Here is a 144,179-nt window from a genome sequence, read left to right on the forward strand (position 1 = left end):
TCAATTATCATATGGTTTCACTTATTTGTGGAGCATAACAAATAGCATGGAGGACAAGGGGAGATGGAGAGGAGAAGGGAGTTGAGGGAAACTGGAAGGGGAGGTAAACCATGAGAGACTATGGTCTCTGAAAAACAACCTGAGGGTTTTGAAGGGGTAGAGGATGTGAGGTTGGGGGAACCAGGTGGTGGGTATTGGAGAGGACACGGATTGCATAGAGCACTGGGTGTGGTGCAAAAACAATGAATACTGTTTTGTTGAAAATAAATTTTTAAAAAAAGGGCTGATAACTCAGATGCATCTTAAAAGAAAGAAGAAGATTAGCTGTGCTCCCTCTAACCTAAGGTGACTTTTTGTGACCCCCAAAGCAAAAGCCAAGATAGAAGTCATTGAACTGAGGGACTAGGGGGCCCAGGCAGTGTTAAAGCCTATTATCAAAGGAAATAATGATCTAGGCTAGTGTGAAGAATCAAGGACACGAGTTCACATCTTCTTCTTTGATTACCACCCATGAAGTAGAATCTAAATCAAACTTATTGTGGTAGAACGTAGAATGCCAGTTGCCTACCCCATTATCTCTTTTCTCTTCCTTTAGTAACAGATACCCAATTTTTATTTGGGCATATTACCACTTGGAATAAAAGACTAGATTACATTTCCCAACTTCCCTTACTATTTGACATGACCATTTCTTTAAGTTCTGGTCAATGAGACATAGACAACAGTGTTTCATGGGCCATCTGAGGATTTTCTTTAGAAAAAAAGGAGGCAAGCCCTTCTGCACGTTTCCCCATCCTACTTCCTGGAATGAAGATATGATAGCTGGAGTTTTGTCAGCCATCCTGGGCCTTGAGGATGATAACCATACCCAAGGAAGTGCATTGCTAGAGAAAATCCAAGAGTGGCAAAGAAAATGAAGGCTTATGATTTTCAACCCCTAAGGTAATCCCCAAGACACTGAACTCACACCCATAGGAAGAGGGTTGCTGAAGGTGCAGTCTCCAGAAGGGTAAACCTCCCTAATTTCCCCTTTCAGGAGTAGCCAAGTAGGCCAAGGGAGATAATCTGAGAAAAGAGAATCTGAGACATCAGGCTGGGCTGACCAAGAACTCACTCTACTGCCAAAGAGTTCTTGCTATTTGCCTATATGATACATAAATCAATATATTGTTGATTGGCTATCTTCACATATTGTACCCATTTTTTCCATTTCCAAATGGGAGGTTTTATTTAATTCATCCTTCTTTTCCCTCTAATATTAGACATTGGGTGTTCAGGATGTGCTCAAATGTACCATTTACCCATAGATGTGAAATCATGGGGAACTACATCAAGACCTGCCCAAGATGACTCAGTCACTGAAGGATCTTGGGCTTAATGTTGGGTGCACTTGGGATATGTGAATTTGGATTGTCTTTCTATATAGAAGGCATGAGTACGTTTTCATTTATGTATGGTATAGTAGCATTATTTTAGTTGAAGACCTTTTGTAAATCAAATGAGCTATCAAGTTCATATGTTGTTTTTGTCCATCCAGCATACATTCCCAATTGTTCTGGCAATGGTACTTTGGCTTGCCTTCGAGGGACCAGCTCTCTCTTGATCTCATACACCCTCTTTCTTTCTCTTTCAATCTACAACTTCCAAGCAGAGATGTAGCATTCCCTGGTTCAAAGAGTAGGTACATAAACTCTAACCTGACCCATTAGAATGTCTTATCTCCTGGCTTCAGGCATGGGTATGTGATCTAAGCAAGTATAATCATGAGCCCCAAACTAGGCCAACAAATCAGCCATTGGAATGATGCTGGCACTGCTGAGAACAATGCATTCTCTCTTCTTTTAAAAAAAAAGTTTTATTTATTTGACAGAGTGAGAGAGAGAGAGAGAGAGAGAGAGAGAGAGCACAAGCAGGGAGGGGCAGCAGGCAGAGGGAGAGGGAGAAAGAGACTCTCTGCTGAGCAAGGAGCCCGACTCAGGGTTTGATCCCAGGACCCTGGGATCATGATCTGAGCTGAAGACAATCACATAACCGACTGAAGCACCCAGGCACCCCCATTCTCTTCTTTTATTTTCCCCCAAATTTACTGAGATGTAATTGACACATAACATTGTGTAATTTTAAGTGTTACAATCTGATGTGTGTATACACTATAAATTATTTACCACGATGAGTGAGTTAGCACATCCTCCACCTCACAAAATTACCATTTTGTTTTTATTGTTATGGTGAGAACATTAAAGGTCTACTCTCTCAGCAACTTTGAAGTATACAAGTATTATTAACTATAGTCATTATGTTCTACCTTAGATGCTCAGAATGTATCTTAGAACTGACAGTTTGTACCTTTTGACCAACATCTCCCCATTTCCCTCACCCCTCAGCCATTGGCAATCACCATTCTGCTTTCTGTTTCTGTAAGTTTGGTGTTTTTAGATTTTACATATAACTGAGATCTAACAGCCTTTGTCTTTCTCTGTGACTTATTTCACTTAGCGTAGTGTCATCAAGGCCCCTCAATTTTGTTTCAAATGGCACATTTTCCTTCTTTCTCATGGCTGATTAATATTCCATTGTACACACACACACACCATCTTCTTTATCCATTCATCTACACTTAGGTTTTTTTTCATGTCCTTTACAGTGTGAATAATATATTAATACCATATAAGCCCATAATTCTACTAGTGGGTGTTTACCCAAAGAAAATGAAAGCACTAGTTTTAAAGATATATACATTCCTATGTTTACTGAAGCATTATTTATGATAGCCAAGATAGTAAAGCAACCTAAGTATCCATCAATACATAAATGGATAAAGAAGATGTGACCATAATATATTATGGTCATATTGCTTACATGTACACATATATAAACACAATGGAATATTACTCAGGCATAAACATGGATGAGATCTTGCCATCCATTTGTGACAGCATAGATGGATCCAGAGGGTATTATGCTAAGTGAAATATGTCAGACTGAGGAAGACAAATACCATACGATTTCACTCATATGTGGAATCTAAAAACAAAACAAGTGAACAAACAAAAAATGAATCAGATACAGAGAACAAACTGATGGTTGCCAGAGAAAAGGGAGTGGAGGATGAGCGAAATGGGTGAAGGGGATTAGGAGATACAGGCTTCCAGTTAGGGAATGAATATGTCACAGAGATAAAAGGCACAGCATAGGGTATATAGTCAATGACATTGCAATAGTGCTGTATGGTGACCGGTGGTAGCCACACTTGTGGTGAGCACAGCATAACGGATAGAGAAATTGAATCGCTATGTTGTACACCTGAAATGAAGGTAACATTGTGTGTCAACTATACTTAAATTTTTAAAAATCCACAGTGGGGTTTCACCTCGCACTGGTTAGAATGGTGATTACAAAAACAAAAAACAAAAAAAAAATACCACCTAGAGATAACAAATGCTGGCAAGGATGTGGAGAAAAGGGAAGCTTGTGCCCTGTTGGTCAGAATGTCAGTTGGTACAGCCACTGTGGAAGAGACAATATGGAGTTTCCTTAAAAAATTAAAAACCATGCGGCCCTTTCTTTTAGAATGCTAATCTAGTTAGATGCCTAGTTAGATGTCTAGTGGACCTTCTAGTTAGATGTCATGTGGACCTTCCAATGACAAACTGAGGGAATTGGGGCTGAGAAAAGGAGAGGGTTACCTCTAACCTTGCAGACTGAATGCCAGTGTAAAGTTGTGTTTGAAACCAACCCATCCACTATCTTTCAGCTATGTGACCTGATACTATTATGTCCTCTAAAACCATTTTTGTTTTGAATTCTGTTATAACCAGAAGAAGTCTGACAAAGAGACACCTGTATCCTTATAATGTACCACTGTTCCTATTTGACTTCTGCTAAGGATCACTTACTGATAGTAGCTTGTGAGTTTTTATCCTCAGTGCTCTAGGTATTTTTTTCCCTCCTGTATGTATTCTGCCTTGTCTGATCTGCTTTTGAGCCACACATGAGAAGCCAATTCCCATTCTGTTTGTTGATACTTTTTATTTTTTAAAGCATTGTCCTATGAAGGTATTATTAAGGAATTATTCCAGAAAGTCCCATAAGGGGAAGGAGTAGAGGTGAAGGTTTGGGGATGGAAAAGACAGAAAAGGCAAAATGAAAAAGAGGTTTGGGAAACTCCCTGGCAGACCTAGAAGACTGAACAGAAGGCAGAGCATTCCATCAGGAGGCTGTTGCTATTTTACTGTGTGCCTTTCAGTGCTCTGAGGGAGATGACAGAACCTCAGGGAGAAATGACTGGGGAGTACAATTAGGGAGGCTGATCCCTCGGACCTGTAGCTCCTGGTCTTGCAAGTGGGATTCTCATGTTCATACTTTGTATTGTAGGGGCAGTGTCACCTGCTTCTTCTCTCTCTTTTTTTTTTTAAATTGTGGAAAAAGACACATGACATACAGGTCGCCATCATAAAAGGAATGGGTAAAGAAAAGAAAAGAATATCATTCAGTCACAAAAAAGAAGGAAATGTTGCTATTTGCTACAACATGAATGGACCCTGAGGGCACTGTGGTGAGCAAAACAAAGGCACTGTATAATACCACTCCTGCATAGAATCAAAATATATCAAGGTCACAGAAACAGAGTAAAATGTTGGTTGCCAGGGGCTGAGGAGTAGGGGAAATGGGGAGATGTTGGTCAAAGAGTACAAACTTTCAGTTACAGGATGAATGAGTTCTGGGGATGTAATGTATAGCACGGTGACTATAGTTAGCAATACTATATTGTATATAGTATTGAGTCATCTGCTTGAAAGTTGCTATGACAGTTGTGCTTTAATGTTCTCACGATAACAACAGTGACAACAAAATGGCAATTATGGAAGGGGAAGGACACATTAACTAATCTTACTGTGGTAAATATTTAGCAATATGTATGTGTCAAATCATCAAATTGTACACCTTAAACTTACACGTGTTATATGTCAATCATGCCTCAATAAAGCTGGAAAAATTTGGCCATTTTAATCAATTTTAATTGTATAATTCGGTGGTATGAAGTACATTCACATCATGCAGCTGTCACCACCATCCATCCCCAGAACTCTTTTCATCTTTCAAAACTGAAACTCTCTTCCAATTAAACACTAACTCCCCATTCCTCCTGTCCCCAGGTCCCAACCCCTGGAAGTCACCATCTATTTATTTTTTTAAGATTTATTTATGTATGTGAAAGAGAGAGAGAGAGAGAGAGAATGAGTGGGAAAGGAAGAGGGAGAGGGAATCTCAAGCAGAATCTGCGCCAAGCATGGAGCCCAACAGGGGGCTCAATCTCATGACCATGAGATCACAATGTGAGCCCAAACCAAGAGTTGGATGGTTGACTGACTGTGGCAGCCAATTGTCCCCACCATCTCCTATCTGTGTCTATGAATTTGACAACTCTAGATACCTCATATTTGTAGACTCATACAGTATTTGTCCTTTTGTGAATGACTTATTTCACTTAGCACAATGTCCCCAAAGTTCATCCATGTCATACCAGGTGTCAGAATTTCCTTCCTTTTTAAGATTGAATAATATTCCATTGTATGGGTAGACCACATTTTGTCTATCCATTTATCCATCAATGGAAACTTGGGTTGCTTGTACCTTTTGGCTGTTGTCATCCCATAAATATGGGTGTACAAATATCTGTTTGAGCCCCTGCTTTCAAGTGAGTCATCTGCTTTTAAAGAAACATTCGAGGCACCTAGGTGGTTCAGTCGGTTAGGCATCTGCCTTCAGGTCAGGTCATGACCCCAGAGTCCTGGGATCCAGTCCCATCTCGGGCTCACTGCTCAGCAGGAAGTCTGCTTCTCTGCCCCTACCCTGGCTCGTGTGCACTCGGGCACACTTTCTCTCCTTCCCTCTCTCTCTCTCCCTCACACAATTCTCTTTCTCAAATAAATAAATAAAACCTTTAAAAAGGTAAAGGAACAGGCAAGTTTGGACAATGAGCATATTGAGTAGTATGAACATAAAACCAGAATACCTCTCTTAGACTGTTCACGAATGTGTAAAACCCTCAACCTCCTTGAATGAGCATCTGGTGAGAGATAGAGGAAAGGGCTTCAAATTCTCTACAAGTCAGTCCATCAGGTGGACACTCAGAGAAAAATAAATTTAAATTAGAGAAATAATAGACCCATTTTGTGGAGTATCTTCATAGCATCTGCACTGATTTAACCAAATTTCTATCATTGCCACAAAATGAGACTTAATAGTAACATATTTCCTCCTCTCTTGGTTTTTAACTTCCTTTATAACAGAATCTAAGTCTGAATAATTTCTTTTTATTCTCTATAGAATTATTCAAAAAAGGTTAATTGTATGAAACACCATTAAGAGATCCATGACAGAGAGAGAGAGAGAGAGAGAGAGAGAGAGAGAGAAAGAGGGATCTGTGACAAATCTCAAGTCTAAAGCAGCCAGAGAGGACAAAAGGGCATTTCTACGATCTGTTCATTCAACACATACTACATTAAAAAAAATTGGCTGTATACATGTATATATAATTTACCATTTTAGCCATTTTAACAATTCAGTGAAATATATTCATAATGTTGTGCAATTGTCACCACAATCCAGCTCCAGACCTCTTTTACCATCCCAAATGGAAACTCTCTACCCATTAAACAGTAACTCCCAAATCCCCCAAGCCCCTGACAACCTCTATGGCATTTTCTGTCTCTATGCCTTTGCCAGTTCTAATGCTGACTATAAGTGGAATCATGCAGTATATGCCCTTTTGTGCCTGGCTTCTTTCACTCAGCATCGTGTTCTCAGGGTTCATCCATGTTGTATTATGTGTCAAAATTTCAGTCCTATTAAACACTGAATATATCTCATTATATATATATATATATATATATATACACACACATACATATATACACATATATATGTGTATATATACACATTTTATATGTTTTGTATATTATATAATTTTATAAATTATATATATATGACATGTTATTTTTCCATTCATCTGTTGATGGACACTTGGATTGTTTCCACAGTTTGGCTATTGTAAATAATGCTGCTATGAACATGGGTGTCCAAGTATCTGTTCAAGTCCCTGCTTTCAATTCTTCAGGGTCTATTCCCATTGCTGATTCATAGGATTTTATGTTTAACTTTCTGAGGAACTGGTAAACTGTTTTCCATAATGGAGGTGCCATTTTACTCACCTACAACAATGCACAAGTGTTCTAATTTCTCCATATCATCACCAACACTAGGTACTTTCCAATTTTAAATGATACCGATCTTAATGAGTGTGAAGTGGTCACCCATTGTAGTTTTGATTTGCATTTCCCTAATGACCAACTATATCGAGCATCTTTTTATGTGTTTACTGGCCATTTATGTATCTTCTTTGGAGAAATATCTGTTCAAGGTCATCCATCCTTTGTCCCTTTTTGAATCCAGTCATTTATTTGTTGTTGTCGTCGTTGTTGAGTTGTATGATAATACTTTTTCATCACTGTGTTAGGTGCTGGAAATAGACACTTGCAGGCTAGTGGGAGAGGTGGACCATATTCTAATGCAGTGTGGTAAATCCAATGACAGTTATATAGTGAAGGTATTATGAGAATTTCAAAGAGGGGCACACTAGTGCTAGTGGACAGCAAACAGGGAAGTTTTCCTGAGGGATATGGTGCTTTAACACCATCCTGGTCTCAAAGGATGCAGGGCAGGTAAAAAGAGGGAGGGTGGACATTTCAGCCAGAAAGGAAACCATGAGCAATGGCTTGCAAGCATGAAATAGCAGGGCGTGTTCTGGAAACTACAAGCGTCTACCTGCAGTTGAAGAAGCAAGTCCAAGGCAGGCAGTGGCAAGAGATGAGGCTGGAGAGGTAGATGGGGACTGGATTATGCCAGATGTTAGAGGCTATTGTAAGGTGTGTTTAGGCTTTATCCTGAGACCCGTGGGGAGTGATTGAAAGGTTTTAAGGAGAGGAGTTAATATCGTCAAACTTGGATTTTAGATCAGAGCTTCCCAATCCTTTTTCTTATTCCATCAAAGTACATACAGCATGAGAATTCTTGTAGGGCATGGAGGTAAGCAGACCTGCAGCTGCATGTTGCTGGAAATGACAGGCCCAGGATTTGCTGCCTCCGACCCAACACAGCTGGCCTGAGGGCTGAGATTGTGAAGCGGTTTTAGAGAGATCACTGTGACAGTCCGCAGAAGGATGCATTGCAGGAAAACACCACCGGAGGCAGGGTGTCGATTTCAACTAACCAGGTATATTGGGGAGAGAGAAGATACCTCAGTGGTGGAATTGGTAGGACTTGATAGAGAAGATGTGGGGGCAGGGAGTCAAACGGGAGATTCCCAGGTTCTTGCTTGCACAACTGGGTGGAAGAGCAGCATGTTTAGGGAGATTATGCATTTAGGGATGAGGTACAGATTTACTTTGAGACGAGTGGCTGGAGATGCAACAGATGGTCATCATGTCCTTGTTGGCTCTATTAGCTACAGCAACGAGAACCATATAGACCCAGGAGTTAGTTCAGTGTGGAAATTCTTATAGCTTTGAAAGGAACCATGGGAGTGATTGTGCTAGAGAGCCACCTCCTTCGAAACGCTTCCCAGCCCCCAGCTTCAAGCAGGCAGCCTTTCATATGTACCATGTGACTGCAGCCTTTTGGACACAACTTCAGAACATTACTGGCATGAATACCCGACCCATCAATCATATTCTCTCTCATGAGAATCAGGCATTGGGACCCGGTGACTGAGTCAACTGTGCAGAACCAAGTCTGAAGTTCCCGTAGATCAATCATTCTCACGCTGTGTCCCCAGATTATCAGGACCATTTGGGAGCTTGTTAGAAATGCAAATTTGCATACCCCATCTCATAGCTACCAAATCAGAGACTCCTGAGTGGGTCCCAGCAATCTATGTTTTACAAGCCTTACAGGTGCTTCTGGTGCAGGCTATCACTGATACGGACACTTAGGATAAGACTATGATTCTGGAAGAAGCCCTGATCGGTCACCCGAGTGTGATAAGTCAGCAGAGAAAGCTGGTTTTCAGAGAAGCAGGGGACTGGAGGAGTTGGGGGGAGAGAGAGAGAGAAAGAGAGAGTGGAAGAGAAGAGAGAGACAGGTACAGATGTATAGAGACAGAGAGAGAAGAAACAAGCTACGTGATGACTTTCCAGTTCTGTGAGGTCCTGTTGTTCTTCCTGTTACAGGAATTTGTAAAATTTCCCTGTATCATTACACAAATCCCTTTTATTTGAATGAGGGTTTTGGGGGCTTGTTTTTTGTTTTGTTTTGTTTTACAGTAAAAGTGCTCTGATTCCCTAGTTGATAATTTCTCCAAAAATCTATTAGGCATCTACTGCATGGCTACTTTTCAAGGCATCATAGAGGATACCATGATCAACGAGGCTTGGTTCTTGCCCTTGAGAAGCCCAGTTTAACGGAGGATATAGACAATGTGAGAGGTGGTTCCTGAGCTTTGAGTTTTCTTGAGAAGCACTAAGTAAATATTATCTGCATCTCAGTGATATCTGACAAGGGCAGAGAAGACTTCAAGGAAGACTTGAGAGTTGATCTATACCTTGAATAATGAGTTTCAAAAGAGAGGAAGGAGAGGGAAGGTGTTTCAAGCAGAGAGAAATTTGCACAAAGGTATGGGAAACTGTAGTAAGTATCTGGGAAACATGAGTGGTGAGAGGGCAAATACAAATTAAAAAGAAGAGGCTTAGCTTTCCTTGCTGGAAATAAGAGAAGGGACTTCTCCTCACCCCTCCCTTTTCTGACTAAATTTCTTCCTCTGTCCTTGTCAAGTGTACATAAATCTTAGTAATGGCTAAACAAGTCTTTCCCTAGCCTCACAATCCCCCACTTTTTCTCAAGGACCTGGGAGCCCCCTCTTTGAAATGCAAACATCAAGGGCTGTGGAACCCCAGACCTTTGTTCCTGTAGGAGGGTCACAGCTTAACTTTCCTTGCTTCAATTCGTAAAACTATCTCTCAGGGGTAAAGATATGAAAAGTTTGTTTCTTCTATGGATCAAGTCAACACCGGTGGTCTCCCCAGTTACAGGATACAGTTAGAACCAACTAAGAATGGCAAAAGGTGCTGTCAAGTCTTCTTACCCGAGGACCAGTAATTATTGACCTTGTAAACATGGATGTATTGGGTTCCATCCACTTGGCTATATAAGGGGGTGATTCCTTTCTGCCTTTGCAATTTCCTTAGTGGATTGCCCATGGTGTGCATCCCCTTTTGGCTCAACGTTCATCCAATAACAAAAGTGTTTTCTTTCACTACTACCGTTGGCTTAAGGTTTCCAGTGTCCCCATGTCCTCATGTCCCCTTGGTGGAGAGGATTTTTGGGTTGGAAGGTTTTGTTCTTCGTTTTATTTCCCCAACAGTGGTTTGGTTTGTCTGGAGTTGTACAGAGGGCAAGCCCAAAGCCTGAGCACAGAATATTGCTGTGTTAAGAGTGTAGGCTTTATCCCACGAGGCAGTGAAGAGATCTGGGAGATTTATAGTCAGGGAAGAGAAATAATGAATTTCCATCTTAGAAAAATGACCCCAGTGGTAATGCGGAGGGTGGATTGGGAGGGAGAAGGGTCAAGTGGCATAGCACTAACTGTGGGCAAGATAATAATCTTAAAATACTATTTAAGGTTTTTCTTAGTCTGTTATTACTAAAAGATTATTCTTGCATTGAACTTTCCCTAAGCTCCATAACATTATCTGGACCTGTGTATGTCTATGTCTACCAGAAGGGCTTCTCTCCTGGATGTGGAGAGTAGAGGGCTAAAGTTGTGGTTGTAGCCACATGTCTGCCCCTCCGCCATTTTTCCCGAATGGTTCATGTGCCCCTCTGGCCCCACAATCTCATCCCAGTGACTCTGGAATCCCAAGCGTCTTCAAGATCTATAAGATCTCTGATGGTGTCCTTCAGGAGAAGGGAGTTGCTTACTACAGTTGTCTCTACCCTTGGCTAGTGCTCAGTTTATGGTGAGGTTCAGTGAGGAACCAAAGTCTCATTTATTAGCAGCCCCTACTTGGGGCCCCAAATTTTGACCATTCAATGCCTGGATTCATGTGAATTTAGCTTTTCCTACTCTAACAACACATCAAAAGATTTCTTTAACATGGGGCTTTGTAAATAGACATTGACAAGAGCCAAAACACGTTGAATGAGTTACACATATGTTTATTAAATCGTTGACAAAGGCACATCAATAACCACTCACTACATATACATAAATATATGTGTATATATATATGTATATATATATGTAATTAACACAGATGTGTTTCTCTCTTAACTGCCAATTTCCCCCAAGAAAAGAAATGTTCAACTCTTCAGTTCATGAAGGCTAAAGGCAACGTTTCCGTCTCAATCCCATTCTTCTCTACCCTCTCCTTAAGACCGACATTGACCCTCAATGAGTTGACCATCACCTTCTGTAGCCATAGCATCTCTAGAAGCAGGCTGACTGCAGAGACTCTCCAGATTCCTTCGGCACTCTCTCGGGTCCTGTTGGTAATGGCCGAGGTGTCTGCTTCAGCCAGTGTTGGTCACCACTGCTTTGTGCTGTGGGCACACTGTTACCCTGTGATCATTCACCCTTCTCCCTCTTTGTACCTATACATACATGCAATGTGCTGAATCATTCATGGGGTAGGGGGGGCAACCTCCTTCATTCTCATCAGGGAAACCTACAGTTTTTCTTGCATGTGTTCCGCTTTGCCCCAGGTGCTCTGCCTTCCCTACGTACTACACCCCATTTCCACGCACGGCACCAAAATGCTGGCTACACTGACCAGAACTCCCTTCTCACACGGATTTCTTCTTCTGAGTTCCATTTTGGAATGCTGTCCCTTTGCGTTGGGCATCTGTTTGTGAGGACAGGAATCGGAGCCACTGCTCCTCTCACAAACGTCACCCTTCCATCCGGGTGCTCTCATTGGAGCTCTCAGCTCCTAGTTCCCACAGACCACGGTCCTCCTGCCTAAGGGAAAAAGCTAAGTCTGAGCACTGAAAGGAAAATCTGGACGGACTCAGTTAAATGAGCATGGCCCATACAAGAAAGAGTAAAGAAAAACATCAGAATCTGTGTGTCTCTCTGTTGAATATCAGCTAAGTGTCAGCATTAGACTCCTCAAGAAACGGGGTCATGGATTCGGCCTATCCTGTGTCATTCTTTATCATAGACACTGACCACGGGAGCAGATTCTGGCCTGTGGAATTTTGGAATGTTTACTATCTGGTCAGTATTTTAGGTTCATTAGTCTATCAGAACTTTCCTGACAATAGCCAAATTACAAGAATCTTCCTTTTGGGCCTTCTTGAGGTGGTGAATGACTGTGCCACTAATCCACAGGACATGTGATAGTGGCTAAATGCTGTTTGTTCTGGTAAAAAACATCTACCCCTCATCTAGACATGCGACCTTCTGGTATTTGGCCACCGGAAAGTCATGTCTTTTTTTTTTTTTTTGATTTATTAAGTAAATGTTACACCCCATGTGGGACTCGAACTCAGGGCCCCGAGATCAAGCATCATGTAGCTCTGCTGGCTGAGCCAGCCAGATGCCCTGAGTCATGACTTTTTAAATACAAATACTCCCAGGGGGCAGCCCATAAATACTGCCAGTCTAACACTGTGGTGTGACTGGTGTCCTAGATCTCAGCTCTGAGCTGCTCTCCATAGCCTGAGATGCCCAACGGGGAAGTTCTGAAGGAATGAAGTCCAGATCTGTCTGGGTGAGCAGGTCTGATAAGTTGTTACCATGGACCTTCTAGAGAGCCAGAGACCACCATGGGGGATGAGAAAAGGAGGCTCCTAGAAGGCTGCTGAATAGAGGTTGAAAAGTGCCAAGGTCAACAGCGTACAGCCAGTTTTGCCTGAGGGTCAACCTCCCTCCGGCCTGATAGAAACTCCATTTTGATGGGGCTTGGGAATGCCTCCCTGAATTCTTACCTATCACGCGCCAGTTTCCAAGAAGACATAAACTGAATTCCGAAGGGGCCAAAGACCTTTTGTTAATGTCTATATGCTAAACTGGTCTTCACTTTGGGATTATCACAGACTCACAGAAACATGGACAACACACCCGAGGGCTCCAAGTTGGCTTATTGGGAAATGCCACCGTGGGAACCACGCTCAGAAAGAGTAAAGTAGGGCACGGGGGACAAGGGAGTGCTTAGCTCTGTAGGATTCAGCTGACAATGGACCTCCTCCTTGGCCCCCAGCACAGTTCTAGACACGTGAAGAAAGATTTGAGTATTCCAAAGACTCTTCACCTCTGTTTTCTATCAGCCTGACTACTAAATAGTGGCCACTGTTTTTAAGTATTCAGAAATCTGACAGAATAAAGTATTACCGAGTTATATTTTGCTTTCTTAAAGAACAAAAATGATTATCTTTTCTTCCAGTGCCATTTGTTAGTGAAAAGTAATTTTAAATGAGAGAAAACATTGTGATGGAAAAATTCACGTATTTCATTGTTACAAAACCACTGATGCCCATCTTGGGGGGCGGGAAATGGAACAAACAACTCGGGTTTCATATGTTCCACTGAAGATGCAAGATAGAAACGAATAACTGGAAAATATGAACTTAGAATAACGTATCTTAGGAAATGCCTCAGAATTTCTGAAGCACAATAGAAGCCAGCAAGCATTATCTCAAAATGTTTAGTTTTCTTTTACTAAAATACAAATGTACCTTTTTTGTGTTAGTAACTTCAATATCAGAGAAATAATACATCTAATACAATGAGTGTATTATCTATGTAATTCATAATACTTCAGGTATATTTGGAAATAAATTTCTTCTCTGTATGAAATAGAACTTGGGACCAAGTCATAAATTTAAATTTTATGCTAGAATTACTAAATATTAGGATTAATCTACTAGAACAGGAATAGCTTTTAAGTAAACTCCTAATGTATGAGTACGGATTCATAAAAAAAGACAGAACCATGAAATTTATGCATTTTATTAAAAGAACCAAAAAATAAACAACACAAGTAGCATACTAAAATGATTTGCATAATGCACACTTCTAAACACAAATGAGCAGTACAGCACTATAACTTGGGGGTGGTGGATGGAAAAAAAAAATCAAAGCATCTACCCTATTGACAGCAGTTGAGGGAATGAACTATGGCATTTTGGAGGCAAAATATGTTGGGAAGAGTTTTCATCTGTAAAATATAGTGGTCATTATTTAAATCCATAGTTGTTGCACATGGCTAATAATTGTCCTACCTACAGATATTTTTAAATTGACATTCTTTTGTCCCAAATTTGTGCTTCATTTTCTACATTGTACTGGATTGTTGTTACATAAATGCACAATGTTAGCCCTTAAAAAAAAAAGAATACATTGGGAAACATCTTTTATTAAAATTTAAATGATTGTAATTTGGGGGTATGATAACAAATGGTTCATTTGCTAATAACTGAAGCAGAAACAACAATAATAAAAGGAAATTTATTTTGAAAAGGGCAACCCCAGAACCCAACAATAGGATGGTCGTCTCATTCTCTCAACTGCTAGACACAAAAGACAGCAACACAGAGTAATTTGGTTTCCATCACGAACAGACAGCATCTGTATACAGAAATAAAGCTTTGCAACCATGCAGTTCTATGACAGATAAATCTGTAGGTTGTGTGTTTTGGGAGAAAAAGCATGGCCTAAAGTGGGGTTACTTTTAGGTCTTGTTACAGAGGTACTTTAAGAAAGAAATTAAAGGATTATGATGTAGAAGGTGACTAGTGAGAATTTTTGCAATAACTTCAAATAGTTGGGACTTAAAGTGGTACATTTTTTTTTTCTTTTTGGTCTACTGCTATTGAGGATGGGTTCTAATTAAAGATAAAATTTCTGTGGAATCAGGCTGCTTTGGAGTATTACTGGGTAGTTCTTTCCTAGGCAAAGCCAAGTGGAGGGGCTGGAAACTGTATGGACTAGTCCAGTGAAGCCCTTTCCTGGGTTTAATAGCAGAGATCCTTTTTGGGCCTCAAGTCATCTCATCTTTTGTTATGTTTCCTTCTCTAATCTGACTCACCAAAACACAGCCCCTGTGTTTCAGCTCCAAAGAGTGTGACCCAATGGTGGTCAGCATGGATAATGTGTCATCAATTAACTGGTTCTCCTTTGTGATGCTTTTCGGTTCATACTTACTATATTATAGATGATTCTTCACTTAAAATTGTATATTTCTCTTGGCTTTATGAAAATATATTGTTGTGGCTTATAGGTTCACAGAGGACTATCAAAACAAGAACACAGGGTAAGTAGGGAAATTATGCTGGTGGTGAGGTGGAAGTTGGGAGTCCCTAACTATAGAATGTGTGAATGCTTACAAGTGGACCAGCGCAGATGCTGGTCAGATGGTCAGGCTGTTAGTTGCAGAGCTGACTCTTGAGTGATTAAGGGCTGAAGGGGGGAAAAAAAAGACAGAAATTTCTAACCAACTGGCCCTGAGCTATTGGACAACTGTAAGGCTTGGACTGCTTTCTGGCTTTGGCTCGTTTTCCTCTCTCTGTAAGGGAGAACCAGCAAGATGGGTAGCGATACTGATACCAGCTCCCCTGTTCCCAGGGTGGGTTCCTTCTCCAAGGAAGGAACCTATGTTCCTTCTCACTTCCTCCTGTGACCTATCCTCATACCTTTCTGACCTCATTGCCTGGAGGCAACAAAAAGTTAGATGGGGGAATGGTAGGTGATCGGGGAGCTGAAATTGACAGAAATGGTCTGATTGAAACATCCTTTTCCAACTCCTAAATATGTGAGATTTGGGCTGGTTCTCTTATGTTTAGTTAAAACAGTAGGAGGCTGTATGGCACCGTGAAGCACTTTCTAATCCGGTAAAGGCAAGTCAGAGGACAGCTTCCACTGAACAGGCATAAGGTAAGTAAAAACATTTATAAAGTTGAGCCAGGAGCATTTCTTTCTTCTTCTGTTGGAGGGAATGAAATGCCCTGAGCTGGCCATACACAACTGTGAAATTAAGTCTTTCAATGGTTGCCAGTTGGGTTTTGGGATCTGCGTTTTAAAGAAGTAGTGATGAACATTAACACTTTTAATGGTCACTTAAGTGGATATTAACTGATGTAAGGAATACCTCTCAATTGGTACTTTTCTGTGAAACATGAAATCTAAGTTGATCAAAATGAGAGGGTAATTCAGTGCTTGCAACCATTGAAAAAAGAAAACCTTTCAGAAACCTGCCTGGGGTGTGTGTGTGTGTGTGTGTGTGTGTGTGTGTGTGTGTGTATGTTTACAGTGGAGATTAATCTAAAAAGTCAACAATCTTTCCTACTGGTTTTGCAAAAAAAAAAGAGGGATCTTCGTTCTTGGTCAGTGCTGTTAGCTAGCTGAAGGTGACCCTAACCTGTTACAAGTCTTTTCTATTGGTGAACCGTAGCAAACCAGAAAGCCTCCTCAACAGCAAAGCAACATCGTGCTTTAGCTAAGTCTTCTAGCAACCCCCCCTCCTTCTCAAGGCCTTAGAAATAACTATCTTACTAACTTTTTCGCTATTATCACAGATCTCTTATATTTAAAAAACAAAAGCTCCAAGCATAGCGTTCATGGACTATGTACATAAGTGCAAAAAAGGTGTGTCTCACACAGTCGCACCCTAACTGAGACCATCAGTTAACTGCAGCATATGTCTCTCAAACACTGTTAAGGGGTCATTCCACAGTATTTTTACACAAGGTTTTACAAATATGAATGAATTCATTTCAAAATACACATCCATCTTTCTCTAATCCTCATCTGGATGTGTTGGGGTGGGTATGTAATTCCAGAAAAGAGAATTTTTGTAGGGACAGCTATGCCTCCTGCATAGAATAATTTAGAGTAAGTAACGTTATGAAAAAAGGTCAGGTAATAGATTAGAAGTGCAATGATCACGTTTTGAAGTTGAAATACTGTGGAATAACCCTATCCACACAACAAATTCTATTAGCTATAAAGCCTGACTCTAGAATCCATGTGTTGTAAACTTTTTGATGAGAAAGTCAAACAAGGACACAAATTCAGCTTTTGCGTGGCAAGGTGGGATTAAAGAAAAATTCAGCCAGATCTGTTCTCTGAGTTTTGAGCTGTACCTTCTACATGCTCATACTGTCAAAAACCATGTATAGTTAACAAGTAAAATTATCACAAAAACCACGTGTCTAAAGGTAGCCATGTTGTAGTTTTGTTGCTAACGCAACAACTAAATATAATTAGTTAAAATTATTATTTGTATATAAAGTTAAGTTTGCCTTAAACTGTGAACTGTAAAGAATAGTTACGGACTATAATCTACATTTTGTCATGTTTCGGTGTCAGTTTAGAAGCTATCTAGGTGGGTTGAGTACATGTAGTAAATCTTAAACTCCTCTCTAACTCTCCTGCAAAGTTAAATTTGTTAGTGACTTAGAGATATAAAAATGTAGTCTAATAAAAACCTTAAAAACTCAAAAGAAAAATGAAAACCTGGCACCGGTTAGTGACTTGGTGCTCAGAACCTATCTTTGCAATCATTATCTACAGTTTGAGGATGCTATCAACTAAGTTTGCAAACAAATTTGTGATACTCTTTTAGATACTATTCATTCTGGTGCCTTCGACAGGCACTGGTAAAATTAACAATGAGGTCACTATCTTCCTACATCTAGTCAACACAACTGGGAGAGAGCCCATTTTTCTACTTCTATTTCAATGTGTGTAGAAATGGAGAAAGGACAAAAAGAAAGAGGATTCCAGTTTCTAATCACACTGTGCATCACAGCCTACCCTACAGACTAAAGTAAGTTGGAACCTTAGTGAACACAGCCCCGTGGTACAGGACAACACTTAATGGCAAGATCAAAGTGCTTTCGCATGTTCAAAAACGGATGGCAAAGGTTGATGGAGGAGGGAGAAGATGGCTTTTCACTTGACAATGAACTACAAATTAGACTCTAGTCTAGACAAGTGAGATGAAATGCAACAGCTGGTTAGAGATTCATGCTCCAATTGCAAAAGTAAATACTGTATTTAAATAGCAATTTTATGAATCCATTTGGTTTTAATTTCATCTTAATCCCTCTTTAAAATATACTTCTGTTCACATAGTGCCTTCAAAAATTTTTTTGAACTACTAAAAACTTCTTAACAGATAACTAGATTAGATTGTTTTCTCTGTATACCTGACCTGTTTTATCCAAGTTTCAGTACTCTTGCCTATTTTTGCAAAAGGCTGAGAGAAACAGACAAAAACAATAATTGTGGATAAATAAGAGGCCCTTGTACAATACAAAGCTTATAAAATGTCAACTAAGAATCACAAGTGGTTAGAATTTTATATATACAATTCATCCAGTAAATTATTGTTTAGAGTCACTGATTAGTTTTGTGACTTGACTTTTTAACTGGAAATTTATAGTCTAATGACTCTCGTTTCTTTGTTTCTTTTCTTGAATAAAGAGACTCTGCATTAAGTCATTGCACAACTAGTTTAAAGAGTGCTATCATTGCACAACTAGTTTAAAGAGTGCTATCTTACAATTACATTTTTGTCAACGTTCTTTTGCATCTGATCAAAACTTTAGAGCCTTGAATCTTCTTTCTTTAAATTCACTTACAAAGTTAACTTTTACAATGCCAACTCTTTCAAATATTGTGGCACCCAAAACTCCAACTACCTGAATATCCTTCACTGAACTCTTACTGAAAAATAAGTCATCACTGATGTCTTCCAGTGCTCACAGCATCATAAAAACCACAGTACACTACACTTCTGGTCTACGTACATCTTCGACAGAAGTTTAAAGGGTTAAATGAGACAGTACATTGTATCAAAACATCAAAACTACACAAAAAGAGTTCGTTTCGCACTGAAGACATCTCTATCCCCCTTAAGGAAGAAGCCCAGACTAGCTTGGGTGCTTCCTTCCTGGGTTTGTGGGATTAGCTCTGCCTTTCTGGAGAGGCACTGGCACAGGATCTATACACAAGTTATTTCACAAGGTTAAGATTTTGGGAAACAGAAATGAAGTGGTTCAAAGAATCAACAGGTCAAAGTCTGGACCCCTCTGGTTCTCTAAAGCCAGGCAATACTGTTAACAGACAACAGTGTCTTGACACAAGCAAGACCATTTAGAAATGACTGATGACCGTGATTCGGGACGGAGCATCAAGAACAACAGGTTATCAGCTACGTGCGGCTAATTTTGCTCATTTGTATTCTGAGCAGAATGGATCTGCTTTGGGATTAGAGTTTCAAATGTTCTGAAGCACCAACAGCACGAAACAGAGGAACAATCAAAAGTTGGGAGATTTTTCTGGGTCTCACTGCCACCGATTAGGTAAGTAGCCATGGGCAGGTCATGTGCCCCGGGCCCTAGTTTCATCCCTCTTGAGAAGGTTGTGCCAACTCCGTTGTTCTGTGATTCAAATGCTGCTAGCCAGCTTAAGGAATCCTAAATCCAATTTTCTCTTGGCTTGTCATTTTCACGAAGGAAAACAAACCCGCGATATGTATTAAATTTGCTGACTGTATGCTTTCTAGTGAAAGAATATGTATTTAGTAGAAAATATTAAACCTAGGTTGATGTGAAGTATCTTAGGGAACCATTTTACTTGGTCACACAATTATTTCAGGAGGATTAGTAATGTGAATTCAGCTCAGCTCCACGGAGCACAGCTGGTCTGTCTCAACCAAAGGGTGCTGAGAACCTCTCTATTACAGTTTTCAAATACATATAAAAACAAACAAATCTAAATGAAGAAACAAAAAAAGGCTTGGTTACGATATGGCTCTGTTGTCAATAAAGTCTGGGAAAGGCAACTTGACACAGAGGCTGGTTCCCTCGTTGAAGTGTTCAACAGAACTGGAAATTCGTGTGAACAGAAGCTAAAGTCAACTGTGGACGGCCTTTCTAGCAGTTGTGAGTAAACCAAAGACTCACTTGAAATGCCTTCCTACCCTCCTCCTCACCCCCACTGATTCTCCAGACCTATATTCACGCTCCAGCTGTGATCAGCGGGGAAGGCTATCCATTTGGGAAGGAAAGGCCTCACTTGGAACCAATTCCCTTTCACCCTGACTTTTGCAAGATTGCCTCTTATTATTCAGAGTAGTCTAAAGAGAATGCACCATTTTCAGCCAGAGAATGGCACTTGTATAAAAGGTCACGTTGCAATGGTTTTCCAGCACTTTCCTCTAAAATGTGAAAACTATCTCCACGCCCTCACCTTCCTGTTTAATTTATAACCTACAATCAAGCATACTTTTAAAGCTCCAAATACCAATATTCAGCTGAAATTGACAAATAGTTCAGCTTTAGATGCTTAACCTAGGAGATAGGATCCTTTAACCACAAGAAACGTAATGGGCAATTCACATAAATGCTGAGAAATTCCTTTAAGGGTGAACTGTAATTCTGTAAGCTTTTTGAGGAGTGACATTAGGGGTTCATATTTTCAGAAGTTCCCTGTTTTTTTTTTCTGCAGATAATTATTTCTCTCTCCCTCCAAAAACCCTAGTCATGTGATTGTATTATGCAAGGTCAGATCGGCAGGTACAAATTATACACATGCATGTTTGTAATGAATGTCTGCCTCAAGAAACTTACAGAAATGTTCTGAAGAGAGAGAAAGCATATTAACATTAATCTGTTATGTTTTTCAAACACACATATTTCTGTTTCCCGTTAATAATATTTTAGTTGAAATCAAACACCAAACACCTAGAGGAAAACACTATAGTATGTAAAAATCTAACACAACACACCACAATACAATACAATACAACAGTGAGGAAAATGGTACTGGATACCTTTGTTACATTCTAAATCAACCCAATAGACTACTGTGTAAACAAAACAGTAAGGTAACACTTCAAAACAGACGAACATTTACCCACTGTGGAGATTCACTCAGCATAATGGTTATTGGAAAATCACAATGAATAATGCAACAAACTACAAAACTTTACGGTCACGTTCTACCTACTAATTCAAATAAGATAAATGGTAGTTACTCATTTTCTATGCTGTTTTAACATCTCCACTGACTGTTTAACGCTTTACTGGTTTTGTCAATTGAATCTGTTGGTTGGTCTATGCGTTTTGTTTAATATATTGACCGCACCACACTTATTGTTGCATTGGTAGAAGAGGACCTACGAGAATATACATGGAAAGGCCATATGGAGGTTCTCATGGAGAGATCTTGATACTCCGTAACTCTGTTGTTCAGAATTTCAACTGAAATGGAAAACAAAACAAAACAAAAAGAGAGAAAGAGTGAGAAATATTAAGGGGTTATTGAAGTAGGAGTCGGGATACTTGGTTCTTGAGCCAGTTCTGTATGTGAACTGCCAATATATCCCCCACTTCGAGTTTCATATCCTACATCTGTGAAAATGGGGCTGTTGGAAAGGGTCACAGAGAGTCATACGGCATAACAGTTCATGGCCTCACTGAGCGCTAGTGTTCAGAATCGCCCGAAGGTGACAGGCACGTGCTCAGGCATTTAAGGCGTCATCCACACAATGCCTGAATGTGTGGATGAACAGCCACACATCTCTCCACTTCCTTCAACTTCCTTCAAATGTACATTGGGAAAACACGTTTGATACTCACCATTTTGAAACATGCAAATATTAAATATACTTGAAACTTTTTTTTTATCTGAATGGTTTGGAGCCATGCAGAAATAGCCAAGGTGTGAGATCTAGGTGTATAGCATTTTACAAAACTACGTTTTTGAACTCTGGAGAAATTTTCAAGATCTGTTACACACGGAAGTGATTATGGTATGCCAAATACATCTAAAGTTTCCAATGGAATCTAGTGAAAAGGAATCACAATTCTCAAACAGGAGCTGTTGGAAAGCTCGTCATTATGTTTGACAACTTTTGTTTACTTTATTGTAGAGCAGTCCATGAGAATCAGGCAGATGTTTGTAAAACCTGTATGCTCATGTTGGATGCTGATCCCAAGTTGCCACCGTCCCAGATGACTCCTCTGAAAACAACTACGATTTATAGCTAATTCCATTATTCCATGTATTCAAAGGGATCTTTTAAAAACATTCCTTATGCTTGAAAGGACTTGTTTGTCTAATGGTCTAATGGGCGGTCAGCCATAGGCTCTGTCCAGGAGTTCATGTTCTGAGCCAGGTTCTGGGGAACTAGTTTACCAAGAGAACAGAACCATCACCTCTGTCAATTAAATGAAACACTCCAGCCCCGAGAACCCCAAACTTTCAATGACTAATATACGCAATTTAGAATCCATACACTTGCTTAATAAGTCCCTATCAGTCATTAGTTAAGATACCGAGGAGTCCTAATTGGCTTGAAAAGTCACATTTCCAAGTGAAGGACTGCTTAAATTAAGTGTGTGCTTTGCCTGGCTCTGGACCAGGTAAATGGGAGATCAAAGGGGTGGGGGGTTGGGGGGAGGGAATCCAACAACAACAACAATTAAAAAAAAAGCCACAATTTGATGAAAATAATGATTACATTACTAAATTATGTCACTCAAAATTCAAAACAGCTGGAGCAATTCTGATAGACTCACATGGAAAGCAACACAAAATGGCAGAGCATAAAAAGCACGATCTTTTACGACATCATGGGAGAAGCATATTGCTGTCTCTTAAGATATTCATTGTAGTCAGACTGTAACAAAATTACTTTGCTTCAACAACAGCAACCAACGAAGGTAGAAAAGTGTTAAGGAATTAATATTCAAAAGTGATCTGTGCCTTGGGCTGACAACTCACACTCCTTTAATAACAGGAAAACATCTCAGAATTTGTAAGCTCATTGGGAAAACAGTACTGGCTGTCATTTTTTTTCACAGAAAAAAATTGCGTATTTGTTCTCCACATTTCAATTTGGAAATTTTGGAGTGCTAAACTCAAGCTCTAAGTTATAAGCAATGCCTATTAATGAAAATATTTACCAAAGCCTTTAGCAAATGCAATTGTGTAAATAAAAGATATCATCTATAAATAATATTCATATTAATACTTAAAGAAACTTACTGTTCTACTGGTAACTTCTACATCTGTGAAACAAACATGCTGCTATTCAGTTCATCTATTGATAATGGGGGTATCTATAGTAGTAAAAAAGATTGTAGATTAAAATAGTTTCTTGAAAGAATCCCATTTATTTTGTTCACTGGACATGGCAATTAAAAAGCATAATCAATTTTGCAGAAAAATTGAAACATATTAACCATATCCACTAATAGTTAATTTTGCAAAGCGTGGATTAGAATGTGGCTTATTACCCCAGTGGATTAATGCTCTGTGTGCTGTGTAGTTATCACACTTGTAATTGAAGCAGCGGTGGAACGTGTAGTCTTAAAGCGCGGTTACCACCTTAATAAGGCAAAACGGCCCTCATGTTACATGATGATTGTTATATGTATCTCATGACAATTTGGAGACTCTCCCCCAGTTTAAAATTTGTTTTGGGACTCTGCCTGTAAATACCTAAAGCAAATGAAAATCACAACAACACAGGCACATCTAATGCCCGTGTGAGATCTCTGGTGTCATCACTGAGTGTCACCGAGCGTCAGAGTGTCAGTGGGACATCTCTGATGTCATCACGGGGTAATGGTAAGGGTATCTGAGCCCTGGAAAGAAGTGCATTATTTGGCTTTCTTTCCAGCAGGTGTTAAGGTAAAAGGCGATGATAGTACTAAGTGCAGGTTCAAACACAATAACCGAAACAATGGTAATAAAATAAAATCAATTCTTCTCTTGACCAATGAGGAAGCATTCAAGGAGTACTTCGTATATGTGTTTGAGGATTGGTGTGACAGCAGCGATCGTGAGCACAGTATAGGAAGAGCGAGCTCTGGTAACTAATTCAAAATGAGAAAACTGCTGGTTCGTTGCAGGAAGATACACAAAATGTAACGACTCCTTAAGAAACACACAGGAGGACAGATCAATGTCTCTCGCCAATCCCAAAGGCATATACGGGGCCTTACCAACACACGGTCGTTGTCTAGGTCTGAACAGGTAAAAGAAATAGCCAAACCTGATTGCCTGTAGCCGCCGCAGCGAACGGAAGGTTGGTGGCAGGTGTTGTTGCCGCAGACACAGTGGTAGGAGGCGCGCCGTGCATCATGGGCACTTTCAGTAGGAAACCATGGAAGCAACACACGGGAGGGTGGAGGGTTTATGCAACCAGGACAGAAACGATGGGATGGGGCATGGTAGGTACCCCAGCAACAAGCCATGTGACATCATCGTAATGGACACACCGGGGTGCAACATGCAATCACAGTCAGTGCAAAGCAACACAGCGTGGAAGGGGGAAAAATTTAAAAAGAGAAAAGGGGAAAGCCAATTATAGTCACCATTGAGGAAAATGGAATCATTCTCAACAGCTCGTTGTTTAGCAGAATCCCATTAGATAGTTGACTTAAAAGGCCACATTGTGGGAAGGGGTTATGATGAGTGCGTATGACAAAAGCTGATTTTACCAAGGCTAGCTATCAGAATACCTAGTCAGGCAGACAAGTGACTGGAAGGCACATCTGAAATGTGAGTGGGAAAGTGTGAATTGGTGCTTGGGTTCACTAACTTAGAGACTTGAGTATCATCACTAGATTGGCAGTGCAAAGAGACAGTTACAGGTAGACTTACCTGATCTACACACACACACACACACACACACACACACACACACAAATGGCAGTTTGACCGGTGGTATGTGGTGGGCAAGTATATGAAGAATACAGTGGGCTATGCACGCAGGTTTTTAAAGTACACCTCTGGCAAATCCCTTGGAAACCTAGGCTGTTTGTCAAACACACACATGGGGTCCTTCCTCGTAAATATCCGACAAAACCTTGTCTTCATCACAATTATTAAAGCAAGGACTGTAGGGCTAGCAGCTGTCACGTCTCTTTCAGGATTCCCCCCCCCCAACTTTTTCTAGTTTGTATCTCATTTTAAAAGGTTTTGGGATGCTTTTCTCGTTTCTAGCTCATTCTGGAAAGCAAACTAAGGAATTAACGTGTGAATGGCACGGCGCGAATGGCGAGTGTGCATATATAATAATTTATGTCTACATCTATTGAATTCAGATTTTCTGAACGTCTACAGAGTAAGCAAATGGCCTGGAGAGAGGAAAATCAATATATAACAATGTCACAGAAGCCACAAATGTACCCCAAGCGGTGATTAACAGAAATCCGGTAGTCACCCCTTAAGCGTATCTCCAGTTACCCATTACCTACAGACATCCCTTAGTGTATCACCTGCTGATTCTAAAACCACCCTCATTTTCCCTTTCGGAGCACACCAACTATACCAGAAGCAGTGCCACTAAAGCATGCAGTTTACATTCCTACACAGAGCTCTTAGGTGGAAAGATAGGGGGCAGAGTCACAAAATGTGAAGACAAAGAAGCAGTTTACCAACTTGCAGAAGTCTGTTCTAATCATACATGCGTGTTGCTCCTGTTAGTATCAGTGGACATGGTTTACTTTCTACAGGGAACAGCCGACCGCTCCGTAATGGAGGCCCCACCTCCAAGGCCAGGGGTCAATCCTTGCCTTGGAGGTTCGTGAGTCCTACTACTGTGTGTCATTTTGATCTTTTTGTTTCAGTAAGCCTGTTTGGCCCTTTGGGGTTCTGCATCTGCTCTGATCAAGCAACAGGACAGACGTCAGGCTGTGGCAAACTCTCAAAAAGTATGAAAAGTCTTGGATGGCTAGGACATGGTGGGGTGGGGGGTGCGGTGGGACAGTTCCTCCCTGTGTCTGTGCCCATGGGCTGGAGGGACTGCGAACTCCTACAATGCAAACAAGTCTCTTTCGTCTCTTCTTCAGTGTTAGTGATGGTAAAAATGGTCTTGAGACGGCTACCAGATGTATTGGTGACTGATTAAAGGATCCGTGGGTAGATTGTTAAGAATCAAATATCCCCAAAGAGTCATTCTGAAATGATTCTGTTGTGCCTGGTTCCCATGCACCTGGCACCTCCTCCCAGAACACCATGGAATTCATCCCAGAACACCAGAGAAGGCTCTGGCTTAGCCTAACTCATCCCTTGTCAACGTAGAGTACTGAATGATTAAGATCTTCTGGAGAACTCTGGTGGGAGTAGGAGCGGAAGAACTGTTTTGTTAGACTTTACAAATTACATGTTGAAAGCAACAAATGTAAAGCTAAGAATGAAACTTCCCATTCTGGCTGGCTAAGGAAATGCTTCCAAATATTTCAGCTGCAGTTTTTAGGAAGAAAGGAGAGAAATAGCAGGGTCCACATTGGGCTCTAGTGGAGATCACCGAGGACTCAAGAGTGTAGCACTGTTGTCCTTCTACAGAGATGTGAGACAGACAGCACCCTATGAAATCTTCACTCTCCAGAAAATGTTCAAATGGTGCTAAACTACCAGCTTTAAAATACAAAAGTGCAGAATTCTCTTACTTTCTTCCTATTTGGGACGAAGTACCCTAACCTGCTTATAGCTTAGCGTGCAACTGGTTTTCTAGGATGTATATACATATAAATGATTCCAATGATGGTCTATCTGCATTATAATAGCGGGAGAGGGAAAGGTCCCTAGCCACAGCGTTGAAACTAGAGTGAGAAGCAAGTACCTTCTCGCAACTTTCGTGGTTAATACGCTCGGCCTTCCATAGAGCAAAGGCAGAACACAATACCATTTCCAAGCTTCTTGACATTGTTTTCTCTGTTCTTTGTGCCCTGACGCTTTCCAAATGCCCCTTCCTCCCAAGCCAGTGGCCGATGAACCACATCACCCAGTCACTCATCTCTTTCACAGTCATGACAGAAAAACACTTTTTTGGTTTAAAAAAAGGTGAGAATGTTTGTACAAAACCTACCAACACTTGAAGCGGGTGCCATGCACAGTATTGGCCCTGTACACCATGCAGAAAAGCGTGAAAAGTAAAGGAGAGAGATTTCATTATTAAATCTTTACAGAGAGAAATCATTTTTAACTAGAAAGATATTCTTTGCAATATTAATTAATGAGCACATGCAAATCCAGTAAACCCCATGCTTACAATTACAGCTTAGTTTTAAGCTCCCCAACCCAGGTAATCAAAGTAATTCTTGGATTCTTAGGTACAAAAATGAACATTAATTTTTTTCCTTAAAGGAATTACCTCGCTTAAATTGCATTTAAATTACCACAGCCTCATCCACCTCACAACCGAGAACATGACTACGTACATAGGCCAAATAGGCTTTTAATCAAGAGGGGGCACTGAGCCTGACAGATTTTAATTTTGTTATTAATTGAGGGGAAAAGGATTCTTCTGATATTTCGTTCCTAAGTCTAGATTATACCTTAGCCATATCCAGCAAAAAAAAGTCTAAAAATTATAAAACTTCTGTTTTTAAAATAAAGAACTACTGTGGTTAGTAACTAAAGACTGGGTTTCTATGGTTTCCTTCTAAATTAATTAGCTGATTAATTTATCAATTAACCAATGGGTGTTTTCAAGTGTAGGTATACAATGCCATGTGCTTAGCATGTTTATGCAATTAATAAGGCTTTCTAACCTAATTTGAAAGTATGTCAGCTTCATTTAATAATAGTTTCCCAACTGGGGCATTTATGATTCTTGTAAAAAAAAATCTACTGTACTCCCAGTGGTTAGTATTTTCAATTTATTCCGAAGAGACTATATGATCATTCTTAAGTACTGAACCACAGGAAGAACAGTATTTCCCCTTATATATGATATTTATTTGAACAAAATTTTCTGTTCAATTTGGTACAAAACTGTTATGCTATTACATACATTTGAATGTAGAAGGTAACAAAATTTCCTGCATAGTATCAGGAAAATATGGTAAACTGCTCTATTTTTTATATTAATTGATATAAGAGTTAAAGGATAAAAGTATGTGAGAAATATATACACATAACCCCCCACACACGCTATACTGTCTTATAACTACATTATAAGTTCAAGGGTAGTTTTATTATCACTATCTTTGGCATATCGAAGATACACAGATTATGTATCATTGCAATGCTGAAGCTGGGAAACACTTTTTTTTTTTTTTTTTGAGGGATGACCAGTGTCTTTTCAAGTGATACCTAAGAGTCAAGGAATTAGTTTGAGACCGAACCAAGTGAAACAATCATCAGAAGCAAAAACTAAGAAATGCTAAAAGGAAAAATGTTGACAGTCAGTTTTTTTCTCATTTGATTTCGAACCATTACTCTTAAGGAATCACAGAAACATTTGGTGCTATAGACTGGCAGATCAAGTCTAAAAGCCTTATTTTATTTCCAACCCAAACTCCCGCAGACAGTGCTCGCTCTAAAGCTCTTTGGCAGCTGGCGTGCGCTGTACACATTCACAACATCTCTAGACTCGCGCGGCCCAGAGCCCTGTTCTCACCTGCAGGGATAAATGCCGGCTGCGGGAGCTGCAGGTTAGCCAGAGCCTGCTGGCAGTGGAAAACACTGGGGTTAAAGACCGGAGTGGCACCATTGGTCTTTTCAAGTGCCGATCTCTTTGGTATCAGTTGAAGCATACCAGGCTGGAGGGCCTGTGAGGGAGGGAGTGATTAATACATAGCACCAGAGAAGGTAAAAAATGTACTCAAAGCGAGCAAGCAGCAGTTAGATAAGGCATGGCCCGGGAACCCTTTGCCACGGTAGCCTATCCACTGAGCAACGGACTGGATGAGTACTTAGTTCCAAATGGGAAATAAACATACAGGGGAAAAACCCTCATTTTCAACTTCACTCATTTAGGCAAATAAAAAGGGGCCTCCTCATTTGAGCAAGATGTGACCTGAAGCTTAACAGCAAATAATCATTTGAAATTAACACCTTGGGGATGTTCATTCCTGAATCCATTACAATGAGATGAGCAGAAGCAACAGATAGAGCAGGAAAGGGATTTTTGCCAGCTCAAATTCCAACATGGATCTAGGAGATCAAGGGCATATAGGTGATAAAACAGATGTCGGGTGGTCAGAGTCTGATACTGTAGTTCCATAAAACAAAATCCAAATTATGGAAGAGCTTCGGGTCCAAATCCAGAACTGTGCTTGTCTCAACTAACATATAAGGGAAAAGCAAATAAATTCTTTTCTTCCCCACTACCCGCCTCACCCAGGTGACACAGTTAGCAAAATGCATGCAATTCTCATTTATAGATGCTTGCTGTTCATTTCAAGATGTATCACTGGCTTCATTAAGTCCTTGTCAGGTTTAATTTAATTAATTAAATTAGAATTTAAAATCCTTCTTTCATGTCTACACTTCTTTCAAAATCCCACTGTGCTTATAATACTCAGTCAAATTTGCCCCTGATCAGATTCACTGGAGAAGTTTGACATGACTTTTTACATTTTTTTTTTTTTTGTCAGCAAATTACACGTGACTTAAAAATATGTCCCGGCGATAAAACTCGGGTATGCTCCAAATTCTTAAGGAGACAGGAACCCTTATGTTGAGTGACTAGCATTCTATACGCCAAAAAGGGGGCAAGCCATGACCTCCTTTTTCCTCTGGATCTCAAAGTCTAAAGCTATCTCTATTTTCCTTTGGGAACTAAATATTTACCCTTCCTCTCTTTTGCTTTTAAATGCGTGCAAACTGCTTTTGGTGAAGTCAAGCTGAGCTACGTACGTGAACATGAAGCAGGTAAAAAAACCACAACTTTACGAAGCATTTCAGCTCTGAATCTTTAAAAATATAGAAAGCTTACATTTTTTTAATGCTTGGCTTCTTTTATTTATCTTTTAAATTTTTTTAAATTAAATTCAATTAATTAATATATAGTGTATTACTAGTTTCAGAGGTAGAGGTCAGTGGTTCCTCAGTCTTCTATAACCCCCAGTGCTCATTATATGGTGCTCGCTCCCTCATGCCCAACCCCCAGCCACTCCAGCCCTCCACACGCTCCCTTCCAGCAGCCCTCAGTCTGTTTCCTATGATTAAGAGTCTCTTACGGTTTGTCTCCCTCTCTGGTTTCATCCTGTTTTATTTTTTCCTCTCCTCCCTATGATCCTCTGTCCTGTTTCCCCAATTCCACATATCAGTGCGATCACATGATAATTGTCTTTCTTTGACTTATTTTGCTTAGTATAATACCCTCTAGTTCCATCCACATCATTGCAAATGGCAAGACTGCTTTCTTTTCTTTTTTGCTGACTGAGTAGCATTCCAGAAAGCTTATATTACTTCAAGGAGCCTCCTTTACTTGATCTTACCTCAAACCAATTCTGCTGGCCAATCTGACCTTACTGCTAAGATTGTGCTCTGATCAGTTACTCAGAAAGGAATTTTATATTGGTATTCACGACTACTAAATGAAGGCCTATCAGGTAATAAATAGTTAACTCTCTACATGGAAATTTGGGGCTGACTTCTATGTCTTCTACCAAATACACCCAAGTCAGGAGAAATAGACACATACATAGGGAGACCCTATGACTGAGCATGAAACACGTGCTCAATGGTGTAAGCAAGAAATTCCTTGTACATCCCAGGCATATGAGAACCTTTCCTCTTGGGGGCATACTGCATTCCTCCTCTCTATTACAGACCCACACCTGCACTGAATATTCTGGAGACCTTGCTATTTTCGTAGCTTAAAACCCCTTCATTTGAAAGAATTTAAGACAAAAACCACTTGGTAAAGTTTTTTTCAAAATTCATCAACAGATTGATTTCCAGATCAAGGGAGAGAACTGGTGCTGTGTCCGTCCATCTACCCTCCCTGGGAAAAACTGAGAGATATTTGGAGTATTTGCCTTAGAAAAAAGACACGAGAGTCCCACTCCTACAGAGTAGGGACTGACTTATTTTGTGTAATGAAATCAGTGTTAAGTTCTGGTGATGGCAAGGTAGATTTTGACTCAATGTGAGGAAAACCTTCTTCACAAATAGAGATGTTTGAAAATAAATATATCTCTTTTAGGAAGAGGCAAGTTCCTGTCGTGGCCTTCAGGATCATGTGGGTGAGTATTTTCCTCCTCCTCTCTACAGCCCAGAAACATGAGATTTCATCAGGGTTTGGTCCCTTATTGGGATTATTATACCCTATAACACGAGGAAAGGCTCACATCAAAAAAGAAACTGCAAGTTGCTTATCAAAGTCACAGACAGCTATGACCACCTTAAATAACTCCAATTCCTGTTTCTCAACCCATCACACTGGAGTGTTGTGTGTTACTAGCAAAGCATCCTTACTAGCAGAGCATCCCTCATGGGGCCAAGAGGTAACTTATTGCCTTTGTAGGTTATTAGAATGAGTCAGGCTATCAAAAACCACTCAAAAATAATTTCCCGTTTAAATTATATAATTTAGCCTTTCTCTAAAGATGGGAAAAAAGCACAGTCGATGAAAAATCATTAGCAAAGCTTTGAAATGATTATTTTGAGAAAATTTCAGTGAATGAAGCAGAATAAACAGGTTCTCTCTTCTCCAGCTCATAACCCTGGCTATTCAGAGTGATATCTATTCATGACCATCCAAGATCATGGCTACAAGGGTATTTGACACGCTGGGGAACATACTATCATTACCCCGCAACGGCCCCCAACACCTGCCTCCTTCCTACTCACCATAGCAGAGGCAGCTGAGTGGTTCATCTGGTGATGAGCTGCCCTGAGTTTGGCTTGCAGGTGTGCAGGAGGATGAAAGTACCTGCACTTCTCCCGGGTGCATCGCCCCTTGATGTAATCCATGCAGATTGTCACGGTATTATCACTTGCCTCAATCATGGAAACATCCGTAGGGTGAGCATAGCGACAATCGTTCTCACCACGGGTACAATTTCCACGCTGGAATTCTCGGCAAACCTGAAATTACAACAAAACAAAACACACATCACACTGATGCCTGGAAGGTGATTAGCTTTTACTTGCCAGCGAGTGAGGGCAGTAGTCTACGTGATTTTGTCTTCCATTTAGGAATGATCTACAAAGCTGAAGGATAAGGTAAAGCCATAGTCACTGTGAGGTGTAAACCTAGACATTTCTAGTCCTAGGGAAGAAAACACTCTGCTCCCTCCCAAGGAAAGTTGTCTGTTTTCCTTACGTTGAAACAGAAGTGCTTAAAAGGACTGTGGAAGACCACTTTATAATCTTCCAGTTAATTCACAGCCTGAAGTGTAATTAGCCAAATTTGCAAGAGGGGGCTGTTGGCTCAAGTCCGAGATGAGTCTTTATCACACAAGCACGCAAACTTTCCCAGCAAAATCGTGGATCACAACTGAGCTACGTGTCCAATCAGATTGTACTACGATACACTGCCAGGCATTCAAGTTCAGCTGATGGCGTTGACTCTGTAGGAAATGGACTAGCTATTTCTTTCAATCTATGAAGAATGACAAGACTGAAGGACTTCCGTAAATCAAAATGCTCTTTGAAGTTTCTTTTACATTGCCTTTTCGTAGGCAGGGGGTGGGCTGGGGTGGTGTCTTTCTTAAGACGGAGAAAAAGTTTTAGACACTATGATACTCGTTTCACATTCTGCATTCATAGAGAGTTAGTCTATATTTTTTTTTATCCCCCCCGTTTGATTATTCTAGCAAGTAGAGACTCATTAAAAATACAGTTCATTGCAGTCTCTAAAGCAGGAGCCTGGGGAAAAGGAGCGTTCCCACCAGGCTTCCTGTTCCACAGCAAATCCGCGGCTGGGCATGCTAAAACATTGTTTGACCTGTTGTACAAGCAGATCAAGGTCCTTCACAGCAGGGGACAACTGCATAGGAGCACCTTTACCGTTTTCCCGAGGCTGTATTCCCTAAGCTAGAAACCCAGGTGCACTTATTTTAGGCATTCACAACCCCGGGCTCTGAGTATGTTGTTTTGTGCATGAGGTTAGTATCTACCCTATAGGTATTTGTATATTTCTCCAATACCTCCAGTTTATCCGAACGCATCAGTTTGGGACCAGCAGCTGCGGGCAATGCGAGAGGCGGGTTTCCAGAAATCAGAATGGGGGCATTCGGTATGAGCTCAGCAGGAACCAGGCCCATCCCAGGATGAGGTAAGTAAGGATTGAAAGCCATTCCAGGATTAGCCGCAAGTGATGGATTCATAGGAAAAGAAGTCTGTATGTTTAAAAGAGAAAAAAGGTATTAGAGGTAAGTAGTTTCTTTCTGTTATTTACACAAGGACACATTCTTTCGAAAAGCCTAAGTCATACCCAAATTTACCGTTGTTTCTTCTGGTTTCTTTTTCGTCTCATATAAATTCCCACATAGGAGTTGCTTTAGACCGACCAATCTCATTGAGTAGCAAATTTATTGGTAAACTGGTCAAACCAGGCACACAATTTTTAGCCACATTACGTCTTCTTGATGGAATGTCTTTGAAAGGTATCTTCTCTTGTGCTTCTGCTTTTAACCTAAAAACCATGCCACCAATGATACCATACATGCAGGCAATGTGCCTTGCAGGCCGGCTTCAGGTTCTCCTCTTTCCCAGAGTAAAAACTCTGTATTTGAACCACACAAGAGTACTCTGTTTTAAGTCTCTTTTCTCTCGGACGTTCACAGTAAATTTCCCACTGAAGTCACCGCACTCTTTCTCCTGGATACTTTTTTGCTTTTTTGCATTTTATAAATGTGAGAACCATTATTACAATTCTCTTTAAAAACTACTGAATTTTTAAAAAAAAGATTTATTTACATATTTGAGAGGGAGAGAGCAACTTGAGTAGGGAAAGGGGCAGAGGGAGACAGAGAAAGAATCCTCAAGCAGACTCCCCATTGAGCACGGGGCGCCCCAGGGCTGGAACCCAGGACCCCAGGATCACGACCTGAGCTGAAGGCAGACGCTTAACTGAGCCACCTGCGCTCTTTTTACTTTCAAATAGCCCTTATTTACTTTCAAATAGACATTTTTGGTTTTCCTACCACCACCCCTGCCCCAGAGTAACTACTCCATTTCATGAATTTGAATAGCTTAGCTTTGGCTAACAGCTACCTGTTAAGCAGCCTGCAAGCTCACACATTCAGTTTTTGTTTTGTTTTTAAGATTTTATTTATTTATTTGACAGACAGAGATCACAAGTAGGCAGAGAAGCAGGCAGAGAGAGAGGAGGAAGCAGGCTCCCCACCAAGCAGAGAGCCCGATGCGGGGCTTGATTCCAGGACCCTGAGATCATGACCTGAACCAAAGGCAGAGGCTTTAACCTACTGAGCCACCCAGCTGGCCCACACGTTCAGTTTTAATAAGCAACTTTCATCCTGCCTATACCTCTACTATAGCTCTTCCCAATCAGGAGAGCTAATAAGAGCCCATCCATGGGGTTTTAAAGAAAAAAATTCCTAGTGGGTTGAATCTCATTTCTATTTATAACCTGAAATGGTCTGGACACTTAAATATGTTTCAGATATTCACTCGAACCTAAATTATTTCCTAAATATTTGAAAATATCAGGTTTTCCCTCTGAGAACCAGAGATGTGGAATTTCAGCTTCCTCTGAGTCTTAAAAAGCCAACAAGAATGGTGGACACAACTGATTCATGAATAACAAGATCATCTAGACACTTATTTACCCTCAGTGTCTCTAACAGTATTAGCTACTAGGGTAGGAATTCCCAAGAGCGAAGGCACAGTACCTAGGAATGACCAGAGCCTAAGGAAATGCCTCTTAAAAGTCACTGATTGTCTCTAGAATGGTGGGCCCTAGTCTGCCTTAATCCTGGACTTCCTGGAAAGCTGTGGACTAGTCTATGAAATTCCTCAGGAAATTTAAAGCCCTCGCAGAATTCACCATTGGTGCTGGCTCTGGACTACCCACTATCTAAGAGCTTATGTTCTAGGGTAAGGATTGGCAAATCGCAGCTCCTGAGCCAAATCTGGCCTGCTTGCTTTTGTATGGCCAGATGGTGAGAATGCTTTCTACATTTTTAAGTGGTTGAAAAAAAGTAAAGAGGAATAATATTTTGTAACACATAAAAAGTATATGTATATGTATATGAAATTCATATTTCAGCATCCCTAAATAAATTCCACTGTCATTAGGAGACCTGTATTAACAAAAAGTTGTAGATAAGATCCTCAACTTTGCCTCTTGTCCCATGAAGCCTAAAATATTTACAATTTTGTCGGGGCGCCTGGGTGGCTCAGAAGGTTAAGCCTCTGCCTTCGGCTTGGGTCATGATCTCAGGGTCCTGGGATCGAGCCCCACATCAGGCTCTCTGCTCAGCGGGGAGCCTGTTTCCCCCTCTCTCTCTGCCTGTCTCTCTGCCTACTTGTGATTTCTCTCTCTGTGTCAAATAAATAAGTAAAAGCTTTAAAAAAATATTTATAATTTTGTCATTTACAGAAACCATCGCTGACCCTCATTCTAGAGGATTCCAAAGAGTAAAGCATTCTGTCAGTCTCTGGAGTAAAGCACTAATTTTGTATGTGCATGTATAGAAATTTCATACTTTTGGCAAGATTCTGCAAGTTGAAACTAATACTACAGGATTCACTAAAATATTTTTTAATTGTTACTAAATTAGGATTCTTAACTATTTCTTTATACAATGATAACTACTCGGTGACTAAGAATGGGAACATAGGGACGCCTGGGTGGCTCAGTTGGTTGGACGACTGCCTTCGGCTCAGGTCATGATCCTGGAGTCCCGGGATCGAGTCCCGCATCGGGCTCCCAGCTCCATGGGGAGTCTGCTTCTCTCTCTGACCTTCTCCTCGTTCATGCTCTCTCTCACTGTCTCTCTCTCAAGTAGATAAATAAAATCTTAAAAAAAAATCTTTAAAAAAGAATGGGAACATAGATGGAACCTTGTAAAGGTAAAATTTTAGGAGCGTTGCTCCACGTGTTGGGTCTTAAAGGATTCTGAAAAATCTCTGCATTGTAATAGGATTTAATAAAAGACTATGCTTGAAATACATTCAAGGAATGTTAACTTATTATTTAAATTGGGTTATCCCTCAATCTAGTACAAGGAAATAGAAGTGAAATGCTATGCTAAAGCAATCTTTGTGTCTGCCCAATAGCTTACTTAGATCTGTTTGTAGCTACTTCAATAATATCCAAGGTCAATTATAATTATCGTTGGATGAATGTAAAATACTTTAACTCACTGAGGCTAATCCTGGCCTGAAGTCAATGTAACTGAGGCATTCTCTCTGTGAGCTCCTGTCTAGAGGTAGACAACCAAACATTTTCTCTTAAAGGATGGCAAAAATTTGGTAATGATTTGTTGACTTGATTTTAATACCAGAAAAATAACACTCTTAACTTTGACTAGCATTCATAATGCCTAAATTTTATTGCTCATTGGCAAGCATTTATATAGTATAAAAGGAAGCCCTGTTTACTGTCACCATATGAATTTCTGTCCTTACATAGTCCGCAAGCACACTGAAATGTACAATTTTCATTTCCCTCAGACTTGACTAACTTCACGTGGAGCACAACTGAATAATCTTGGTTTCAGATTTTTGCTGGGTCGTCTCTACACTCTCCGAATATTGTTCTGTGGGGACTGAGATGGCCAAAAGGCACACTGCAGGAGGCCCGTGGAACCTCCAGACTAGTTAATTGGTCCCTTAATAATAGAGACTTGACTTTGCAAACAGACGCAAGCTGATAGTGGTGTTTATGTTCTAATCACACTTGTTAATGAATAAGTCACTGTGGCCCAAGAGAGAGCTAGGAAAAAAAAAATTCAAGGGTCAAAAGTGAAGAGTTGCTCTCATCTAGGTCTGGCTTTTCTGATCTTAATCGCAAAAGTGTCCAAGTAAGAGGAAGCACTGCAGGTAGGCAGGCAGGCAAAGGAGTGTGAGTGTGAAAGGTGTAAAATGTAGAGTGCAAGGGAGGACACGTCGTGGTCTGGATCTGCCTGTGTTTGGTGGAAGAAGCTGCCAAGTCAGCCAGCACTTAGAATGGAGCGCCTAGATACAGATCTGCATAACACCACGTGCTTACTGCAAGTACGAATCTGGAGAGAGGACAAATGACCTCTTCTTTAGACGGGCAAGGCAATTTTGACTGTTCCTGAAAAGTGAACAAGGGCTGACCTAAAAATTATTTGTTGACGAACCACCGTGTAATAATAGCGACAATTGATCAGTACTCCACTAGGAAAGGAAAAGTATAAAGAAATCAAGTGTTGCCCAATTTTAACAAAGGGTATTGAAGGAAATATGGATGGGGGCGGGGCGATGACAAAAGCTGAGAAAAGCAAAGAAGGTGCAAGAAGCCTGAAGACTATAAACATTTCCATGTGAGTCCAGGATAAATGGATGCTAAGGGTTGGGATTATCAACAGTTCATCAAACCGCCACCACCACCAACACAAATTAAAGCAAAACCTTGCATGGCTAATAGAAAGAGAACTCTACAGAGGGGGAAAAAAAAAAAGAAGAAGAAGAAAAGGCCAAAGCTGTAAAAAAAAAAAATACAGAACATCAGGTAGAAATCAGAAATTAAGAGAATCACAAGAACATGAATTCACCATCTTACTATTGTTAGATCATATATTCCTAGAGGGTAGAGACTGTTTCTAGGTTATCTTTTTATCTACCTCGGACCCTCTGAAATACCTGGCACGGAGTAGATGCTCAATAAATATTTACTGAGTGGAATGAAAACCGATTCCTAAGCTGTTGATTACTTTTAGGTTTACCAGTTAGAAAAATCCAGTTCAAACGTCACCGTACAAAAGAAACACTCAGGGATCAGAAATGGCAGGACAGAAATTGAATAAATCCATCAGTTTTGCTGAGGGAGATTTTAAGCAGAAGGCTGCCCCCAAACTGTCTTTTCACATAGATGGGAAATGCTGGGTCAAACAGGGTGAGAAGCACGGGATACTTTATACACACATGGCTTCCCGTGCAAACAAACACAAATATATGTGTGCGTGCATTTTGATTGATTGATTGATTTTTGATTTATTTATTTGAGAGAGAGAGTGAGTACAAGCCGGCGGCGGGGGGGGGGGAGCGTTGAGGGGCAGAGGGAGAGGGAGAAACAGGCTCCCTGCTGAGCAGGGAGCCCAATGTGGGACTTGATCCCAGGACCCCGGGATCCTAACCTGAGCAGAAGGCAGATGCTTAACCCACTTAGCTACCCAGGTGCCCGTTTGTGTGCATTTTTATTTTTTTAAAGGATTTTATTCATTTATTTGGCAGAGAGAGATCGCAAGTAGGCAGAGAAACAGAGAGAGGGGAGGAAGCAGGCTCCCCTCCGAGCAGAGAGCCTGATGTGGGGCTCAATCCCAGGACCCTGGGATCATGACCTGAGCCGAAGGCAGAGGCTCAACCCACTGAGCAACCCAGGTGCCCCCACGTGTGCATTTTTAAACTGGAGTGGCTAAATCATGAGTAGCAGAAGGTATCCAATGCAGAGTTCTGGGAAAAATGTCTTAGTGATTGATACTACAGACCAAAAGATGCAACTTCTTACTACAAAATGTGTGGTACCAGGGGACAGCAAATTGTTAATGTGACTGGCATCCACAGAATGGTTTAAGAGTAGAGACCAGCTAAAGAAGAGTTTAAAAGGTTTAGTAGATGTAGGGTGCCTGAGTGGCTCCGTCGGTTACATGTCCAAATCTTGATTTCGGCTCAGATCATGATCTCAGGGTTGTGGGACTGAGCCCTGCACCGGGCTGCACACTTAGTGGGGAGTCAGCTTGAGGTTCTCTCTCACCCTCTCCCTCTGCCCCTCTCGCCCCCCCTCGCTCTTGTGTGCTCTCTCTCTCTAATAAAGAAGTCTTTAGAAAAATATTTAGTCGATGCATAAAGTATACTAAAGCAAAATAGGACCGTTTTGGAGGAACCAGTTTAAGATCATGATCATGATCATGGCCTTCTCTCATGAGATGAGATGCTTTTGATAAGGAAAAAACTATCCCCAATAGGGTGAGATTGTCAGGCATTGATTTTGTTGGCCACTGCTGTTGCTTTATCTTCCGTCAGAAAAAAAGCTTTTCACAGAGCCCTCCAAACTTCCTGCCTTCAACTCACTGTGATCAACAAGCAGTTCTGGGATAGTTTGCTGTGCCTTAGACTGTGATCAAGAACAGAGACGCTAACAGGCCCACATGGTCTCATTAGTTCCAGGCTGTAGCCACTGGAGCTCAGCAGCCCCAGGAGGAGGACACGGAATGGGCGGAGAGGAGATTATGTTGCGTTTATCCCATGAGAATATATGGGGGAGGCTAACGGGAGAATGTTGAGATTTGTTACTATTGGAGCAATGGGGCGTCATAAAAGATATCATGTACAAATGATCCCTGTTTAGCTGCAAAACTGTAGCATTTCCATTTCACCTTTGAACAAACAAGGTTTCACATTGTGTATTAACAGAGCTGGGGCAAGGCCACGAACTTACTGCTGGTGGGACTTACTCTGCTTGACTATAAAAGGAGCTTCAAGCTGTGTGACATACACAGCCTAGGGAGAGGACCGGAATAATGACTCCACTTTGCACCAGTAATTGCAATCAGGAGTGAATCTAGGATCTGTAGGGCCTCAAGTTTAGGCGGCTGGGTGCGTGAGGGGAGCCTTAAGAACAAAGAGTACACAAATGTATTTTGCAAACTTTACAAACACATTGTAAATACACCGGTGGGGCTCCTCCCAGGGCCTCGGATGGAGACCATGCAAATGATGGGCCCTGAGCCTTCACTAACCTCCAGGTAAGCCTACCCGTGGGAACAATTTGCTGAACAAATAAATGATGTTAGGCTTCAGTTGCAGTATCTGAAAGTGAAATCTTGGCTAACCTTTTAGCAAACATGGTAAAATCCACAGGAATTTGGGGCTAGATGCACTCCGCACACTCCTGTGGTGTGTGATGTAGTCAACCTCGGTCTGTGTGGAACGTCACGTGATAACGACGGTCATAATTATATTAGGAGCACATTCACCTAATAATTACATAATGCCTGTCATCACCAACTTGAACGTTCTGCAAAAATCTCTTTACAAAACATGGAGATGTAAGCACATCGAGATGAAAGAACAAAATGTCGCCATTTATCCTTTAGAGAGTAGATAAGCTGAAAATTCCTCTTGAGAACCTTCATTAAAGGGCACTGGAATTTCTGTAGTGATCATGAGACTGGTCATCTGGAATGTGGACATGGTTTCCTTTTCCACTAAGTCTACAAAATGGCTTGCCCACCTTTTGTCATGATAACTTTTATTTATTTTTTTAGAAGATTTTATTTATTTTGAGAGAGTGTGCGGGCATGTGTGAAGGGGAGGGGCAGGCAGAGGGAGAGGGAGAAGCAGGCTCGATCCCAGGACTGTGAGATCATGACCTGAGCCAAAGGCAGATGCTTAACCAGCTGAGCCACCCAGGCGCCCCTTATCATAACCTTTAATAAAAGAGCCATGACAATAGGGAGATGGCAGATGCTTCAGCCAATGAAGTTAGTTTTGTGTATGAACCATATGTGAGCTCTATGTACTAGAAAACCTGTAACTCTGATGGGAATCAGCAAAATGTAGAAGGTACCACGGTTAAGGAGGGATGCTATTCTTTGTCTTTAATGACTGAAACACTGAAGTACTTAACATTTTCTAAAATGAAAAAGTAAATAAATTATTTTGCAACTCAGCTTCTATTTGCTTAACGCTGTTGCAGTCCAAAGTCCTGTGGAATGATACAAAACTTTATATTCTGAGGTGCTACCTCAACCTTCATTCCTTGCTCTATTAATGTCAGATAAACATATGAGCTTGTTTATGGGAAATGTATCTGGTACAGAGAATTATAGAAATGATGTAAAACGGTGGGGAGGGTTCAGACATACACTAGATGATACTATTTGCAAGGAAGGACAGGTCTGGAGTGGAACCAGTTTTTTGATAGGCTCTGTGGTTTGAAACACTCTAACTTGGCCGCAGGACTGCAAGTCACGAAAAACAGCAGACCAGGGGACTTGGCACACCCCAAAGGCTGAACCCATGACCTCTATTATAAATCATCAGGTGAATACACTTGACTGGGTCGGTCAAGTTCACCTGCGTGTAAAGAACTGTTTCCACGTGCATTACCGCATTCAAAGAGAGAAACCAAAGGGGTTTACTAGACATGGATAGATCTAGACTATGCAAAACGTCTAAATCAGAAGTGTTTCTAATCGGCTGACAACACCATATGCACTTCACATATGCAAACATTACATCCATCCGTGAGAACCCTTCCTCCCGTAATGAAAATTTCCGGTTGTGAAACTGAAATTTAAAAGCATCAGTTTGCCTGAGAGCAATCCAGTGTGTCTGATTTCCTTAAAATTCTTCAACAGGGCTCCTGTTTGCCTCCTAATTATGCCAGGGGGAGTTCTTATACATGACTTTTTTTTTTCTGTGAACATGAGAAACTATCTCTTAATGGCATCGAAAAACACTGGGGAGTCACGCTCCTTGTCTCACTCGCTAAAGTTCCTTAATAAAGCTAACAAAAGCTTTCAGGGGTAGAATTTTATACCAGCAAATGTCAATTCAGACCTGTTAAATACAGTGAACAAACTTGCCTGCTACAGCAAGCATTCCCCGAAATTGACTAGGTGTGGCTTTTATTCATTGTTCAGTCACATTGAACATCCCATTTAGGTTGACATTCCCTTTATCTGGGGCTCATAATAAGCAAACCATACTCAATTTTCCGAAAGCAGATGTGCTCTCTTGGTATCCTAGAAACAGATCAAAGTATGCTTTGTGGAAAGACGTGAAGTTCAAGCCAGTGATACCAAATGGGTCTTAATATGCAACCATCTAAATATCAGGACTGGAAATTTAAACAAAGCCTTGACTATTCTAGGGAGAAGAATCAGATTATCAGGGTGGTGGGGGCTTAAAAGGGATAGAGAGTTGTTTGGGGAGCGAAGGTACCAGAAAAGTCAAGTAAAATCATATGTTACTTCTACAGTAATATCAAGATCCATAATAAAGAACATTTCTTTCAAATCAGACTGGTAAATGTCACTTAAAATTGCTCACACTAGTGCAATTACAACACGCCTACAAAGCTTTCTAGACCACAAAATAGGATCATATCAATCATCTTGGGGTTAGTTTTTTGTATACATAATAACGGCAGAAATTAATCTTTTATCAGTTTATCACATCACAACAGCTATTGTTAAATAATCTACAAGGTAGAAAAGCAATTTCCAATTGTTCCCTGGGGTCTTCTAAGTAATGTCTTGTATCTTACGACATGCTATAAAATAAATTGTACTCCTGTGAGTCATATCAGTCATATTCTGCAGTCTGAAATCGGAAATTACCCTCATGGAAGAAAAAAAGGGAAATGTATTCTATTATAGAAAGCATGGAGAATTCAATTAGAAAGCACAAGAGGCTAGAGAACTCAACGGATCTCTTATTGGACTCTAAAAAAAGCCACTCCCTCATCTCCAGGGTGAGCCAGCATGATCAATAATGCATGAATGGTTGAGATGGGGAATGGAAACACTCTCCTGGAGGCTGAATAGAAGATGACTAGTCTGCCTTCTGCTTTTACCCCTACTTTATCCCAGGCCTCGCTCTCTGATTCCCTGAAACCGGGTATTTGATTGATGCCCCGGTGCTATCTCTTGACTAAGGAAAAAAAAAAAAAAAACCATGCTGGGCTCAGGTGTGTAATACAGTCTGGCCTCTATTCTTCGCTCCTTCTGAAATTGGGACATCCACGAGAGGCCACGAGTGGTAATGGCGGTGGGTGAAAAGCTCCCTTGCTTTATTCCCTTACTGCTCACGCCTTTCTGGACTCACCACAAACATTCATTTCTCTGTGGTTTTGTTCATACTATTCCCAGAATCTAGAACACCTTCTTTTCCCTACCCCTTTAGAAACACGGAGGAGCGAAAACAGCTCACTGTGTGAAAGCTAACAAAAGGGTTGGAAGAAGGAGTTTAACTGTATGAAGCATTATGAAAGGTCAAAGAAGAGCTCAGAGCTCACTGATGACCTTCTGGGAACTAATTTATCAATGTAATTAATCAGCACTGAGTTCTAAGGCAAATGTTTTTGGCAAACTTCTAGTATGGGGAATGAAATCTATTCATTTTACTTAATGCTGTCTGGCCCTTCTGGAAAAACAGGATCATGGTGCAAAATTTCAGCGACTCATCAATGCCCCGACTACCTATAAAGATGTACCAGTGAAGGGGTTGCCCTGTCCACACGGATTTCCTCGAATTCTGAGAATCGATTTTATAATGAAATAGGCTTTGCTGAGACCACATTTTCATTGTATTCATCTAAATACGACAGAGCAGAAAAGCTACATGGTCTTTAGCTTTCAGTGAGTTTACTACATAGTCACTGACCAAATGGGTAACAGATGAAGACAACATACTCCTTTCCAATTAGTATCTCAATAATGGAAGGTCTAAGACTAAACTGCAACTTTATATTGTAAGGTATCAGGACAAAATGAATTTTCAATAGGACAAAATTACTTTGTCAAGGATCCATTTCAACTCATTGATCTATAAAAATACCAGATGCTGGGCTAGAATGGCGACATCATCTTTTTAATTCCTGCAGAGGGAAACTCTGTGGCTGCGCTAAGCTAAACCACCATCAAATACCTGGCCAGGATTCCTCAAGAATGTCAGGATCATGGGAAACAGGGAAAGACCGAGAATCGGTCGCAGACCAGAAGAGAGAGGGGACACAGGAGTCAAATAAATGTCCGTGGTACCCTGGATTCGACATGGGAACAGCAAGACGACCCTAAAAAAACAGCTAATGAAGTCTGAATAAAATCTGGAGTTTAATTAATAGCAATGCGTAAAATGTCGGTTTCTTCACCTTGACAAATATGCCACAAGAAATTAACAGAGGTAGAAGCTGGGCGAGGGGTAATATGGGAACTCTGTACTGTCTTTGCCAACTTTTCCTTCAACCTATAATTATTTCAAAATAAGAAGCCATTAAGAAGTAACAAAACCGCCATGAAAGAGCAAGGAAATTTCTTTGGCTTAATACGTGAGAATTCAACGGTTTACCTGTAATAACAATCAGACCTCCTCCTCATCTTAAAATGCCCCTGCTCCTTTATTGCTATTCTTCTAGAAACTGAATTCACGGTAAATGCAACCCAGGTGTTAAACCCAATACACCCAAAAGCCCAGCAAGGCGATTTCGGCATAGATCTATATTCTTAAAAAAAAAAAAAAAAAAAAAAAGACACATACGCAGTTTCTCAAAGACATAGCCGTGACTTACAAGTGATGACATGTGAGCATTCTGGAGCATAAACTGCATTTGCTGGGCGAACATGGCCGCGGCGGTCTTTTGTTGGATCAGATTGTTGCGTCCATTAATTTCCAGCTGAGTTTTTAAGTGTGGAGGAGGGTGAAGGTACTTGCAGTTCTCTCTGGCACAGCGACCCTGAAAATGAAGAATTAGATGAATGCGCACTGGTATTTCTCAAAATCCGGCAACAAAGTAACAAAGTTTATGCAGTCCCAAGCATGTGTGGATTCCTGTAATAAGCACTTTGCACGCACGAATGAACAGTCTTCGTACCAACCCCCTGGGATCGATAACCTTTTAAGCTCCACCTTCCAGGTGAGGAAACTGACACTTAGAGAAACTGGCGCAGCTAGAAAGTGACAAAACTCGAACTAAAACCTGGTTGGTCTGATTCCAGAACCCATTCTCTTAGCCACTCTGCTCTGCCCTACTTTAATATGCATCAAATTATATTTAAAACATAAAATATTAGGAGGCACTTGGGTAGCACAGTCAGTTTAGGGCCAAACTTTCGGTTTCCGCTCAGGTCGTGATCTCAGGGTTGTGGGGTCGAGCCCCAGGGCGGGCTCCTCGCTCTGCAGGGAGTCTGCATGAAACTCTTTTTCTCTCTCTCTCTCTCTCTGCACCCCCCACGGCCACTCTCTCTCTCTCTCTCTCTCTCTCAATAAATAAATCTTTTAAACATAAAATATTAGGAATACTATGATACTCTCATAACGTTACAGATTAAATAAAAATTTCCTGACATGTAAAATCATGTGTGTTAAATAAGATTTAGGATTTGGATCTGCATACAGAAACCATCAAGAAAATTAAGGGAAAATGTTAGATAACTATATACACATAAATATACCTGATAAATTTTAGATCCATTTTTCTGGGCAGTTTTAAAGTTCTTTTTCCTGAATCCATACAACATGAGAAACATCTTGAAATCCCCTGGCATTCTGTTCATCAGAGCATACCTCTTTATACCTGACAGTCATGTTGTTCCTTAGGTTCCAGAGGCAATGGCCCTAGATCACTTGGATAATTGAGACCAAAGTGTATTTTGGAGTCTCAGCTCTTTCAATGTTTTTTTTTTTTAATTGATTCTTTACGAACTTCCAGACAGGCTAGTATGTCAGTCCTGGGCAACCAAATATGCCTTTGGTGTTGCTTAAATGCTGACATGGCTGCTAATTATGGTGTCTACTATGTGGTACCAAAGGACATCAATGGATAGAGATCTATCACAATGTCAAATGTGACCTGTTGCGTTCGTTTAACTGGCCAGCACTCTCCAAAGAGGCTACAGAACCTCTCATTCACATGACCAGGTCTCCCATAATCTTTTCCAGATAAGCGCAACTTCAAGCAATTCTTCTCTCCACCAATGCTAAAATTCTTTACACTGGAGAGAGGGGTGCAGAAAAAGAGCAGCTTTTTTGGGGAGGTACCCAGGAGTGTAATATAAGCTCCCAGGCCACCTGAATCCACAGGAGAAACGGGTTAGTTCATCAAGCGTTTCTGACACATGATAGGAACCTCCCTTACTTCAGATGGCTAAACCTTTCCACAATCACGCCTCTACACTGAGTTATCTTGTCATTAAAGCATTCCTATAATTTCACTGCGAATCAAGGTGTGGCCTTCAAAACTTTCTAGAGCTACATTGAACACAAACCCGGATGCGTGCATGATAAGAAGCTGAATATAACTTAGAACAGAGCTTGAGAAATAAAAGGAGCCATGATTTTTTGTCAGTTTCGTCCTTTCATTTCTCCCGATGACAAATTTCATTTTAACCAAGTCAAATAATTTAGAAAATCAAATCATATCTTACTTTCCACGTACCTTTACATTCCTCTGCATATCCTGGTAAAGGAAGCATTTATTGGTAGGAAGAGTTGAGAATGTTATTAACCCAATCGTTCTGATTTTGTAAAAGTAGCTTAAGAACGGCTACATCATTTCAGCACATACCAGGACTGGCAGGAAATCCTTCTATGGGCTCAAAAACACAACAGTGGAGGGTTCCCCCCCGCCCCACTAATGTGCCTCCTATGAGAAAACATAAGCTTCATTTTACGCCTACCGCAACCTGCACCGAAGCGAAATCGCAAGGATTTTAGTCCCTAGATTTTCCACCCTCCACCCAGTGTGACCGAGGTTCTCTGGCTCAGAGTTAACAACCCTGCAGGGAGCGCTGATGCTTGCTGGCCAAGCATGCCAGTTTATACTTGGGGGTTCCTCTTCTTCCTCCCACGCCCTACCATTAAGATTTCCCCAAGCTTCAGTCCTAATCCTCTGCTCTTCTCTCTAATCTCCCTTCCCTGGAGAAACAAAGTTCTTGTAAAGTTTCACCTATCACCGCACCGGCTCACATCGTAAATCTCTGTCTCTACTTCTGCTCCCTCTTTGGAATTTCGGGGCTTTCCGTCACTAACTGCAGCTGCATTTGGAGGTCCTGCCCCCCAACCTCACCAGGTCTCAATAACTTACTCCCGACCTTCCTTCTCTGTGAATGATCTTTCCTCTTCCTGTGGCAAACACAACCATAGATGCTTGCACAGAACGCAGTCTGTAACCCCTTCCGAAGAAGCTTTGTAATGAGGGCTGTCTCTTAAAGTCAGGAGTTCCAAACAATGGATCAGTTTAAACAATGAAAAGAAAAGAAATACACTAGGATTTTTTTTTACCATTGTTACGATTTCAAGTTTTAACATCATTTACATTGAGTGCTATCAGTGAGGAAGAGAGGGAGAGAATGCCGCGTATTTGGCGCATCTTCTGCCAATCTACAGATAAAGGATTACTTCCTGCCTTTGTACTTTTATATTACTGTCCTTTACATATAATAACTTTTCTTAAGCTTTGTCTCAGAAAACTAATGACATTCGTACAAAGCAAAAACAGTACACAGAAAAAGAAAAGAGAATTACACTTTAATAATTACATCAAGTTGAGCTGTAAAACGGAAAGTATGGAATAGGAGGCCCCAGAAGATTTAAACACAACTTATTTGTCTTAGTTATGAGATTTTTACTTGATTTATAAAGCATTCTCTTTTGAATGACAGAATCCATAATTTAATTCTATAACAATGCAAATGCATAGCAATACTACCTTACCAGAGACTGCTGCTTATGCTAAAGAAAGCTTATAAAAGACAAAAAAAATCTGCATTTTCTATCCAAACAATAGATGACCAGACCAAATAATGTAATATCAGTGTTATCTGGGGAACACAATATTTCCCAAGAAAACCAAGCCTCTTACGTTTTTTCAAGATGACTTTGGAACTCAGGCTAACATACTGATAGGCACAACACTCCATGCTAACAAATCTCTTCTGCACAGTCCTCATTCTTCAAGAGGCCCAAACTTAATTATAGGCCAAAATACTTAAACTATGAGTTTGGAGTCGTAGGGGAATAAACTTGGTTTCTGACATTTACTAACATCTGCTTTTGGTCCTTCTTTGGTAAACAGGTAGGGATGGGTTGGGGTGGAGGCAGGGGAGGGACTGCCCAGCACAGTATCTAATCACCCATTGTTCTTGGCCTTTGGAAAACTAAAGACTAGAAAGTTTCCAGCGTTTTCTTTCGACCAGCTAAGCACTTTGAATGGGTCACAAGATATCTTACCACACTGGGTCTATAACAGCCCAGAAACTATCTTGGTCTGAAAAAAAAAAAATACCCCTCAGGTTTCCCAAGCCACGTCAAAGGTGTCCCAAGTCCTCCTTCTAGAACCACAGGTTCAGAGTTGCCATGTGCCCAGTGGACCATGTCAAAAAGACTCTACAAGTCTTTACCTTTGACAGTTGCCAACCACCAGCAGAGCTGGCTCTACCCAGAAAACAGCAGCTAAGGTTAGTCAAGACAAAGAACTCTCTATGGGGTGCCTGGGTTAGGGTGGGAGGGGGTGTGGGGGCTGGGAGGGTGAGGGCACCGTCGGTTAGGCTTCCCCTGCCGACTCTTGGTTTTAGCTTTGGTCGTAGTCTCTGGCTCCTGGGCTCATGGGGTTGAGCCTCATATGGGGCTCCAAGCTCAGCAGGGAGTCTGCTTGGATTCTCTCTCTCTGTCTCTCTTCCCTCCCCTGCCCCATGCGCTCTCTCTCACTCTCTCTAAAAGAAATAAATAAATAAATCTTAAGGGAAAAAAAAAGATAAAGATAAAGATAAAGATAAAGAACTCTCTCTCTGCTTCCCCGGAGAATTAAAGAAGAATGACAGAGATTAGCATGCCAGTTCATGTATGCTCGCCTGAATGTCACTTCCTTTCCATTTCCTTTGGCCTTAAAAACAAACCATTCTCATCTGGCCTTTCACTATGTTCCTGAGTTAAGAAAATAGCAAAGTGATTCAATAGGAAAGTGGTTCTTAGCCAGAATAAGAGCCACACTACACCCATGAACCTTCCACTTCCCCCTTCCCCATCTACTTGCTTTGAAATTGCACCCAAAAAGCAGCAGGGGGAGAAAATGGTCAATGAAACTTCTGAAATACATCTGCATCAAAAAGTTGATGACAGACAAAGGAAAAAGTTGCCGAGCATTTGTAAAACCTCCACAATTCAATCTCTTTCCTTTTTCCTACCTTCAGGCTTTTGACAAATGAGTACAAAGCCTTTGACGGAGAGAGAAAAGTAGCATTGTAGAGATTCAAATCCCACCTAAGTCTTGGGAGTTATGAGGGTGAGTCTGTCAGATCCAAGATTTCCCATGCACTTGGTGGTAGAAAAAGCCTGTGAAATGTACTTTTTAACGTTCCTAAGAGAAAGCTCTACCATCCATCAGAATAAGAAAAGGACCCTAGGAAGCTGAAAATTACCTTTTGTCAGTCACAGTATCTTAACAGGAACAGCTGTTTGCAGAATGACTGGCTTCTTCAAATACATGTGGAATTACAGGGAGGGGGGGTTGTGGGGGGAACCCCTCCCCTCAGATACAATGATTACTGGGTTACCTTTTCAAAGACACCTCACAGCTCTGCTAGGCGACCAAGAATGAAAGTGAAATGCTAAATACAGGCAAAGAACAGATGATTTGTTCTATGAAACAAATTATGTTATTTCCTTTTAATCATCGTGTGTTAAATGAAAAATCCTGTAGATCACAGCAGCCCACTGACACACACTTACATGCGTAGACACAGCTGCTCAGAGGAAGTAACAGTGATTCAAGAATTACAAATCACACGTCTGAGGTTGCCTGGTTCTTACCACCATCAAGACCTATTTAAAGGCTAGAACGATCTAAAGGAGCTAAAAGTGAGGGGACATCAACATAAACGTATTAGCCAGATCTCAGCATACTAATGGCTAATTTCCCACTTTCTTCCTCTTAGGGTTCTGTCTTTCTAAAAAATGGATAAAATCTGCATCAATTTCTCCTCCAACATTATAGCATCTATGAACATTGACAAATATGCATAAAGAGCATCCTTAAATCTTACATATAACTTGTAATTTAAATTTGCGATGCAGACAAGAAAGCTTTTTTTTAAAAGTCTTTAATAAACCATTTCCTGAAAATATTGAAGGCAAGATTAATGAGGCTGAACACAGACCCCCATGGAGAAGGCCAGCCAAGCACCCCCCCCTCCCCTGCAGTCAGCTCAGCATCTCATTTCCTTACACTACTGAACTCTGCTTTCTTGAGGTCCCATTTACGCACACACTGGGCAATGACTTTGGCACAAACCAGACACCAAGTCTGAATTCAGATAAGAAGCTGGGAAGAGGGCAGAAGAACTTTCTTGCCTATCTGCCTCAAGAAAGCTTCCAAATGGTGACCTCCAAAAAGATGAAGGGAGTAGGGCTCCGCGATGACAACTTGTTCTGAAACAGTCCAACGAGATGGCCTGATTACCAGCTTGTAACATTTAGGGCTGAACCGGACTTTAAGGAACATCCCGTGTGCCTTTATCTTCCTGAGAAAGCAAAGAGCAAAGAAATGAGAGGACTCGTCCTACTTCAGACGCAGCTCAGTTAGGGGCAGAAGCCAAGTTCCCAGGCTCGAACTCCCCAACATGGATTTTCAGTTCAAATGACTCTTCCCCTGTAAAGATCTGCCTAGACTCCTCTCCCCGCGCTGCCTCTCATTTATCTCCCCCTCTTCTGAGCCTCCCCTTGCATCTTGCAGTTTTATCCCAGCACTTATCACTGTGCACATCGATAAATTGTTTGCATGCCTATCTCCCCACTAGACTTTGAGCTTATCCAAAGGCAGGACTCTATCTTCCTCATCTTTGAACCTCCAGGGATGTTTCTGTGTCTGGAGAAGAGCGGTCACTCCATAAGTTTGCTGAGTGAATGAATAAAGTTTGTGAGAATGATTTTATAGGGAGCAACACTAAGTCTGCCTTAGAAGCCTACTTGCTGGGGCGCCTGGGTGGCTCAGTGGGTGAAGCATCTGCCTTCGGCTCAGGTCATGACCCCAGCGTCCCAGGATCGGGAGAGTTTGCTTCTCCCTCTCCTTCTGTCCCTCCCCCAGCTTGTGCTCTGTCTCTCAAATAATCTTTTTTTTTTTTTTTCAAGAAGCCTACTTGCTTCTCTTGCTGTTTCCTTCCATTAAGTTCTTTCTTTTTCCTCCAACAAGAGAACATAGCCAACTTATAAATAAGGCTGTTCTGATAGTCTGTCCCAAATGACTGGTTATTCTATTCAGGTCTAGAACACGGTGAATTCATACTTTTCTTTTCTTTTTTTTTTTTTTTTTTGCTGTGAATATATATTCTGGGTTGTATGTGATCACGATGGCTGAAAACTCCTGGTAGTTCAGTATAACGAAGCCAGAAACGTCAGGAATCCACGAGGCACAAAGCCACAAACCCTGGTCTAATTCCAGGGGTCTACAGCCACAAGAAGCCCCCACGCCACAGGGCCCCACAGAGCCGAATAAAGGAACCTGCAGCAGATCCATGGGCAATCGGTACCTGAGTCGCCCAAGGCGAACACTGCATTCCCAAGCCAGCTTCCAGCACGCTACTTTCACCCCCACCTCCCCACCACCCCCACTCTACCCCAACCCCACATTCTGTGCACAGGCTGCAAGTCAAAATCCCTGAAACTACCTACTTAGAGGTAGAATATGTGGCTTTAAGGCAGTCACATCGGGTGGGACTTTCTTGCGGATCTCTATGGCACGCACTGGCTTCTTATAAGAAACCTGTCCCCGCTATACTTCAACACCCGCCCCGCCGCCACAGCTCACCCCCCCCCCCCATTCAACTGTATTCACATTAAACACTTGTTTTCAAATAATCACGAGCTTAAATTTTTCCGTGAAATTTTCTGAAGAGCAAATAACACTAAAAGTCAGAGGCTGGTCACAGAAAAACCTTGCCTGCCTCACCCGTGGCTCAGATCTGCTTCCTGCCCCCACCTCTAAGTCCCCACTGCCCGCACCCCGCACCCTGTCTGCCTGCCCCAGTCTCATCGAATACCTTCAATCGTGCTGGAAAAATATTAACTGAGTTATCTGTTCAATAGTAAGCTGCTCAAGAACGCACCCCCTGTGTTTACAAAGCAGCTGATCAGAATCAAATGAAAACCAAAGACAAGGCAAGCATGTCCGTACCAAGTCACCAAAAGCATTCATGGAGGCTGTTTTTAAAGCAGCCTGATGGCTGCCAGCATAAAATGTCATTAAAATACAGAAAACAGGAAAGAGAACATAACGGCATTCAATGTGTGACTCCAACAAATAAAATCCCCACAAAATCACGCGACATAGGCTCGTCAGGAAACAACATAAGAGAGATGGCCCGCTCTCAGCCCACAGTCAAATGTTGGGTTCTTAGGGTTCCTTCACCTTCCTTTGTTAAGACACCCCACCTAGGGACCTACTGTAGTGATACAGACCCAGGACAAAGAGGGCACCAGCTGCTTGCTGCCTTTCTTCCTGGCTAGGGCTTCTGCCCTAGCGGAACCCCATCCAGGGTTGCCAGATCTATCAAGTGGGAATACAGAACCCCCAACTGAACAGGAATTGCACACAGGCGATGAACAATGTTTTAGGATAAGTACGCGCCCCACTTTCTGTATCATCTGGCAACCCTCTCCCTATCCATTCTTCTACCATGCTGAGTTGAGCTAAATTGAGTCAAATCCTCCAAAACCCATTTTACTCCCTTTACCTTAAGGACAAAAGGATTTCTCTCCATGGAATCCACCCAGGTTCTACTAGGCCTTCGACTGCCCCAAGCAAAGCAGAAGACGCTCCCAGACCTAGCTTACCTGACCAGCTGCAAGGAATTTAAGGAAGTTGGCTGTTGGAGAAAGCAATTTTTTAATCCATGGCTCCTCCCACCAAAAGCTTCCCACAGCTCCCTACCCGTCAGCCACTCTACTTTTCCCACCCACAGTGGCGCAATCATCTATTCAAATGACTTTGTGCTTGCCCGGGGCTCCTCCTTGAGGTGGGGACAAAGAGGGCCATGGTCAGTGACCACCACTCCTAACTCCTGACTCTGAATTTATACACATTTTTGGAACATAGTAATTACTACAGGAAGATGAGGCTTTTGTGTTTTGAAGGTTTTATTTGGGGGTAGGAGGGGTGAGGACGGGGGAGGGGGTAAGCTTTTTTTTTTTTTTTCTTCAGCCTCGTCTGTGGAATCCTCACATTCAAGCAAAAGTCATCCATTAAAGCCGAGGAAAATGATAGCCCCACATGGCAGAAAATGCATATCACAAAAGTGGTAATTGTGAACATTTAGGAATCCATTACTAGACATGGTCCTGAATTTTCTTTTTAAGTTAGTAGGCACGCAGCCTCCCCTCTTGCCTGTTTTTGCATTCAGTTGTTGCAACATCACCTATCATGTGGTCTCTGGAAAACTCCACTCTCGAGAGAATGACCATGAAAACAGCAAATGAGATCTTAATACGATCATGAAAACGGGTTCGATCTCTCAGACCCCAGAAACAGATTTAGTGATGCTCTAGAGTCCTTGGACCACACTTTGAGTACTGCCGTCCCTTGAAGTACCCAACGCTCCCTGGTGTAAGGAGCGTTCTCTTGTCTGTAAACTGTCTTGAGGGCAGAAGACGTGTTCTAGGCATGTTCTAGTCCCAGCGCAGAACTTAGTGCTTGGCCCAGAACAAAGCTTGGCAAGTGATTGCTCGTCCGACTGATTTTCGACCCCCAAATTTCAGTACCTCATAAACTTCATTTAAGTTTTTCCATATTTTTCCTGTAACTTTGTTTACACGCTGTTGTGAAACAAAAATGCTTTTAATTGCACGGTGCACTCCAAAACATTCATATCTTATGAGTGCAACAGAAGTAAGAATGTAATAGATGACTTCTGCATTTTTAAATGGAGAGATTAAAAGGATAAAAGCAAATCCGTCTTAAATGTTCAAAGAAAAGATGCAGATGCCTTTGTTGGAATTATCAAAGATTCAGAACAGGCCAGTTCAGAAGGAATGAAATCACACTACACTGGGGAAGTTTACATGTCTGTAGAGAACAAAGAATGGGAACACAAAAGTAAAGCTGGAAAAGCATTTGCCAGAGTGTGTACCACAGACCAGTGCTCCCAAGAGAGGAGCCTCAAAAGCCCAGTTTCCTGGAGGAATTCTTGTTAAGAATGGCATACTACATTCCTCTTTAGAGCCTGACAGAGTGTATCAAAGGATCTCTGTCCTATACACCCCACAGTCAGGAAATCTGCTATCCCAACACAGCTGAATTGCAGAACCTCCCTCTTTTCGTCATGAAACACCTTTTACAAACAGTTTTTCTTTAGAATGTTCTTAAGAGGCTGAACGAATGCTCCCTCCTACTAAAGCTAAACCATGGCATCTGATGGGTCAAGTTAGTTTTTCCTTCATACTTTTCAGTTCTATTTCTCTTCTCCTAACTAGAAAAATACAGTGAAGTCCCAAGAACCGGGTGGTCCGTTGAAATGACATTGAACATTTTTGTCTATACCAGATGTGCCAACAGCTAACAAGATGGAGATTTTTCCCTACGATCGCTACGAAGAAAGATCCGGAGCTCATCTCCCCTGCTTTTTTCCTTTCTTTGAATGCTTCAGCCAGAGAATGTCCGGAGTAACAACTTTGGGACTTCTCTAATGGGCTTTCCCTACACTGTGACTCCTGCCCCATGAAACCATGCGCTTTAGGTGTTCCGTGACTTAAAACGTAAGGGTCTCAAGTGAGTTTAAACGGCACTAAAACTTGGGAAGTAAGGAGGTGGTTGGCAATCCCTCGATTCCTAAGGGTCTTAGTTTTGCACTTGACTTAAACCGTGGGGTCTCCACTTGGCAAAATTAAGTTTCCTGTCTCTGAGTAAAAAGAAGGTTTCAAAGAAATCAAGTTTCAAACAGCTCGCAAACATGGACCAAGAGTATAAGGAGATAAGAGTATAAGAGTATAAGTATTTTCAAACAGCACTGATTATTGTTCAGATTTAAACAATTTATCTTTGCAGAGCTCAGTATGCCGCTGAGAATACATTAAATCATTACATTTAATTAATTTTTTAATTTTTAATTAATTAATTAATTTAATTAAATCATTACATCATTCCAGCCAGGAATCCTTCCTTCCACCCAGAGGTTACGCAAAGGGCAGGTATCGTTATTGATTTACCTTTTGCATTTTGAAATTAGAAGCAAAAAGATGACAATCAGTCCCTCTTTTGCTAAAACCTAAGGCCTTTTTCAGATAAAGAAATTTAAAAGCATGATGTCAGAATGGCTGTTTGCAGGGTCTTACTAACTTCACAAAAGTGAAATCCCCTTTCAAATCCCAAATGGAGGCCAAATGTGTCTACCTGAAATAAGCATTTTCCTCACACACCTACCCAACCACCAGACTAATACCAAATATGCTATTTCCAAATAGGAAGTCTCCATGGTGTCTACTGTAAATGTAAACTTCGTCAAATATTTTGAAAATATTTTAAAAATATTTTGAATATTTCAAATATTTTGAGGCAGGGACGAAGTTTACATTTTGTTAACGGTAATATATTTTTATCAACAAGAGTCTTAATGCAAACTCTGTGCTAACTTGGTATTAAAAGTGTAGGCATTTTACAGTATCAGACAAATCCCCAAAGAAACCTCCAAACTCCAAATGCATGGTGTATTTAAAGATAGTGGCCTTTTTAAAGCAAGTAATTTTTTAAGAGTATCTGAAAACTAGGCCAACTTCCTGTTTTTGCTCTGCAGACATAAAAACAAGCAATTTTATTGATACAAATGTTTCTCTTTTCAAAATAAAGATCTATTCTGCGTGGCCTGAATATCTACCAAGCATTGAGCTTCATCTGAAATGTGTTTCAGAGATGTGAACAGAATTGAGAAAGTTCCAGATGAAACTCTTAGTAAATACAGCAACCAGTTAATATTTGATGATGATGAAACTGTTCCTAGTATTTAAAGAACCAAACAAGGCCATCCACAAACAATGTAACTAGAAATGGGGTTAGTTTAAAGAAGATAAAATGATAAGTGGAGGTTTTATGTTTTCAAATAAATCAATCCCTCAACAATAAATGTCCCATAATCCTTACAGAGGAGAAGCTGAAATAAGACCTCAGCCAAAGAATGCCTATCTCCAGATCTAAAACAGGAAAAAAAAAATAAAACAAAGCAAAGTACAGCACAAATTAATTAGTTTTAAAATCTATTAATTGTACTCCCCAAGTCAGTTTAAACAGCTGGAACAAGAGTTATTGGGGAATAGTACACTTGTAAGGGTGTCATGTTCTTTAACTATGTGTACCGTCTGTATTAAGCACAACATGGTTTTTAGAATCATGCTGAGAGTCCAGCTGGTGCCTTTTAATTCCTGGAATTCTTATAAAAGTAAAGAAATCTACTCTACCTTCATTGTGCCTTCTCTGAAAATCTGAAGATCAGAATAAAATTAGAAAACTTCAGAAAATGTGGCTTTCTAAACAAACAAACAAAAAAGTTCAGTTTGTGTCTCTCTTATCGGGTAAATCAAATTCCATTCTAGAAAAAATATTTCAGAAAAAAGTGATACAGTGAAATAAAGTAGATAGCACAAAACATCAGCCTGCCATTCTTTTACACTTGTTTTTCCACTAAAGATAAGTGGCGCGTGTAATTAGCTTTATTTTGTTTTATGTTTTACATCGACTTTATATACTAGACTCGAGACCACAGGGTCAAATGATCCTTCAGATGTGAAAGGATTCTGACCATTTACGAGGGTGCTGGGGGAATAATTGTATCTCTGGTTTTAGCACATATTACTCAGCGTGTGATAATTGTTGACACACATTTGGAGACCAGGTTGAGGATCTGTAAAGTTATATTTGCCATTAATATCTTGAAAGCAGTCATAACGACAAAACCCGTTTGGGAGATTTATGGAACACAGTGCGGTCTGGTTTGCATTTTTTTCCCCCAGTGCTTGCCCCTGAGTCACAGCTGCTTGGACTGTGTATTTACCAGGTGCTGGACACCATTCAAAGCGCTTTACGTGCGTCGCCTCGTGTAATTTTCACAATAACCCTGGGTCAGTGTTTTACTGAGGACTTGAGGCACAGCAAGGTGAAGAAACACCCACCAACTGACAGACCAAATGAAGCAGAACAAGGATATGAACTGAGGGGGCGCTGGGTCGGGAGCTCACATTCTTGATCAGGACGATATCGCTTTGCAATCCTTTGGCATGTGTTAAACGGAGGAATGAGCTAGTTCAAATACTTCTGCTGCCCGGGCCACTATTTTCCCTCTAAGATTGTACCAGAGATTGCACATCGACTGGCTGTTAGGCATGCCCTGAAATGATTTAACAGATAAACGTACGGCGGTGCGATGTTCTGTTAAGCACCTAGGGAGGGATCTCGAGGGACGTGGAAACGAGTAAGAGAAGGTCACCGAACATCCACGTGAATAATCACAGTTAACTTTATTGTGTATTTGCCCGGCACCAGGCACTGTACTGAGTGCTTTATATGCATTATTAAGCCTTTCATCCTTACCGAAGCAGAACAATTAATACAAACACATCCTCTCTTAGCACAGCTTTTTAGTAAATGCTTGCACGGTATAATTTTTGCCAGTTGGTTTAAGGGAGAGAAGTGTCCTTTTTTTTTTTAATTTTAAATTTTTAATTTTTTATAAACATATATTTTTATCCCCAGGGGTACAGGTCTGTGAATCCCCAGGTTTACACAATTCACAGCATTCACCATGGCACATACCCTCCCCAATGTCCATAACCCCATCCCCCTTCTCCCAACCCCCCTCCCCCCAGCAACCCTCAGTTTGTTTTGTGAGATTAAGAGTCACTTATGGTTTGTCTCCCTCCCGATCCCATCTCGTTTCATTGATTCTTCTCCTATCCACTTAAGCCCCCATGTTGCATCACCACTTCCTCATATCAGGGAGATCATATGATAGTTGTCTTTCTCCGCTTGACTTATTTCGCTGAGCATGATACTCTCTAGTTCCATCCATGTTGTTGCAAATGGCAAGATTTCATTGCTTTTGATGGCTGCAGCCATCAAAAGAGAGAAGTGTCCTTTTATCAGGGGTTGGCGTAAGGGAGTTGAAGCCACAATCAAGTGTGTTTAAGCAATAGTCCAGCAGAAACCCCAGGGACCCCCAACGGATGGAAGTGTGCTCAGCTGGAGAGGGTCTGGTGGGCATTTTGTGACTACCGTTACCACCTTAAGAGAAGAATCTTGGAAGGGCACACTACTGCTGTTCTGAAGTGGGTTTCCTCAGACCACAAAGGTCTGAGTGTCAGAGGTTTCCCACTATCACAAAGCGGAGAAAATCTCCAAACAATGACAAAAGATCAGCCTTATGGCAAGGCGGTCCCCAAGTGTTCTTTGGGAGCATTTCATTCCACAGATGCAACACACACCACCTCAAAAAAGTCTGTCGAAAGTCTGTGCCACCGTAAAGCTCAGTTGACTTAAATGATTAGGGTGTGTCTATACGCTGACCGTGCAGGCGGTGTGATGAAGTGTAGACCTGGGAACGAGGCCTTGACTTTTTCCACTCCAGCTGCAGCCTTTGAACATGAATAGGTTTATTTCTTCTCTACATTGCCCATTCATTTTGGGTTAACCACATTATTCACAATACTAAAGACTTCAAACTGCACATCAATATTTAGGTGCATCAGGTAAACACGTCATTAATATGAACATGCCCATTCTATTCAATATAACTTAGTATTTAGACTTTTCCACAGCTTTTAGAAGACAATGTATTACAGGTATTTGCTGATGACACTAGGGAATACTTTTAAAGACAGTATGATAGGGGGATGCCTGGGTGCCTCAATCAGTTAAGCATCCTACTCCTGGTTTTGGCTCAGGTCATGATCTCATGGGTTGTGATCTCAGGGTCGTGTGATCGAGCCCCGAGTCGGGCTCTGCACTCAGTGGGGACACTGCTTGGGGATTCTCTCTTGCCCCCCTCTGCCCCTTCCCCTGCTCTTGCACTCCCTTTCTCTCAAATGAATAAATCTTTTTAAAAAGACTGCATGGGGGCGCCTGGGTGGCTCAGTGGGTTAAGCCGTGGCCTTCAGCTCAGGTCATGATCTCAGGGTCCTGGGATCGAGCCCTGCATCGGGCTCTCTGCTCAGCGGGGAGCCTGCCCCCACCCCGCCCCGCCACCCCTGCCTGCCTCTCTGCCTGCTTGTGATTTCTCTCTCTGTCAAATAAATAAATAAAATCTTTAAAAAAATAAAAAATAAATAAAAAGACTATAATAGGGAAAATAGTAAGGATAACAAATCCACTGTTGACACGAATCAGCTGTTTGGAATCAGGCCATAGGCTATTCCTACTTTTGACTTCGAATGCATCTGTTACTAGACAAGGTAGTAATACATCTAAATTTTAAGACTAAACCAGTATTTTAGCAGAAAGAATTCTAGACCGGGATCTAAGTGCTCTGAATTCTGATTATCTTTAGATCATGGCTAAATTATTTTCCAGTTACAGTAATCAGGTTGGCTAGGAATAATTCCTGTCCCTGTATACCTCATAGGTACTTGGAGAGAATAAAGGAAGAAAATGTAATTTAGTATACCTTGGAAATAAAATCATGACAAAGTATAAAAAAAAATTACGGTTATTTTTCTTTATTAGTTGTTTATTGTAGAACTAAAATTGTTACTGTGAATTCAATATTAAATAAACTACAGATTACAAGCTATGCTTTAGCATTTCGCTCCCCCACAAAAGATGTTGCATTATCTTATGTGGAATCCTTGCTTTTGTGAGTAATAGAAATTATCATGTGCTCCGGGTCCAAACTTATATACAATGTTAAAAAGCCAAGGATACTTCTTTTTTTCAGAACTGGACATCTTTAAACAGTTGCTGTTCCCACCGCTCAGTGATAAGGCAAGTGAAAGACCGGAGGTAAAAGACAAGATCCGGGCTTTAATCTTATCCTTGTAAAAAACTGAAACAAGAAAAGTTATTGCTCCCTTTTCAACTGACAATAAGTCAGGGCCTACTTGGGAGACCAGTTTATCCATTCAAAAGACCCCTTCCTACCATCACAGGCTTCTTACCTGAAGATCTCACGGAATACAAATTCATTTTAGAATCCTAATGAATAAAACATTCAAAGTCATTTCGATCAGATGGAAAATTTGGAGCATTGCACTTTTGGTTAGTACTTCTTTAGTTTTTACATTGCCACGACTGCTGCTGCATTTTATTTATAACATATATTAAGATGATCAAAAGAAATCTGGCAAGTCATTTTCTCCTGGTAAGTTAGGAGGATAAAGGGTTATATATATATAACAGACTATAGGGAAGATGGTAACCGTGCCTAAAACACTAGCAAGTAATTGAGCCCGAGGTGGGGGGCTCCATCCCAGGACCCCAGGATCATGACCATTAGCTGAAAGAAGATGCTTAATTGACTGAGCCACCCAAGTGCCCCAATCAAAGGGGTTTTGAATGTTATTTACATAAATTGATAAATAACAAAACTGAATCTTGTTCTAAAACCCTTTATCCAGGTTTGAGCTCGTTTCTCATTTTTATTATTTTTCATCTCAGTAAGTCGACCTCTTAGAAGCCAAGATTGACTCATAGAAATGGGAAATACGTGAATATGTGATAGATCTATTGCTATTGTAAAGAACTAGTGAATATATAATGTATATTACTTATAGGCATATATAGAGGCACATATGGGAGGGAAGCAGATTTTGCCACCCTGAACTATGCCTTTTTGGAATACTGATTATTTTAAACTGGCTGTTTTGAAGAAAGAGCAGACACAGGTTTTCAGAGCTTCACCCTATTTGTGGGGATGTCTTGCTGGATGGTCCAAGAAGAGGGAGGTAACTCTAAATCTGTAGAATCTTAAGTCTGCATAAGGATCAGACTCTCGTTTATTGTGCTTTTCCTGGTCGCCTTTTGTCTTTAGCTAAATATGGTAGGTCAGGTGATGGCTGGGGCCACGTGCAGCAATGACAGTTTTCCCGGGTCTCTCCCACGTATACAGGAGGAACACACATTATTCATCTGTGTTTTATTGGTCTCCTGCTTGTTTTATGTGCCCACCTGAGCCAGAGAACCCAGAAGGGCAGAAGGGCAAACTTGCCCACCCTTACTATACATGTCCTCTTTCTCCAGATAAGCAAGTCCCCACTCGTGCTAGCAACACCTACCATAGAGGTTTGGGGGCATAAAAAAAGTCACTAATCTTTCCAAAGGGTTACAATAGATACATTATTAAAATCATTTATTTTTCTTTTTTTGGTCTCATACACTCGGACACCAATGAGAAGGTTCTAGACACTCCACAAAAAGAGGGTTCTGTGGTCAAAGAATTTTGAGACACGTTGAGTTCGACAGAACTAAACCGCCGTCTTCGGGGCAGTATGACTCAGAGCCTGATCTTTGCTAATAAGCATCGTGGTGCTCCTTGAGGGGAGAAATAGAGTAAGTTTCCCAGAGATACGGGGGGCTTCCAGAACAGACGCCGCTTTCTTTCCGCAGGATTGGAATATAAACAAATAACCCAAGTCTGAGGTCGTTGGGAAAAAAAGCGGTCAGAAAGGAAGGCAGAAGCATGAAGGGCACAACACAGAGCACTGAGAATTCTCTAAGCCAGCGGTTCTCAAACCCAGCATTCATCAGAATCACCGGGAGGGCTTCTTCCAATACCGTCAGACCCACTCCTAGAGTTGCTGACCCAGCCTGAGAATTCACATTTCTAACAAGTTCCCAGGTGAAGCCGGGGCTGCCAGTGTGCCAGCAAGAGCCTTGAGAAGTTCTGCTCTGTGGGAACATTGTCCTATCTGACCATGGATTTAGCTATTTATTAAGCATTGTCTTATGTTACTGATAATTCAGTTTCTAAAAGGTCAGACTGAAGGGATTTGGATATGGGAAATTCCACCTCTCTGACCCCAGTAATGATGTTAACCATCATATAAACAAAAGGCCAGCCCTGGGGTGCCCGGCTGGCTCAGTTGGTGGGACATGTGACTCTTAAGTTCCACGTTGTGACTGCAAGCCCCACGTTGGCTGTAGAGATGGCTTAAACCGCCCCCTCCTCCCCCCAAAAAAGATTTAAAAGAAGGCCAGCCCAGGTCATGGAGAAGAAGGATTGGGCTTCTTGAAATTCTATTCTATTACTCTTAGAAAACACATTCATCTTGTATTGGCAAAGCAGTGGTATTAGTTCTAAAGGTGAGTATCCTGAGAGCTGTGTATTTATTCCATGTTGCTTGAGTTTGCTCTAAAGCCTCCCCAGAGTGTTTCCCTAAATGTTTGCTATGTACCCAAGTTTAAGCCACAGAGTTGTTTTTTAGTGAATTCTTCTCAGCTCTTCAATAAATAAGCATCTTTACTTACTGCAGAAAGCGCACTCATCTGGAAGCATTACCCCTTCTCCTCACCCCCCGAAAAGACATCTGGAAAAAGAAAGCTTACTACTTTTCGCGTTAAATAAGCAAACAGCCCAATGCTGACCGCGGTGTTTCAGCATGAATAACCAAAAGCTGAGGTATTGATAGATTCCCAAAGCTCAAAGCAAGCACCGAACACAAAGTTCATCCATGGTACGTGCAGCACACAGTAAGGAAACCGTCCGTCTCAGACAATACTTCTCATCCTCTTCACGGGAAGAAAATAAACACCAGTCTAACGGCTGTCGAGTATTTGTAATTTTTCCCTTTCTGTAGGATGCGTAGTCTCAACCGCACTCGGTTTATTTCTGAGTATCATGGCAAGTCAATTTCCAACCGGGGCCCTCAGTTTGCAATACTGGACTGACTGCGATACAAGGACACATGTAAATGAAAACCAGATAGCTTAATAAGCCGCAAATACTAGATTCAGAGCTGGAATTAGCCCCTTCCCTTGCCCCCTCGCTTTCTCACTAGTTATACAACTACGTCCTTCCCCCCAAAGACTTGGAAAGCACTTACAAGAAAGATACGTTGCCAGCAAGATCATTATCATAAGCCTAAAGAGTAAGAGAGATACAATGTAATGGGGGAGGTGGGGCGATAGGAATAATCACATCAAAAAACTTCAAAACTCTAGACTTGGGCTAATTACTTCCGTGGGGCCCTAAATGTAGCTTGGGGCTTTCTGGCAACCGCAATAAATAGGAGAATGGATTGAACTGCATTGTTCTCCCTGCCTGATAAAAGAAAATATACTGGTTAGTGAGCATCTCTTTGTAAAAAAAAAAAAAAAGAAAAAGAATGCTGGATACCGTGGAAGGCACAGAAGAATAGGACATAGAACCTGCCCATGAGGAGTTTGCAAATCTTATCTCTCCTGGGACTGCAGAGGCATGAGGGGCTGTCGCCTGGGACACGATGGCGGTAGAAACCACAGAAAAACCACAGGGTAAAAATCAAAGGTCACTGAGGTGCTCCGTGTAGTGGCGCCCCCTGGAGAAGGAGGAGCGGGTCTGAGAGGCAGAAGGACACTTCTCCCAGCTGGACTTCATCACAGCTCTTCATTTGGGCTTCAAGGAAAGCCAAGGAGTTTATAATGGAAAATGTGTGATGAAAAATGGCACAAATAATTCTCTCTCTGGGGGAGTCTTACTTTCCCTATAACCCCCTGGTCATTAGTGTGTTATTTTATTCATTACACCTTCCTTCTGGTTTTGTTTCAAAAACATTATTATTGAGCTGAAGTACTGCAGAATGAAAAACCTTTCCCAAGAAGCGTCTCAGAATTTTCTTCCTTCTTCCCGCCCTCCCCTCCTGCTCCCCTTTCCTTCCTTCCTTCCTTCCTCGCTTTCATTCTTCTCTACAATCTCTGACTGGGAAGCAATGTCATTTTTTCTCATGCATTTATCTGGAAGGAGAAGAGGAAGTTAGGGGGAGCAACAGGTGAAACACAATTAAATATGTTTCATCGCTAATACTTCAAAGACGGACTAGACGTCCTGTGCCCCCAGAGTGAGACCTTAAGAACTGGGGAGAAAGGAGAGAGTCTCAGTTTTGGTTTAGCCATCAGTTGCCTAATAACCTCTGCAAGTCACAGTGACGGATATTATAGCAACAGATCAAGGATGTCAGCGGCTAAATCCTGAAAATTATTAAAGTGTCCCTCTTCGTTGAGACATTTTTCTAAAATATTCCAGGCATCTTTCCTGTGCTTGAAAGTAGAGTGAGGTGCCCAAACGTGAATTATATCTTGATTACTGAGGATTACACCCACAGCATTTTCTGTCCTGAAAAAGAGGTATCACCATGCAGAAAGAAGCCCAAGATGGAGAAGGTGTAAGAGATTGAGCTTGACTACACAAACTCCAAGGTACAGCTCGTAAGTCTAGAGAACCGTTTTAAAAACACATCTTGAAATCATTTTTCCCATTTCTTTTAAAAACCGATTACTTGGACTCAGTTCTAGCTATTGAGGGCTCTACTTAAGTTTATTTAAAAATGTCAGTGCATGGGCTCCCTGTCCGAGAATTTTTCTTTGCCCTTCTATGCTCAAACTCTTTGGACCTTTAAAAGATCACTGTACATTCAGAGTAAGTTATTAATTAATCTTCAAATTTTTTTTATTGGACTAGGCAGCCACTTTTTACACAGAACCCCTTTCTGCACATTATGACCTTGTACTTGACTCAGAATGACCTTATGAGCACTAATCATGTTTCCAAGAATACTTTGATTTGCAAGCTAGCCATCTGCTGTAAAATTCTATTTCAAACATTCTAAGGCCAAAAAAAAATAATGCTTGAATATTACTAGATTATTACAGTAATTATTTTAAAATAATATTTAACAGGGGCCACTCAGCAAAATTTTTAAAAATCCATATACAGGGTAAAAGCATTCAAAATGCAACATTTGGAGACCATCCAACAGCATGCGGCCAAGAACATTTCTAAAATGCTAAGGGATGAAATTAAATTTCCAAAAATCACTAATGTGTAAGCCATCAAATGTAGGTTAAAACGTAGTTGAGAGAGGAGAGTCAGCACATGGGTGTATACAATTTTCATTCATATTTAAGTAAAAACCGAATGGCGGGGTCAAGTACAGATGCAGAAAGAGAGCTGACAGGGCACCAGGCAGGTGAGCCCGTATTTATTCTGCCTTTGTCAAGTGATTCGACATGCTCGCGTTTCATTCAACAAATACTTTCCAAGCTTGTGATACAGGCTATACATGTGCTAGGCACAGAAGCTACGTGGTAAACAAGATGGCATCTGATGTGAAACAGAAAAATCTGGCAGATGTTCACTTAAAATTCAATGAGATCAGATATTCAAGGGTACACAGTGGCCATGGGCTGGAGAAGAACATCAACCCCCTCTTCCATAATTAACCATGTTGACTTCAGCAACGCCTCACGCGCATCCCTGGCTTTCCCTTCCCCCTGCCACACCTGGCTCAGATGGTTACCATTTCGTACCTTCAATACTTCACCACTTTCTAAGAGGATCCAACCCCCCCCCCCCATCAAATTGCCAGTCTCTCCTGCTCTCCCAACTCCTCTCGAATAGGCTGATGATGTCCTTTCCCTACCCAAAACCGGTCAGCCTCCTCAGACCTATGAAATCAAGTTCAGACTCCTCCGTGGCTTTTAAGGCTACTCCTCGGCCAACACAGCTCTAGCTTCAGCCAGGCTGACTTCCCACGTAACTCCCTCCCTACACATCCCACCTTTCCATCTCTGTCTTTGCTCAGATTATGCCATCCGCCCGAAATATCTTGCTATCCTTCCTTGGAAGAATACATCAGACAGCACGTCTCCCATGACGGCGTTTCTCGGCGCCCCAGCTGGATGTAATCCTAGCCCCTGCCTCTCCCCCTGGACTCCTAGTGGTTAGTGTGTACCTGGCTTATGGTACAGAAGAACACAGGCGGCTTCATCGGAAGGGGTCAGGCAGGGATCAAGTCTTCCATGACTGTAGCCGGCACAGTACAGAGCCCTGAGCCTAGCAAGTAATAGGTTTCCATAAATGTTTGTTGAATGACTCATTTCTTTGGGGAATTGAACGTATGTAGAATTCTTAATGGATTTAACAGAACTTTCAGCATTAAACGACTCCTGACATTTATAAAATGCTTGTAGTAAACCACAACCAATAGCCCTACAAATTGAGTGGGGCTGCTTGTTCTTGTATGAAGAGAAACAGAGGTAGGAGGATTCCTGTGTCCTGCTCAAGGCCACACAAGGAGCCCTTGTTTGAGATGTTATTAAAAGGTGGCGTTGTCTTTATTTATGCTACTTGCTGCCACCATGCTTTGTTTCGGATATTTCCATGGTTACATCTGTAGTTCACCCAAGAAATAGGCATTTATCAAGACAACTTCTAAGGCTTCTTTGAAAGAAAAAAAAGGATACACACACACACACACACACACACACACACACACACACACACACACACACACAATGGAATACTATTCAGCCACAAGGAAGAAGGAAATCCTGCCCTTGGCAACAACATGGATGGAGCTGGAGGTCCTTATGATAAATGAAATAACAGACAGCGAAAGACAAATATTATATGATCTCACTTATACAAGGAATCTAAAAAAGATGGATTCACAAAAACAGAGAACCGAGTAGTGGTTACCAGGGGCCAGGGGTTAGGGCGTAACGGGGAGATACTAGTCAAAGGGTACAAACTTTCAGTTATAAGACAAATAAGTTCTGGGCGTGTAATGTGCCACTTGGTGACTTTAGTGAACTGATTCAGTTAGCTAAGAGAGTCAATTTTAAATATTTTCCCCACTAAGCAGTATTTATGGAAGTGACAGTGGTTAACTAAACTCTGTTGCTAATGATGTCACACTATATACCTGCAGCCAATCATCACGTGGTATGTCAATGATCCCTTAATAAAGCTGGAAAAAATATAAATCCTTCCTCCATGGGAGGACTGGCAAAATAGACACAAAGTTTTAAAATGTTGCAGTTACTTGTATTTTAAGATTTCATTTGTTTCCACATAGAATGCTTTGCTAGGTAATAAAAAAGTGAAATAACCAAGAAATTGCAAAAATTCTAGAGGTCATGTTCCTACAAAAGCTGCAAAACTTTCGTTTGTTTGTTTCATGGAGTGCGTGATAAGCATGAACGTTAACAAAATGTTTAAAGCAAGAACACAGAGTTCTTGAGATATTAAACATTCTCAAAGTGTTACTTTAGTGTTACCCTTTCTCAAATACAATGAACAAAAATGTTAAGCAATGCGGCAAGGTGGCTGGTCTAAAAAGACCATCATCTTTAAAAATGGAGTCTCCAAAAAGCATTTGGAACTGAGTAAGAGCTGATTGGTCCTAACTACATTGCTGTTTACACAGCGTACCTAGATGGGTATAAAAATGGGTAAGTGTCTCAAGTCCCAGAGAGAAAGGTTTCTTGTTTGCCTTGCCGTGTGCTAAAGACAGAAATTAGAACCTTACTACTCTGTAGTTAGCTAGCAAATCATGGCTGACACGTAGAATCTGTCTTAGCTGAAGGAATTTAACAGTTATAGCACTGTGGAGCCGACATTTTCAAACGTATGGATGGTTTTCACAGTGTGGAAACTGCCGTCACTGTCCACCGCATACCCAAGAGAACATGGGTAGGGGCAAATTTCTTTTCTACCAATCTCCGGTGGGTAAATAAAAATTTGAATTCCAGCAAAAAACATACGCCCACGTAGGACAGAAAACAAATCCAATTTCCAGCCAACCTTTAAATGTCCGTGGCCAAGTTATACCTGCCCAAATCGATGGATCCTATAGCCACAAAACTGATGGACCCACTGTACTTAACTAAACAGTGGATTAGATTAAGCAATATTAGACAAAATCATTATGAACAAGATATTAAAAGAAATGATTTACTCTGACTCTGGAGACAAGATGGCCAAGTCCAAATAGTGGAGATTGTTTAGAGAATAAAAGGTAGAAGAATAAATGGAATCGTTTACTGACTTTTAAGAAAGCAATATTACGAAAAGACAGGAAAATGAGCCGATCAAATTCAAATTACATCTAGCAGTACCTGTAGTTGGGAACCAAAGGCACAGAAATAAAAGCATTGTTTCAAAAACCCAAGCAGGTTGGAGAATATGGATTCTACAGCATCAACTACAGAAAAAGCAAAGCAAAACAAAACAAAACAAACAAAAATGCCCCCAAAACATTAATTTAAGAAACTGAAGACTGATTACAGAGAGGAGAAAATATGGAAGAAAATGAAAAGATTACTCAGAGATAATGAGGAAAGAACGGATGCTAAGATTCCTCTGGAATATCTAACCCAAGCAGCAGATTGAGACAGAAGAAAAGAACGGACCATTAAGAATCCTCTGGAATGTCTTACCCTGTAAGTTAAAAATCCAGCAGCAGATTGAGACAGGGGAAAAGAGGGTAAGCTCAGGGACGTTAAAAACAGAAAGCTAATTTCTACGGGCAAAAGAGAGCAGTAGGTAAGCGATGTTCTGTGAATAAAGTCCGGTTTCTCAAAAAAAACTAATTGCTATTTCCAGATGCACAGAAGTACAGACACACAGAAGCATCAACATTTCACAAATACTTGAAATAGAGAAAAAGACAATATTTGTAATGACTCCAGACAGCCCCAGGACATGAAAAGAATTATTTAATGATAGGGTAGGATCAGGTATATACTCTAACACGTGAGTCTCTTCTGAACAAAAGAGTTGGCATATAGTAGTAGTTCTCCAACTTCTGATTTTCAGATCTCACACGCTCATCTGGGGGGTCCTGTGTCAAGGGGTCAGTCGTCACGGCACGAAATGTGGTTGAAAAATACAACCCAATGGCAACCGTGGCTTTGAGGTGGAGAGAAATGATCTTGAGCTATGCTCCCATAAAACATTTTAAATGGGTTTGGGTTAGACCCCAAGTGATTTGACGGAAGAATATTTGACTCACAATAAAGCTGAACTGTCACTGCAATTGATAGAATCAAGAGAATCAGATGCCAGAGTTTCATGCAGCCGAGATGTCCATGACCCGCAGCCGGTTATAGTCCCCCACTCTAGCTAACTAACTTAGCAACACAGGCTTCTGGGGAGAGAGAAGGACAAGGGAGTCCAGACAGTTCGATGTTCCGACTCTTGTCAAAGAACTAAATGTGAGCCTTAACATAAAAAGTCTTAATCTAAATGTGGGGAGCCTGGGTGCCTCAATCAGTTGAGCGTCGGACTCTTGATTTTGGCTCAGGTTGTCATCTCAGGGTTGTGAGATCGAGCCTCACCTCGGTGCAGAGCCTGCTTACGATTCTCTCTCTCCTTCTGTTCCTCTCCCCAGCTCAGGCTCCCTCTCTCCCTCTCTCCCAAAAAAGTCTTACTCTAAATACAATGTCATGAAACAATAAATGAGGGAGGCATTAGGAAAGGCAACCTTGGCTTTCCCCCCACCCCGCCCGCCTTTTGAAGTTCAAAAAGTGAAAGGGAACCACAACCTCACCTCCAGTGTCACGTGACACAATCTGACCAAGGTAAGGGCTGGTCTAGGAAAATAATAGCCCAATTGATGCTACCGCTATTTCCTTCTTCTCCACAGGGGAAAAACGGAAATGATTAGAAGAACCCTGGAGTCTGTGGGCCCTCTGACAACTGCTTATGGGATCTTGAGCCGGCAGCTCTCCCTTACTGAGTCTCCAGTTTCCTTATCTGGAAATGCTAACAGTCTAAACTCAGTGGTCTTCCTTCTCCAGCCCAAATTCTTGATTTTCCTCTCCATTTGTGAAGCGCTAGTCTGGGTAGGAATGCTTTCTTAAGGAGTTCACTCTCTGACTCATCCAGCTGGTTGGGTCTAGGATGAGCCACTGGACGGACATCAGCATTTTCTCATTACCATACCCAAGGTCAAAGAAGGCAAAATGAAAAGAAACAATATCGCACTGTATTTCTGAGCATCAGAGGACAGGAAGTGCTCATGTAAGAACATAAAAGTTAACTTTTAGAAACATTTTATTTGGAAATAGCTCTATACTTGCAGAGAAATTGCAAAACTGGTACACTCAGATTCGCATGATGTCAGCAACTTCCATACCACACGTAGCAGGGTTAGCAAAACCAGGAAATTAACTCTAGTATGATATTAACGAAACTAGAGACTTTTTTATTTTCACCAATTTTCCCCCAAGTGTCCTTTCTCTGTTCCGGGACACAATCCACGACCTCACATGGCATCAACTTGTCAATGTCTCCTTAGTCTCCTCCAATCTGTGACAGTTCCTTGGTCTTTCCTTGCCTTTCATGACCTTGACACTTCGGCCAGTGGGGGCTCCTTCAGACTGGCTCCCGTGACCTCTTAGGCCCCCTCTTTTGTAAGTACTTACTTTCTGGCACCACAAGACATTACAGGCTCACTTTTACTTTCCCTGCCTCAGTCCAGCATCAGCCATTACTCCGAGGAGCCTTCGATATTTTCTGGAAGAATGATAGAGCCCCAAATCCGGGTGCTAGGTGTGTTTATTACTATTGGGGTGCCCTTGCTGGTAAGCCCTCCTAGGACAGAGCTGAGAGACATAAGCATTCACAGCTCCAAGTCTATTTCTGCATCTATCCATGGACATATGAAAATGAACATACTGATGCTTCTATTCTAATCCACATCACAGGATTTGTTCTAGCCCTCCCCTTTTCCTTATTTTTAACCCTTTTCTCTGATGGTGAGGAAGCCGGCTATCTCAATCTATTCTCTATTCACCTACTTGTTCAACACCAGCATCCATATAAAGTACTTCCATGTGCCTGTGAGTAGCTGATTTACTCACTAGAGCCCAGTACTTGTGTGCAATTCTGTTTATCCTTAATATAAGTCTATATATTGGTAATACAAATACAGCACCTCCACGTTTCTTTTGATTAATGTCGGCATGGTATATCTTCTCTTCTCCTTTTAACACTTGTAAATAAAAAAAGCAAAGAGAAGAACTGTATGCTACTATTTGTGTAAAAAAGTGAGAATATGTACATATATATTTGCATGTCTGTTCATAAAATATTCACGGGAGAGAGAAAACTCAATACATTGGTGGTGAGGTCAACAGGTTAGCTGCAGGAAAAAAAATGAGAGGGAAACCTCATTGCATACCCTTTATTGGTTTTTTAATGCAAACCTCTTATACTTAATTTTTAACTTTTTTTTTAGATATTCATATATCATAAAGCTCCCCCTTGTAATGTGTACACGTCAGTGGTTTTTAGGTTATTCACAAAGTAGTGCAACAGTTACCATTGTCTACTTCCAGAACATTCTATCCATTAGCAGCCGCTTCCTACTGCTCCTTCAACCTCTTCTCTCCTTGCCACCAATGCCCCTGGCAATACTGATATGCTTTCCGTCTCCGGATTTGACCACTCTGGATACTTCATATAAATGGAATCATACAATATGGAATCTTTCTGAACTGCCTTTTTGCCCTTAACATAATGTTTTCAAGGTCATCCATTCATTCCCTTTTATAGCTTAATACTTCATTCCCTTAGTACTGAAGTACTGAGTACTTCATTCCCTTTTATAGCTTAATACTATTCCATGGCATGTAGAAAACATTTTATCTCTTCATCAGTTGATGGCCAATTGTTCAAATTTTTGAAAGATCAAAATACATTATCCATTCAAAAATTAAATTTAAAAAAATCAAAAGGGAAAGAAAACACTTCACATTTTTCTAAAACGTCAAAAGTAAAAGAAAAAAATCATCAAGTAAATAATGTATGAAAAAGAACAATGTATAGAAGAGCTTTGCTTGGCGATTCACAAGAGAGGACTTCTAAGACTCGCTGGCTAAGATTTATTACACCAGAAAATAGAGAGCAGAAGCAGCAGGGAAAAGATCTACATCAGGAGAGTTCAGTGACACCTGGGACAGGCTTCCAGGGTCCTTCCTCATCCGGGACACGCTCTGAGCCTTTCCCATGATAGACACAGCCTCGCCTGATCTGCTCACCCCCGCTTACCTCTCCCCCTTCACCCCTCTGCTTCAGCCATCCTGATATCTGATGATCTCAAGATTCATCACACACACACCAGGCTCACTCCTGCTTTGGGGTCTTTGCTATGGCTGTTCTCTTTGCCTGGAATGTTCTCAGAAATCCTCATAACTCGCCCACTCACCTCCTTCATGCCTCTCCTCAAATACCACCACCTGACCACTCTACATACAACAGCAGCCCCTGGCATTCTCTGTCCTTGCCCTGCCTCCTTTTTCTTCATACCGGAAGATGTCATTCACCCGCATACCGACTTCCTTTTGGTTTGCCCCTCCCCCAACTAGACGGTCTGCTTCATGGGGCAGGGACTGTTTGTAGTTCACTGTTGGATTCCTCTGCTTAGCACAACGCCTGCAACCCAACAGGTGCTCCTGAAGTACCTGTCCCGTGAACGGATGAATAAATCGCATCCATCTGTCTATCTATCTATCTGTCTATCTATGGACACTGAGTGGAGGGGAAGAAGGAAGGTATTTGGAACATGTAAGATTCCTTATTCTCAGCTCCAGAATGCCAGAATGTAGAGGAAATGCTCAATGAAATTCTCAACTTTTTTTCTCGGGATTTGAGTATGCAAACACTATATTTAATATCATGAAACTTCTCTTATAAAGATGATTTTAATTTCCCCCGGGAGGTTAGCTCTCTCTAAAAATTTTTTTTTATTAGAAGTAACAGTTTTGTTGAAGAACACATAAATAATGCAGAAAGAATTAGATTACAGGGTGAGAGTTCTCTGGACCGGAGTTGGGGAGAGAGGGAGGGTGAGGGGTGCGCCGCAACGGGGGCAGTGGAAACCGGTGGCTGTGTCAGATGTCAGGGCAGCCGTGCCAGGAGGGATCCTCAAAATGTCCTCAGGCATAAACTGGCCACATGAGACTGTCTTGACTATTTCTATCCTTTACCTACTTTTCCGGGAAAATATCATTTTATTTTATTTTATTTTTTTTACTGTAAAGCTCGTTGGATATTAAAGACCTTTTTAATCTGTCAAATTAGTTAAAAATTTCTCCCTAATTATTGCTTATCTTCTAGCTTTTTGGTGTTTTCTGTCTCTCAGCCATGATTTGCATTATGTATTCAGTCCTAATAATCCTTTGCTTTGATTACCTCTGCCTCTGATAATGCGCTTAGAAGGTCTTGCCCACCGCCCAGATTATAAAAGTGCTCACCTACAAATGAGGCAAGGTAGGGACAGGGAGGTTGGGTACTTATTCAAGACCACACAGCTGGCAAACCTGGCCCATCCAGTGGTAAAGCTTATACTGGGTTGTGGTGAGGATTACAGTCAGCATGTGTGAAGTTTCTGGAATATCATAGGCATTCACTAGAAGATAAAATTTATTATTATGATTGCATAGTCCTCACAAACATAATTTCTGATGGCTGCATATTATTTGAAAAATAGAATCTTTTACATTAAGTCTGTTTCTAAAATACTATTCTTGCACGAGTAGGAAAAGCTTTTGGAATTCCATGGAATGACTGAAACCTTTTTTTTTTTTGAGGAAACAGTTGTCATTAAATGAAATTTTGAAAGGACATATGTATTGAAAATGTTGGTCAGGTAACAGACTTACAGATTTGGTCTTTTTGAAATCTTTGTCTCTCTATTATAGTTTTCTAGAAATGATATTTTTATTTTCTAACCAGAAAAATTGCCACCAAAAAATGGCATATTTTTTAAAAGTCTCTGAATGAGAGATCGGGCAGTATCTAGATTTTGTTTTCTTTCTTTCGTTTTTTCTTTTCCTTTCCTTTTTCCTTCCCTTCCCTTTTCTTCTCTGTTCTTTTTTCTTTTCTTTTCTTTCTTTTCCTTTTTTTGTACCCTGGGAGGAACATGAGACTAACAGGAAGTGTAAATGGAGGGAGAGGTTGGCTGTCCAGGGTGGGGGGGGGAGGGAGTGAGGGAGATAGGTCTGTGAGGACACAGGAGGTAAGGCAAGGTTTATGATACAAATGGACAGTCATATAAAGGGCGGAAACACACAGAAACGTTAATGGTGATATTGGCACAGCAGGGATGATGCTTACACTTTACCGACCTTTCATTACATTTTATTCTTATCATCTTGCATATGATTTTTAAGATTGCTTTTTGTCTTTTCCTTTCTCTTCATAGAGATGGATAACTTTTACTATCGGGGGAAATATTATCTTGGAAACAAAGGCAGAACACCTGCTTCCCAATGTAGGAGGATCCCAAGGTAAGGGGGCCAGGAGCACTGATTTTATTCCACACAAGTTCCACCCCGCAGTAGCACATGATGGGGACACACACATCCCCAAACTTCTGGGGCTTCTCATCCTCCAGGGTTCTGCCATTCTGGGGGCCCATCACTCCTTCCTTCCTGTCATGCTCTTGGTCCATTTTCTCTTCCCTCCCCTTCTTGATTGACCGTAATCTCTTCTAAGACAGACACTCATTTACATTTTAACAGCTTAGATATTAGGATGCCCCTTAAAATCAATGGCATATTGTAGGAGATGATGAATAAATGAGGAAGATATTTATCAATTTGCACAAAAGGAAAACCGATCACTTTACAGCAGAGAAACCCAGAAGACACCATCTCAATCAAGTGATTAAGGTTAATATAACAAGTGATAAGATACACCAACATCAGGTACTCTTAGATATCATGCACATCTTTCCTGTGCCTTTCTTTTTTTTTTTTTTGCCAAAAATGCACAACCCTAATCCAATCATAAGAAAGCATTTGACAAACCCAAATTGAGAGGCGTTCTACAAAATAACTGACTGGTACACATCCAAAGTGTCAAGGTCAGGAAAGAAAAGGAAAGACTGAGGAACTGTCACATATTGGAGGGGTCTAAGGAGATAGGACAAATAAGTACAACGTGGGATCCTGGATTGGATCCTGAAATGGAGAAAGGACATTGGGGGAAAACTGGTTAAATTCAAATAAGGTCTCTAGTTTAGTTAATAATATTGTACTAGAGTTAATTTCCTGGTTTTGATAACTGGGCTACATAAGATAAGTCGTTGACATTACCGGAAGCTGGATGAAGGGTATGCAGGAACTCCTTGTACTATTTTTAAAGATTTTATTTTATTTTATCTTATCTTATCTTATTTTAGATTTATTTATTTTAGGGAGAGAGTGAGTGAGCCGGGGGAGGGACAGAGGAAGAACGAGAGAATCTCAAGCAGACTCCCTACCGAGCATGGAGCCCAGTGGGGAACTCAATCCCAGGACCCGGATATCATGACCTGAGATGAAATCAAAAGTCAGCTGCCTAACCACTGAGCCACCCAGGTGCCCCAATCCTTGTACTACTTTTGCAACTTTTCCGTAAGCCTCAAATTTTTCCAAAATAAAATATTTAAAAAGTTAGGTTGAGCTATCAATGTGTATTTGTTTTGGTTCTAATTGTAATTCCATTTTTCTTTAAAAAAAAGGTTTTGAAATGTCCAAAATTACACTGACTTTTACCAAAGATATTTCCTTTTCAAGGTCAGTATTCCTGAAGATAGAGATCGTCAGGTAAAATATGATTTTCCTGGAATCTGAGGATGACAGGTGCTATTTATGTATCTTTATAGTGCAAGCGGACCTCTCTGATAAAGCTTAGAAATGGTTCTGAGTCTTGCATAATCCAGTGACCCTTGGGATTAGGTTGCTAGGTCTTCTGCTCCCAGCAAGTTTTCCCTTAGCAAACAGGGATGACATAAATATTCAGTCAAATTTTAAACTGGCAATGACTGTGACTAGTGAGACATAGTACAGAATATACAGGTGACTCAGGACAATCTGACCTACGAGAGTGGATTCACATCCGTGCGCTGACACGACAGGTTCCACTTGTCAAAATGTGATTACGCTTGTGATCATGTGTGATGTTTGAAGACATCACGCGGAGCTAGTTTATGTGCATTCTGGACCCAGTTTCCATCTTTTAGGAATGTAGTCGGGTTGACATGGCTGTCCTCCGACAATGTCCGCTGCCAAGACCTTTGCCGGGAAATTTTTGTTACAAAACTACCCAGCGTGGGGAGTAGAGGGGGCAGATGTAATGGACGTCGATAAGCCATAATGAAATGATCATGTGGATAACACGTGGCTGATGTCACCCTGCTTCAAGTACGGAGGGGACAGAGCAAGACATCATGACATCGTTGAAGCAGAATATATGACAATAACAATCTTGGCTACGGAAAGGATCACAAAGATTCTAGTGTGGTATTTTTAGGGACGATCTTTTGTTAAAGGTAAGGGACGTGCCCTGAAAGTATCAGGATATGTCAGTGGCAAACTGTCATATTGAGAAATTGGCAAAGAACAGGTTAAGCAATATTTTGGAGAGGATTTTTAAATAAACATGCCAAGCAGGCTAAGCAATTGAGTAAAAAGCAGCTGCTTATCAGCATGACATGAGACCCTTTTATGTAGCTGGAAATCAGTCTGCGGGCCGCACTGTCTAGAGCTCTATCTGAAGATGGTGCAGCCTTCGTCAGTGAACACTCAACATTCACTTCAGCACAATGCACGATTAGCCATCAAGCTCGCCCTCCTTATTTTTACAACAATTCCTCATTACAAGGTGAGTATAGAACACTGTGTGTATTGTGCCTATTATGAAGGCAAAGAACCATCATCATCTGGTAACGTACCCTGTGCTAATGGAATCTTCAGAAAAACAAAACATGGAACACCAAAAGCAGCAGCCCAAAACTCATCAAATGATTGCTTCAATTATTTAACCACTCACGGAAATAGAAAGAGTGCACAGATGGATTTCAAAGGTGTTTCAATGATACAACCTCAAGGAGAGTAGCAAATACGGCAATAAACATTGAGGTATGTTATTTGTGTATTTTAGACAGGGTCCTCCTACAATCCACACAGGTCAATTACCCTCAACTTAGTACGGCATTCATGCATATTGTGGATAAGGAATAATATTAAAGCAGAGAACCACAAAGCTTTTGGGCAGACATGGAACTGGGATGAATGTGCTGTCTAACTGGCAAATTAATTAATTGTTTGAAAGGCTTTGTGTATTTGAAATATTCAAGTTTTCATTAAAATTTGAAAATGTGAGGATTATATAAATTGTCTTTATCCTGTATGACTGGTCATCAAGATATCAACATAATGCAAAAATTATTTTAAAAACACTGGATGCAGTGAGTAGACAGTATATTTAAATAATTAAGTGGCTTATTAATATTCATTGCCATTATCTATGTAGTCTCTGAATTAAACATTTTACAGCCTTCAAAGTGGTAGTGCCGCATGTGTTTTGTTAACAATTCCTTTGTTTTTCTTCAAAATGTTTCCTTTATGGCACTTTAAGTACAAGAAGTGACCTAAAATATACCACTGATTGGGAGGATTGCCTATCTGCTTTCACCGGATGTCTGCAAAGAAAGAATTTACAAAGCCTGCAAGGAACTCTCCATCAAAGAGTAAACTATAGGGGCGCCTGTGTGGCTCAGTCGTTAGGCAACTGCTATTGGCTCAGGTCATGATCCCAGGGTCCAGGGATGGCTCCTTGCTCAATGGGAAGCCTGTTTTTGCCTCTCCCACTCCCCCTGCTTGTGTTCTTTCTCTCGCTGTTTCTTTCTCGGTCAAATAAATAAATAAAATCTTTTAAAAAAAAAAACAACCAAGAGTAAACTATAAAAACAGTGACACTTAGCTTGAAGAACTAATATGAGAACACTCATGGCAACTGGATTTGGGTATGTCCATTTGGAACATGAGTTTGTAGAGTTCAACAAAAAATCCTAACTAAATAGAGCTGTTTTGAAGATACTCCTCCCCATGGTATCTCCATAATAATCCTGGAAAGTAGGTAGAGATAAAGGAACGCAAGCCTTATCAGAAAAAGTAGCTAAGGCCAGACACAGTAGCAAGGCTGGGACTGTCCCCCAGATCTCCTGAAACAACATATGTACAGTGCCTCGTGCTATCCCAGACCCTTGGGATCATTGGACTGAATGAAAGACATCTCTTATCTCTTGTTTCCCCCACCCCAACTAGCCCAGTGCCTTTTTCTGCTTCAAGGCATTGCCAGGTAATGCAGCAGGAGATTTCCATAATACACAAAATAATTACAGATGAAACTCGAATGATAGTGAGATGTAGAGAATAAGCCCTACAATCATATCTTCTGCAAATAAGGGCAATTCAGACATTCTCAATGGCAAAAACTACTGTTTTTTTTTTTACAATAACAAGTTTCCATTCTTAACTTGGGAGGATCCCAAATGAAAAGTAGTAACCACAAAATAAGTTAAATTAACTAGCTATGGAGAATGTCATTTGATGAAATGTTTTCTGAAGAAATGATCACATAAAGGAATACATCTCTGTCAGCCAATGCAGCCATAAATAAAAATGTTAATGAGGTAAAATTGGTCATGATGAGGCTAAAACAATATCAAGAAATTAAACAGGTTCTTATTAGGCTTAATTCACTTTCACGTATTTTGAAAAAAAAATTCTCAAATGCATCGTAGCAAATCTTATTAAACTAGGAATCAATTACCATTTTTCTTACTTCTATGCTTTAATTTATACATCTTTATCCTTAATTTAAAGATAACTATGAATAAAACATGAAAGTCAGTGTATTTTCTTGTTCTGCAATCACATATGTTCTATTCTACATAATATCTCATTTGCCCTCGTATTTTGGTTATAGTCTAGTACATACTATTTGGGTTTGATGACCTTGGCAGTGAGACTTGCCTTATAAAAGTACTCAGAAATCTGAAATTAGTTAATCTATTCAGGAAGAAAATTAAGTGAACCTAGTTTGGTACCCATGTTCACGTTAAGTATTCCGGGGGCCCTTGGCTGGCTCATCCAGTAGACTGTGTGACTCTTGATCTCAGGGTTGTAAGTTCGAGCCCTGCATTGGGTGTAGAGATTACTAAAATAAACTCCTCCTGGATGGTGAGATTTTCACCTTATACTCTTTGAGTTTGACTTCACTTGTCCTCTGAAAGCTGCTTGGTCCCTGCCAAGTTTTATTTTGATAATGTAGTTAATAGGGCTATAATTCAGTAAATGGCTTCTTTAGGCTCTACAAGAACTATGATCACTGTATTCAACATTTAAATCCTATACAAAAAAGTAAAGTATGGCGAGGCTGCAATTTCTCATTTCTACAAAAATTCTTTCATTTTTTTTTCCTTCAAGTCTATCTTAATCAGTTCTACAAGCACAGAGTCTATATCCTGTCTTAAAACAAACAAACAAACAAACAAACAAAACTTACCACTTCTGTGCTATTACTAACATCAAGGCACATCATATTTCAAAACACCCAGACATCAACAAATTTAAATGAAGCATATGTGTGTAGATGGGACTCACCTTTAAGGAATCAAAACACGCCACCACTCGGCCATTTTCCACATGGCAGACTCTCGGCGGATGGGCGAACTTGCAGTCTGCATCGGCTCGAGAGCAGGTTCCTCTCTGAAATTCTCTGCAGACTTCTAAAGTCAGCCACTGGGTGTCTCGAACCAGGGTGACATTGACCGCCGTCATATTGAAAGCGAAGTTAGAATCAAGTGCACCCTCTTTAGGACAGTTTCAGTGCTGTTAAAAGGTTAAAAGTGAATTCAAGCTAGATGCGAAGCGGTGAGGTTGCTTTGCTGAAATGCTTCTTTGTTAGCACTTAGGTTTTCGTCCCAGCCAAAATTTGGTCTGATCAAACAAAAAGCCAATCGCAAAATAAAAATTGTATCAGAACAGCTAAAAATTAAATGGGAGACCAACTCCTAAGAAGGCAACCAGAAAGGTTAAGATATTGAGTGTTTAATTTGTTCCTCTGCCAAAGTTACTTCCAATAATAACTGGCAGGCTTTCAAAAGAATTCTGTGCTCTTTAGCTGATGTTTTCAATTATTCTTGCAAAAAGCATACACTGCTGGTTGCCCTTCAGTTTGTGGAATGGTTTCAGATCAAGGGGAGAAATGTTTTTCTCCCCTATTCCTTGGATTTAATGATTAAGATTGGTAAGGATGGGACAACTGTACAAATACAACGTGCCGCAAAGTCAGGAGGAAAGAAAATGACTAGGGAAACTGGGAATCAAAGGGAAAAGAGAATGGACAAGTTGTTGAGACTGAACTACAAGCAAACCAAGTTTGGGGGCTGGGGAGGGAGAGGGGTTTATAAGCAAACAGCTCTAGAGGGGAATCGAAGCAGCAGCGTTCAGAAGAGGCACTTTTCAGAAACCTGCAAGAAAAAAAAAATAAAATTAGCTAATAGAATGCAATATTTCAGTTTTAAACTCCAGATTTGGAAACGAAGTACCCTATCCTGTTTAAAACAGGAAGCGTCTAGATATTGACAGTGCAAAACAGTGCAGCCAACCCTTGTGAATAAAAAGAGCCCTTCCCAGTGTAGAGTAAAAGGAGGCAGCCACATAAATTTACTGTTGAAATACAAGCCCAGTTGGGGCACCTGGGAGGCTCAGTTGGCTAAGCGGCAGACTCTTGGCATCAGCTCAGGTGATGGTCTGAGGGTCCTGGGAGGGAGCCCCGCCTCCAGCCCTGTGTGGGTCTCTGCGCTCAGCAGTGGGGTCTGCTCAAGGGTTCTCTCTCTCCCTCTGCCCCTCCCCTTGCTTGTTGGCTCACATGTTCTCTCTCTCTCTATATAATAAGTAAACAAATCTTTAAAAAGAGAAAGAAATACAAGCCCAATTAAAAAGGAGAAAAGATGTTTTCATTTTGTTTGGGGACAGAAATTCATTTGGGGGTTCACCGCACAGGAAATGCCAGAACAGGACAGAACAGCCCCTCAGTTTCTAGAGGCTAGAGAAGACCTGTCATTAACCTGGCTTCGCTATGGTCTGATCGAAGGCTTGCTGATCTGCTCTCAAAATCCAGCACAGGAATTGCTGAGAAAATGTAAGTTGCTCTTACATTTTGAAATGTAGTTGTTGAGGATCACAGCAAATGGTCAGGAGGTAACTCGCCAGACTCCAACCTCAGATGAGGTGGGGAGAGTATGTAAAATGGGCTTCAGATAAAGAAAAAAAATTCTCTGAGAAGATGCTAGGTGTTTTTTTTTTTTCTAGTATTTTATTTAGGGGTGCCTGGCTGGCTCAGTGGGTTAAATATTTTATTTATTTGAGAGAGGGATAGTGAGAGAAGAGTATGAGCAGGAAGGAGAGGGAGAAACAGAATCCCTGCCTCACAGGGAGCCCGACTCGGGACTCGATCCCAGGACCCCAAGATCATGACCTGAGCTGAAGGCAGACACTTAACAGAGTGTGCCACCCAGATGCCCCTGGTTTTTTTTTTTTTTTCTGTGTATGCCCCATTAGTTCCTAGTCTCTGTAGAGGGATACTGCAACTTAACACAGGAGGAAGTTTTAGCATATACAAGTAAGCGAGACAGAAAGCAGTCTTCAGTTATACATTAAATACTAGGCAGCTTTAAGGTTTGCAGTTTAACCCAGCATCAACCGGCAATAATCTTTAGCGACTCAGCTGAGAGAATGGATAAAAGGTTAATTTATTGGCATCATGCCACAACGTGTACCAAAATAACAGGAATTTTCTAAAATAAAAGTAAGCTCTGAGTATCAGTCAAATCAACCGGTGGTCAATGTCATCAAAAAAGTAGAAGTCAAGTTCTTAGAACCATTTCATTAAATTTTTTTTTGAAGATTTAGCTGTTCATTTGAGACAGAGAGAGAACACAGGGGGAGAGGCAGAGAGAAGGAGAAGCAGACTCCCCAGTGAGCTGGGAGCCTGACGTGGGGCTTGGTCGCAGAACCTGGAGACCATGACCTGAGCAGAAGGCAGACAGACACCGAACCATCTGAGCCACCCAGGTGCCCCATTTCATTTAAATTTCTGAATAGGATCTTTTACAACTCTACAGAATCTGAATCTTCCATTTGTCTTTCTGCAGTCAGGATGAAACTCAATACCACCTAATATCATCGGGAAATTAAAAATATCTAGAAAATTCAGTCAAGCTTATCCATCCAAGGGAAAATACATATTTCTCTGAGTCATCCTTCATGGAACCCTTTCTAAAATGTATTATAGTTCGCTTTGCCTTCTTACAAAATACTGAATATCATTTGACCTCTAGTGGAAGACTTGGGGTCATAAACGTCATAGAAAAGTATTAGTTTCCTTCCTTTGGTGGTAGATTGTTAACGGCCACTTCTACTGTCACTTGTCTTCCTGGCACAGCACCTGCCCTAGGTGTCCATCTCCCTTCTGGAAAACATAAGAGCCAATCGTGAATGTTGAATAAGAGTTACTCACTGAATGATGGGCCTCGGGGTGGGGTGGGGGGGGCAAAGTGCAAGGTTTTCTGGTTTGGGGACCTTTTGCAATATGCTCCATACAGGCTCATGTCCTAGAGGGTTAAGGTTGTTAGGCAAATGACCTCTAGGAAAATATTTACCATATAATTTTTAAATAGCCAGATGGGGAAATATAAATGAAAACCACAGTCAGATACCGCTTTGCCGGCTTTGGGGTGGCTACGGTGAGAACCAGAAAACTTGGAGAAATCGGAACCCAAGTGTCCATGGATAGATGAATGAATATGCAAGAGGTAATAATACCTGCAAAGTGAGTCCATCATTAAAAGGAACAAAGTACTACTATGTGCTGCAACACTGATGATCCTTGAAAACACTACGCTTTAGTGGAAGAAGCCAGTCACCAAGGCCACATAGTATGTGTCCATTTAGATGAAATATCCACAGAGTCAGAAAGCAAATGAGTGGTTGTGAGGACTCTGGGGAGAGGAGGACGTGAAGTAACTGCTTCATGGGTCCAGGGTCTCCTTGGGGAGTGATGAAAATATTCTGGAATTAGATAGTGGTGATAGATGCACAATTTTTTAATACACTAAAACCCGTTCCCTAAATGGTACACTTTAAATGGGTGAATTGGATAGTATGTGAATTACATACATTAAAAAAAAGTCTAAGGAAACACTGCATCCCCCTCCCTCCAAAAAAAGCCTCACGAGTGATAGGACTGGCTACCCCAAGCTTTCTTTTTGGATTCTCCCTAGACACAAATTCTACGTAGTGTTCCTAAGTGGACTTTCAAGCGCAAATTAGTTTCCATATGGTAGTTGACTTAGTGTAGTATGGAAAATACTCTAAAAGAGAACATTCTGCAAGTTTGTAAGTTTATATTTAAAGATATATTCAAATTTAGTCCTGCAACTAAATTATATAGGCTGTCTGAATACATGTGAATGAAAAACAACCAAAAAGGAATATATATGTATATAATATATATAATACATAACATATATATCATATAATATATTTTATATATACGTGTATATATATGTAAAATTCGCTAAGAACATAAACAGTGAGGGTCTGGAAAAAGATTTTTCTACAGAAACCCATCAAATATAGAAACAGGCAATACATAATAAATTTGAATTTTGAATTTTTGGAAAAGAATAATGCAAATCAGACCTGGACTCTGGCCATGTACTTTATGTAAGATGGAGCAATGGGAGAAAGAATTTTCTTTTTTTTTGAAATTGGCCTGCAACCTCTGATGGGACCCTGGCCAATTCTTCAGAAACAGTCCTAGCCAGCGCATGTCTTCCTGCAGACTTGGAACAGGTTTTGGAGCTGGTGCAGAAGCAGCGAGGCGTAGCAGCTACAGGGGGAGTAGTTTTCTCGAGGCGCTCAGCTCGTCTGGCTATGTATGCAAGACAGGGAGCGGGCCATTTTCCCTTGTATTTTGAAGAAAGTCAACTTTGTCAGGGGGACAATACAGCTCTATCTTCACTACCTTACACTTGAGCAACAGGAATATAATTTTTCTTTTTATGATTGATCGTCCTCTAATGTAAAGCATGAAGAACTACCATTTCTTAGTATATTTGTACTTATGTGGTATTTGCTAGTTTTATTTCCTTGATCTTGGGAGCTCTAAAGAACACTCCGAAACATGGGTGATCACCCCAAAATACCAATGAAGACATGAAACCCAAAGAGGTTAAAAAGTTTCTACAGTTAGAAAGCCTTCGGTGGTAGAGCCAAGACTTGAGGCAAGATCTCCGAGTGCTTCCAAATCTCATGCTTAGATCCTGGCAGAGAAATGTCTTATCTCTTCTCTGTCTGGGAACCTTAAACATGGAAAGCCAGTCATTTTTGCGCAGTACTCATGACTCCTTCTCCAAATTACGTTCACGTCTGTTGTATCAACATCTTCTTCATTTCCCCGAGTTGAGCTGCACCAATGTCAAGCCAGCAGCTACTATGAGCCAGATGCTGTTCTAGATATTGAACAAGATAGGGTCCCTGCTGACATGGGACTTCCTATGCTCATTTAACTAGAGAAGAAACCTAAGGCACCAGGAAGTGAAATGATTGTGAGAGTTTATGAAGGGCTGGAGGCAGACGCTAGGTCTTCCGACTGGGGCGGAGGCTAATTCACCATGAATGGGCCATCAAGCCCCACGACTTAAGAACACTCTTAAGCACACACTCAAACACTACAGCATCAATGTGCAGCCCCAGAAGGAAGACCTCAGAATTACTCACACCAGGTGGTACTGCACCCTGGATTCCTCTTGACTTTGTGTAACCTGTAGATGACCAAACCATGGTTCAAACCCAGGCAGCCTGAGTCCAGAGTCCCCTCTTAACCACAGCACAATACTGTGTCTGTCTTAGGGCACATAGTGCATTCGTAAACACTCTTCTTCGTTATAGACCCTTAAATTTTCTCCCTTACTAGACTGTACATTCCTTGAAGGTAGAGATCACGTCTTACTTAGTTTTGCTGGCTCAGTCTTCTCATGGGAAGTTGGAGCCATGCAGCATTCCTCAGGATTCCTATTTTGAGAAGTCAAAGGGTAAATGGGAATTTAACATTAACCCTTCTGTTTACCTTGCTGGCAAGTTTTGTCAGTTGAACTCCGTCTAGATTGACTGAACTTTGGCCAATTCTGTCAATTTTGAATCAATTGGCCCTGTAAAGTTGAGTATTTTCTCACAATTCTGGCTTTCAAATCCCATTTGGAAAAGAAAAATGCAAACTGGACCTGGGATTCTTGATATACGGAGCATTCGGTTGTCATCAGGAATGGTCTATTCCTGCTCATTTGGTTGCAGCAAGATCTCATCCTGGGTTTAGACTAAAAATACGGGGCACCCAAAAGATTTCTGTCTATATCTTCAAAGAGTAAGTTAATCTTTGGAATGTTTTTGTCCAATAACCAGTGTGAGGAAATGGAGCTGGGAGTGGGGTTGGTGATTTCCCTTGGAGCCACGAAGAAACACTGCTTACATTTTCTTCCTGGAAAATAAGGGTTCATTTTTGACTGTTCATTAAAGCTCATCTATAAGCATTCTTGAGAAGAGACGCCTGGGTGGCTCAGATGATTAAACCACTGCCTTTGGCTCAGGTCATGATCTCAGATCAGGGTCCTGGGATTGAGTCCCGCATTGGGCTCCCTGCTCAGCAGGGAGCTTGCTTCCCCCCTCTCTCTGCCTGCCTCTCTGCCTGCTTGTGTGCTCACTCTCTCTTTCTCTCTCTCTCCCCCGTCCGACAAATAAATAAATAAATAAATAAAATCTTAAAAAAAAGAATTCTCGAGAAGACATAAAGTATAAATGCTTTTACTTTGAAATTATATACACACTAGATTCACTATCAAGTGCCTCCTTAGAATAAGGAGATTACGGCTTTTTGAAGGATTCATACCTTTTCTCGTGGAAGTTTCCTTGATAGTAAAACAAAAGAATAAATACTTTCTACTGATCTAATGGAAATAGTAACTTGTTCCAAAGCTGGTTGCAAGGCCATTTTTCCTACACTTTTCGTGTCCCGTCCTCAATTTTACCTTCCCTGCACAAGCCAGTACATAACACAGAAACACTGCCAACACCTCGTCCTGAAGATCACACAGTATTTGGCACCCAAAGCACTATCTGAAGTGGCATGTCTTCCAAAGCATTTATCAAGCTCCTGGATAAACAACGAAAACAATGTTTGCTTTCCTTCCATTTTAAGCTTCCCTTAAATCTGTATTAGCTTGGAATTTCTCGTGACCATTTATTTTGGCTCCACGAGTATATGACACACCTGCCCCACACTGCTTGAGTTGGCAAGCTGACAAGGTTGAAAAGCTTTCAAGTTTTCGATTTTGCTTCAATTTCTCTTTCCCCCACTTGTTTTGGTTAGTGGTCTACCAATACATACTCTTCAAGGCTCAGGAGAAGTGCTCACCACCGCGGATGACTTCACAGGCATCCTATGGAAAATGGGCTTTTCTGACTGAAAAAAGGCCAGACAAATAAGGCTCTTCTGCCAATGCGCAGAACACTTCCATTAAGTTTTTTTTTTTTTAAAGCTTCATTGCAGTTTTCCCCCATATTACTCCTAGGGTCATACATTCAATATACCCTCTACAAAAAACAGGTAAGCCAAGTTATTCCATTTCATAAGGCAATTAAGAGACTGCCCTCAGGGGCACCTGGGTGGCTCAGTGGGTTAAAGCCTCTGCCTTCGGCTCAGGTCATGATCCCGGGGTCCTGGGATCGAGCCCCACATTGGGCTCTCTGCTCGGCAGGGAGACTGCTTCCCCTATGGCCTGCCTCTCTGCCTACTTGTGATCTCTATCTGTCAAACAAATAAGCAAAATCTTATAAAAAAAAAAAGAGACCCCCCCCCCACTTCAGTTCATACATAGGGTCACAGGAAAAAAAAATCCTACAGGTTCCCTGAGTCTCTTTTGACCATAACTTTATCAACATATGTGACTGGCTGTGTCTGTCCAAGTTTATTTATTTTTTTAACAAAAGGTATCGCTCTTTTCAATAGCACACAACATTATGAGAACTTGCTAATAAATGCCATTTAGACAGTTTAAACAAATCTGATTTAATATATATATATCTTAAAACCTGGATTCTAGACACAGTTACTATTAAACAATACTGGTTCATTGCGTCCTTGTGTTCATGGGACATAAGTCCCAGTGCCATTAAAAGCTCTTCGTTCATGAAATGGATTTGAACTTGAAGTCAATGAGAATGTAACATATTTGGCAATTCGAGTCCTATAATGCTCAAGCATTTGAGAGGAGTGAAATACAAAATGATTCATAAGACTGATGGCATTTAATACCATGCAGGGTGATTTTGCTGAAAATTCATTTGACACATACTTGGGCATCTAATATGACCCAGGCACTGTGCTAGATAGATACAGGCTGGCCATGAAGGGGAAGAGCAAAAAATAAACAAAAACCCATATCCATTTTTTACTTTATCCATTTAACAAATATTTATCATCACTCCCTAAAATTCAAGAGAATGAGGCCTTTAAAAATGTTTGTGTGTGAGAATATCAATCAATCAACAAACATTTATGGTACACCAACTGTATGCACAGACTTGTGTCCCAAGCTTCTGGGGAATCTGAAGAGGTGAAAGATACCACTTCTGCACTGAGGAAGCTTCTTGAGTTGGGGAGGCAAGAATAACATATTGAGAAAGAGAAACCAACAATGTAGATACTTAAGAGTCAACTTCAGGGGCATAACCAACAAATGCAGGGAGGATTCTGAAGGAAGAAGGTCACTCAGGTCTGGAGTCTGTCACCAGAACTTTCGAACTGGAACACATGGAGCAGGCCCTTAAAAAACAAATGAAGAGGGGCGCCGAGGTGGCTCAGGTCAGGATCCCAGGGTGCTGGGATCGAGCCCCGCATCAGGCCCCCTGCTCAGCAAGGGAGCCCGCTTCTCCCTCTTCCTCTGCCTGCTAATCTGCCCACTTGTGTGCTCTCTCGCTCTGTCAAATAAACAAATTAAATCTTAAAAAAATAAGTGAATGAAGAAATAGAAACCGAGTGGAAGAAGGCAGGAAAAGAGAACACTAGTTGCCACAGGATGGAGAACAGGGATGGGCCAGCTGGGATGGTCGCTGACGCTGCCGAATGCAAATAATGCGGGCAGTTTCCGAAGGGCCTGGAAAGTAGCCCAAGGAATGTATATTTGTTATGGAAGTAGGGGCCTCGCTCACAGATTTTAAGCTGAGTAGAAACCTCGTGGCCATGAACGTGGTGTGGTCACAATGATCTGCCGTTTTAAAATGGTTTTCTTTAAGGAGCCCACAACACATAGTCAGAGCAAAGTCTGTGTACCCAACACTCTCCACTGTTGAACGAAACATGAAAGGGAGGCAGAGGAAGGTCGTTGCTCCCAGGCCACATGAGGCCAAGCCTGGCAGGGATTCCAGTCAGACCTACATGAAAAGGAGTGAGAGAAACAACATGAAAAGTGAAGCTTTCTTGTCTGCATTTCATCAACTCCCCATTTATGGGTGACCCCAGTTCATTACAGACACAAAATTTATATTCCGATTTTCCAGGTTGGATCAAATACTTGTCAATCTTAATCTCTATGATGGAAATTCCTTTTAAAATTGTAGTTGAGAGCTCCACGAGGATTTTTTTTTTTCTGTTACATTTTGTCATGGAACAAGCTCAGGCAGGGAGTTAAGTTTAAATAGTCACTTTTGGGGTGCCTGGGTGACTCAGTAGGTTAAAGCCTCTGCCTTCCGCTCAGGTCATGATCCCAGGGTCCTGGAATTGAGCCCTGCATTGGGTTCTCTGCTCCACGGGGAGCCTGCTTCCTCCTCTCTCTCTCTGCCTGCTTCTCTGCCTACTTGTGATCTCTGTCTGTCAAATAAATAAATAAAATCTTTAAAAAAAAATAGTCACTTTTTTGGCCCTACCAGTGTCCTGTAAATTCCTGCTACAGGACTTTAACCAGCACCCCAGTGGTCTGACTTCAAAGTACACAGTGAGTTGAATTCAATTGCTTTTTTGGGGCCAATTTACTCACTGATAAGACTTGGTTGAACATTCACTGTTCATCAATACACACACACACACACACTACAAAACAATGATCAAAAGCTATCACCAAATGTTTATTTATCCACGAATACTTATAAATGGCCACGTAACTCTCTAGGCAGCCTTATGGGTCACATAAGGATGGCTGTTTGTCAGAGAAGCAAACAAGTTGCATCAAAGAGATTTAATGGTGTAAAGGAATTCTTCGCTTTATCTAGGAAGCATCCCGTGAGGGCTGCCCTCCCTGAGTTCATCACTGGTATTACAGCCAATAAATCAAGGTTCTCAGTGTCAATGCAAAACCTCTGCTCCCTATTAGAAGCGCTTATAAAACTAGTGAAAGGACAGGGGACAAAGCGTTGTGGCTTGATCTTGATCTTGTGGTTAGGAGTTCAAGTCCCACACTGGCTGTAGAGATTACTTAAAAATAAATTCTTTAACTTCTCAAACCCAACACACACAAAACAGATAATCATATCAAAAAATGGGCAGAAGATATGAACAGGCACTTCTCCAATGAAGACATACACATGGCTATCAGACACATGAAAAAATGTTCATCATCTCTAGCCATCAGGGAGATTCAAATTAAAACCACATTGAGATACCACCTTACACCAGTTAGAATGGCCAATATTAGCAAGACAGGAAACAACGTGTGTTGGAGAGGATGTGGAGAAAGGGGAACCCTCCTACACTGTAGGTGGGAATGCAAGTTGGTGTGGCCTCTTTGGAGAACAGTGTGGAGATTCCTCAAGAAATTAAAAATAGAGCTTCCCTATGACCCTGCAATTGCACTCCTGGGTATTTACCCCAAAGATACAGATGTAGTGAAAAGAAGGGCTATCTGTACCCCAATATTTATAGCAGCAATGGCCACGGTTGCCAAACTGTGGAAAGAACCAAGATGCTCTTCAACGGACGAATGGATAAGGAAGATATGGTCCATATACACTATGGAGTATTATGCCTCCATCAGAAAGGAGGAATACCCAACTTTTGTAGCAACATAGATGGGACTGGAAGAGATTATGCTGAGTGAGATAAGTCAAGCAGAGAGAGTCAAGTATCATATGGTTTCACTTATTTGTGGAGCATAACAAATAGCATGGAGGACATGGGGAGATGGAGAGGAGAAGGGAGTTGAGGGAAATTGGAAGGGGAGGTGAACCATGAGAGACTATGGACTCTGAAAAACAACCTAAGGGTTGTGGGAGGTTGGGGGAGCCAGGTGGTGGGTATGATAAAGGGCACGGATTGCATGGAGTACTGGGTGTGCTGCAAAAACAATGAATACTGTTACACTGAAAAGAAATTTAAAAAAGAAAAAAAATCTTTAAAATTAATTAATTAATTAAGAATTCCATTTTTCTCTCGGTATTTCAGAGATCTCTGTTGGATTGGGAGTCAGGGGCCTTTCTTTACAGAAAAATTTAGAGGAAAGGTAAACTAGGATGGCTTTTTAACATGTTTTCATTGCATTTTGGCTAAGTAGCCAATGCCTCTGCTAACACTAAAGAAAGATGAGGTCAACCTCAACCAGTAGAGGGGTTGTGGAGAGAAGCTTAGTTTATGCCATGAGAATGGAAAGCAACACCTTAACTCTGAAATGTAATACTCATCTTCATAAGAACAATTCCGGAAAATCTATCAATTTCAATTCCAGTCAGCTTCAAAAATGGGGAAATGCTTGTGTGCCTCCCCCTGTAAGGTGCGTGATCTAAATCCCGATTTTGGGTTTTAAAAAGGAGGGTGGGAAAAATCAAGTTCACATCAAAATGACAATGCTCCGAATAACTCTAAATGAACTCACAATAGTTAGCACAGATTACTTCGACCTTGAACAGAGGCCCACCAGAAAGGTTCCTCTACTTGGCTTAAATGCCTGAAATTGTTAGTGTACACACGAAGAGCTCATCATCCAATTATATCATATCTTACATCTTGGCGATCTGCGATCAGAATGAGTAGGCAAAGTTCCCAGAAGTTGAACTTCACCATCCTGATTCATTTAGTTTCTTCCCCCTGGCAACTCGTAACCATAGGGGACTTGAATTTGTGGCTACGGAGGCATTTCACACTACTGAAAACCAGAGGGATACTGTCCATAGCCTTAACTCCCTGGGGAAAGGCAGGCCCCTGCCTCTGAGAGTACAAAGACTTACTGACCCCTGTGAGTCTGTGTCTCCCGTTAATTTCAATACAACTGTGTTGCCATCCTCTTTCAGAGTCAGAGAATACCGTCTTTTTTACACACGCAATTTTGTCCCAACTGCCTCTCTACTATAGGTTGCCTAAACTGTGGACTCTGCTTTTCTACCACACTCTATCTGATCCTCTCTAATTCTGAAAATGTTCTAGCATCAGACTCTGCTTACCGGCCTCAAACTGTCTAACGCTTGAGGCCACGTCGGCTGCTGCCAAAACATACGATCTTGTCCGTTTCTCTTTTAACCGAATGTTTGGTTTGAGCTTCACGTTTCCTGTTTCTGCCTACAAGAGCCCATTTCTCCTGCTCTCCTTGTGTCAGGATAAACATACATACAAAATATTCCATAAAAATAGTCTCTGCATAAAACAAACAAACAAAAATATTCTCTGCATCCATTTCTCATCACTTGGGACACTGGGGCATTCTATGGAGTAAAAAATCCAAGAGTGAGTTCAGGGCTCACCAAAAAGTCACCAAAAACACAATGAGGAAGACAAATTTGCTTTGCTGAGCACATTGCATGATGTATTCTAAAGCAGTATCCTGGTTATCAAACAATTGATATTCCTTGATGTAAATAATCATTAACATTTATGGAGCTTCTACTCTGCACCACATACTGTCTTATTCAACCACTCTAATGCCATGTCAAACAGACAATACGAAGGAGCAACGTTTAGGTCTAATTTCAAAACAAAATCTGTTGCACTTGTCACCAAATAGTGGTATTGAGTTTTTCCATATTCAAAATTCTCAGATATCATAATAATAGAGTCGTGGACACTAATTAAAAAACCTCCAGTTTCTCAATTTTCTTCCCAGCTTCCTGTAATTATAATGCGAAAGCTAATTACTGTCTTTCCATGGAAACCAGGGAATCCTGAATTGCTTATAATTTTTTGAATATATCTTCTCATGCATGTCTGGCAAATAAGTTATAAAATGCTTGATATGCTGGGTTTAAAATCATGCATTCAAGGAAACATGTGGCCCGGAGATCTGGCATCCAGCTGACAGAAGGGAAGCATGAAAGCCTTCGGGCGTACTAAATCCCTTCCCCAATAATAAAAATTCTGTACCAAAAAAAAAAAAAGTAATCCAAATCAAAACGAAAACTTTGAAGCAAGATTTAGAAATTCTGAAACAACTGTGAAGCTATCCTACTACAACAAGTTAGCGAGCACCTCCAAAAACTCCTCTCTCTGTTGCTCCTTTTTTAAGCTTTCTCTAACAAAATCTGGGGCATGCCAACCATAAAAAGAAGGAAAAATAGACAGGTTTCTTTACGTGAGGGTTTTGGGATGAGATCTGAGGAAGGGCCAGAGAAGAAAGCAAGGATTTCAAAAGTGAACTCCAGGAAAATGCTGAAGTCAAACCAGCCAGGAAGTCAGCGCATTGAGGTAGGCACCAACACGTGGGAAGGAATAAGATATCTATAGAGTAACAATCATTAAAAAAAAAAAAAATCAACTCAGCTTAAATGGCCAAGCAAAAGCGGAAGAGGAGAAATGGCGCAATAGTTAAAGAGAACACTTAGGTTTGTACCAAGGTGAGCAGAATGTCCTTCAAAGTTGGTGAAAGTCTATACTGTAGTCACCATGTTGTGTTATGCAACCCTGTGAATACACCTTCCATGGATGCGGCAGGAAACTCCAGTTAGCATTACCACGTCTATGTCACGGAGCACTGAGTGACTGCAATGGCTACATTTCGCTGCCCTGTAATTTACTATAGCAATGAAGGAGACCAAAATGCCTTGGTTCTATTTAAAATAATAGTATAATCCCACAAAAGGTCATAAGGGTGCTCAGGATAAGAGAAACTCCTTCCATTCACAATGACATAAAATGGAGCTTAAGTTTCCGGGGTCCAAATACGGACAGCATTATCTATCACGTGTGATGCAAAACGCTGTTTCACCAAAAACATTCAGCTTCCGTGTTAGTAATCACTGAGACCACACAACTTGGGTTATCATGTTTGTCAAAAGTCTGACTGAACTCTTTTATGGACTGATAAAGACTTTAGAGAATACTAGAATTACAAGTAGCCCTGAAAGATCAATCTAGCTCATTACCTTCAGGCAAGTAAATGACCTTAACCCACTTGGGGTAAATGGCTCATATCCATTTATGGAACACATATCGATAACAGTTCTCTATAATTTCCCTTTCATAAATGTACTCCATGCATAAACATTTATTAAGGACTAACTTGTGGCCACATATATCAAGGGCATAAACATGGACAAGCCAATAGCCCCTTCGTGGTATATTTTCTTCACAAAATTTCAAACGAATTTCCCAAAGATAATTATAGAGGATGACATAATTTAAGAAACCAGATGCTATATAGATTTTATTTTTGAAAACCTTATGTTCAGGCCCACAGGGGTTTCTGATGAATAAGCCAAACCACAGTATCATTAGGAACCCACCCGTTCCTTGACCGTGATCCTCAAGTATCTTCCCATTGTCTCTATTATCTCTGAAGCTGCAATTCTGTGATGTGACTTTTCCATACCTCAGCTCTGCCTCTTTCTCAAGGAAGGCTTCCTTTCTCCCCCTGCACCTCCTCTTCCACACTCTCCATCACCCCGGCACGGACTATAACACGGCTTCCATCTCCACCATCCTATCCAAACCATCCTAGCTACAATGACCTCATTCAAGAACAACACGAATTTGAATTAAACATTGCTAGAACCGCCGGTATATTTACTGTTAACTCCCCTAGCATATAGTACCTGACACAACTAGGTTCTCAATAAATACGAGCTGAGTTGAATATTAACGTAAATAACAAAAGGGTAAGTATGCATAACATAGGAGTTACCCATTAAAGATCCTGAAGGGTCAGTCGTGTATAGGAAAGAGTCTGCATATACGAAAACTGAGTTGTGCTTTGTTTGCTCTACAAATATGTATTAGTTACTATGTACAAGGCATTGGACATGGTTCCTATGCTCATGGACTTGAAACGCCCAGCAGATAGAACTGCAATGCCACACACATATATTTGTTTTTAAAAGACACGTAATTGTAAGGTTGTATAGATTTCTGGACAGTGCCTCCCTTAGAAAGGGAGAAATCCCATTCTCCTAAAGCCAGCTTCTCAACTCCACTGAGGAAAAGGGACCATGGGGCTCTCTGGACAGTGCTTGAACAGAACTCTCCACCCCGAGCCCGCTGGATCATAGTCGTGCAGCTATTTCTGAGAACTGCTTCAGGGCAGGACCTAGGCTGTTGCCTGACACTTAGGGGGCTCTCAGCCCATTTGTTTTCATTGCACAGATGAGGACACTAAAGCCCAAAGACCTGCGTTTGAACCTCAGTCAAGATACTTAGCCTGAGCCTCTCGGTTTCCCGAGCGGATTAAATCATACCGCAGACATGAACTCCCCCGGTGTAAGGGAGGAAGATGATAAGCCCAGGTCGCAGTTCACGGCATAGCACTGTATTAGACGTGGCAGGTGGGTTGTGAGGAATTTGAAGACAACAAAAAAAATACACAAGTGAGCAAATTACAGTACTTTTTGATGTTTCGGGCTTGACTTTAGCCAAAGTAAACATTTAAAGAAATCCAGTGTGGGAGAGGGCAAAGGACCTAGATGGAAAAAAAAAAAAAAAAAGTAGAGATGCCCTCGGGACAGAAAACAGAGCTGATGTAACAGCACCCTTAGAGGCTAGAGTAAAACTTGCCCAGATATTAGCAACATCAGTTAATTAAATGGGAAAAAGTTCTATATAATCCAAATAAAGGTATAGTGCTTCCAGGTGGCAAAAAAACAAATAGAATAGATGATTTCCAGATCGTTAACAGTACCTTTCCCAGATCTTTAAAAAGGAAAGTTAATTTGACAATTAGTAACTAAAGTGCCATGAGAAATGGCAACCGTTCAGCAACTGAGTATTTACTTATAGGAACAAAAAAGAGAAACATTGAAATGTCTCTGCTTTTTTACAAACCCAGGGAAATTATCCTACCATAGCCCTGTGGTTGAGTACAGGATTTTGGAGTCAGAAGGACTTGTTCACAATTCTCTTACCTACCAGTCGGGAGACCTTGGACAAATTACCTAAACCACGTGACTTCAGTTTCTTCCCCCAGAAGGTGGTGCCAATAACAGCATCTATCTCATAGGGTTGTTTTCTGGATTGAAATGTGTTAATATTTATAAAGGACTTACAACAGCGCTTGACACAAAATAAGCAGTCATTAAGTGCTTCAGAAATAAATCACCTCATGGTGTTCAATATGGGAAGAGGAATTTGACACACCTCATTCCCTTACTCTAAAATAATTATAAAAAAATCGTTGAAACGTTTAGCAACGTATTCACTCTGAAGCCAGCAAGTTCCCTATACAAATACTTTGAAAAATGAGGAACGCTGGAGAGGAACAAGAGAAAATGAAAGCAAGAGGTTGACTTGTTTTCTGTTTCTCAAGAAGGATCTCTAGGTGAAAACTGTAGAGTCATAACAAGGCACAGTGGAGAGCTGGCTGAGGATTTGAGCTGGCTCACGATATGGTACAATCCTCTTCGCTGGGTCTCTATCACACGGCCAGGGAAACTGGGCTAGAAACACCCATATCACCGTGTCAGGTTAAGATGCTGTGAGTCAGTAACTTTTTATCATGGTATCAGCAAGCAAGTGTGTCGTGAACTTGTGTGCTGTTACGGAGCACTGCATTTGGTCTTCGGGCGACATGAAATGCATAAAAGACAGATTCTCTTCTCTCAAGGAGTTATTCTCTAGTTGGAGAGATAATCTCACATCCCCAAATTCTTAGAGGTAGCAGGCAAGGAAGTTCTGAATCTCCCTTGCTCTATAACTACAAACTCCTAGAACTCTAGAATGACAAGATGAATGACTCTTAGAAGTCTCTCTCTTATGCAAAAGTAGTATGTCTTGTCCATCACAGTGACTGGGTCTACGCAAGTGGAGGAAAGAAAGACCCACTGTAGAGGTCTAGTTTTCCTTTAACGTGGGTCCGGAAGTGTTCTGTCTACCTGTGGCTCCCAAATTCAGAGTGCTTTATTGATAGCAGGACCAGGAAATGACGACATAAATAGGAAGAGAATGAACATATATAGTTTCATTATGTATAATGATCTGTACTTTTTATTGCTCTTTGAGTTGTTCAATCATGAACCCAAGCAAGATCTCAAGCAAAGATGCATTCCCCACATTTCTGCTTTAATACGAGCCTAAGTCACAGACTAACAACAGGGGCAGTGAATGAGCCACAGGCCAATGCCCTCTTTTTTCAGACCAGACAGCAGGGCTATAAAGAAGGAATGACTCGGTCACAGTTACAAAGAGTAACACTGGCAGCTCGAGAGCTCAGTTCTAATAAGCAGAGTTGAATCCTTAGTTCTATACCTTGGAGAAGCTTTAAACTCAGTCTCTCAATACTCGCCCCCTTCCTCCGTCAGTCCCTCCCTCCCTTTATTAGTGTCTGATTTATTCTTTCTCTTTCTGTACTCTCTCTTCACATTTAAACTCTTAATTTCCATGGCATGAGAAGACATATGATCACAAGACCTGAAGCCACTGTGTCTTGACTTCAAACCAAGTCTATTTATTTGACTATTATCAGCTTTCAGGAAAGCTGAAATTAATGTTGTCAAATGTTCACGGGAAATCGAGTAACGGCCCGCTTTTACAAAGCGGACTATAGGGAAGTTAATAGATAACAAAGATGGTGAGAGAAAGGTGTTAATTCTGCCGCCTGGTGGCAACTCCCAGAATTGCAAGCATAGCGGATTCCCCGGCTTAAGGCTGCATTTGCAAGCATAATTTAAGAAATATGTACCCTTATAAGATCTCTCCAAATAGCTAAGACCATGCTTTTCTCATCTTGGTCGTATTTAAAATATATAGATTATTTATTAGAGCTGAATCGATTGCATATCAATCTGTAACAAAGGATAATGTTTAGAAAATGAGTGGATTTCTCATGCATAATCAATCAAATATAATCTGTATAGATAGAAAATTTAACAAAGTTTCAGCCTTCACTGTACTAAAAGAGGCTGGACTGGATGCATGAGAAGACATAGCTTTCCTTCATCAGTTTTATAAAAAGAGAAAGAACATTGTAGTCCAAAATCAGTAGATCATATAAAACAGACAGAATTAATGAAACTACTGGGAGAATTTTTTTTAAATCGTGGTAACCAGAAATCACTTTTAGTAGAAATCTTCTCAGTACCATCCATTTTTGTTTTACCAAACAACATAAAATAACACTAATTAATCTTTATCTCATTACTAGAGTTATTATAGTGCCTTAAGGCCAGCATCCCTGAACATCAATTCTTATTAAGGTTAATAGAAGCTATTGGGGTTTGGCTTCAATATGAATTGACCTTGGGCTACAATACAGGCTATTTTTTTCTTATATTTTATCCCTGGTAAATTCATATTTCATTTCTCATAACAATCAAATACAGATAAAATGTTCTTATTGATTATGGGTATCAGACAGTTGAGTTCCATTTAATTACTATTTCAGTGTATTTGAGAAACTGTGTCAGCAACTCATAGTAAATGAAACAAGATGATGCTCCAATAGAAATCCCAAATTAAATATAGCTTATACAGCTAGCTCAAATCAAGAAAGCCTGCTTCTTACATTTGCAAAGGTTGGTGAGATAAAGAATGGAGGGATTCTCCATTTTCACACTTAGTGGAAATCAGAGAATAAACCCAAGGAAAATGGTAATTCCGTACCTCATTTCTTTACCAGGTTGTTCGTGTCAATAGAAAAATCAGGAAAACCATTAGTCATCAGTGGGATGGTAGTGTCTCAGCTAAAGATGAAATCAGACAAAAAATGTCCTATTGCATTTGCTATCCAAACACACTCGTTATGCTAAGCAGAGGTAAGAAGAGCATGCTTTAAAAACCATCTGATACACCTGAAATGCCATTTTCTAAAAGTACACAGAAGCTGAAATGATAAAAGAGGATTGCCAAGCAAATGGAAAAGGAGTAATGTGGAAAAAAGGGAACCAAAACAGTTTCAGGGCTGAGTACATAGTAGGTTTTCAAAAATACATGTTAGCATAAATATCAGACTCAAATATGGAGCCTATTAAAAAGCTTCCCTCAAGTAAATTAAGTGTATATATTTGCACGTAGAAAACTCTACTTAGGGCACATTTTGTAAGCTACTCTGTATTTTGTCAACATGGTGGTAACTCTTTTAAATAAATTAGAATATTCGTTGTTCATTACACTGAACAGTAGGCAGCTGACCTTAACTTTTAAAGCCATGCTTCCGAAGAAAATAATGTAACTTTTCCCTTAGCACACACGAGCAACATGCCCATTCGTACAGTGTTCTTTTCCGGAGACTACTACTTCTACCGCAGGGTAGCAGCGAACATTCGCAGCCACATGCCATTTGAAAATCCTTGCAGGATAAGCAAAGTGTTATTGTTATTTGAAAAATTTCCACTGGCAAACTGAACTTCAAAAAACATTTTAGAGTGTTCATCTTCACCCGCTTAGTCTACGTTGCTATTTCTAAATAATGCAGAAGTATTTTGAAGCATGTAGGATACTGATGAAAGAAAATAATTTCCCTCCAGATACAAATGCATATTTATGAAATAAAAAAAGGTGTGCATGCAAAAATTCAGTGGTGGTGCCTGTTCCTTTTAGACTCTTCTACACCAGATTCCCTTAGACTATTATTAGGTGAGAAAATAATTCTTCAATCAGATTTCATTAAAAAAAGAGAACACAGGAGATAAACATTCTATATTCTTCCCCTGCCCCCCAACTCTATGACTTTGGAAGCACTTTCACTGAAAGTAGCTACCTCTTTACAATCCTGGTTCTGATCCCAAGATATATTTGCTCAACACCATAATTTCAATGACAAGTAATTTTTATTAATACTGTTGGCCTATGAAAATATTACAAAAGTCCATAAATTCACATTGAGGTCTTACTATATTAACACCTCATTTATTGGAACAGTCAGGCAAGGAGGGGATCAATAAAAACGAGATTTCAAAAACCAGAACTTTTAAACATTAATATTTGTCTCTTTTAATCAGGCTCAGTAGATCTCTTCTGAAATGCTTTTTCTAATAATTCTGGGTCGCGGTTAGAAACACCAGTCATGTCTTGAAGGATATGTTGGGCACTTGGTTACATTTTTGTTGCTGAATCTGTGGGGCGGGGGGTTGTCCAGGAAGTGTGCAGTGGAAAGGGTGTTCTGGTCAGTGTTTATGTTCCAACCAGTAAGGCAGTATCCCGGTAAGTATCTTAATCTACCGAGGCATACTGTTGGACTATCACGCTGTTATTTTGTGCGAGGTGCTCGCTAACACATACCACATGTTCAGATCCCTTGGCATATGCACAATGTAAAGGGATATAGACAAGCTTGGGACTGAAGTTGATCAGCAAGAAGGAGATTTAAATTTTCCAGCCAGCCAAAGAGGAAAAGGCATAGTTTGGATTCCTCGGGAGAGACAGAGCCCTCCTTAAGTCTAAAATACGACCAAAAGGCATGCCAAAGATTAGGAAATGCAAGGGAACTGGTTAGTGCTGCTTCTGTTTATTTATCTTAATAAAAGCTCTGGAGAGTTAGTCACTGAACACATGTTGATTTCTGCAGATAATTACAGTAGGTTATAAAGACTGTTGGTGAATTTCTTTTTTTTTTTTAAAGATTTTATTTATTTATTTGACAGAGAGAGAGAGGGGTCACAAGTAGGCAGAGAGGTAGGGGGAAGCAGGCTCCCTGCTGAGCAGAGAGCCCAATGTGGGGCTCGATCCCAGGACCCTGAGATCATGAACCAAACTGAAGGCAGTGGCTTAACCCACTGAGCCACCCAGGTGCCCCTGTTGGTGAATTTCTAAACCCAACTTAACTGCTTACATAAGCTGCACTTAGCATAGGCTTCACAGCTCCATGCCACTTTCAGCATTTTTTCTCCTGTGCTTAATCCTGAAAATGACTATATCACCACTGCCCTGGAAATAATAAATAGGAAACAATACAGAAAGATGAAAGGCCAACAGTAATCTCAGTGTTAATTCATTGTTATTCTAAATGACTTTGTATTTGTCAATCTGTCTTGGCCATGCATAATTCTGGAGCACTGCCAAAAACAGTTATCAGCAGTAGGAGACTGAAACTCACCATTAAAGGTTGGCCCCTAGACAGCATCCTGCCAAAGATGTTACTGGTCGACTAAAGAAACAAGTACCTAAATCACAAAGCTGGCATCGATGCAGTCAAGAAGTGTAAATCCAATTCTGTTGTGTGCTTTATTTCTTGTAGCTTCTAAGCTACATATCGAACTTTCGAAAAGCACTGATCCCTTAGCATGGGATAACATGTGAGCTAAGGAGAATTTACCAAGCTGATAGGAGATGGTCGTGTAATGTATTGTCAAACTCTATGGCCATGGAGCAGGAGCAGAAAGGAATGTCAAAGTACATTTCCTAGTACATTTCCTAGTACACAGAATTGTGAAGTTACTTGGCTCTTCATATGGAAAGACTCAAAGGACTAGAGACTTCATGTAAGAGAAACCTTCACATCTATCTCCAGTGATTTGTATGCCATTTAAAGAGGAGTATATATGATTTATGAAAAACAGAATAGAGCGTGTAATTGCAGTCGAACTGAAAATATAATAACAGCAAATGTACACAGTGTTTACCATGTGCCTGACACGAATCTTAGCTTTTTCACATACATTAATTCATTTATTGCTCATAACAATCCTGTGAGATCGGTACTGTTATTGTCCCATTTTCTTTTTTTAAAAGATTCTATTTATTTATTTTAGAGACAAAGAAAGCCTGAAGAAGGGGAGGAGCAGAGGGAGATGGACAAGCAGACCCCGCGCTGAGTGTGGAGACCATTGTAGGGCTTGATCTCATGACCCTGAGATCATGACCTGAGTCAAAACCAAGAGTCAGATGATTAACTGACTGAGCCACCCAAGCACCTCTAGTGTCCCCATTTTTCAGATGAGGAAACTGGGACACAGAAAGATTAAATAACTTGGTCCAGGACCACACGGTGGCTGAGTAGTAAAGCAGAGGTCAAATTCAGAATACTTGCTGCCCATCTCCACTCTGTCCTGCCTCCCATGGGCACAAAAGTGCATAAATATCACTTGAGAGTTATAGGTTTGTTACTAGGGATTTGGGCACATAATGAATTGAAGGAATTTTTAAAAGCTGTCAAGTTTGGGGCACCTGGCTGGCTCAGTCAGTAGATCATATAGCTCTTGATCTCGGGGTCCTGAGCTCAAGCCCCATGCTTGGTATAGAGCTTACTAAATAAATAAATCATTGTAAAGGTTATTCAAAGTTCCACGAAGATATAATTTCTGGAGGTGCCAAGCATTATCAACAACAGCTCCACTTAAGTCTTATTTACAAATGAAATCTATAATTGCATGGTATTCATAGATTTGAAGTCAAGTATGCAGACATTAGAGATTAGGAAAATGCAGATTAACTTCCCTGTCTTGTTAAAAAGGAAATGAGTACCTTCAGATGCAGGTGACAATGTCGCAGAAGGGATGTGCATATCAGATGAGCACATGAATTAGGCCCAGCACAGAATTCTGCTCAGGGTATCAGTGTCCCCATCAAACATGTCTGCTTATGTCCAAATCAACCCTTGTCACAGGATAGCAGAACTTGAGATCAGCTGTCTGCTTCACCGTGAGCACCTCAGGGACATGTCTTATTCATCTTGTCACTGGCTCAATACCTTATGGGTACTAAATTCTCAACAAATACTTGTTAAACTATGGAAGTAGTAAGCACCTGCTGTATGCAAGACATTGTGCTAGCTGGTGGGAAAACAAAGATTTGGTCTCCATGCAGGGCGCCATGGCAAAGTGCCCAGTACATGGTGGGACCACTAACGGAGGCACCACAAAGAACAGAGATGGTGAGTGTGGGTCTTCATGCAAGAAATCAGCTTCCTCCTTAAAGGTGACAGAATTAGTGGGAGTCCAAAGCTGTCTCAAGCCATTGCCTCTATTTATGTATGTATTTATTTATTTTTGCCTCTCTTAGAAAATAGATCCACAACCCCCTGAGTTTAGCTGTTACTTTACATTTGAAAGTCTTTGTAGAATAACATCTAGGCTCTTTACCTTAAGATTACAACTTATTTGAATACTTGCTTAGGGTTCTATCCTCGGCACCTTGAACCACAGATGACTCATGGACTGTGCTCAGTAAGGGTATGTTGAATGTGCAACCAATGCAGGGCGAGAAAGAAAGGAAAGGAAGAAAAGAAGGAAAGTGAAAGACAGGGACAGAAAAAAAGCAACAAGTGGGATAGGAAGGAAAGTGAAACAGAAGAGTCCTGGGAGGTCAAAGAACAGAAAAATCAAGCCAGGATTTAAGATATTCTGTGATCGCTGCATGCGTTCAGCAGAGTTTACATTAAAATCTCCTGAACGAAAGATTGCTATAAAGATATCAGGCACCGTCACTGTTGAATACTAGTATATCTCACCATAATATGACTTTTAGAAGTCTGGTTACTGTTACCGACAGTGGTGTGTGGAGCAGACTTCTCTTGCACAAGCGTGCTGTTAATTGAATGATGCTTTCTCCCCTCCACTTCTAAGAGTTTATGGTTCTCTAGCTTGGCAAGTCTGCAGCTTTGGGTCATTCCAGAAGTTTACTTCATTCCAGCAGCACTGTCCTTATCCAGCGCTCAGTCCAAGGTCACTAATGCATTGTAAAAGACACAGACGGCACACTCAGCTTCCCAGTGAAATCTTTTTAAAAAATACTTCTATAATAAAACCACAGAGACTTTAAGCATAGACTGTGGAGTCAGGGTTAAGTTCAAGTTTTGACACTGCTGTTTACTAGCAGAATGTCTTTGGGCATGCTACTAACTTCTCTGAGCGTCGGGTTCCCCTTCTGTAAAAAGGAGACAAATAATACCACCAATGTCACAGGGTCCCGGTGAGGATGAGATGAAAGATGTGTGCAAAGTGCTTATCACAGTGCCTGGCACGGAGTAGGAACTGTCTCCATGAGAAAAGCCTACAGGGCGCCTGGCTGACTTCGTCAGTGGATCATGTGACTCTCGGGGGATGTGAGTTGGAGCCCCACATTGGGTGTAGGGCTCACATAAATAAATAAATAAATAAATAAATAAATAAATAAATAAACTTTTAAAAAGGAGCACAAGATTATATCATCTCTTCCTATCACTTTTTAATACTCCTTTCCTTTTTTTTTTTCTGCCCTAGTAGATTATTCTATAATGAGGTCTGCTCTGGTACTAAAAACTGGTGATGATTCACATTAAATTTAAAGATTTTATTTATTTGAGAGAGAGAGAGATCACAAGTAGGCAGAGAGGCAGGTGCTGGCGGGGGTGGGGCTGGGGAACAGGCTCCCCACCGAGCAGAGAGCCCGACGTGGGGTTCGATGCCAGGACCCTAGGATCATGACCTGAGCCAATGGCAGAGGTTCTAACCCACTGAACCACCCAGGCGCACCTCACATTAAATTTAAATAAAAAGGTAAATTGATTGATTTTAGGCCAGATATTATATGGGATGATACAACTGCAAAAGGTCCACGGCTGTTAGAGATTTATAACACCACTGAAATCTACTACAGAACTCAGGTTTAAATATAAGTCAGAACTATAAAGGAATGAATGAATAAATGTCAAAACTGTTCCTGTGAGTGTTTGTGTGCATATGTGTCAGAGGGAAGGCACTGAACACTTAGGATGCCCTATAATAAACTAATAAACATGTAGCCTGTAAATATGCTTTCCAAACCAAAAGAAGACATGATGTCTGATACATTTTATTGCCCAAGCAATTTTCCACGGTTATAGGTATAGCAATCACGTGGTCAAAGCCTGCTTTGGAGGGATGCCAGGATTGATATGCTATAGGAAGTCAATTGTAAAAGTCACACACAATGGGTATACCCGATTTCTCCCCGTGTATTTTTTTGCCGATTTGCTTTTTTTAAAAAAATATGAATTTGTGTAGCTTGTAGACTGGAGTCAGATAAATTGGCCCCTTTCCCCCTTTGTGCCAAGAGTTCTACATGTAGAAGGCTAAGTTTTCAATTCGAATACAGAAAGAATCGAATTCTTGCCAAGAGAACACAGCTGGGCAGAAGTGGAGGCAAAGGCTTTCTCCCATCACTCACATTTGTCTTCCTTGCTGGAAATTTTCCCCACTGTAAGCTCAACAAACAAGTCATCATTTCTTCAGTATTTATTACAATGTTAATCATACATACACACAAAGATAACATGGTACTGACTTTTGGGAAGCAGGCACTTTTCTAGATTATTTTCATTTTAATTATTTTCATTTTAATTATCAATAAATTTAATTTTAACTTCAGTGTGCAAGCCTCACTGTTTAAAAAATACAATTCCTCTGTGCAAAAGGACTCTGAGAAAGTATTATCACTGATACTAATCAACCCAAAAAGGACCCACTTGCAAATCCAACTTTTTTACTGAATCCAATAAGTAATTGTAATAATAATAAACCAGAGAGCAGACCCTGGAGGAAGAGGTGAGATGCCTAAGAAGTGTGGTTAATTGGTAACACGGAACAAGACCTTTGAAGAGGTATCAGACTAAATTAATTAGTTAAGAGAGGCAGAGAGTTCACAACTTGATTACCAAGCTGTTTGATTCCCTCAACACAATAGCCTTAATTTAAACCAACCATATGAACTTGCCTTTCTGTGCAGTCCTTCCAATGACCAAGCAAGGAGTTGAAAATTGTTGATCACGGACTGAATAAGCCCATGCATGCTATCATTTTAAGTTTGGATCTGCTGAATATTTTTACTTGAATGAAGTACAAAGATATCCTCACTAACTTAAATGTAAAATCATCTGGCTTGCTTCTTGATTTAGGATACTCCAGATATCTATTTTCTCCAGTGTTAAATGGTAAGGAAGACATTCAAACTAGAAATCATAAACAGGAAAGGAAAAGCAAAGATTTCCCAGTTGTTTTAGAAATCTATTTAATGAACACTATTCCCCCCTGGGGAGGAGTGTCTTTTAATCTAAATTTCTGCTGATTTTGTGCCGTATCTTCTCTTGGAAGGCAGATGTGATGCAACTATTTTGATGCCGGTTGATAGAATATTCTTAAATTCTTATCAACAAGTAATGTTTGCCCAGTGACTTGAAATGTAGTATAAAAAACAAAAGTTGAAGTTATAAAATTATATCTATGTGTATTTACATACACTATCACATATACATTTGTGTCTATTTACACATTTTGAGAGGGGTAGGGAATATAGCTTAAAGACAATTTAATCCTTGGGATGTGGTATTCATTTTAAACATCAATTCCCAGGCATCCCACCTAAGAAATACCCCCCCTTTTTTTTTTACCTGGAACATGTGGCAATATAAACACAGATTGGGGAATGCGGGTTTAGATAATTAGTACCTTTACAATAACTTCAAAGATTTAAGTTTTTCAACATGTTGCCAAATTTGCATCATTTCTCCTTTAGAATAAAAAGCATTTGCAGAATCTCAAAGCAACAACCCTCTCTCTTTGACTAGAATCAACAGCAACCCAGACACTACATACAAGATTTACATTCCAGATAATTTGCACCAATAACCATCAGCTGCTGAAAAAAGAAAGAATAAGATATGTTTTGAAAGGGAAATTGGGGAGGGCGGCCACAGTAAGGAGAACTGAATCTGGACCCAAGACTTATATTTTGAATTACATGGTAAAAGAGAAAATTCACGAGAACCGGAAGTTGCTAGACGCAACACAGGGAAGGTGCTGCCTGTGTTGAAATTTCTAACTTTATGAAGAACTGACACGGGATCCTAGTCTAAAGGGAAATCATAAAGTGAAAGCACAATCTTGGCAGTGATAGTCCAATCGTTGTTCTTTACATCTTTCCCCACCTGACTGTCATTTTCCTGGAGCCCCACCTATAGAAAGAAAGATGTCAGTCACATGTGCATGAATTCAGTAGCACCGAGAGGTGACATTTAAAAACGATTTTGTCTATTATCTATTATTTTGGTTGAATTCTGCTGTCTTTGTTTTGTTTTGTTCCAACCTATCCCAGTTTTTTTTTTAAAGATTTTATTTATTTGACACAGAGAGAGAGAGAGAGAGAGAGAGAGAGATCACAAGTAGGCAGAGAAGCAGGCAGAGAGAGAGGGGGAGGCAGGCTCCCCACTGAGCAGAGAGCCGGATGTGGGGCTCGATCCCAGGACCTCGGGATCATGACCTGAGCCAAAGGCAGAGACTTAACCCACTGAGCCACCCAGGTGCCCCATCCCAGTTTTTTAAAATATTTTTTTAATTTTTAATTTTTATTTTATTTTATTTTATTTTATTTTGGTGACAAGCCTAATCCTATATCTTAAGGGCAAAAAGAATAAACACGAGAGTTCCTCATGGTTTGCTTAATCCGGCTGCGTGAGTACTACCGGGCATATTAACCCAGGCACTGCACAAGCAGGGGGCCATGCTATACATATCTAGCCATTTACAGACACTTAATGTTCTATAGTTGATGAACAAAAGGAGGATCAAAGATCAAATTCTGCTTCACCTCCGTCTCCCTGCCAGCCAGTAAGCATGATCTAAGTCACTCCTGCCTTAACCACACAATAACTTCATAACTTACACTTTCTTTCATAACTTTCACAACTTACACAGCACTCTTTCCTTAATCACAGAGATTCTTTCTCCCTATCCCTCCCCCCGCCCCTCCCCCACCCCAATTCCTGCCTCTTCCTCCTGGTCCTCCTTAGGCTGCCTTGGCCACTCCTGGAGGTAAGAGACGGACTCCCATGGCTGCTGGGTTACTTTCTCTGCCTTGAGCACAAGTAAGAACCAACTTTGTTCTGGGGCTTTCTACATGCTGTTTCACTCAACATAATCGTCCTGATGTCTTAACTCTTCATCCCCGGACACTTCCTATCTGGTTGCAGCACCAGCCACCAGAGAGCAAAACCAGTGTTTTTGTTCTACAGGGATGAGTGCCAGATCCGTGTTGGCTTGACTTCCCAGGAGACAAATGCCTTCGCTGATGGAAGAGGCTGCCCATGGGACTCGAGTTGGTCCTGGAGTAGATGAAGAGAACAGGGACAAAGAAGAAATGATTGCGTGCTGGGGGGGTTGGTATTGAAAAGTGAGCAAGGAACTGAAGGTGCCATTTTTAGCCCGATAACTATTAGATGCCAAGGAGAGTCCTTGCCGGGTTAGAAGCCATGGTATTTCAGAGCTAAAGGAAATTTCGTCATAACAGAAGGAAAGCACCTAGCAGAGCATCTGGCATATAGTAATTGTTTGATAAATGTCAGCTGACTCTAAATAAACACCTATTATAGGATTTTTTATTGGGTGTGAAAATGGGGGTTCAAATTTTATTCCTATATAAACTCCTACCTACGGATATTAAGATTGATTTAAAAGTCTAAGACATTCCTGGAGGTGAAGGTGGTAGTAAAAGCTGCCACTCAAGAACTCCGAGAGCCTGTGTCACCCCGTCTGGGCCTGCCAGCATGAGGACATGTCCAGGGCATGTCACCTGGTGACAGTGTCTGCCACTGTTCCCCCTGAGCAAATCAGAAAGGGACCCTTAGTGCCGCAAAAGAAAGCAAGAGTTGTTACTTTGATGTTCTGCCTTCCTATTTCCTAAATCTGCTTTGCTTTAGGAAGCTAAAAGCAGGCTACCTCAGACGTCAGGAGGCGTACTTCATGCTATTCTCTTTATAGGAACCCAAGGAGACCCAGCTGATTTTCGCTTAAAAAACCAACCAACCTCTCCTTTCAGGAGGGTTGGGTTGGGTTTGAATTGTTCCCAACCAGAAGGAACAGTAGGAGCTGGGGCTCCTGTCCTGGTTCCTGTCCTCGAACTAAGCCGACCAGGCTTTTGCTTTCCTTCTGCCTAATCATGGCAGGCTTCCTGCTAATGGCGGCAATGCTCCAGACCAAGGGGTTTTCCTCATGGATAAGCCAACAGCGGTATCAACATCTTCCCTTTCTTCTGGCTGATACGGTTCCACAAAAATGAGGACTATGTGATAAGGGATTATCCCAGGAAGAGACTGGCAAATCTAGGGGCGCCTGTGTGGCTCAGTCATTAAGCGTTGGCCTTCGGCTCAGCTCATGATCACAGGGCCCTGGGACTGAGCCCCACATCTGGCTTCCTGCTCAGCAGGGAGCCTGCTTCTCCCTCTTCCCCTGCCTGCCTCTCCCTACTTGTGCACTGTCCCTCTAATAAAGAAATAAAATCTTAAAAAAAAAAGACTAGCAAATCTAGCATTTCTTTCTTCCTTTAGATCTTCCTTCTTCGTTCTAGAAGTCTGTTTGCCCTCACGGTCTCAATGCCTTCTGAGGGAAATTTCTGCTCACTATAAATGAAAGGAACTCGCCTGCTGAAGATCTTGAGTCCTCTGTCTACTTCAAAGTTTTAAAGGTAATTTGGCAGACGTGTCATGTGAGGGTTCAAAATATTTCACAGATACACTGAGAAATGGGAGAATGCCGCGTGACGTGAACAAGAGCCCGGGGAAGAGCCTGGGGTTTGGTTTTTATTTATTTATCTTACTTTCATCGCGTTTTCTTATCACTAATTATTTGCCGAGTATTCCAGAACCACAAACCCCGAAGGCTAAAGTGAAAAAACAAAACAAAAAAAAAAGGAGCTGACATCCCAAACCAATGACTAATTTTGTTTGCCTGAAACACACGACCAACCCTGTGCTTACTGCAGCTGGAAATCCTGACTAAGTCATGCTCTAGATGTTCACACCTTACTACACCTACTCCAGGCTACTCTGTAAATGTTGTTTATGGAGCAATCGATGCTGCAAACCAAGTTATTCTTCAGCCTAAAAACATATATATTTGTGCTTTCTAAAGAGCTTTAATGAACAGAGTAAGAAGCTGCTAAAAGCTGTCACTCCCAGGATCTGGAAATTTTCGCAAGTTCACCCAACAGCGCTGTGTTGGTTTTTCTCGTTGTCAGTACAGTAATGTATGTAACCAGGTTTTTCGGTGGGTTTCTTTTGGGGGGGGGGCGGGAATGACGGAGTAACACTTTATTATTGTGCTTAATTTGTTTTACATCTCATTTCATCAATTGATTGCTAATTACACAACCATTAGCTGTGTAAGTCTTTTTCCATTCTTAAGTTTGAAATAGGGTGTATCTCAAGAGGCAGAGGAGAACTCATTTACAATGACAGAATTTAGTTACCTACTCATTAGAACTGAGATTGTATTTTATTTTCAGAGGTAACTTGAGTTTAACATTTAAATGTCTATGATGAAAAGCCTAATTTCATCTCAGATTCTCAGAGTTGGGAAAGCCTTAGTAAGATACAGTGACAGGAAGGCAGCTGAGGGCCGCGGAGTAGAGCGTGGCGGGGGGGGGGGCGATCAGGAGGGTAAGTGGTGATGACAAGATCCTTAGGCTCCACCTGGAGACTCCAAGTGCCCCGGAAGGCAATATTTTCCTCCCCTCTAACAATTATTTAAGTCAAAGGAATATGCAGAGATTGTCCAGGCTTCTAAGGATGTTTCCAATCTCCTAAGAGACCCCACTCCGTACTTCCTGTGAGTAAATCTTTTTCTTTTCTACTACTAGGATTAATTCTCATTAGTATAAAATAGTAATGAGAAAGGCTATGTGGCTGTTGTCTTCTCTATTTGTATAATCATTTGCATCAATATCCTAGGTATATTTAACAGACGCTTGGCTTCTGCCTCCCGCCCACAATTTTCAAATTCATTTAGTGTGTGCGTTAGTTCATTGCAGAAAAAAACAACCATGCTCAGGTTTTCTTCCAAATCTATGGTAAATGTGTACATTTATATTTGTTTAAAAATCAGCTCTCTTCTTGCAAATACGTTCTCTCTGGATGGGACCATTTTTGATTTCTAAAAAGTCAAAAGCAATTTTTGAACTCTTTTAACTTACATTTAAATCATCCTAAAATAAAGTGGGCTTTTCCCTCATTTAAATTTTCTTGACAATTCTTTTCCTACTAGAAGCAACTCAGGCCCAACTATCCCAAGATTTTTAGTGTGTATATGTATGTGTGTTTTTACCCTTAAGATGTCCTTTTCTACCTTGGGTTCCCAGCTAGCACTCTTCTCTGTCTCATGTTTTAGGAATACCACTTGGTAAATACACAATACACAAAGTGCATCTCCTTAGGACTAAAAATCCACAGACATTAAACCTTATGGCATTCCAACGGCAATATGTCTCATTTCGCAGTTTGCAAAACAGACACGTGACTGTCAAGGTAGTGAACGAACCTTGCTTAGTATGTCAGCACCCTACCTTCCCCTCAAATACAGACGACAGAACATTGCCGACCCAGTTTGAAATAACATCCACTAGAGCACTGACTTTTCAACTTTTTTGCCAGCAACAGTAAGAAACACATTTCACATCTTAAGTGCGTATGTGTCTAGATGTGAAAAAGTCTTACCAAAAATATCTAACCTTCCCACACGATATATTCTGATATTTTCCTACTATCTTATTCAATTTTGTTTTAAAAAAGTGCTAGTCACAACCTACTACATGGATTTCATCATGTGCTAATGAGTTGTTGCCTACCACTTAAAAACTATGACGACAGGGGTGCCTGGGTGGCTCAGTAGGTTAAGCCTCTGCCTTCAGCTCAGGTCATGATCTCAGGGTCCTGGGATCGAGCCCTACATAGTGCTCTCTGCTCAGCAGGGAGTCTGCTTCCCCATTTCTCTCTGCCTGCCTCTTTGCCTACCTGTGATCTCTGTCTGTCAAATAAATAAATAAAATCTTAAAAAAAAAACCACTATGACGACAGAATGAGTGGACTTTTCCCGTACCACGAGGTGATGTTGGCTCCCTATATATATTATATAGTAGGATAAATTTTCATTAACTTTGACCCTACTGGGAAAGGTTATGGTAGTTACCTGAGCGAGGTATATAGCAAAAATCCATTTTTGAATATATTTTTAAATAACCTATAAAGAGTCTGCTAAACAAAAAAATGTCAAGATGGAATATACGTAACCTCTTGGAATGAGATACTTCTAACATTTCTTGGATTATTATTTAAATGCAGCTGTGCTAATTATAAATGAGTGTTCATTTTCAGGCCAGTAGAGTATCTGCTTAGAAAAACCTGGTTTGGGGGCACCTGGGTGGCTCAGTGGGTTAAAGCCACTGCCTTCGGCTCGGGTCATGATCTCAGGGTCCTGGGATCGAGTCCTGCATCGGGCTCTCAGCTCAGCAGGGAGCCTGTTTCCCTCTCCCTCTCTCTCTGCCTACTTGTGATCTCTGTCTGTCAAATAAAAAAAAATGTTTTAAAAAAAGAAAAGCCTGGTTTGTTCTCAGTCCAAAACATTTTGTAGACCAGAATATTGCTTTTAACCTGAGTTCGCAAAACTTTAGCATATCTTAACATTGAAACTCAAGAATGTTCAAAAAATAAAATCACTTTTTAAAAAAATATATTTTGGAGTCATCCAGTCCCTCTTTATATATCTCTTCGAGGTCTCATAGCCACAACAGTAATGGGTATACAGTACTTTTGTAGAGTGTTTTAAATTTCAGAAATCTCTTCTATTTTGTGAGCTGGTAATAACCAGAAATCCTTGGATTACTGGATATTTAAAAAAGCATATAATGACATTTGCCAGACCCCAAAATGAAACTTAATATTTAGTTTGTTGTGCACGTGACAGATGACCGAATCCCATGAAGAAAGCCAGGGGTCTGGCCTGTAATGACGGCCTGTATTTTAGAGGTCCAGCCTACCCCCTGCATTCCCTCCCCCCCCCCAACAATGTGGAAGATATGAAAGAAATTAAAATTTCAAGGTAAAGGATCAAGCCATGTTCAGAAGTGGGGGTGTCACGCAACCTCCCCTGTGCGGCAGGATTTACTAAAGAACTGGGAACAGATGTTTATCTTTCGTGAACATTTAACATTTGGGCAAATTGGAGGCTTAGGAAGCGAAAGGAGTGAAGGACAGGCCAGGAAGTCCAGGATTCCTGGATGCGAACCTAATCTCGGTCTCGCTCTGTTTTTGCTCTAAATCAATGCCAAACTCTTCACACCTCAGCTGCTTTACAGCAGGCAAGAATTATACTGGGGACAGAACCGCTTCCTGGGAGTGTCTCAGGTTAAACGGTTAATATTACAGCCCTCACCCTCTAAGGTACTTCCACAGAAGGCCAAGTGCTCTGTGTGCACCTTATTTACTTTCATTATATCAGGGAATCAAAATGCAATATTGGTGTCCTGTGAAACCGACCTTGAAAGAGATCATCCCTTCCATCCCCAAGTTCTCGTCCGCCTTAGCAACGATCCGTTATTCAACCAATTAGGAAAGTCAACCATGGGATCTTGGAAGTTTTCAAGGTAGCTCTAACACCTGCGAGTTGAGCATTTTCCCAGTTAATTAATACTTGGGCCACTTTGGGGCCCTCCTCCTTATGTGTCCCTTCTCCACTGGGTTGTCAACCAAAAGGAAATGCCCTGCCCACCCAAGTCCTGATTTGGCAACCTGGGGGCCAGGTCTTTGGTTCCTGTCCTGAAAAGCGGCTCCATTTCCCAGACCACGGGGCCCAGCCTCCCCGGGGGCTTCTGTCCAGGAGGTTCTGGGCTCTTCAAAGGGCAGAATGTGGTTTCACTTTCTCCTCACCACCTTCTGATAAAAGAGCCCTGGTCCCTTCATGGCATTTAATGAACGGTCCTCTCCTCCTGGATTTGGACTTTTGGCCTTTCCAACCGGTCATTAACTGGCAGGAAATGCCCTCGTTGGCAATCACTATTGTGTAAATAGAGCTATAAACTCTCGAAGGCCCCGTGCAGTCCCAGCCCCTAAAGCTGCACGTGTGTGTTGGGGGGGAGGGAACTCTTGATTATAAAAGCACTGCCTTCCAAATTAAACTCAAACCACATGATACAGTCCATAAAATATACAAAACATGCAGTCCAGTGACAGATTTATTGTGGCTTTACGGAATAAAGCAAAAAAAGAGGGAAAAAATCTATATGGAAAACACTGCTACTTTTGACCCCAAGGGCCCCCCAAACAGGAAGCTGAAAACAAATCAGGCAGCTGTGGTCTCGCAAAGTTATGAAGGAGACCGGGGTGCAACCAGCATTTCCTGTCATTGCTTGTCACCGTTTCAGAGTGCCTCTGTCTGAACTGTTTTCTTTGATGGCTCAAAATACGGAAATTTCTTTGGGGATAGATGGGAGGCCAGGAGGAGGCTTGACAGTGAAAAAATGTGATATTTACCCACCCCCTCCAAATTTACTTAGTGCAGGTCACAGGACAGTCACTTGAACGTGTGCATTTTAAGGACTGTAGAAATGGACCACAACAGTAAAACAAGCCTTTGGAACCGGACATTAGCTAGCCTCATTGCTTCCTGTTCATTTAGGATCAATTTCCAGAACCACTATTTTATTAGTAAGGGAGAGGATCGCAGAGTCCAGCATCCCAGAGAAGAGGAACTCACTTCTTAGAGCCAGTCTTTCTGCCCCGGCTCTCTCTCTCCCCACCCCACGAGGATGTCGAAGTGCGCGTGGATGAGAGCTTTCCAAAGGGATCATACTTTAGATGCTTTTACTACATCACCCTCTTTGCCACACATGGAGGTGTTCTTGTCTTTTTCCAGCGGTGTGAAATGCCAAGTCCTATGCCACATTGTTCCAGCCTGTCAGCTTCTCAATACAAAGGAGCTCAACACAAAGGAGTTTTAGCCAGAAAGTAAAAGCATTTTGCCCTCCTATTATCACTACGCTGAGGCTCCCAATACACACAAATGGATCCCCCAGCAAAACCAGGTTTAGCACTCTCAAGAAGTGGATTCACAGGAGTTGCCTAGGCAAAAAAGTCAGTCCCTACCCCAAACCTAAGGTCCTTCTCAAAAAGGCCCTCTCTCGGGGTGCCTGTCAATCAGAGGCCAGACCCTGGCTCTTGGGAAGCTGGCAGCATGCTTACTGATTGTGGCCTCTGTCTCCACCTGAGGCCACTGGCAGGGGAATTCATGAAACAGATTGGGTTACCTGGCACCCCCCACCCCATGTTTTCTGCATTTGGAAGCCCTTGGACCTAAAATGTGACCTTATCATGTAAACAATTTGTCCACTTCACACTTCTGGATGAGCTAAGAAGGTCTTTTTCGTGCTATCCAATTACTTAGGGAAAATGCTCGCATAAATAACTTAAGAGTTTCAACTGTTCTCAAAATCCCTTCGGAAAAGAATCCGTGCCTCTTCCGTGGGACCCTCATCTATCACAGACGCAAGCACTTGGAATAATGTCCCTGTGCTGGATAACCAGACAGCACCCGCGACTGGACCGTCTCCTGAATGCCAACTTCTCGAGGACATGGGTGACCTCCACTTGCTATGGGTCTCGTTGAGTGGGTCTCCATACATTTTTTAACATTTCAGAAAAAGTGTTATATGGTACCTACATCTAATTGCAATAAAGCAGCCACCTCGACAGGATGTGTCCACCTTGCTATCTTGGTTTGTAAAGCAAAAAATAGTAATTATACTAACGGAAATACGCCCAAGCTAATATTATACACAGTGCTTTTCTTTTGCATTGTTTTGTTTTCCCTCATGAAGGTTGAAATCTGCAAGATAAAAGGTGAAATGCAAGCTCTCTAGTTCTTTTGCTTTTTTTTTTTTTTTGCTAACAGGCCACCGTCACCCCCTCCACACACACACACACACACACACACACACACACACAACTCTACCCCCTTGTTTGGTCTCTTCATACTGCCACATAAGGGGAGACTGCAAGGGCTGTACCTAAAGGCTGATGGTCCTCTGGGCACAAGAGATGATTGTGGGAGACCTGAAACGGCAGCTCGTTTGTCTCTTGTACCGTGTAAACAGTGCTTTCTGGAGCCAGTAAAAAGAGGCGCTATTCATACCTGTATCTTGGTAAATAAAAACCTATGCAAATTCAACCTCCAAATGGGCAATCAGGGTTTAACTGCAAATGAGACAGCTCTCGGTGTCCTTTGGGTTTTTGTCACTGACTTCATCACTGTCTAAACCATGCATGGCACGAGGCATCGAGTCCCAGTGTTTCTCATTGTGTGCTTTTCTCTTTTCTTTTTTAACCTGGTGCAATGGTTTGGAGAACCATTTCTGCAGAACTTGTTGCTGAAGACAGATTTCCCTGGAATGGGAGGTGGGGACGGTTAATGCCACCACAGGTGACAGAAAACACAGCAGCTCCTTGAGGACTCAGCCACTGCGTCATACTTTAGATGCTTTTATTACATCCCAAGGTAGCTCTGAACCCATCCCAGTTGCTTCTGTGGCCGCCAAAGGACACTCAACCTAGGCTTCAGCATGTCTGCTGCTGCTGTTACCGATGTGGGGGGACCCTAAAGATAGAGATAATGCTACCTGAAATCACAGGAGAGGTGTTCACCAAACCTAAGGACAAGTTAGAAAGACTGATCCAAACTTCCTTCTCTTTAACAAACTTTGATGGAGACCCTACTATGTGCCAGGCACTGAGGATGTGAGGTCAGAAGACCCAGCCACCTGTCTAATGAGGGACCTGGATATTCAGGGACCCCTGCATTAGCCCAAAGAAATGTTCCTCAAACTTTCACACCAAGTGCAGGGGAAGCCAGGAGGCTCAGGGTGCAAAGAAGCCGATGAGGACAATTCGGAGGCCATCTGAACGATCCAAAGTGGAAAAGAAGGGCCAGCAAGCTGCCAGGCTCTAGGATGCTCCCATGGCCTCAAGAGATCAAATAGACTATCGGAAGTTTCTAGCGTCAACCCCCCGCATTTCTGTCCAGACTGCCTTTCTCAATCGGAGGCCCTTTCTTCCTGGGCCCTCTGACTTCACCCACGGTGCAGGCGTAAAACAAACTCCTGCCTAAAATGGGAAACAAATCACTCCTACTCATAAGCCAACTTAGCACTGATGGAAGTGGGTCTTGAGAGAGGACATAGTATTTAACAAGCGCGCCTAATTGATTCCTAAATCTCTAACCAGGCTCCTTTCTTCCCCTTAACGCTTTGTTCTCACGGCTGTTATCGAGTTCTGGGATGACTGTGCTTGGGTTTCTTGAAAAGCATCATGGACACACAGAGGGCGAATATATATGTGTGTCATAGATGTATGCATGTGAATATACATGTGAATATATGCATTATGTTCACACACACACACACACACACACACACACGTGCATTTAAATCAAGCTTTCTTTCATTCTTCCTTCCTCTCAAGTATCCTTTTTCCAAAAGTTAACTGCCTGGAATTGAATAGGTATTTTCCCATAATCTGCCAGGCAGAAATCAATGCATAGCTGTACAAATTGTTCTAAAGTGACAACTAATTTGGGTACACACGCACGTGTGTGCTTCTGTGGATGTGCCTAGACCACCTGGGAACACCTTTACTTCTCACCTAAAATTAAGGTTCCTCTTCCCAGACTGCCTTATGCTTCCCACCAATCTTTTAAAAACATTGTCACTCCACTTCATACCAAGTAGAAATAAATGATAGATTGATACTGTGTTTTTACTAGAATGAGCTAGAAAAAAAAAACACCTATCTGATCCCTTTTAGGTCACATGGATGTCATTAACACTTGGTAATGGAATAGATATCTTAGTTATCCAAATTCTCAAAGTCGTCTTTCCGACGCTGTCATTTGGCTGTCTTGAGGCAATAGAAAACCATTCAGGAAGAGGAGGGTGCCTTGGAAGCATCTGGTTTCCTTCAGATCTAAAAGCCCACATGAATACAGATCTAATTGGTTTCTTTTTGGTCATAATTTGTGTTTGTTTGTTGTTTGGCTTGTAATGAAAATTAAACTCCTTGCTCCCAAACACAGTTTATTTTCCTAGAGGAAAAAAAAAAGGAAAGAAAGAAAACTGCCACCTCGTTTTATCTGAGGCACAAATATCTTTCTATTTTCAAAGTGACAACCGTATCACACACCTCAGAGAGAGCCCACAAAGAAACACAACTTCTGATTTCTGTTTTCTGACATTACCTACACGGCGAACAGGGGTGGTGGGGGGAATCCATCCGTTCAGCCTATGAGGTGTGGTTTAAGGCAACACAACAGCTCGCATGGAAGAACTCTTAAGAAGGAAAGGTGACCGCAGCCTTGTGCTCTTTCAGACACTTGATAGTCTTAACATGGCAGTGACCATGATCTACCTTTAATTACATGATCAGATTACTTGTCAAACACGTATCGTAACTTACTCTTGTCTGCTGTGCCCCAGTCCCTGTTTGCCATCCTATCAGACAACGTTATTTATTTTCAAAAGAAAAATCCCACCCCCTTCCTGAATGTCTTGTGCTACTAAGTAGGAGCAACCCGCGATTTTAGGAATGAAAATCTTCGTCACTTGATGGCTTCTTGCCCCCTTCCTCTCATCCCCTCCATCCCACATCTAAAGACAGCTGGGTAGAGAGCAAAACTGAATTTCAGACTACACTGTCAGCATCTGCACAGCAGCCAAGAGACTGTCACTGTTTCAGCACGTGCAGTGCAGTAGAGCCTCTAAAGACAAAACCTTCCCCCCCACCCCCCACCAAGCCTTTGTGGTTACTTTTTCCTACTGTAGAGCCGGGCCAATAATCAAACACCTACTGGTCAGAAAAATGAATTACACCTCTAAGGTACTTCCACAGAAGGCCAAGTGCTCCGTGTGCACCTTATTTACCTTCATTATATCAGGGAATCAAAATGCAATGTTGAGCTTCAGCGAGAAGCAAACAGAACGCAGACCCTATCATCATCTACTTTACCAAATTTTTTGGTTCCTGCAAGTACACCAAAATATACTGTTGCAATTAAAAGCTGGGCACCGAATCTGCTCCTTTGTGAGTTTACAAATGATTCATTCTTCTTTTTGATTCAGTATCTCTTAAGTATCTGCTCTGTGTGAGGCTTTGCTTAGGTAAAGGGTGGGCACAAGGGAATACCAAAGATACTTAGGATACCAGCTCATAATCACAGGTTTTTATCCCCTGAAAAAGCAGCTGTTGTCAAATGCGTGCAGTAGACAGTTGCGGGGGGAAAAAGGGTACTTTATAATAGTCCTGGGAATCATCATGAGTGCTTAAAGCAGCAAAGGAAATTAGAGTAATGAAGTAGCTCTCAGAAGTAGAGCAAAACATGCACTCACCACCTCTAGCCTCGCACTGTATCAATTCTCTCTCCAAATATTTTTTTTTCTGGCAAACCCCTTCACTGATGTTTTCACACACGGTCTCCCATCTCATCACTGTATAAAGCTGCAGAATGCTAACTGACGAAATTTCCTCCTAATGCCTCTGATACTGGTTTAGCTGGTCTATTCTGGCCCCAAGGTTTAGTGTTTGCACTGTTGTTGTTGTTGTTGTTTTAAAGGATGCATTTGGTCCAAAGTCATTCTGGCAACAAGGCACTCATCAGGAAGCCAAGTTTGTTGAACTCGGGTCTAAGTCTCTAAGCACGAAAAATAGGAGAAGTTGGTTGTGGTCACCCTCAACCCCCTTCCCCGGGCAGGTGGGACACAGGATGGAGCTATCTATTTGCTCTACCTGTGGGAGCTCTCCTTTCCGACCTGGAGCAATGAATCTCCCACACACTTTTCTCAACAATAATCTGCAAACACTGATACAAAATTTATTATATAGTAAATTTCATTGTAAACAGTTCAGTTCTTCCTTTCTAGGCACACTGCAGCACCTGGGCAGGAAAACTGCATTGCTCTTTAATAGGTGCAAAACAATCTCTTTCGCCCCTTCCCAGAAGCTGGCTAAATTTAATAGCGGAAGAGTCTGCCAGGCAAGTGGATTCTACTGCTTGGAGAGATGTAAAAGGTGGACAGAGGCAGAATAATACCAGCTGGCTATGGGCAAAAGCCCTTTTACACTATGTTTAGGGAAGTTTCCATAAACATCAAAGCACCTCCCAAAGGTACTGCATAATGGGGAAAAAATTTTAAAAACAACTTTAAAAAGTATTTAAACATTTGCACAGGCAAAGAGGAAAATACAAAATATGAATATAATCAGAAAAATCTGAGGTCTCTGGTAAGCCTGTCAATATGCCTTTTATCAGAGGGGAAAAAAACCAAAAACCTTGGATGAATTGTATTAAGGATGCTTAGTCACCCGCATGGCTATTTCAAGAGTCTGCCTTCCAACCATTACATCAGTAATCACCCAGACTTATCGATTAAACCAGTCAACACAGTGAAAAAATAGCAGTCATTTCAAAAGTAAATCTTGCAATAATTTAATTGATACTTTTTAATAGTTTTAATTGATACTTTCTTGTGGAGTTAATACCTGCGTAGAGCTAGGATACCAGCTCCTAATCATAGACTTTATCCCACATGTGGGGATCCGAGCCCAATTAAGCAATTCAGGAACATCTAGGAAAAAAGAACTTCTCTAAAACACACTACCTTAATTACAGCAATGCAATAAGTTCATTCTCACTGTTGTAGCTATACATATCAATCAAAAAACAGTAGTCAGAAAAGCACACAGTAGGTCCACTGCAGTAATGTTAATACTGCACTAATCAATCGCCTGAATGTTAAGTTTCGTTACTCCTCTTGATTTAATGGCGTTTCCTTACCATAAAAGGTGTGTGAGTGCTAAAAATAAAGTCCCCCTTTTACCAGTCTCCTAAGATCTATCCTCATGCCCTTTAGATGCCGGTAGTAATGTGTCCATCCAGGGCGGGAAAAGACACCGTTCTGCAAGGAAGCTGTGGCGCTGCTCACGACGGCGTATGGGGAAATTAGTCGTTAAAAAGCATTTGCTGATGATATGCCACGCAAGAAATTCCTTTAAATTACAAATATATATATATATATATATATATATATATATATATATACACATACATACATACATAAAGGAAGAAGAACATGCAGGAAAAGGTAGAAAAAAGGAAAAACGGCAGAACGGGAAGAAGAAGAAAGATCAAAGCCCTAAAATTGCAACAAAGTTGCAGGATTACTTTTCCTTCTACTTGCCACTTGAAAAACTAAAGTTTAAAAAGGCGTTTGCTTTCGGGGGCGTCCTAGGAAGGCAGCCACTCTCACAAACTCCAACTCCTCTCCAGCCTTACCTTCTGCTGCGAGCGCAAACCCAGGGGCTAAGGGGTCCTGCTATCAGCGGCAGTGGCGGGGGCAGCAGCAGCGACAGCGGCACATGCCATCTGTTAGAGGCAGAAGCAAAAGCAGCGCTGCGCGAGGTGGCCCCGGAGCCGGGAGAGCCTTTAGCAGGGGTGCGTACTGATTGCCGCCATTTTAAAGCAAGCCTCCTGAAATCATTAGATATAAGCAAATTAAAGCCCGCCCCACCTACAGAACTTCATGGCTGGGACGTGCAACCCTGCTCCGAGTCGCCGCTGTGGGGTGTAAAACGTCAAGGCGAGAGACACGCGCACGGGGACTCCCGGACGGAGGCGGCGATCCCTGCGCTCCCCCCACCCCGCTTTCCCCAGCTCCCGGGCTCCCGCGAACGTCCCTTCAGGCCCCCGAGGCCGGGAGATTTTCTTTGGCTCCCCAGCGCAGGGGGTCGGTGAGGAGGGGTCCCAAGCCGGGGCAGGCCGGCGCGCCGGGGCACAGGAGGCGCCCGGCCCGGCCCGGCCCCCCCCCCCGCCCCTCCGCCACCCGGGCTCTTGGTTCAGTCCGCGCGCGGAGCACACCTCGGAGCTCCCGGCTCCCTCACGGCGGCGGGCGTGGGGCTCCCGCCCGGGCTAGCTGGCTGCCATGGCAACCCCGGCCCCAACCCCGCCCGGCCGAGCCCGCCGCCGCCGCCGCCGCGGGTCCTCCTCCCCCCCGCGCCCCCCTCGGTGTCCCGCGCCCCGCGCCCCGCGCCCCGCGCCCGGCCAGCGGGACGCGCCGCGGCGGCCGCGCCACTGGCGGGGGGTAGGGGGCATCGGCCGCCCAAACGGCAACTCGCGCGCAACTCCGCCGGCCGGTGGACTGGCGCGCGGGCGGTGGGAGCGCGGGGCCGGCCCTCGGCAGCCCGGCCCCGCCCCGCCCGGCCAGGTAGCGCCCGCGCGCCCGGCTCCGCCGGCGCCGCCAACCTCACCTGGCTGGCCGCGCGCGGCTCCTGGCCCCCGGCTGGCCGCTACGGACCCGGTGGCAGTCAGGCGGCGGGCGCCCCCGCTCCCGCGCCCACCGGCGCCTGTCCTCCGCCTTCTTCCCGCCGCTCCCAAAGAGCGCCAAAAGTCGCGCTCCCGCGCCGAGTGCGGGCACTTTCTTCCTGCAGGGCGCCGCTCGGTCTCCAAATGTATTCTTTGTGTGCTCCGTTCATTCGTGCGTGGTTCTCCGAGAGCGCCGCGCGGGCTTTATTCTCAGGGGGTGTGGCGCCTCGCCCCCCAAACCCCGCGGCCCAGCCCCCGCTGCAAACGCTCTTTGTCGTTTCTTTATTAAGGGAACGGAGGACAAATCATAACGCTCAGGTTTTACAAAAGCGAAAACAAACCGAGCTCGCACACGTCCCCGGCGAGGGGGCAGGGAGGCGGCAAAGTTTCTGGAGCTTCAGAAACTGGAGTGCCCATGAGAAGTGCGGTGTGCCTCACATCTGTATGCTTAGAGTCACTGCAGATACGGGCAAAGTGACACAGGTAATTTCAAAAATGGCCTTAGTCAATAAATGTGTCGGCTCACTGAAGGCCAATAAATAAATAAATAAATAAATAATTACTCACCAGCTGCCTTCGTGGGACTTCCCTTCTATAAAAACCCCAATCCTTTATTTCCCTTTAAGAACCCCAGACAGGGAAAGGTTGATCCGTGCCAATAGCTCCCCTTCTTCGACGGAGTTTGAAGGCTAGCGAGAGCCCTAAGGTAGGGTCCCAGATACTTGTGAAGGGGAAATGGACAAAGCCGATGAAATTTTATATTTTGATTAAAAAACGTGCATCTGGGCAGCTAAATTACCAGTTTCGATCTAATGCAAGTGTAATAGGAACACCAGCTGTCCCTTAATTGGAGCGCCACAATAATAAACGCGTGCTTTTATTTAATTTTATGAGGACAATTGTAGTTGATAACATAGGCATATGCGAGAGCCTCGGTGACGAGCTCATAGCAATTCATGGGCTGCTCTCCTGCCATGAACTGCTTCACCCCAATACAGAGATCTACGTGCGCTCCAGAAAGTGTAGAAAAACATCACAGGAGCCGTGGAAGTTGCAGTTAGGTTGAGGAGCGGAGTGAATTCTCAGGCTTATTCTATTTTTTAGTTCTGGGGGCTGAACCCAGTAGAATCGCCCAGCTAATTTTAGGCAAGAAATCAATGTCTGTTTGTTAAATGCCAGATAATAGTAGGAGCGGGATCCTAATGGTTGAAAGGAGAACCCTGGCACAAACGGCCCTTTAAATAATTGAGGCACCCCTCCCCCCCAAGGCATTTGGCAAGCCCTGTGAAAGTTACTGTACAATGTGCCGGGACAGTGTCTGATACTTTGGTAGTCATGGGTAGAATGCTAGCATAAGTCAAACAGAAGGCAGGAGTTTCTACTTATTTGAAAATAACTAGTTATTTTGCAAGTAACTTGGCTGCCCTGTAGGAAGTGGCTTTGGCAGTCCAGGAACTACCATAACTAAAAGTAGGAGGTGTTGGCTACCACAGTAGTCTGGAGAGAAGGGCAAGGCTGACTTATATAATTTTATACCCAGTGATGTAACAAATGAGGAACTGTTATCACAGTGAGTCAACAAAGTAGTCTTTATACTGAACGTAACCCGGGTCAACGCCGGTGCATTTACCTCTGTCCACCACTGCAAACCACATCTCCTGTGGGGCACTCCAGGTTTCCCTGATCGCACACAAGCTGGCTCGATTTTATTGTTACTGCACTGGTGACATAATTGTCTTATTATAAATGTGTAAGGTCATAAATAGGTCAATTTGCTAGCTCTAGGGATAGCATAGCTTCAACCTATTCTTTTGCTGGCTGTGTCTGACCAGCACAAGTTGCAAATGAGACTTTATTATTCTCTCTTGTCCACACTGGAGAGGAAGACAGCCTTGTAAACAAATTTTAGCCCCTTAAATTGTCCTCCTTGTTCCCAGGCTGGTGCATCTCCCCGAAAATGAAGCTAGGCAAATTTCCATGTCACCGGGCCCCTGGGGAGTGTTCTCAAAGACAAGACAGTGGGAAATTGCTGTCGCCTTCCCTCAGCACTCTAAAAGGGCTTATTTGCTCTTTAGGGTGGACTCACCTTGGGAATTACTTTCCACTTTAGTAGTTAGAGCTACCCAACACTTCTTTTCTTCCCCCTTAGGCATGATTGGGGGCAGGACCTGGGAACAATCAAGTTGTGCACTCACTGAGAACAAGATGACTTCTTAATGTATATACATTATAGTCTCTGAATTCGTTTTCTTTTTTAAAGATTTTATTTATTCGTTTGTCAGAGAGAGAGCGCGCCCACAGGGAGGGGGAGTGGCAGGCAGAGGAAGAAGCAGCCTCCCCGCTAAGCAGGGAGTCCAGTACAATGCAGGACTCCATCCCAGGACCCTGGGATCATGACCTGAGCCGAAGGCAGATGCTCAATGGACTGAGCCACCCACGAGCCCCTAATCTCTGAATTCTTTCCTTTGCTTCCCCGTTGCATTTTGGGCTAGTCTTGGAACCACTACTCCTGGAGATCTTCAGTGGTAAGCACCTCCCAACACCTGGATTTAAATTTTCAGTCCTGTACCTCTGCCCCAGCCAAACAGAGGTGTGTAAAGCAAACATTTAAATACACTCAGGGAACACGCTCCTGTGCTCTCACTACGTCTTAATGCTTGAGCATCAAGTAACGGATGTTTACACAGACAGATGTAAGGCTAAAACTCCAGAATAGGAGATAGCAGCCTCTCGAGTGACACATTCTTCCAATAAATGTCATTAACTTCGAGGCGGGAAAGAATTCTCAAATTTACATAACGGCTTAGTAACAGAAGGATTGGTATAATCCACAACCTAAGGAATGTTGCTGTGTTTCCGAAGATGCTGGATCGGTGGGGTTCTTGAACTCTCAGTCTATCCTACCAAAATGACCCTTTCAATTCTGTCAAGGCATAGAACTTATTTATTATTCCCTTTAAAAGATTGTCAGTGGAAACTATTGGACATTCGGGCAGAGTTATACTATGCCCAGAAGGTGAAGGATCTCCCTCCTCTTTTGAACCTGTAGAATTAAGCTCGCCAGCTTAGTACTAATAGCAAATAGCTGAGCCCCTTTGCTGCTGCTCTGTTCTTGCAATGTCTCGACCAGCTGAAGCCTCACGCCAGCATTTGTGGTCACTCCACACAGAAACCTTTGGCCATTTAAGGGGGAAGGGTGAATAGCTACAAGACATCGATTATTCATCCATTTCTGGAGATCTTTTTCATTTGGAGTTGGGAAATCGGGGTTTGGGATTCATTCAAATGTTCCGACTAATAAACGGTGGGCAGGGTGGGTGGAAAGCAGAATTGGGTTGTCAGAAAGGTTTAGACAATCCAAGAAATGTGGACGTTTTAATAAAAATGCTTCTTCTAAAATACGGCAACTTATTAAAATAAATTTAAGCCTGGATCGAGTATTGTTTATCCCAGGAATGTACAGACGACTTCCACCAAAAGTCAATATTATGGGGCCGCCTGGGTGGCTCAGTTGGTTGAGCGTCAGCCTCTTGGTTTTGGCTCAGGTCATGACCTTGGGGTCCTGAGATCAAGATGCCGGGCTCTGCACTCAGCGGAGAGTCTGCTTGAGATTCTCTCTCCCTCTCTGCCTGTCCTTCCTGCCTCAGATAAATAAATGTATCTTTAAAAATCAATATTATGGCAAAAACTCCATGACCATCTTAGTCAATGCAAAAAAGGTATTTGATAAAAATCCAGCTCCTTTTTTATGGTCAACATCTTTTAAGTACAGCAATAGTGAACTACCTTCTTAACGTCGTAAAGAATGTAAATTCAAAAAGGAAAGAACTAATCTCCTACCAATTGGAAAAACAAAGTCAGTCCCTATAAAAACAGGACCAAAACAAAGGAGCTTTTATTCAATTATAAGTTCAGTGTTTCTGAGAAATTCTTATTTTGGTAATAAGGTATGAAAACAAATTAGACGCAAATATTGGAAAGGAAGAAATTAAAGATAGAGAACATTTTAGACAACATTAGAATATACCTAGAAAAGCCACATACTTAACTTGAAGCCTTTAGACAGGTATACAGAGTTCACAAAACACAAGATAAGTAATCTTGGAACTATCTATCAATAAGCCAACAAAAAGGAGAAGTAAAACATTTATAATAAAGCAAAAACATTGAAGTATTTGGGGAAAAAGTCAGTATACATAAGGATGTGAGAAAAAGACGTAATATGACATCATCATTGCAGAAATCAGGAAAAACGTGAGTAAGTAAAGTCACACTCCATTTCTGAATGGGGGGGCAGTAGTATGAAGCTGATACTTCTTCACTGGTTGATTTATAGATGCAAACAATTCAAATGAAGACATCTCTTATTTCAAAAACATTACCACATTAATTTTCAGTAACAACTGCACATGACTATCCTAGTGAAAGCCATGTCTAGCAGAAGTAGCAAATAGTAGAATGTATTATAAATTAACACCAGTTAAAATGGCAGTATTCCGACACAAATCAGAAATATCCATCAGTAAAGGCCATGGTAAGACCAGGAAAAGGCTGCAACACGCAGAAGAACTGAATGTTTGATGAACAAAGCCTAACAAAACAGTGGGGGAAAGCACTGATTATTTAGTAAATTCACCTGGGGTAACGTGGTAAATATGGAGAGAAAATAACATAAGCCTTTATCTCTTACCATATGTAATGATTCTTTCTGCCTGAATAAAAAATTAAACATTTAAACAAAACTTTAAAAAACTAACCATAGATTAGAGTGTATAACTCAACTATAGGAATTTTTTTAAAAGATTTTATTTATTTGACAGAGAGATCACAAGTAGGCAGAGAGGCAGGCAGAGAGAGAGGGGGAAGCAGGCTCCCTGCTGAGCAGAGAGCCTGATGAGGAGCTCAATCCCAGGACTCAGACCATGACCTGAGCCAAAGGCAGAGGCTTAACCCACTGAGCCACCCAGGCGCCCCAAATACAGGAATTTTTAAAGTTTTGTAGTGATAGAAAACATTGTGAAGGGAAGACTGGTCAGAGAGCACAACATAAGACAAAAATGTAAAACTATTATCAAAACTAAGATTAAGTGGTGGAAATGCTAAGATGATGCTGGATAAATGAAGAGCATCCAAACTATATACAAAGGTGCTATCATTTCAAGACCATTACCAGATCCCAATGGAACAAAGGGTCAAAGAGTATCATCTCCCTAGAAGAAATAGATGCAGTTCCAACTAGGAGGCATCATTCGGTACTTGAGGCCATGGCCAAAATAATTTTACAAAACCTGAAACTGTACAGGCTCTGGAAGAAAAGAGTCACTCAAGTAGCTGATGGCATTTTAAAATAGGTCAAGAATCATAAAAATGTTCGTAGTCCTCAAACCAAGGAGCCCAATTCTGGGAAATTATCCTAACAGAATTATTCAAAAGAAGAAGAAAAAAGCAGCCTTTGTTTTAATATCAAAAAGCCTTAAAACAACCTAAATATCCAATAATAGGGGAATGATTGAGCTATTTATTATATATTAATGCAGCGAAATTATTTGAACACTGTAGAAAAACAAAAAATTGTACAGGAAATAACACTAATGAAAGGTTAGGATGCAAAATTATATTTTCCCGTTGATTGCATCCATGAGTATTCATAAGGATAATGATCTGGAGAACCCAAAGATTTGTATCTAGGTTTTTTTTTTTTTTAAGCTACTACTTGGGACATTTAAAAGATTTTCTTTTAAATTTTGGCAATCTGTCTAATAAAACACTATTAAACTGGAGAAATAATTATTTCAGGGTGAGAATTAGACCTCTCAAATAAACTACTTCTATTTCTCTCACCTTCTGCCATTTATTTCTATCTTGTATTTCTCCACAACTGCTCTTATCTGGTGCATGAATATTTCTGTGGCCCTTTTCTCTCTCCCGGCTCTCTCTCTCTCTTCTCGCATCAGCCCCCTTACTTCACTTTTCTTCTTTTTAGGCTGAGCTCTATTTGTGCTTCTGTTCTTGGAATGGTTAAAATATCAGACAGAAATGTATTTATCTATTGAAGAAAACACTGCTTTTGTTCCTTTTAAAAGTGGATGAGCTGAATTCATTATTTTAAAAAGGCACCTGGATTGGATTGTGTTTTAATTATTTATGCATGGCCAAGGCCAAATCGAACACTTCTGCAAGGCCCTAAACTATGTCAAGTGGAAAGCACTTATATCCTAATTCCATTAGATTTGTTACCACAGAAGGAACACCGAACATTAATGTAAAAGATACATGTTTGCATGTATAGGAAACCCTTGCTATTCCAATTGCCACATTTTCAAATATTTGACTTTTAGTCATGCCAAAACATGCTCTAAGTTCCATGCAACACGTTGGTATAATAATTATGATCTCATTATCTTTTGCACTTATGATATTGTGAATGTAATTTGGGTAATGAATAGGTACCCTTAATCACAGAACCAGAGAAGAAACTGAAGGGTAATGAACCGATGCTGAGAAAGGGCAAGAAACTAAAAATTGTCTACTGGTCATGTAGTGACCTTGGGCGAGTCATTTAATCTCTCCCCGTTTCCTCCTATATAAAATGCAGGTAATTCTAGAATCTTCCTTGTAGTGTATATGGTAGGATTAAATATGACAGGATTTTGAAACCACTTACAGTGCCTGGCTTAAAGAGAAGGTAAAGGGCATGGCAGGTTTGGAGGCCTGGTGCGCACACTGGCTCAGAGGCAGAAATTCAGATGGCAGATTGGGAACATAGAAGAGACGGGCTTGTCTGTAGTCTTGTGGAAGGGTTAATTTGGCAAATCTTACTTTTCCTTTTAGAAAATAGGATTAGTCACCCTTCAGGTGTTCCTTATCAAACCTTCAGAGCAGCCACATGGGTGAGGCATTCCTTCCCATTTTGGGGTAGAGGGGACAAGGGAGGGTTTTCGAGGTCGTTTCTCATCACTCTTGTGCAACACAGATTGATACCCGGAAGAAGGAAAAAGGTGCTATCAGCTCAAGAGTAGCTTAGGCTCCTATTAGCAACGTCGGAGCGTCACAGCACTTCTGTGTGTGCTCTGCTAAGCGGGGGTATGGCTGCAATATCCTGGATGTGGGACGAGAGTGTGTGCCCCGCTGGTGAGTCTCTGTGAGCCGATGACTGGGTCTAGTCTATCTGCCGACGCTCCGTGGGAAGAGGGGACTTGAACCTGAGGTACCGAGGCGTATAGTATAGTGATTAAGGGCACAGATCCTAGAGCTACACTGCCTGTTTTCACTTACCACGAGTGTGGAGTGTGACCTTGAGCCGGTTACTTACCCTCTCTGTGTCCCGATTCTTCATTTGAAAAGGGACAAGGATGGTACCTACTTCACGGGGTTTGTGGTGAGAATTTAACAAGAATGCTGCCTACCAGATCGTGAGTGCAGACTGTTTTCATCACTGTCCAAATAGCCCATTTCTCAGCTGTTCTTGCGATCAGGAGAATTTTCTTCCTGGGTCCAGGGAGGACGCCTAGGAGGATCATGCGTTTCCTCTTTGAGCCATTCTTGGCAGGGGTGGGACATAAAAAAACCATACGACAGCGGCTTTGGCACCAGGGAGACTTTGCAAATGACCACAGAAACCAGAATGAAGCTCATCGTGAAAGCCTGGGTCGTGGGAGGCACTCTCTCCCTCACTGGGCTGCAGTGAGACCTGAAATTTTCTGCCATCATGCTTAATGTCTTCAAAAAACCCCTCTCAGAATGAACAAATTACCTAGATAGAATAACACATGAACCTGCTAGCTGAATGAACACTTTAGCACAGATTACTTTTATCAGGTTACTTAGCTTCCAGAAGCTGGCCCCAAAAAACAGCAGATGCAGGATGGGTAAATGGCATTAAGAGGGAAGGAAGAGAGAGAAGGGGCACCTAGGGGCAGCCCGATGGCTACTGAGGACTAACCCTAACCCTAAAACCCCCACCCCTGCTGTCCTGCTGTCCCTCTCTGTCCTGTTGCATTTTCCCTTTCTTTTCACCTGTCATACATCCCATAGAGCACCAGACCAGGCACACAATCAACAGACACTTATGAAGTACCCACTGGGTAAATAAGTGCCTAGAGTGGACAGAAGTCTCCAACTGCTTCCCAGATGTGTGGTCTTGAACACAACTAGGTATGGCTCTACAATGGCCGACCGGGAAGTGTTCTATTGACCTCCTGCATAAGGTAACATGTACTAAGGAAGTACTCAAAAAAATAAGTGGGATGTAGTGATGGGCACTAGAGAATCAAAGCAGGGGTAGAAGATCCATGGCAGGATTCATTCCAAGAGCCAGCAAAAAGCTGAGTTTCAAAGCAAGAGGAAATTAAGAGAGGCAGCAGCTGTTTATCGAGTGTGTTCTGTGCACCGGGTATTTTACTGACCTTTTCTAATTTCTTGCTCACGAAAAGGCCAAAAGGAATTATTTTTCTATTTTTTTCATAAATGAGAAAACAGATCATCAGAAAAGCTAGGCAGATTGGAGCATAGGGTAGCAGCTGAACTACCTAGATTTGGATCTTGACTCTGCCCCTTATTAGCTGTGTGGTCTTAGGCAAGTTACTTAACCTCCCTGTTCCTGTTTCCTCTACAGTAAAAAGGAGGATAATAGTGACTACTTCATGGAATTATTATAAGGCTTAAATGAGTATTTACAACGCACTTGGAACAATGTCTGCTACATACGGAATGTTTTATGACTATTTGTGAAAGTCTATCAAATAAACTTGTCCAAGGTTATGCAGCGAGTACGAGAAAGAAGCAGAATTTGAGGCTGAAGCCAAATCCTTCAGTCCTAACACAATTCCTAACTCCTCCATGGAGGAGTCCCAATTTCCCTTCTCTGCAAGGACTCCTTGAGGTCCTCAGACCCGCAGGGAACTTTCTTTGACCACTTGCTACTTAAATACACAGCTTCGTACCCAGTCACAGTCTGCAGGCCTAATAATTTGAATTGTTTTCCTGCACATTATTTTGTTTCCCAAACCAGCTTGGACGCCTCTTCTTAAGGATTTCACTTAACTTGTTTCCACACCCCAGAGTGCCTAGCAATTCTCTGTGTTTTGAACTGAAATCCTGCCCACAGCTCTTAAGCGGACGGTGGTCTTACAGACTTTTGAGTGGGACAAGCATACCACAGGCCGTGCGGGTTTGGGACGTAGCCCACATTTTCCACATCTGTCCATTCATAGTCACAGCTTCTGTTTCTCACTAACCAATGGCTGAAAGTCATGATATTATGGTTTTTAATTCATTCTATATGGAGCTCTATCTTGTCTTTTCACTAGTTTTTTTTTTTTTTTTTGGTATGATCCTCTCATTTTAAAGCGTTTGCTGAAGCATAGTTTATAAGAGATAGAATCAGAAAGATAGAGAAGCACTATGGTACCTCCAAAGTTCCCATAAAAACATAATTTTCTATGTTGTCCCTTTCCAGGCACATGGCACTGGGTCAGAAGAAATAATAGCAATGGAAAATAACCAAATGCACAATTGTGTACTTGAGCTAAGTACAAAAGGCGATGTAGAGTTATTTTTAAGATACAATCATTTCTAAAGTGCTTTCTGAGTCTTAAATATGCTGTACAGTCATCACTTGAAGGAAAAGAAAAAATGTACCTGAGTTCTAAAAACACTTGCTGAGATAGTAAATGAATATGCTAAGTTTCCCTGATCAGAGACCTTCATTCCAATTTGATGCAAGCCATAAATGAAATGACTTGGCTGATTCTAAGTCAGTCCCCCATGAACATTTGTTTACCTCTGAAAAGCACCACGCATAATTGCTGCCTCTGCTCAGGGGAGGCCCAGCTGGGATTACAAGAAGTGTTGCAAGGTTCTACTGAGGTGTGATCACCAGTTACGGCGCGAACCGGGCACTGCGCGTCCACGCTCTGTCTGCCTTGGTAATTGGATCCATCGGTCTTCCTCCTTCACGCAACTCAAAGTAGCCAAAACGACAGCGGAAGTATTGAGACCCCAGGTTCACTTTGCCCCTGATTCGTAGTCTGTAATTATGTGGCAGTTACCAGGTTACTTCCAATAGCCAAAGATTATTCATTTTCATTGTCACACAGAAGGACAAGGTTGGAGATGAGTCAGGGTCTTGGACCATAGATACTGATTTCCCAGAAAATTGGAAATGGGCTAGTTTTCTTCGTCAGTTTCTTTTACCTGTTATTATTGTGAAAGCAATATAGGTTTGTTTTTTAAAGACTTCCAGGGACATCTGGGTGGCTCAGTCAGTTAAGGGTCTGCCTTCAGTTCAGGTCATAGTCCAGGGACCTGGAATCGAGTCCCATATGGGGCTCCTTGCTCAGCAGGGAGCCTGCTTCTCCCTCTCTCTGGTGCTCCCCCTGTCTGTGTGTGCTCTCTCGCTATCTCTCTGACAAATGAATAAATACAATCTTTAACAAAATTTAAAAAAAAGAATTCTGGAGTTATGATTGGCATACAAAGCTGTACATATTTAATTGTACACAACTTGAGGAGTTTGGGGATATGTCTGTGAAACCATCACTACCATCAAGGGCATAAGCATATACATCAATTCCCAAAGTTTCTTCTTTATTATTATTGCTATTGTTGTTGCTGTTTGGTGGTAAGAACACGTAATATAAAATCTACTGTCTTGGCAAATTTTAGGTATACCGGATTGGAGCGCTAGGCACTACGCCTATAGTGGATTTCCAAAACATATTTATCTTACAAAGCTGAAACTTTGCACACTTTAACCATCACCTCCCCATTTCCGTCTCCTTGAAAAACCACCCTTCTTCTCTTTGCTTCAGTGAGTTCGACTATTTCGATTCCGTATATAGGTGGTATCACATAGTGCTTGTCGTTCTGTGTCTGGCTTACTTTCCTTCAGCATAATGCCTCCAAGGTCATGTGTCTCATTGCAGATGGCAATATTTCCTTCCTTTTTAAAAAGCTGATTAATATTCCATTGAATGTATACACCACATTTTCTTCATCCATTCATTCGTCAATGGACAAGTAAGTTGTTGTTTCCATGTCTTGGCTTTTGTGAATACTGTTGCAATAGAATGCGTGTATCTCTTTGAGATGCTAGTTTTGTTTCCTTTGGATCTATAACCAGGCATGACATTGTTGGGTCCTGGGGTAGTCCTATTTTTAATTTTTGATGAACCTCCATACTGCTTTCTGTGATGTCTGTACTGATTGACATTCCCACCAGTAGTGTACAGGATTCCCTTTTCTCCACATCCTCGCCAACATTTGTTGTCTTTTGTTGTTGTTGTTTTTAATAAGAGCACACCGTGGCAGGTGGAGATTTTGATTTTAGTATCCAGATGATGAGTGAGGTTGAGCACCTCTTCACATTTCTGTTGGAAATTTCTGTATTGTCTTCTCTAGAGAAATGTCTGTTCAGGTTTTGACCATTTTTCATTGGGTTATTTGGTTTTTGTTTCTTTGTTTGTTTGCTGTTGAGTTGTATGAATTCTTTGTGTACTTTGGAGATTATCCTCTTATCACATATATGGTTTGCAAATGTTTTCTCCCATTCCATAGATTGTTTTTCCTTTTATTGATTAACCTTGCAGAAGCTGTTTAATGTGATACAATCCCACTTGTTTATTTTTGTTTTTGTTTTTGTTTTGTTTTGTTTTGTTTTGTTTTTTTGCTTTTGGAGTTGTAGCCAAAAATCATCGCTAAGACCAATGCCAAGAAATTTTCCCCTTTTGTTTGCTTCTGTGGGGTTATGGCTTCAGGTCTTAAGTTTAAGTCTTTAATTCATTTGCAATTGATCCTCGTGTATGGTATTAGATAAGGGTCCAATTTTATTCTTTTGAATGTGGATATCTAATTTTCCCAACAACATTTACTGAAGAAACTCCTTTTCCTATTGTGTGTTCTTGGTTTCTTGTTGAACATTAGTGAACCATATTTGTGGGGTTTATTTCTGGGTTTTTCTATTCTGTTCCATTGGTCTCTGTGTCTGTTTTTAATGACAGTGCCATATTGTTTTGACTATTGTAGCTTTGCAACATAATTTAAAATCAGGAATATGTGATGCCTCCAGCTTCACTCTTCGTGCTTAAGATTTCTTTGGCTACTCAGGAACTATTGTGGTTCCATGTAATTTTTTTTTCTATTTCTGTAATTATTTTTTCTATTTCTGTAAAAATTGCTGTTGGAATTTTGATAGGGATTACACTGAATCTATAGAATGCTTTGGGTAGAATGGACGTTTTAACAATACTAATTCATCCATTCTATGAGTATGGGATATATTTCCATTTATTTGTGTTTATTTTTATTTCTTTCATCAACATTTTGTAATTTTAAGTGTACAGAGCTTTTACATCCTTGGTTAAATTTATTCCTAAATATTTTACTGTTTCAGTGCTTTTGCAAATGGGATTGTTTTCTTTATTTTTTAAATACCTCATTGTTAGTATATAGAAATGCAACCGATTTTTGTGCATTGACTTTGTATCCTGCAATTTTATTGAATTCATTAATTAGTTCTAATAGCTTTTGGTAGAGTCTTTAGGGTTTTCTCTATATAAAATCATATCTACGAACAGAGACAGTTTTACTTCTTCCTCTCCAATTTGGATGCCTTGTATTTCTCCTTCAACCCCTAATTGGTCTGGCTAGGACTTTTTTTTAAAGATCTTATTTATTTATTTGACAGACAGACAGAGAGAGAGAGTGAGAGAATACAAGCGGGGGGCGGTGTGTGTGAGGGAGAAACAGGCTCCCCACTGAGCAGGGATTCCTGACTCAGGGCTCCATCCCAGAAACCTGGGATCATGACCCGAGCTGAGGCAGATGCTTAGCAACAGAGCCATCCAGGCCCCCCTCTGGCTAGGACTTTTAATAGTACGTTGAATGAAGTATTGAGAGTGAGCATCCGTATCTTATTCCTGATCTTAGAGGGAAAAGCTTTTACCTTTTCACCACTGAGTATAATTTTAGAGTTGAGAGTTAACTCTCATTGTTGAGAGATTTTTTTTTTTTAACCATGAAAGGGTGCTAAATTTTGTCAAATGCTTTTTCTGCATCTCTTAAGATAGTCATATGATTTTAACCTTTATTCTGTTAATGCTGTGTGTCACATTGACTTATTTGTAGATTTGAATCATCCTTAGGATTTCAAGCATGCTAAGAATCAATCCAACTTGACCATAATATATGTCCCTTAAAAAAATATATTGTTTAATTTTTTATTTTTAAATTATTTTTTTATTTTTAAATACATTGTTGAATTCTGTTGATGATTTTTGCATCTATGTTCATTAAGGATAATGGTCTGATATTTCACATTCTTTTTTTTTTTAGAAGATTTTATTTATTTATTTGACACAGAGAGAGCACAAGCAGGGAGAGCAATAGAGGGAGAGGGAGAAACAGGCTCTCTTTATCTAGCTTTGGTTTTGGGGTAATGATGGCCTTGCAAAATGAGTTTAGAAGTGTGCCCTCCTCTTCAATTTTATGGAAAAGTCTGAGAAAGATTGGTATTAATTCTTCTTTAAATGTTTGGTAGTGAAGCCATCTGGTCCTGGGCTTTTCTTTGTTGGAATGTTTTGGATTAATCACTCGGTCTTTCTACTTTTTATGTTATTGATCTGTTCAGATTTTCTATTTCTTCACAATTCAGTCTTATTAGGTCGGATGTCTCTAGAAATTTATTCATTTCTTCTAGATTATCTGCTTTGTGGGCAAATAATTTTTCATAGTAGTCTCTTATGATCCCTTGTATTTCTGTGTTTCTTCTTGCATTTATAATTTCATCCAAGTCTTCTCTCTTTTGTTCTTAGTTTAGTTAAAGATTTGACAATTTTGCTTATCTTTTGAAAAAAAAAAACCCTTAGTTTCATTGATCTTTTCTATCATTTTTTTCTAATTTCTACTTCACTTATTTCTGCTCTAAAATTATTTCCTTCCTCACACTAACTTTGAGGTTAATTTATCCTTCGTTTTCTAATTCCTTAAGATATAAAGTAAGGTTGCTTACTTGAGATCTTTTTTCTTAATGTGTTTATTGCTATTAACTTCCCTTTTAGAGCTGCTTTTGCTGTATGCTATAAGTTTTAATATATTGTGTTTACATTTTCATGATATTTTTTATTTCTTCTTTGACCCCTTGGTTGTTCAAAAGTGGTTTGCTTAATTTTCACATGTTTTTGAGTATAACCATTTTTATTGGAAGAAATGAGTCTACACCATTTAAACACTTATGGGAGATCAATGTGTAACTGCTTCTTTTCTTTATTAACAAATTTAAATTTCAAATAAACTTGTTTAATGTTTATAGATTAGGGACATAATGTTATGTACCTCAACAGGTCTGTAAGGATTCAATGAGTTTACAACTTTTAGAAGTTTTAGAAATCTGTTTAAGCATGCAGGAAGCCTAATAAAAGTGTTTACCATATAATATTTAAAAATGAGAAGGAAACCTTATAAATACTACCATAATCTTTTATTTTCTACTGCTAGCATTCCCATTTAAGTGACAGTATGTAAAAAGAGACTTTTGTACAGTATTCCTCTCACCACTGGCCTCCTATAAAATGTAGATTGGTGACACATTCATTTCCATATGTTTTAAATAAAGATTTGTTTATTTATATTTGAGAGAGAGAGGGAGAGGGAGAGAGAGAGTGTAGGGGGAAGGAGGAGAGGGGCAGGGGGAGAGAGAATCTTCAAGCAGACTTCCCACCAATCATGGAGCCCCATGTAGGACTTGATCCCACGACCCTGAGAAAATGACCTGAGCCAAAATCAAGAGTTTGATGCTTAAATGAGTGAACCATCCAGGTGCCATGCATTTCCATATCTTATACACTTTTAGTTTTTAATTGTATGTTTTTATATTGTTTTACTTTCTGTATGTGACCCAAAGAAGTTAAATCCTGGCTTGAGAGTCTCTTTCATTGCCTTTCCTGTTGCTAATTTATTGCATATTCTTAAATAAATCATTCACCATCTTATTCCCTCTGATATTCATATCTTACCTCTCAAAAGGATATGGTCCTATTTCACGAATATGCTTTAAATGTTCAAGGAAAGAGGTGAACTAATTATTCCTTACCCTTGCCTTTATTATTAGCAAATAATGATTAAAGCAGATTACCAGATTGGGTCTGTTATTGTTATTTTTCTTAATGTTCAAGCCTTGTGACATAAAACTTCTGATGAAGCCTTTAAATAAGAGTCCTTTGAGGTTGGTCATGTAAGTAACTCTGGTAACATTTCCAGAAGGTGACATGGTTGGGAAATGGGGGACAAGGGAAGATTTTTTTTTCCCCATATGCAATAAAATTGGTCCTTCTCCATGTTGCCCCAACAGAGTCGATTCCTTCTTAATCCCAGATGAAGGTGACATGTGCACCAATTGATCAAAGCTCTCGGTTTGGGATGTTTAGAAATCTAATCCTTTACCCACCCACCCACCGCCCCCCCTCCCCCAGACCATCAGTCCTGGTGACAGCTCACTTAGAAAGAAGCTCATGAAGACTCAAAGTCCAGGCTGTCCTGGATGACTTGGGCAGAGCAGAAGAAGCCTGAGGAAAGGTGATGGAGCGCTGAATCGTTCTCTCGGGTCATTCTCTCTAGCATCCCATGTTCCACGGGAGAGTGTGATTTTTTTTCTTTCTGTGGAGTTCTTTGAGTAAATGGTTCGGGTATTTTTAAGTATTTGCCGGGGCAAGGCCAACCTGTCACTGCTGTGCTGTGGTGTGACCCCAAATTCCTTCATGTTAATGGGAAGACGGTGTCCAGTTCTCCCTCACACACCATAGGTCGCTCACGTCCCCTCTCCAGGCCTTGTTTTCTTCATTAGGAATGCTGCCCCCTGCTCTTTGGATCATTACTATTTAAACTCACTCGACAAACGTGATCATCCTCCCTTTTTGTACCCGCTCAGGACACTGGACATGACTCAGTCCCTGTACTTTCTACTCTGTCTGCTAATGCACTGTTCCATCTCTGCCTTCCCACACCAGGGTGTGAACACTTTCACAAAAGGGACGAAGTCTTACTTATGTTTATATCACTAGCCCCTTGAATTTAGTGAGCATGCAAAAACGTTTGATGAATAAATGAATGAAGGAAAGAACAATGAAGGAATAAAACAACAGTGGAAAGGGTTAGACTAGGTGTCTTCCAAGAGCTCCCCAACTATAGGCTGAATCGATACCTCCCCATCCCAACTAAAACTGAATTTTGGGGGCGCCGGGGTGGCTCAGTGGGTTAAAGCTTCTGCCTTCAGCTCAGGTCATGGTTCCAGTGTCCTGGGATTGAGCCCCGTATCGGGCTCTCTGCTCCATGGGGAACCTGCTTCTTTTCTCTCTCTGCCTGCCTCTCTGCCTACTTGTGATCTCTGTCTGTCAAATAAATAAATAAATAATCTTAAAAGAAAAAACAAAACAAAACTGAATTTTGTACAGAATCAATAATAGATCATAGAATGCTTCAGAAGAACCTAGAAAACTGTAGGTGAATGCACTAGTCTCTTGTATTTCATATGCTGCCCCTTCCCAATTTCCCTGTCTTTGTCTCCTTCATCCTGCAGGTTAAGATGTGCTCTTCTGCTTCTTAAAGAGAGAAAAATTTGACATTGACAGTTCTCCATTAGTTCATGCCACTGTTTATTTTAAACAACAACCCTACTAAATAGACAAAACTTCCCCAAACCTAGACTCCTTAAAGACAGCTGGTGATTGGTGCCAGATTTTTTTTTGGTAAATGCAGCATCTTTAAACTAACTTGCAATTTGTGTCCTTTCCAGATGCATAAAAAACAAAAATGGACCCCAGCCATTGGATCAGAGCCACAGAATCCCATCACTTTGAAATACCACCGATGGTTACAATTAGCGTACACGAATTTTTTCTCAGCAACTTCAACCTCTTTCCCACTATGGGGGAAGACTTAGGTGGCCGGCTCTGGAGTGTGGGCCTCCTGGGTAGTATAGACTTCCCTAGATTCCCCGGTGACTGCAGCTTCTGCCAGTTGCTTGTAGATTCTGGTTGCCTTGGTGACAATTAAGTGGGAGTGTGACTGTAATCTGTTAAGACCTTTACATCCTATATAAGGCCAGAAGAAAAAGCAACTTTAAAAACAAATTATACTTAAGTGGTACATTACTAAAGTTACTTTTCTTATGTATTTCTGGACCTATGTGAAAGTTGAGAGGTCCAAACACTTAGGCAGAAATAGAAAGCTCGGTGATGCTAGTGATTTTACTAAAAAGGGGTGGTGAAAGTGAGAGAACGAGAGAAGAAGGGGCAGGGAAAGAGGAGAATAGGGAAATATAGAAGGGCCGTGGTTTCTTTTAATACTATTTTCTATCAAATAATTCCTTTAATGAGCCTGGAAAGGCAGACCAAGGAGAAAGGTATGAGGAAAGACAATGGAATTTAACTCAGTGGTTTGTAATGATGTGTAATGAATGACTAAGGCTTAGATCGTTTTCGGATGCTCATTCTTGCCAGACAATGCATTGTAAGAAGAGGCATCAGGGTTTCTCCACAAGAGTATGGAAACCTGGCAGCCTTCTAGAAAGGCACTGACAGTTCCCCTCCTTCTCTTTGTCCCAGTCCTGCTGTGCCCTGTGCTGTGTGCAAGTGGGCTTTGTGCCCTGCCACCAAGAGTTGGCTGCATTTTAGTAGCAAAGAAGAGAGACACCACAGAACCAAGATTACTCCTTGATACTCCTGAGTATGATTTCTCCTAAACCCCATTATGTATTTTTCAGCATGGTTCTGTTACTGGATCCTTGTTTAAAAGTCCTTTTTAACACTGTGGCCTCCCGGAATTAAAAGGATGTTGAATGTTACCAATGACATGAATTTCTTGATCCTGAACTGAGCCACCATCATTATTCACACAATATAACCTGTGTGCAACCAGGTCTTCAATTTTGGAAGAGATAAGGTAACTCACCTAACTTTCAACGTTCCTCATTCCAATCAATAGAGGTACTTGTCTTCATGAAGATGCTTCTTACATCAGTAAGACATTCAATTCATTCTTCATTTTGATCCTAAAGGAATGCTTACTAAGGGGACTGAGAAACTAAGTGTTATTTAAGTAGGTGGGGCCTAGAGTTTCCAAAATGAGAGACTCCTGCCCAGTGGTTGAAGGCTCCATTGTGCCAAAGATGTGGTCAATGAAAGTACAGTGATACTTAAGTCTTTAGGGAACAGGCTGGTCCTTTACCCTCTAATAACTCTGCCTGCCTAAAAAACAATGAGACTATTTTGATTCTACAAAACTGTCAGCATGTACAGTATCCAAGTGGCTTTTATCTTTCAAAGGTAGCCTCTTCATTGTCAGTACATCACATTTTGGAATTCCGTCTGGAGAAATGCCTTTAAAGCCAGTATCTGAGTCACACAAGAAAAGCACACCCATTCCTTCAGATCCACACCTAGTCATTGAATGAAAACAGTGCCATTCAGTTTGGTCCATCCCCTATTGCTCATCAGACTTGGCTCTTGGAGATTATATGCCCTTTCCAAAAATTAAATACACTCTTAAAAGACCACACTTTCACACCACTGAGAGTCATAAGAATACGCTGCAAAGACAGTCCCCAAAGAGAACGGTCAAAATGTTGGAAGTCCTTGAATCTCACTGGAATAAGTGTGTGGCCCTAAGGGGACAACACTTATTTCTATGTTTAAAATATGGAATGTTATTTAAATAATGGGGAAGGGTAAGAAATCTGAGTTTCAAGTGGATATAAAATCTAGGCTTTCTCATTTCTAAGGATAAAAATGGGGATAAAAACCAGTCATTACAAAGGACTGTTGGGATAAATAAATGAGGTAGATGGATACATTTTATGTGCTCCAAAGTGGACATTCAAGAGTAAGATGTCTGGTCATGTAGACAAGTAAGCCTAAGTATTTGCATATCTACACGTTACATAAAATTAATGCTATTGTATTTCTGTCTTTTATCTATAAGGCAAACATGAAGAAGAGCTAAAGAGGATGGAAATGAATGGAATGAATAGTTGAGCTCAGATGGATTAAAAGAGCAGAAAGGTGAATGCAGAATTATAAGTAAAATAAGGTGGCTTGAATTTTCCTAATGATTCACTTTTTCTTTCTTAATGCCAAATGGCGCTATTTAAAAAAGGTTAAACCCTCTGAAGACAGGACTACATTTAATACAAAGAAAGAGGCATTCTCAGTAACTGCTAATGGTGCCTAATTACTCCCAAATTGACTTAAGATTTATTCTTATTATTCTTATACTGGAATTTCAACACAAAACACATTTAATCAAAGGAAGTTAATGAACCAATTGAGAAGCTTAATTTTAGTTCACTTGAACAAAATTTTCCTAGATGAGTTTCTTTTTCAGAAATACAATACTTGATGCCACTCAAGACCCTTAAAATAAAGTTAAATATGGAATTTATCACTGACCTTTGAGTGAGTGATTAGTTTTAATGCTTCTCTTTTCCTTTCAAAATTATGTACTCAAAAGATCATGAGGTTATTTCTCTAGTTTAACTCAATACTCAGTTACTGATGGTACGTAAAAACTCAGTTAACTGAAACTCAAACAACTAGAACTCTCACGTTACTGGAATGTTGCTGTCATTAACTTTTCCTCAGAGAGAAGCAAATAACAAAAAAGCAAATAAGGGGAACCAATTTAGTTAACAAATACTACCAAATCTTCTGGAAAAGAGCATGTCTTCATTTTATATTGAGCCCTGTTTCCTACAATTTTCCTCTGACAGATGTGTAAGGAAACAGGGAAAGCATTGAAGGTTTATGAAACATCATCTCTATGATCTGGCCCCAGCTAACATTTTACACTTTTTTCTTCACATATCCTCTGTTCTAGCCATTCTAAGCATCTGCCATTTTTAAAAGATCCGGACAACAACCCTATAAAAGAGACCATATGTTTTAATTTTATAGATGGGGAAACTGAGGATTAGTGATGTTAAGTAACCTGTCCAAGGACATGAAGATAAACCACTTGTCCAAGGTCACAGATCCAGATCCTTTTAATACCAAAGCACATATCTGAATGATAACCTTTGAACCTTGCAAAAATCCTCAGCCAAAAGAGAAATTTACCACTGCATACATTAGTGTCTATGTCCTGAGTGGTCTATGAAAGTTGTTAGTTCCTATACATAAGAAATATTTTCAACAAGAAATGGAAAGTGGCTTCCATTTAAACTTCAGTTAACTATAGTTTCTTCTAATTCTAAAATGCCAAATTAAAAGGAAAACATCCATCAATTAGCAGAATAAAGTTATTCATACACAGTAGGTGCTCAGATCCTAATGCAATGTCAGAAATTAATAAAAATATTCTCTCAAAACTTGATACTTAGGGAAAAATGTAAATGTCTTTACAGAATGAATCAAGAAGTAACATCAGCAAAAATGACAGTGTTGGGAACCTCTGAAATGGTTTTCCTAAAAGCACTGAAAAAACTAGAAAAAACTTTAAGAATTAACTTTTTCAGAACTCTGGATTCTTAAAAGCCTTGTGTTAATTCCCAGAGTTCTGTAAAAAGATATATCATGCAAATGATAACAAAAAGAGAGCCAGAATGGTTATCCTAATATCAGACAAAATGGACTTTAACACAAAAACTGTTACTGGAGAAAAAAGGAACATTTCATAATGATATATGAGGCTAATTCTTCAAAAGATTTAATAACTTAATAAATATGCAGGCACCTAAAAACAGAGGCCTAAGATACATAAAGCATAATTGACAGAACTGAAGGGAGGAATAGTTCAATAGTAGTTGGGGACTTCAATGCCCCTTTTACAATCATGGATATAACAACTAGGATAGATCAATAGACTAATAGTGGATAGATCAACAAAAAGTAGGGGAGGAACAACACTGTAAACCAAGTGGACAGCTATAGAACATGCCACCCTATTACAACAGAATATACATTCTGCTCAAGAACACAGGGAACATTCTCTAGGATATACCATATGCTAGACCATAAAACGAGTCTCAAAAATTAAAAATGATTGAAATCACACAAAATACATTCTCCAATAAAAATGAATGAAAGTAGAAATCAATAATAGAACATTTGGGAAAACCACAAATATATGAAAAAAAAATAATGCACACTGAATAAACAGTGAAATTAGAAATCAAAGTATTTTGAGATGAATACAAATGACAACATAATAAGCAAAAACTCATAGAATGCAGCAAAAGCCGAGCCTAGAGGGAATTTTAAAGTCATAAACATCTTTATTAAGTTGCCTTGATTTTGTGTCAGGTCATTATCTCAGAGTCTTAAGATCGAGCCCCATATCAGGATCCATGCTTAGCAGGGAGTCTGCCCCCCAACCACTTGCCCCCTCTCTCTCACACTCTAAAAAAATAAATAAACATTTTAAAAACAGGGAGGAACAAAAACAAATAACCTAAACTTCCAACTTAAGAAATTGTAAAAAGAGCAAACTTATACCCAAAGCATGCAAAAGAAATGAAATTTTAAAAATTAGAACAGAACTAATGAAATGGAGAATTGAAAAATAATAGAGAAAATTAATAAAACCAAAAGTTGGTTTGTGCAATGATGGAGAAAACAGACAAACTTAGGTAGATTGCCCAAGTTAAAAGGGGAGAAGACGAAAGTCACTAAGCTCAAGATTAAAAGAGGGATATTAACTACCATTCTTAAAAAATAAAAAGGAGGGGCGTCTGGGTGGCTCAGTGGGTTAAGCCTCTGCCTTTGGCTTGGGTCATGGTCCCAGAGTCCTGAGATCCAGCCCCATGTCGGGCTCCCTGCTCGGCAGGAGGCCTGCTTCTCCCTCTCTCACTCCCCTTGCTTGTGTTCCCTCTCTCACTGTGTCCCTCTCCGTCAAATAAATAGATAAATAAATAAATAAATAGATAAATAGTAAAGAGGATCATACAAGGATACTATGGACAATTGTAGACCAACAAATTAAATAACAGAGATGAAATAGGTTTCTTAAGAACACCAACTATAGAAATGGACTCAAGACAAAATAAAAAATCTGAATTGATCTATAGCAGGTAAATAGATTGAATTGGTAAAAAAAAAAAAAAAAAACCCACAAAGAAAAGCCCAGTCCCAAATACCTTCACTGGTATAATCTCCCAAATGTTTAAATAAGAGCTAATAACAATACTTCACAAACATTTTCAAAATATAGTAGAAGAGAATACACTTCTCAAATCATTCCACGAAACCATTGACATCAAAGCCAGGCAAAGACATCATGACAAAAGAAAACTACAGACTAATATCTTAAAAGTTTGTTTTCTTAGGACGTCTGTGTGGCTCAGTTGTTTGGGCATCTGACCTTTGATCTCAGCTCAGGTGTTGATCTCAGGGTTGTGAGTCCAAGCCCTGTGTTGGGCTCCACACTGAGTGTGGTGCTTACATTAATTAATTAATTAGTTAATTAATTAATTTTTAAAAGTTTCTTTTCAATTTGAGAAAGCAAGAGAAGGAGAAGGGTGGGAAATGGATGGGAGGGCTCTTGGATACAATGGACAAGCACCATACCGGACCTGTCACCACCCACCCCACTCTCATGGACTTCTGTGATGCGAAATCACAATGATCTCATTCAAGTTAGCTTCTGTGTATTAAACATCCAATACAAGCCAGGTCTAGAGCAGCAAGGGCGAATACAGCCATTTTTGGCCTCTGGGAACTCATAGTTCAGTGTGGGTGACAAGCCCATGAGTGGATAATTACCCAACAGTGTAATTAGAGCTCTAATAGAGGTGTGAACAAAGTGTTGTAGGTTGGGGCCAGAAAGTACAGGGACATGACTGCATCGCAGAGGGTTGGTACTTTGTCCAACAGAAAGTCCTCGAAGCTTTGTGAGCAGGGAAGTGGAGCTTAAGAGAAAATCTGATATCTCGGGGCACCTGGGTGGCTCAGTGGGTTAAGCCACTGCCTTCGGCTCAGGTCATGATCTCAGAGTCCTGGGATCGAGTCCCACATCGGGCTCTCTGCTCAGCAGGGAACCTGCTTCCTTCTCTCTCTCTCTCTGCCAGCCTCTCTACCTACCTGTGATCTCTCTCTGTAAAATAAATAAATAAAATCTTAAAAAAAAATCTGATATCTCTGTGTAGTCATGATAAGGCTGTGGGAGAAATTATAGGAAAGAAAGTAAGTAGGAGACCACTTGATTAATCCTGGCGTATTACAACAAAGATTTGAATGAAAATAGTACTGGTGTTAACTAAAATCA

General features: G+C 41.1%; 1 protein-coding gene across 6 annotated transcripts; it reads right to left on the bottom strand.

The window, feature by feature from the left end:
* Positions 1-12,420: 12,420 nt before the first annotated feature.
* MBNL3 (muscleblind like splicing regulator 3) lies at positions 12,421-121,163 on the bottom strand. 6 transcript variants are annotated; one of them, XM_032330747.1, is made up of 10 exons: positions 120,875-121,163; positions 79,017-79,885; positions 44,208-44,372; positions 32,908-33,099; positions 31,607-31,843; positions 28,425-28,575; positions 26,889-26,924; positions 24,069-24,163; positions 23,057-23,130; positions 21,178-21,267 (listed from the first exon to the last, which is right to left on the bottom strand). In XM_032330747.1, exons 2-9 carry the CDS (start codon positions 79,191-79,193, stop codon positions 23,074-23,076), a joined length of 1,110 nt encoding a protein of 369 aa, XP_032186638.1. In that variant the 5' UTR covers positions 79,194-79,885; positions 120,875-121,163; the 3' UTR covers positions 21,178-21,267; positions 23,057-23,073. The 6 variants fall into 6 exon arrangements, with proteins under 6 accessions (XP_032186641.1, XP_032186640.1, XP_032186638.1 ...); XM_032330746.1 differs by lacking the exon at positions 120,875-121,163 and adding an exon at positions 119,904-120,220; XM_032330749.1 differs by lacking the exons at positions 23,057-23,130; positions 120,875-121,163 and adding an exon at positions 119,904-120,219 and having other exon boundaries at positions 21,157-21,267.
* Between the last annotated feature and the right edge of the window lie 23,016 nt (positions 121,164-144,179).

Source organism: Mustela erminea, chromosome X, assembly GCF_009829155.1.
Source record: "Mustela erminea isolate mMusErm1 chromosome X, mMusErm1.Pri, whole genome shotgun sequence".
In the NCBI taxonomy this organism is placed as follows: Eukaryota; Metazoa; Chordata; class Mammalia; order Carnivora; family Mustelidae; genus Mustela; species Mustela erminea.

Excerpts from the sequence above, each read along its gene's own strand:
- MBNL3 (XM_032330747.1), bottom strand. The coding sequence starts at position 79,193 with ATGACGGCGGTCAATGTCACCCTGGTTCGAGACACCCAGTGGCTGACT. Across the intron at positions 31,844-32,907 it reads TGCGTTCGGATAAACTGGAG|GTTTGCCGAGAATTCCAGCG; the intron begins GTATTGGAGAAA and ends TTGTAATTTCAG. Across the intron at positions 26,925-28,424 it reads GCCGGCATTTATCCCTGCAG|GGCCAATACTGTGCATGGCA; the intron begins GTGAGAACAGGG and ends CATGGTGTACAG.